General features: G+C 37.2%; 1 protein-coding gene across 2 annotated transcripts; it reads left to right on the plus strand.

Moving 5' to 3' along the window:
- The first annotated feature begins 22,921 nt into the window (after window positions 1-22,921).
- Window positions 22,922-109,804, plus strand: SLC15A5 (solute carrier family 15 member 5). 2 transcript variants are annotated; one of them, XM_025930801.2, is made up of 9 exons: window positions 22,922-23,282; window positions 27,664-27,886; window positions 43,684-43,853; window positions 54,389-54,609; window positions 58,836-59,022; window positions 74,406-74,594; window positions 85,246-85,374; window positions 104,306-104,414; window positions 109,436-109,804. In XM_025930801.2, exons 1-9 carry the CDS (start codon window positions 22,922-22,924, stop codon window positions 109,581-109,583), a joined length of 1,737 nt encoding a protein of 578 aa, XP_025786586.1. In that variant the 3' UTR covers window positions 109,584-109,804. The 2 variants fall into 2 exon arrangements, with proteins under 2 accessions (XP_025786586.1, XP_086567966.1); XM_086711840.1 differs by lacking the exon at window positions 74,406-74,594.
- Window positions 109,805-144,179: the final 34,375 nt, after the last annotated feature.

Here is a 144,179-nt window from a genome sequence, read left to right on the forward strand (position 1 = left end):
TTACTCTCTCCTTCCCTCCATGCCCTTCTCTTCCCTCTACCTCCCTCTCAAACCACTCCCCCGCACCCACAATATGCTAACGGAGAGAAGCTCAGCTCCCTACCCCGACCTCATTTAATTCTGCACCGATTTTTTTGAGAGCAGGTCATATCTTTTTAGATATGCTGAAATAATAAGAGAATTTGAAAACCTGTATATGGAGGCTTTATCAAGTTTTTGACTAAGGCTCTTTGTCCCTCCAGCTTGTGGGTGTTTATTGTCATTTGTGACATGTCCTTTTGGGGTAGGGGAGGCAGAGAGGAGTTGAAAGGGAGTGGCCATGTTTCCAATTACACATATGAAGGTATCTATTCGTGACATCCTCCTTTTGTGTGTGTGTGTGTGTGTGTGTGTGTGTGTGTGTGTGTGTGTACAAACTTTCTTTGTGTGTCTCCTCTAAGCATGAGTAAGCTCTAATTGGTTTGTTTATATACCTGTTGTGTGTTTCAGCCACTTTCATGCTTTCAATATTGGGCTTGAATATAGTTGACAGAAGTAACGTTAATTAATTAATGCTACTTTATTTTGCACACCTGGAGTAGGGTCTTGGATATTAATGCAGGTTTATGTAAAAATAACCAAATTAATACTGCTGTGGCACTTCTCTTAATGGGATCAGAGCTGGTTTCTAGATAAAAACAAGTAAAGTAAACATATGTTTTTAGGAATTCTCTTTCTTCAAAATCAACCAGGGTTGATTTTGGGAAAACAAATCAGAGAGCAAAATAAAAGATGGATTCTCTTTAATGAATCATAACTTAGCTTGAAACACAATCTAGAAATCCTCGACACCACTAGCTTTTTCACAGCTAATGCACTCAAGACCACAATCCACACAGGTTCTATAGGACCTCCACCAAATTGGCTTTCTGCAGTCTTGGCCCAGACTAACAAGAAATCCATCCGGTAGTTTGAGGCTGGGACACTCATGCTGGATCTCCATATCGCACTGACATCCTAAATCCAAAGAATCCACTGCCTTTTATTTAAGCAACAAAGTAAGATATACAGTAATACAAAGCAAATAATAAAGCTTCAAGGGCCCCAAAAATCAGCCTGGAGGATGATGGAAGCTTTGGAAACAGGATCCAGTTAAATGGCATAATATTTCTTTCACTTTTTGCTCAACCCTCCTCAAAACAATACACACACACACACACAAACACACACACACACACACACACACACACACACACACACACACACACATACACACACACGCTTTGCTTGCTCCAAGAACTGAATTAATATTATCGACCAATTGATCATAAACAAGAGGGGAAAAAAAGGCCTCCAGAACACGAGATGACTTTTTAGTACAACACACTTACATGCTATTGACAACAGGCAAGTCTGAGGTGCCCCAAATAATATTTGAGGATACAGAAAGATACATTGGAAAAAAAGTTTAAAGGCCTCTGTTGGTGAAGAGGAAGCTAGTAAGGGATGTGACAAATCACTAAGTGGATAATAGTAGTAGTAGCAGTAGTATCTTGAACCTACCTGGAACTTTCTATTTAATGTCATTTGTGGTAGTTTATTAATAATTAAACATAAACTGTACTTTGATTTCCTAGTTCTATAAAATACATATTAAATTTATCCCAGATGTTTATCTACATTTTCCAACACATCCTAATTGATTTGTGTAGTAGAATAGTCTTCTTAACAAAATGGAAGAGGAAGAAGAAATAAAAATTTTATTGAATGTCTACCGTGTGCCAAGATATACTACATATATTATTTCATTTAATCCCCACAACAATCATAGGAGTATTATATTGCCATTCCCAATTTTTAAATGAGAAATCAGAGATTTAGAAAGGCAAATAACATTTTTAATGTTTCACTAGGACGTGGAAGAATTGGTATTTGAATGGAAGTCCATCTGGCTTCAAATTCTAGCAAGCTTCCTTTCCCCTGTGTTAAAATCCTCCCTAATGAATGTAGTACATAGCTCTGAAGAGATAGAATGGGAAAATTCTCCCATGTTACCGTAACCTAATTTCAAGCATTATTTTAATGCATAAAATTGACATCAAATCTCATAGCAATGCTTGCTACTAGTGAAAACCTTTAGGGAAACTTCTGCAATACTAATCCCTATAGCTAGTTAGGCAACATGGCTTTGCATCCTACTACTAAGTCATTCCCAGCCTAAGCCTTTCAATAAAATGCTGCTGATTGCAAGTGACTTCCAAATCCAAACAAGCATTTTAGGTCTATTTAATAGATCAATACAGTAATTCACTCCTGGGCCCCTGAAATCATTTGTTTGGACCTGATGTCTATGTAGTGAGATGGAGGTATACACATTAGCATGTGCAGAGAATTACACAAATAACTTGCATTGAAAGATGTTAAACCAATTTAGATTGTGTGAAGGAGGCAGTATTTAACTCATTTCCAAGTGACTGGGATTAAATGGGTCATTATAAAGGCAATGCCTTCAATGAGCGTCACAAAGGAAAATAAACCTTTTGGCCAAAAGATATACTCTATCCTGTACAGATGCTTCACAATTCAACTGAGCAGTGGCTAGAAAGAAAAAAGTTAAGAAAATCTAATATAAGTTAAAGGGTTTTCTTCCTGCTTTTTCTTCTTCTTCTTTTTAATCACTTCTATTTGACAGCGAAAGAGTCTCCCAAGGGAAATAGTAGAGGACCTGTTGCTTGCTTCGCTTAAATTCAGTGGACAAAACACCAGAGGGGAATAATTTTGCCTTAATTCCCCAGAGGAGTGGGTCTATGTGGAACTAATAATAATTTTCCATCTCTAATTCTGATGACACAAAAACCAGAGTTATGTGCTTATTTGATCCAGTGTTGGATTGGATTTTAGCAGCAACATTTCATACCAACTGAAGTCTGTTAATTATGTGTGCTGGGACACCAGCCAAAAAACTATTACAACAGTCTGAAGGGAATAAAGTAAAAAGTTTTAACATGGATCCTTCCATGAGGAACAGAGAATTGGCAGTAGAAGGAAAATTTCATTACAGCTGAGGTGTGACACATTTGTCAGGTGTCGAAGTAAAAGAGGATTCTCCATAAGAGAAACAAAAGAGATTCTTTTGAAAAGAGAGTTAAAAGGAAGTCCTTTGCTGATCGATGAATGACTCAGGTGTGCCCATAGATGTCATGCTGATAACAATGAAGTCATATAAACATTCATTCATTCATTTATTCAATAGGTCAATAAACAGTTGTCTTATCACCAAGTACTTTGCTAGGACTCCAATTTGAAGAGGAATAGGACTCCATCCATGCCTTCAAGACAGAAGGACAAAGTGCGGGGGAGGGGGGAAGAGATATAAATAGATAATAATAAATGTAATATCTTGAAGTACAGTGATACAGAAGCATGGAGAAAGAACATGTCACCTGCCATGGGCTGAAGCATAGGGACATCTTCCTAGAGGACAGGAAGGCTGAAATAAATCTTGAAATATGAAGAAAACTTAGCCAGCTCGAGAGGATAGTATTCACAAAATAGGAAATGGCTTAAGCCAAAGGAAAGAAAGTAAGGCCATAGTTGTGCTGGGAACTATGAGTAGTTCAAGGTTGAAGCAGAGAGAGTCTTGAAGGATGAAAAACGGAGAGAGGCCAGATTATGGTGAGCAATGTGAGTCTTCTTAAGGAGAAAGGTCTTTATCTTAGTGACATGGTAAAGAGAGGACCATGGCAACTGAATAGAGAAAGGATTGCAACGTCATCAAAGTAGAGACAAGGTAATCAATAGGAAATCTCTTACAATAATTATGGCAAGGGATAATAAAGACCTGATTAAGGAACAATTAAGGATAAAAAAGAGCAATTTGAGAAATATCTGAAGGTAATATGGATACAGCCTGATGATTGATTTGATATGAAAGATAGTGAAAGAGGAGAAATACCCCAAACCACAGAAGTTTAAATAAGGGGAAGGGGAATAATGAAAAGTAACAATGCTTAGCCACAGAGCCAGGAACATAAGCTAAAAAGAAAACAAGATAAAGACATATAGAGTGAGACTCTCTGATTAATCCTGGTAAATCATGCCATTTTCCTGGGCTGATGCCTTCGTTTTTACTTTTAGTATTTGCATTGATGCCATTGAAGGGATTCTGAGCAAAAATATCCAAAAATGTGGATTATTTTGACCTGAAGGCTCAAATATGGAGACTTTGCAGTCTCAAGAGAAATTTTTGCCCCTCCCTTCACTACCTAAAATAATATAAATTGGACATCTTTTTCAGAATTAGAGTTGTTACCAGAAATAAATTTTATCTGAGCAAGCCATCTGTAAGGCAGAGTGAACATCTAATTACCGAACATCTGGTCTTCTTATTGCCCTGTGAATTGCCCTTCTCCCCTTTGAAGCCCCAGTCCCCTGTCCCATTCCTTAGGTCAGGATAGCATATATACCTCATTTTGCCTTTCTGTTTTTGAACCTTTAATGTATGTGGGATTCCCACACATGAAATTAAATTTGATTTTTTTTTCTGTTAGTCTGGCTCAACTTAATTCTTAGACAAGTGGGAAGAGTCTTTGAAGGGTAAATGAAAATTTTTCTCCTCAACACCATCTAATAACACATCTGGGTTTATTATATTTGTTTTCTGGTTTTTTGTTTTGTATTTTTACAAGATAACATATATCTGTATGCTACATATAAAAATGCCTAAGCACATTTTGGTTGATTGAATTTGAATCTAAATCTGCTCATACTTACTGTTGCGTGCCTTCTTTAAAGTCAGATGCCAAGCTAGTTCTATAATGTTCTTTTAGGCCCATTATTTCCTTCTCTTTTCTTTATTTTTCTATCAGTGTCTCCAACAGACTGAGACACACTGAAAGTTTCTATCCAATCTGATTATCCTGTAGCACAATTCTGATATGAATCAGCATTTTCATTATATAAATCTCAATTTTCAGTTCAAACTACCAGTATTTAAGGCATTACATTTCTTGCCATTTGGAAATTCTGACTCATTCAGAGTTTACCTGTAAGTGTGAGCTAGGAAAATGATAAAAATCAAAACATAATTCTGGTAGCTATTTGGACAGATGGAATATCAACATGGCCTTTCTATTCTAATTTTTACTAATCTGCCCTGACATATAAATTTTTTCATTCATTGAACAAGTATTTTGAGCACTACTTTGAGGCCACTGGATGTTTCTGTAGTGGAGGAAAACAGCAAAACATCCTGCTGTTATGTTACAATAGGCAAATATTCAATTAAATATGTGTGTGAGTGTGTGTGTGTCCTATCTGTGTGTATAGATAGATAAATGGATGGATGGATGGATGGATGGATGGATGGATGGATGATAGGTTAAAAACTTAGGCAGAGTAAGGCATATTGGGCTGAAGGGGTTTCCTAGGATGTGGGACTTGCAGTGTTAAAGCCAGAAAAATCCCAGGCATACCAGGACAAGTTGATCACCCTAATGTGGGAGTGGAGAAACAGAAAGCAATTTTAATGAGCAAGCTTAGTATATGCCTAATTGAAAAGATGGTATCTGAGCTTAATGGAAGCGAGGAAGTTAGACATGTAGACATCTAAGGGAAAAGCATTCTAGACAGAGGAAAAAACTGAAAAGGTCCTACAGTGGTGACATGTTTAGCGTTTATTGACATAGTGAAAATATGTATTATGGGCAGACAATGTCGACAAGGCAGCAAAATTATAAGACTGAGGACTGAGCCAAAAGAGCAATATTCAAATCCGGCATCTACTACTTGTATTTATTTATTTATTTATTTATTTATTTATTTATTTATTTATTTTTAAGTTTATTTATTTTTGAGAAGGAGAGAGACAGAGCACCAGCAGGGGAGGGACAGAAACATACACACACACACAATCCAAAACAGGCTCCAGGCTCTGAGTTGTCAGCACAGAGCTGATACAGGGCTCAAACCCACAACCTGTGAGATCATGACCTGAGCCAAAGTCAGACGCTTAAACCACTGAGTCACCCAGGCGACTCCAGAATCTACTTCTTAGTACTCTGATATTGGACCTCTCCAGACTCTCTAGAGGAACAGTTATAAATTATTGGAAATATAAAAACAATAGGTTTAAATAGTTAGTGATCATATAAAATTACATTTGTGCTGAATCAACAAACCAAAAGAACTTGGACCCCAAATTCATTGTAGCTGTTTTTTTAATATCTTTTGAGTCGCTTAACCCGTCAGTATAAATAAACCCAACATAAACTGAACATTAACCCAATCAATATAATTTTCCTCCTACATATTTCTGCCTTTACCTTAATACTAAAATATAGGTGTGGAAGTCCCAAAATGTTCCACAAATATTTGGTATGATCATTATAACCCCAGCTTAACCCATACCAAGCCTAGGTCAGTATTTCACACACACACACACACACAAATCCTAAAAATTTGCGTTTTATCATCATTTTACTTCTGGTTGACAGCCTATCTGGATCTTTCACTGAGAAGGACTTTATATGAATTAGTTAGAGCTATTGTTTTCAGTAAACCATGCAATTGTATTAAATTTCATATTCATTTTGCATGTTGTGGACAGCATTTACCTGTTCAGCTAGAGTGAATACTTCAAATAAAACTAGATTTACAGAGTCCAAATCTTTCCTTCTTGGTCATTTTCTACTCAAGGATACATTTTGGCCTAACATGAACCAAATCACAACAGAAGTCTCTTTCTTTTCATCTTTTACCACATCCTAAGCAATTCCTCCAAGGACTTCCTCAGAGTTATCTGCAGATGGGAAAGGCAATTCACAATGCAATAAAATTTATAGCTCATAAAATTATGAATAAGCCAAACGTTAAAAAAGAAAAGTTAAACTAGGTTTAAAATGATTTTTATAATATCAGCCACATGAATTGACACAGAAAATGAATTGCAAATGTAAGGGAATGCAACAACTAAATGTTCTGTGCTCTCTGGGTGTTAAATGGAGACTGTCAGCACAGCACAAAGAGATTCAGGAAATAGTCATTGATTTCTCTCAGTAGAGGTGGCCAGAGTAAGGCCCAAACTAGATTTTTTTTTAAAGCCGATTAACTGGGTATGACTCTAAATACACAAGCCAAAAAAAGGAGGTATTTGGAAATTGGAGGATGAAATCAAGTGAGTCAACCCAAATCATCTATGTGGTTATTAATGTTAAAAATGATAAAAACACAAACAAAGAATTCAACAGCCCAAATTTTCTTTCTCTCAGGACTAGAAGTTCTTTTTTAAAAGAAATATTAGAATACTTAGCAATATTATAATAACCTCAGCTTTACACTTCACTAACCCACTTACAGTGGCTACCCTTGGCAACAAAGACATCAGTATCTAAAAGGATGATGGATGGAAACAGATATTACAAATATCTAATCCAGAATTGTCAAGCCCCCCAAGGAAGTGTCCTTGGTAATCTTCTTTTCTTCCTAAACACACCTTTCCTGGATGACCTTGTCTATTCTGTTGGCTCTAAAGATAATCTATACATTGATGATTCCCAAATCAACATCATTATGGCTCATATTTTTGTGCCCCAGGCCTGTATTTCTTCTATCAGTATCTGAATGTTTCCCAGTAACTTCAACAATATGCCTATACTCAAACTAAATATCTAGCCCCAATCTGCTGTTTCTTCTGTATTTCCACTCCAGTTAAACATCATTCACCCAAATGCATGTGGGGACCCAGGACAGGGGGAATGAAGTCACTTTTTATGCATCCCTCTGGGACCACTATCCCTGGCCCAACCCAACCAGTCAGCATATTTAGGCATCAATACCTAAGACATACCTTTTGAGTTTCTCTTTCTGTCCATCTCTATTATTCCTCGCTCATTCCTAACTTTTCGTCTACTTTGCTCTGCATCGCTGGGGACTGCCCTCTGAAATGTCTGTTTCTGAAGCTTCCTTACCAATTGTCTTCTGCTTCAATCTGATCAAGGTAAGTGTCACATGTAGAAAATTGGAAGCCTGGAGAAGAGGGAGGATCAGGTTATTCCCAGAAACATGGGGACCCAAATACTCCATGTTTATCAGACTTCAGGGTTTTGCTCATACTCTGAATAGAATTCTTTTCCATTTTTTTTTTCCCACAAAGCAAGTTCCCACTTTCTTCAGGCCCAGCTCAAATACCATCAAATGGTCTCCTCACCTCACCCCTTATGGAAGCACCTAATATAGGCATCAACAACATACTTTGAGCATTTTGAAAACAACTGCAGTATAGCACTTATGGTAACCATGAAATTGTCCCTTATCAAAGATATTATTAAGTCACATAGGTACATTTTATTTCTTATCTAACTTGACATTTGTCATTCAAAGAGACGTTCAAAAGACATATGCCTTTCTAAATCTGCTGGGCAATTCCACCCCTGCTGCTATTCCCATTTTCTTTCTACATTTCCACGTACACAACTCCTTTTCTGTCTTAAATATTAGAATTCTCCAAGGTGCTTTGTATTGCCTTTGTTTTTCTCTCCCCACCCATCTTGAATGGCTTCAACTACTTTTATGTTTCCATCTAGCATCAGTAAGTAGATGACTCAATCTGTATCTTTGGTCCTTGTTTGCCTTCTTAACTTCAGATAAGAATATTCTGGATATCTCTTTCTGCCTGATCCATGGGCTTCCCAAAGGTATCATAACAAATTTAGTTCACTACCTTTCTCAATCCCATCAAGTTTCCCACCACAAATTGCCTCCACCAACCTGTGTCTCAGGGAGTATCAGTGTGAAATTTCTCCAGCCAGAAGCCTGGAAGTCAAATTCTCCTCCCCTAACACGAATATTTAAATCAGCCAAAAATATTTGTAACTTTTCCCTCTTTAATGACTCACTAATCTATAACCCATTTTCTATTCTCATTAAAACACTCTTAATAGGGGCGCCTGGATGGCTCAGTTGGTTAAGCGTCCGGCTTCGGCTTGGGTCATGATCTCACGGTTTGTGAGTTCGAGCCCCGTGTTGGGCTCTGTGCTGACAGCTCAGAGCCTGGAGCCTGCTTCAGATTCTGTGTCTCCCTCTCTCTCTGCCCCTCCCTTGCTCATGCTCTCTCTCTCTCTGTCAAAAATAGGTAAACATTAAAAAAAAAATAAAAAAAACCCCACTCTTAAATAGACACATGATAAGATGCTCAACATCGTCAATCATCAGGGAAATGCAAATAAAAACTACAATGAGATATCACCTTACACTTGTCAGAATGGCTAAAATCAAAAAAGACAAATAACAAGTATTGTCAAGGATGTGGAGAAAATGGAACTCTGGTGCACCATTGGTAGAAATGCAAATTGGTGCAGCCACTCTGGAAAACAGATAAAGATTTCTTTAAAAATTAAAAATAGAATTACCATATGATCTGTAATTCTACTACTATTTACCCAAAGAAAACAAAAATACTAATTTAAAAAGATATATGCCGCCCTATAGTTAGTGCAACATTATTTGCAACAGCCAAGATATGGAAGCAACCCAACTGTCCATCCATAGTTGAATGAATAAAGAAGATGTATCATGGACTATTACTATACGATACAGACACCACACATATATGAAATGGACTATTACTTAGCCATAAAAAAAAAATGAGACCTTGCCATTTGTAACAATATGGATGATCCTGAAGAGTATAATGTTAAGTGAAAGAAGTCAGACAGAGAAAGACAAATGCCATATGATTTCACTCATGTGTTTAAAAAAGAAAGAAAGTGGGGCGCCTGGGTGGCGCAGTCGGTTAAGCGTCCGACTTCAGCCAGGTCACGATCTCGCGGTCCGTGAGTTCGAGCCCCGCGTCAGGCTCTGGGCTGATGGCTCAGAGCCTGGAGCCTGTTTCCGATTCTGTGTCTCCCTCTCTCTCTGCCCCTCCCCCGTTCATGCTCTGTCTCTCTGTCCCAAAAATAAATAAACGTTGAAAAAAAAATTTTTTTTAAAGAAAGAAAGAAAGAAAAAAGAAACAAAAAAACCCCAGACTCTTAAATGCAGAGAACAAACTGGTAGTTATCAAAGGGAAGGTGAGTGGGGGGGGGGGGGGGGGGGATGGGTGAAATAGATAAAGGAGATTAAGAGTACACTGGTGATGAGCCCCAAGTAATGTACAGAAATGTGGGATCATTATACTGTACACCTGAAACCGATATAAACCTGTACATCAATTATACTTCAATACAACAAAAAAGTCCTAGAAACCTCAAAACAACGAGGAGGAAGCATTCCCATCGGTTAGGATGGGGACAGGGAGAATTTCCCACACTGGATGCTTCTTCACCTTGTCCAGTAGCCACTGCGGCACCCCCCTGGTAGGTCCTGAGGAAATGAAGCTCTTTCTGTACTGAGCACACCCTGGAGTCCCCTGCATGAATGCACATGTGCTCTATATAGCTCGGTAATGGTGAGTTTGCCAGTCACCTGTTGGCTTTTGGGCTCTCAGCACCAGGGAGTTCAGGAGTCAGTGTTTGATTGGACATGCACCCCCTGCCATCTGTCAAGGGCAGCGCAGGATGCACCAACCCTACCCAGCCACTTCTATGACTATACATATTAATATCAGATGAATAAAACTGCTTTGCTGAAATAAAAGGCATCTTGGTATAAAAAGATTTTTTTTTAAAACCCTTAAACAGACTCCCATTACTTATCACCCGGATTGTTTCTATGCTAGCCAGTTTCTACGGCCTCCTGTCCATTCTCCCCGTTGCTGCTAGAAAAGTGATCCTCATTGTTCCCTAGAATGTAGTTCTGACTACATTCAATCCACAGGTGGACACTTTTGATGGCATTTTACACAGTTCTGAATAAAATCTATACTCTTTATCATGACAAAAGACTTTCCACAATTTCACCTCATCTAACTCATCTCTCACCACCCCTTCTCTTTACATTGTGCTCTCGTACTATCAAAATTCCTGCAGTTCTCAAACACTCTGTTTGGTTTCACATACTATTCATTGCCTGTGGCTCACTCCTCCCTCTTCCCAGAATACACTTCCCTTCCTTCTTAGCCTGGATATCCCATTGCCCCTCACTGAGATTTCATTCAAGCCTACCTCTTCCACAAAGTTTTTTCTATATAGTCTCGTTAAGGTGTATTTTATCTGTTATCCCATAGTGTCCTGTGCACACTTCTTTGAGAACAATTGCCACTGTTTTCTAATTTTATTTTTATTTCAGTCTGTACCATCAGACTATGAATTCCTTGAAGGCCAGATCTATGTTTTTCCCCCCTGGGTCCTTTCTACTTATTATAGTTTTCTAGCACACGACAAATATTAAGTAAATATATCTTGGTTGAATGAAGTAATTTTGTCATAGTTATATGTATATATGTCATATCTAAAATATATACTCATTGGAAGAAATTGAAAGTTAACCGTCAGATCATATTCACCTTTGAATGCCTAACATCAAGAAAAATGCCTGACATACAAAAAGTATTCAACAAATGTTAAGTTTTTGTTGGTCCTAAATGCTCTAGATTGAGTTGATTTGGTGCCTGAATTCATTAGAAAACCATGCCAGCCCTCTGCTCTTTTGTTCTATGCCAAACTATCAGTAAGTTCGTCTGTCAGTCTGTCATTTGAGGACCAAAATTGGGCAAGATACCGTGAAAACCTTAAAACGTTTGGTCTTTGTTCTTTTGGAACTTTATAATCTAAATATACACATAGCTGCATATATAAGTTCAGTATCAGAGTCCATCACATGAACAAGACAGGTAAGATCTCACGAGTCCTATAAAATAGTTCAACACTCCCTCTGCCCTCCATGCATTCAAAGATAACATTGTTCCCATTTGTGGATGCTGCTTTACAATACAAAAACTTTTCTGAAATCCGTATCAAGAGCTAGGAAATGAGTCAGAGAAAGACATTTCACTCTATGAGATAACTCGCTCTAATTTCCTCATTAGTGAAAACGACATCATCATAAAGAATATCTGCCAACAATCTGATATAAAAACGTACATGCATCATGAAAAATAATTGCTGTTCAATTACTACTGAATTATAAAGCCGTCGTACAGGTGCAATAATGCAAGAGCTTTCAAAGTATGAAAAACTGCTTAGCTTAGGTAACTACATGTGTTCAAATAAAGTTCCCAGAATAAAATTTGCAGAGTTTGAAAAAACAATAAAATCAGGACCCAAGTGCTATTTATAGCTATATATTTTTAAATTTTCTGGGTTTTTTTTTCTCCTGTATAAATTTTGAAAGGGCAGGGATAATAATTTTTAACTCTGGGGTCCAGAGAAAGAGAGCGATGGAGTAGCTCTTCCTTTGCTTTCCATCTTCCCCACCTGTCAAATTGGATCCACAGGGACAGTACTACAAAGATAGAAATCTAGCCATAACCAAGGTAATTGCATCTTTTAAAATAGTTAAATCTTACTTATGCCCTCTGCATAGTTTACATATACAAAAAGAAAAATTTATAGGAAGACAATTCTATTACCATTCTGAAAGGGATATATTTCTTGTAAATTTTCAAGGTCTTTAACAAGGGAAATGAGAATCAGAGAACCAGAAAGGATCTTAAATATCTAATCCAAGGCCCTTAGTCACTGTTTAAGAAAACTGGGGCCCTAAAAATTTTATTGTACAAATTTGTGTAGATAGTGGAAGAACTGAGTCTAAAAGCATTTCTACAATATTATAGATTTGATTAAGCATAAGCTCTATTGATTGTTCCAGGTCAATTTCTAATTTTCAAAGTACTCAAACTTCAAAGCTCTAAGGGAAAACTTTACCCAAATACAATGTTATAAAAATACAATTAGACTGGCAGCAAAAGGACATGAATTTATGGCAGGACAGGCTATTAATTAGTTAAAATAGCTTAGACCAGTCATTTCACCCCTCAGACCTTCAGTTGTAAAACACTGTAAAACAAGGAGCTTAGCCAAAATACCCTCTTCCAAATCTAAAATTATACAATTTTGAAATTAGGGAATAGTTAGTCTAAAATTATGGGGTTTCTTTTCTTTTTATATTTTAGTTTATTTATTTAATTTTCAGAGAGAGAAGGGGCACACATAAGCAGGGGAGGGGCAGGGAGAGAGGGAGACAGAGAATCCCAAGCAGACTTCCTGCTGTCAGCACAGAGACCAACAAAGGACTTGATCTCACGGTTCATGAGATCATAACCTGAGCTGAAATCAAGAGTCAGATGCTTAACTGACTGAGCCACACAGGCACCCCTAAAATTGTGGGTTCCTAAAATGATATACCACCAGTCCTATCTGCGTATCCACAATCTCTAATCCTCCCCCCTCCCTATAGCAAGTTATCTTCCTTAAAGGAGCCATCATTCCTTTACATGTCTGTTAACTTATGGCCAAGCTCATATTCTAAAGCAAATGATTGGTTTTTTAAAGCACTTTTTTTAATGTTTATTTATTTTTGAGAGAGACAGAGAGAGACAGAAGTCGAGTGGGGGAGGGGCAGAGAGTGAGGGAGACAGAATCTGAAGCAGGCTCCAGGCTCCAAGCTGTCAGCACAGACCCCAATGTGGGGCTGGAACTCAGGAACCGCAAGATCATGACCTGAGCCGAAGTTGTATGTTTAACTGACTAAGCCACCCAGGAGTCCCTAAGCAAATGATTGGCTTAAAAGGGCATAGATGGCTTTAACATTCATCATTATTTTAAGTTTTCAAGACCAGTGCTATAGAGGTTAATTATTTCTTCCTGTATATTTTCCCCCAAATTGGTGCAGGCAAAACCCAAATCTGAGATCAAGGACGGGGAATTAGTTTTACCTCCTTATTGATTAACATAGTACGTGATCCAACTGCTTGCATTTTTCTTTTAATGAAATATAATCTAGTGTTAAAATAACATCCACATTGTTTAGATTACCTCAAGAAATAAAAGGAAGTCACTCAAAGTATTAAAAGTAAATTAGATTTGTATTTTGTAATTAATTTTAAAACAAGCATACCCATTTTCCTATTTTAATAAAAACTTTTTCTCAAAAAAGATGATTGTTCTACAGTTTATATTTAGCATTGGCTGCAGTCTCCTACACCTTCTCTAGGCACTTTCCATAGGAACGGCATAGTGCCCCATAAATTCTCATGAAATTTGAATGGTATTCAGTAGAGGTGGTTTAAATAGTAAGCAATGTTCTAAGCTTTCTTTGCTTCTGGAATGTTTAATATTGTTACACTAAGTTTCATTGGAAGGTATGTTTCACCTCAGTTCAGAGTAAGAAGTGACTCTTTCCACACCCCCCAAAAGAGGGAATTTGACTCCCCTGTTTCCTCACCTATTGAATATGCCATTGGTGTCTCGAACTCAGTCTGTCACATTGTAAAGTTATCTTCCTTTACCCCAGAGCTGTTCCTTTGTGCCGAATAACACCGTTATCCACTGAGATGTCTACACTAGAAACCTACACATCATCCTTGATGGCGGTGGTGATGGAGAAAAAAAGTAGCTAGAAATTACTGAGTCTTGCCAGCACCTCTTAACTGATGCCCATACCTCTGATCTTGAGTAGGAACAAAAAATGATTTGGTATGAAAATACTTAGTCCTTTATACTTTGCTTTATGGTAGAAATTCATTCTACTTAGATAAGTCTGGCATAGAGAAGAAAAATGACTTTGAGAAACGGTCAAAATTCTGTCTCAAAAAGTCATTTATGATCTGTTTTTTTCTTATCTTTTCACCGCCAGTGCTCATTTCTCCCCAGATCCTTGTCACTCCCTGATCCAGACCTGCTGAATCTGCTCCTGCATAGAACCATTAAAAACAACGTCTTCGGTCCTTCAAGAGTAAATGTTCTATATGACAGAGAATATGCTCTCTGTTAGGAACACCGCTCACCTTACATATTCTCCCCAAGCTGAATTCTATCCCTGTAAAGGACACCCAAGCATAGCTATTGCCTCAATGAAAACCTTTTTGTGAACTTGCTGAGGTTGTGATACAAGCACTGCTGTATGCTCTGAGGGACTTTCTTCTTCTTCCATCATGGCGCATAGCTCACTGGACCTTAGCTCTTGCTTGATTGTTGATATTCCTTACCACATTGTAAGCCCCAGAAAGCCAAGGCTGGTATTTTGTCATTACGGGATCCTCAGAGCCTGGCTCCTACTAGGTGTTTAATAAATATTTGGTCATAGTCAGATAAAGTCCACTGGTGCATATGAATGCTTTTGTTTCCTTCATAATGTCCTGAGAACATCTAATCTTAAACCATATCTTTTTCATTTATTCATTCAGGAAGTCAACTACCCATTTATCCATTTAAAATGTTTTAATATATAGATATCAAGTAGATTTTACCCAGTTATTAGAGTCAAGATCCTGGTAACATATTGGGGAAAACTACACATATAGCACTTCTTGCAGAACTTTGAATAAATGTTATTTGTGACTGAGTATAGCACGTGGCACAGCCACCCTCAGTTACTAGACACAGACCAAAACAACTAATACACTCCAGGCAGGGTGCTAGGCAGTGTGGGGATAAAGATAAGTAGGAAACTGCTCCTGTTCTCCAAGATCTCATAGTTCGTGAGGAAAACAGTCAGGCAAACTAATTAATATAACATAGCATATGTATTAAAAGAAAGAGAGAGAAACATAGTGTTTTAAGAGGATAGAAAAGACTATGTGAGAATCAGAGGAGCCTTCACTGAGGATGTGATACTTGTACGGAGTTTTAAGGAATGAGAAAAGACTCCCTGAGTGCAAAAGGGTTCCAGGCAGAAGCAATAGCATGTGAAAAGCATGAAAAGATAAAAGAGCATAGCGTAGTCATGAAACTGTGAGTGTGTTAACCAGCTCCATGGCAGACTGGCAAGGGAAGATTCTTGTCACAAGGCAGCAACTTGATCATCAGAGGCCTTATGTGCCAGCAAGGAATTTTTAATTTAATCTCTTAGTCTAAAGGAGTTTTTCACAGACTTTAAACATGGGAGTAAATTAATCAAATTCAAATTAAAAAAAAAAGTCTCTGGAAGGTTTAAGGAGACTTAAATAGAAGAGTGTTTCCCAATATCTTGGAATTGGAAATTATTTCAAGTGATATGTAGTTTGGGCATTGAATGATGTAGAATTCTGGGGGGGGGGGGGGAGATGTTTTTGCTTTGTTTGTTTTTTACATATTCTCTTTCCATGTTTTTATTAATAAAAGAAAAAGCATCTGTTAAGTGTAGGTTCTGGAGTCAGAGCACCTAGGTTTAAGTCTTTGCTCTATTATTAATTATCTTGAATAAGTTATTTGTAGTCTGTGCCTCAGTTTCCATAACTGTAAGATGAGGTTCATAAAAATAGTATCTACCTCATCAGATGGTTACAAAGATAAATGAATCAAATTTTAGAACAGAAACTGACCAGAAAAGCATTTAATAAATGTTACCTATTATTTTTAACTAATATTATTATACTGATTTTTTTAAGTTGATTTGCTTATTTTGAGAGAAAGAAAGAGTGTGCATGAGCAGAGGAGAAGCAGAGAGAGAGGAAGAGAGAGAAACTCAAGCAGGCTCTGTACTGTCAGTGCAGAGCCCAATGAGGGGCTTTATCCCATGAACGGTGAAATCATGACCTGAGCATAAATCAAAAGTCAGACACTTTAATGACTAAGCCACCCAGGTGCCCCCCCCCTTTTTTTTTACCTTCTATTATGGCAAATGAAACCACGTATAGTAATAATTTAAAACTTCCTGTTAAGGGGCATCTGGGTGGCTCAGTCAGTTAAGCCTCCGACTTCGGCTCAGGTCAAGATCTCACAGTTACTGAGTTCGAGCCCCGTGTCGGGCCCTCTGCTGACAGTTCAGAGCCTGAGCTGTGTCTGTGTCTCCCCCTCTCTCTGCCCCTCTCCTGCTCATGCTCTGTCTCTCAATAATAAATAAACATTAAAAAAAAATAAAACTGCCTGTTAAATAGACTTACTTGATTTTAAAGAGCAAATTATTCTAAACAATACTCCTAAGGAAATAATATAACATGAAAACTTCAAAAAATTCAGAGAATACACAGGAATGGCAAATCGGTGAAAATAATATATATATGAAGGATTGAGATAAAAAGAAGCGATACTAGATGCAGGCATTGAGAAAGGGAGAAAGGTTAAGAGTTCAAATTAAGATCAGAGTAGAAAAGGTGAAGAAGGAAAAGGATTTATGAAATATTTAGAAGGTTGAATTGACAATACTTCCTTGATCCCCAAATCTAGGATAGCACCTGGCATGTGGTAAGAACTCAACAAATATTTTCTGTGAAAAGGTAAATAAAATAGGTAAGGAAACAATAAAGAAAACGTCTAAGATATCTCATAGTTTTCTAGTTTGAATATTTGGGTAGATGGTGATGTTAAAGAAAGTAGAGCAAGAGAAGTAGGACCCAGAAAGATGATAATGAGTTAGCATAGGTTGTGAGGAGTTTGAATTTTTCAGTAAAAATCTAGACGGACATGTCTATTAACTTACCAGCAACTCAGGGCAAATGTCTTGGGTACACATAGAGATTTGGAAGCTATCAATCTTTAATTCCATGTTCCTTTTTTAAATTAAAAAAAAATTTCTTAATGTTTTTATTATTTTTTTAATTTTTTAAAAGTTTTATTTATTTTTTTGAGAGAGACAGAACATGAGTGGGGAAGGGGCAGAGAGAGAGGGAAACACAGAATCTGAAACAGGCTCCAGGCTCTGAGCTGTCAGCACAGAGCCCAACATGGGGCTCAAACTCAGGGACTCCAAGATCATGACATGAGCTGAAGTCATGCACTTAACCAACTGAGGCATCCAGGCACGTCTCAATTCCATGTTCTTAAGCATGTCTGTTTTTCCTTCATGAACGAAACAGGAAGCAAAGAAAGAAAAATAGGGATGGTTTAGATAGTGTCTCTATCAGTCAGAATTCTCCAAAGAAACAGAATCAGCAAGGTATGGATTTATACAGTAAGAGATTTATTTTAAGGAATTGGCTCACCTGACTGTGGAGGCTTTGTGAGTCCAAAATCTCATCAAGGAGGCTGGGAGGCTCAAGATTCAGGAAAGAGTTACAGTTCTGGATCAAAGGCAGTCTGCTGGAAAACCAGGAAGAGCTGATGATGTAGGTCCAAAGGCAATCTGTTAGAAGATCCCCTTTGCTCAGGGGAGTGAGCTTTTTGTTCTATTCTAGCTTTCAATTGATTGGATGAAACAATCTGCTTTGCTCAAAGTCAGTGATTGAAATGTACATCTCATCCAAAAATGCCTTCACAGAAACATTCCAGAATATTGTTTTGCCAAATATCTGGGCACTGTGGCCCAGCCAACTTGACACACAAAATTATTACAGTGTATGTGTGTGCGTACTCTTGTCTTACTTTATACAAATATATCTTGCATGTAGAGCTCAATGTAGTAGCAAAATTCATAATAGTCATTAGTGGTATGGAAGAAAATCCCCTTAGGAGTGCAATGGCCTTCATTCTTAGTTGTCCTCAGAAAAAGAAGAATGGAACATTTTCTGTGTTCTTGGGACTACTTGAGCTATTACCTGCTGGAGTTGGAAGTAATTCTCCTTCACACTAGACAGAAGGATCAGGATAGATATACATACAATTGCCAAAGCCTCTGTAGAATGGAGTAGTAAGGATTAATACAGAGAATGTCTTTCCCAAAACAAAACTACAGCCCAATACGTCCCTTTCCATTTCCACTTTACAGCTTGAACAATGGAGCAGAAATTTCACTCCAACAAGTCTTTGGTGCACAATTTTTAGTAATTAAATTATAGTTAAGACCAATCTTCTATGTTCTTGATAACGGTCAAACCAGGTTTTATACCAAACTTCATAGTCAATGAAATAAAGCAGAATTGATAGACCTAAAAGAATAAATATCTTCAAATGGCCTTTGTCCTTACCACATACAGACAATTATTGAGCTAGAAAAGCTCTTCCATTAAAAAATGCTTATTAAGAGTGTAGAAGACCTATGAAAACTCATTCTGCAAATGCACATAAAATTTGAAAGTGTTACAGTAACACATTGTAAAACCACTTTAGAAAATACTACAGTTTTCTCAAAATTTATAATCAACTTGGAGATTATAAAAATATTTTATAATCTTGCATTGCTAAAAATAGTCTGCCTAAAGCAGGGCTTCTGTTTCTGGTACATTCCCAATGCAGTCCTCATGAGATCTGATGCATTAAGGCTCTGGATGCTTAGTAAAAACCATGAAGGGAAAATAAATAAAAAACGAAAAAAAAAAAAAAAACCATGAAGGATCATTGGTTCCTCAAATGAGCTTCTGACTAATTCCATCTTACGTAAGATACATTTTCCAATACCTGTAAGTGTGGTCAACACTGTTACCCCACACAATGACTTATGACTTCTGTTTTTCCAGTGAAGAATTCTAGTGTTAAGTATAGTCTTTGCATTCCAAAAACAACATGGGCTTTTCAATTAAAAAAAAAAAATGCCTGAAGTTTGTACTGCAATTTGACATATGTCAACATGTCTGAAAATTTTCCCACATTTTAACTCAGTAATACTGTTAAATACTGGTCTAAGAATATATCATGGGTTTCTTAAATTGCACATATGAGTGAAATCATACGGTATTTGTCTTTCTTTGATGGGCTTATTTCATTTAGCATAATACTCTCTAGCTCCATCCACATAGTTGCAAATGGCAAGATTTCATTCTTTTTTATGACTAATATTCCATTGTGTGTGTGTGCGTGCGTGTGTGTGTGTGTGTGTGTGTGTGTGTGTAATATATACAGCATATCTTCTTTATACATTCATCTGTCGATGGACATTTGGGCTCTTTCTATAACTTGGCTTTTGTTCACAAAACAATCATCGGGGGGGGGGGCGGGAAATGAAAACCAAGAAAAGGCCTTTAACTATAGAGAACAAACTAAGGGTTACCAGAGGGGAGGTGGGCATGGGTAGGGGTTATATAGGGGATGGGGATAAAGGAGGGCACTTGTGATGAGCACCGGTGTTGTATGTAAGTGTTGAAACACTAAATTGTATACCTGAAATGAATATTAACTGTATGCTAACTGGAATTTAAATAAAAACTTTCTTTTTAAGTTTACTTATTTATTTTGAGAAAGAGAGTGTGTGCATGCGCGTGCACAAGCGGGAGAGGGGCAAAGAGAGAGGAGAGAAAATCGCAAGCAGTCTCCACCTTGTCAGTGCTGAGCCCAACCGAGGGCTCCATGTCATGACCACGAGATCATGACCTGAGCTGAAATCAAGAGTTGGACGCTTGACCAACTGAGCCACCCAGTTGTCCCTTAAATAAAAACTTAAAAAATAATATAATGTGGGACTGAGGGAATTTTTATATATAATCATTCCAGCATTATTTATAAAGGTGTTTTTTTTCTTTTAGATGTGGATTTGTAATCAAAAGTTAAAGAAAATTTGGCTTATAACTGATCTGAGACAAAAGTAACTAACCAAAAATGGAGGAATAGTTAAAGGAATGATGTATCTATGAATACAACCATAAAAATTTATGTTCACAAAGACTTCATAATGGAATGTTAAATTACCTAAAAAAGGAATGGAAAATGCATTATACAGTAGTTGTATATAATTATGTAATTTAAATATTTAAAGCCTATTAATAAAAAATAGTCATGAGGGAAAACAGCAAAATAAATTCTGCATCAATTTTCACTTTTTTCTATTTCTAGATATTTTCCACATTGCATCCACTGTACACACATTGCTCTTAAAATGGAGGGAAAATATCATTTTATTAAGGGAGGTGGGGGAAGAAAGAGAGCAAGCCCAAGGTTTGGGTGGGGGGAAATTTGAATGAAGCTCAAGTATGCATCGGCCCCCACTCAAGGGCTCAAGTCTGTTGACAGAGAGGATGGCATTCAATATTCCCTGCCAAGTGTTATTCTCAAGTGGAATTTGTACTTGTCCTTTAAGTTCCCTCTGAGCTTGGTATCGAGAAATAATAACGAAAAAGAGGTGTTTTCCTATTGCTCTAACTCTCGTCAGCACGTGCTGTTGCTCTCCCTGAGTCAACCATCTCCAACACAGGTTTCTAATACCTGTAGCCTGTTTTGGAGCAAGGATACACATTTTAGCCAAAGAATTCAAACATGATTATCATTAGTGCTTATGCACTTCTTATGATATAATCCTGCAGGAGTCCTTTGTCAGGTGCTGGTTAAATATACACCCAGTGGCTGGGGAAAGACTCTTCCCTTGCATCTGGGGTAAACAAAAAGATAAAGATCACTCAGGGTTCTTTGTAAACCACAGGAACCAAACAACCAAAATTGATTGAAAAGTGAGTCCTTTACAGAAGAAAAGCTAATCACGCCTCCTGAAGGATAACAACCAGGATGGCCCTGAATTTTCCATCAGAACCTCTTGAACAATCCCTTTTTTTGAGAACTGCCATCTGAATGACTCAGCTTCCATGTCCAAATTTCAGTCATTTCACTCGTGATTACAATTCTTGGGGGGAAAATATGAAAGGGCTGCCCGAGACCATGTGCTGATTCCTTTAGCCAGAAGAAAACTCCACCAGGATCTCACATAATAGATGGGAGCATTTCCCAAAGGTAAGATGTATGTTGGGCCTTGCCCTAGATGGTCTAGTTTATATCTGTTTTGGGCAATAACTATAAATAGCTTCATTTTCACTCACCGAAGAGGCCAAGTTTGGATAATAAATTGCATGATCACCCTACACAAAGGAAAAGTAGGGCATTGTTACCAAAGAAGACGAAGCGATGCTGAACAGATGAAAATAGTTACCATTAGAATGAAACTATTAGAAAGAGCTGAAGCAAAGTGTTTGCTCCCAATCTCTCAGGTCGGAAGATAAGAATCAGAGTCAAAAGCCCTTATCAGTCTTTTGCTTCTGACTCCACCATAAAATTAACATTCTTATACTCATTGCCTATGTGTTGAATTATTATGACTTTAACCCAATAGTTCCATCTCCTTGTCTTCCTATGTCCTTGCAGCTAAATCCCTACATGTTCAAGTGTTCTATTTTACTGCTGCTTTTTTCGCTTAATTGGTGCCCTCCTGCTTTCCAACATGGAATGCTAACATCCATTCACCCAGCTGGAGGAGGGTCAGGGTGATACCAGATCCAATATTCCCCAAAGCATGTGTAGGATGGTTGCTGTATCCCTGCTGCTGACTAATAATAAGGAGTCAAAAAGCACCTTTTGATTCTGATTTCCTCCGAGAGGCTGTTCTACAAGCATGGGGTCAACTTAAAGGAAAAGGGTTTTTGTTTAATATTTTCTCCTTTCATTAGAGCACTTAAATTACTCTCTTGCAAACTCTGCTTGTTACCTAAATGTACCAGCACTTTTGTTACCTAATTAGCTTTCTTATCAGAATTTCAACCAAAAATAACAAGAAATGTAATAATGATAAGGTATTCTGCCCCCTCAAAAATAGATTTCTTTTCACGCTTTATCTCTTGGTGCCGTTCTGGCTTGTTTAATTAAAGTATCAGAAATTATTAGACTCAAATTATTTCTTGATCTAGTACTCAAATTCTCCTGAAAAACTGCTTCTTTTGCCTCAGTATTTAAACCTTTATCAGTGTGAGGCAGATGAGTTTCTACATGTATGCAACAGGATTCATGTCATACAATATAAGTTTGGAGGAAAAGCCTAATTAGCCTCTAAATAATTAGACAAACAAATCAGATTTGGCTACGCTGGTCTACCATGAACATTTAAATACTTGTGTCTCCTCTCCCATGCTCCCGGATCATCAAAATGAACAACATTAATGTGCAAAAAGAGTATGAAACTTCAGCGTGGAGTTGTGAAATTCAAAGCAAAGATCTTATTTATTTTTTCATTAGAGGGTTGGGAGTAAAAAAAATCACCAAGTTCAAAACACTAACAAAAGTTGTATTCAAGGAGGGTAGTCATGTCTGTTACAGACTTTGAAATAACGGATGAAGAAATATCCTTAAATCACCACACTGAGAAGGAAAAAACTATAAGACATATTGGTTATTTCTCTTCATCATACTCTGGGAAAAAAATTCGGGTTAGAATCTGTTTGTTTCTGGTGGAGCTGTGTGAGAGGTTCATTTTCTTTGAAGTCGTCTGCAATATGATCCCCTTTTGCACTGTCAAGCTTGGCTACCTCAATTACCAGGCAGCCATTTTGAACTTGTGTTTTATTGGAACTTCAATACTTACCCCTGTGTTTGTGGGATGGCTTGCTGATGTCCGTCTAAGAAGAAACAAACTGGTATATGTTTGCTTATGTCTACATTTTCTAGGTGAGTGTCCTCTTCTGACTGGATTGTTTTGCAACTTAATTGAATAGCTTTTTGGTAGAGTTTTCACTTTCTATTATCCTTATCTTGCTGTTAGCCTAAAATGTGATAAATGAAGAGTATTGTTTCAATTTATACTATTCTTTGTATTATTTGAGGGATGCTAGTAAACATCAGTGCGTATGTGTGAGTGTGGATGTGTGGATGCTTTGATACCTATATCGTTGCACTGATTATCTTTTATAATAATTACCTCTTTATGTGTCTGTCTTCTGTGCTTCAAATGCGCTCCTTTCCCCCTTCCTGCCCCAAGCCCAAATTCGTGACAAATTCTATGTGAAACCTGAAGTTCACTTGCTTCACAACTACAATGAAATGTGCTAAGAAGGGTTTTGAAGTTCACGTAGAATAATTGAGGATGTTTTCATCAAAAGGTGGTTTTTAATTAGCCATATAGTAATTAAGATTGCATATGTAGGCATGATTTCTATATTATGAACTATGGCTATATGCTAAACAAATGAATGAATTCAAGCACTACACTGTGCTTCTTTATATAGAGAAAAATAAATAATCTACACAAGTTTGGGAGTCAAGAGATTGTGAGAAATGTTGGGGAGATATCAAGATTGTTTGATACGGTATAGAGAATAAGTTGATGAACAGTCTGGAACTTGGGGCTGAAAAGTTATGTTGTTCTTCTGGACAACAGAGTCACTGAAAATATAATTAAAACAGTTGGGAAATGTTTTTCTTCAATAAAAAGGATAGACAACCACAGTGACAGGTTTTATACAGGGAGACCAGAACACCTCAGAGGACAGTCTAGGAGAAGTGTCAATCCAGGAGAGAACATGGAAAAAAAACATTAAAACTTGGCTACTAAATAAGAGAACAAATATTATGGAAAAACAAACATTAACTCCAAGTTTCTGAGCTGAGGAACTTAGGAAGGTAGTATGCAATTCACCATTACTGAGAAGTGTAGCAGAAATGCAGGTTTGGGGGAACAGGGGAGGAGATAAATGAGGAAGGTGTGGATATCAGGTATCCAACATATCACCCAATTTCCAGCAGGTGATCAATTACCTTCACCATTCATCCAATAGAGTGTGATTTAAACATAACTTCTTCACTGCTCCAGTTTTGTTAAATAAAAACAAAGCCACTGCATGGCAAATATTCAGTCAACATTCAACAAACATTCCTCAGTGACCACTTTGTGCCAGGCATTGTCCCAGGATCTGGGAATGCAACAGAGGAGGAATGCAGTCTCTTCTCTGTTGGAGTTGACTTTCCAAAGAAAGAGAAACGTAAACAAGCAAATGACATTATGCCAGGTGCTCAGTACTGTTATGATGAAAAATATGGCTCAGTAAGGGGACAGGGGAGACTAAACAGTGACATGGTTACTCTTCTGTATCTGGGAATGTTTTCTGATAAGGAGACATTTAGGCAAGCATCTGAATGGTTTCTCTTCTGAATTTGGTAAGAGACCACACCCATAGATTTTGGTAACTTCTTATTTAACATGGTAATTCCTATCAGTCTAAATTCTTGTGTAAGCCATCAGACTAGGACTGAAGTCCCAATTTTAGAATTTGACCAACAAAAGACCTACGTCAACTCCATAACCATTCATTTTCTTACTAAAAGCTATTTCCTTGGCCCCCACTCACAGCTGCCATCAAATTCCAACCAGTCACTGAGTATCAGAGGTTCTATCAAAAATGTGTCTTTTATTTCCAATGTTAAACCTTAGCTCAAAACTGCAGATTACTTTTTCTTGATCATTACAATGGCCTACTTACTGGTCTATCAGTATGACTCCAATCCATATACCTTTCTACTAACAACATTGACTTCCTCAGCCAATAAATCTATATATTGGCTGTATTATCTAAAAAAACAAAATCCAACTTAGTACAAAAGAACCTTTACAATCTGTCCCAAATTTACCTCTCCAGACTTTTGTGTCAATATGTGACCTCAACCATGCTGAACTTCTTGTCTACTACCCTTCTTTAAAAATTTTACATATGCTTTTTTGTATGTCTGAAATTTTCACCCTTCCTTTATGTTTCTGCCCCATATCCAAGACTTGAAAAATCCTGTCCTTCCTTCAAGACCCATGTGGTTCACTTCTCTGTGCTCACCCATACTCTAATCAAACCTCTATAATTTCATTTAGCACATTATAATATAATTTCCACCTGTATGTCTGTCTTCTCTGATGGACTCATTAGCTTCTGGAGAGGAAATCCAGTGGGGCCCCACGACCTAGCAGAGGAGATAGCACATCTTGGTGTTTTACAAAGACCTGTGAAGTATGTGTGCTGATTATGTAGTGCACAATAGCACACATCAAAGAGGAGACTTTCTATCATACGTGTAATAGACCTGTGTTTTTATTACATCAATTTTACCACAGATAAAAATAAAGTTTTGGGGCGCCTGGGTGGCGCAGTCGGTTAAGCGTCCGACTTCAGCCAGGTCACGATCTCGCGGTCCGTGAGTTCGAGCCCCGCGTCAGGCTCTGGGCTGATGGCTCAGAGCCTGGAGCCTGTTTCCGATTCTGTGTCTCCCTCTCTCTCTGCCCCTCCCCCGTTCATGCTCTGTCTCTCTCTGTCCCAAAAATAAATAAAAACGTTGAAAAAAAAAATTTAAAAATAAAGTTTTGATCCAATGAAATCAACATATTACATTTTCTCAAAAGATGGAAGCAAAGCATCTTTCTAATGTACACAAAGGTAAAAGTGTTTTGTCTTTAGGGACGCCTGGGTGGCTCAGTTGGCTAAGCATCCAACTCTTGATTTCAGTTCAGGCGATGATTTCATGCTTTGTGAGCTTGAGCCCCGGGTCAGGCTCTGCACTGACAGCATAGGATTCTCTCTCTCCTTTTTCTCTGCCCCTCCCCTGCTTGTGAGTGCTCTCTCTCTCTCTCTCTCTCTCAAAATAAGTAAACAAATGTATATTTTTAAAAGTGTTTGTCTTTAAATATATGGTTGCTGCAAGAAGTAACTTCTCTGCCCATCCCCTTTGGGTGCCCTTAGCCTAGCCAGGCCTCACATCACCCTTCCAGAGACAAGTGGACTGAGTGGCAGAGAAAAAGCAGTTGGTATCACATCTGGCCAAACTTGACAGGAAACAGCTCAACCTCAGTAATCTAAAGGGCCCACTCTCATGATAAATCAATTTGTTACCAAGCAGCTATTGAGTGCATATATTCTTCACATTATAAAAGCCATTGTAAGAGGGAGACAAAATATTAGACCTAAGTTTTGCCTTTAGGAGCTTATAGTCTAATTGAAAAAATTAACCACACAAAACCACCATGTAAAAATTTATACCAAAAATACGAAAGCCAAATTAATCTAAAAAATGGAAGACGAAAGTAACAGGGAGAAGCATTTTTCACTAATCAAATTGATAAGTAAATAAATAAATAAATAAGATGATTTGACCACTTGATGGGAATTACAAAAAGAGGCAGATAACATCATGGTTACTCTGTAACATTGGGCAAGTCACTTAACCTCACTAAATCTGATCTATTTTTTTTGGAAAATTGGAATAAGAGAAAATCTACCTCTGACATCACAAAGCTTTTCCAGGATGAAACAATATAATACATATAATTGCTTTGCAGAATTTAAAGAGCTTAGCAAAAGTATGAAATTTCTATCAAACAAGGAAAGTGCTCAAGTGTGGTCCCTGTGAGATGGAAGTGAGAAGGCTTGACTGGCCCCCAGCCCTGTCACTTCCTGTCTTTCCCTCCTCTAGGCTTGCACTGCTTCACCCACCTCACCTTCTTACCTCTGTGTGTGCTGAGATGGCTCTGCCCAGCTGCCTAAGTGAGAGAAATCAAAGGGCATTAAAAGGAGAAAGAGAGTAGAAAAGGAAAAGAGACTCTGTTCTTCTTACAATTCTGATAATGTTCTCCTTAAAACATTTTCTTTAGCAGGCTTTTGACATGTCTGAGATCTTTGAGTTTTCTATCACTCTAGTGACCGAGAACAAATAACCCTTACTAACAGTGGTTGGCTCTGGGGCATGAGATTACAGCCATCTCTAGCTTCTCATATGACATATTTCCAAATTCTGTTAAAATGGACATGATTTGCTTATACATCTGAGAGAAAAGATACGTCAAATTTGAGAGGGGAAAGAACTAGGCCTCTGGATTCATTAAAAGACATATTGAAGGGAGTTTTCACATTTAGAAAAAAATCATGCTATCTCCAGAATCGCAGTGACTAACAAATATTTTGATAAGACAATCACACAATGATGCTACTTTCAGAGTTAAAGCCTTATTTATAACATGGTCTGGTGATTCAGTTGGTCTGTGCCATATTTATTCTCCTTTTTTCTCTCTCTACAGGCACTGTTTTATTATCTGTGGTTGCTTTTCCCTTGGAAGATTTCTATATAGGCACACACCATATGATTAACAATATACCAACAAAGGAGCAGAACAGGCTGTTTTACATGGCACTATTGTTCATCTGCCTTGGCACAGGAGGAATGCGAGCCATCATTTGTCCACCGGATGCTTATAGCCTTCAGGACTATGGATCCCAGAAACAAATGTCTTTTTTTAACTGGTAAGTAGCACTGGCTAGAAGAGAAACAAGGTTTATGATGTTCCTCTCCCTCCTGGGATTTCTCATTGTTTGCTCTCTGGTACCCTGTTGATGGTAGTAATTCAGTTTTTGTCATTGACTGGGTTGGGTAAGTGAGGACGTGACAATGCCTGTGACAATGATTCAGCCAGGAACTGTGGGAGCCTATGAGTCAGGTACAGACCACCACAGCTTACCAGCACCTTCCTGAAATGCAATGATAAATTAATCTTCCAAATAAACAAGTGGCTTATCATATTAAATACAAGGTGGCTTTGGAGCCAAACAGGCCTGGGTAGAAGTCTCAACTCTACTTAACACAAGCTATCTGACCTTGGTCAAGTCATTTATTCTTTATAAGTTTCAGTTTAATCATTTATGGAGGGTTATAATGATACCTCTTCTTGGGTTTTATTAGAGGTAATAATGTGTGCATTGTGGGCAGAGAACCTGGCACATCGTAGGTGGTCAATAAATAGTAGCTGTTGTTAGTTATGTCTACACTGTAGCAGACTAATGTGGCAGAGGTTATAAATGCACAGGTTAGTGCAGAGAAGATAAAAAGTATTTTACAATTTGTTGAATTGCAGTTTACAATTTTTGTATTTTATAAATTGTAAATTTTTTAAATGTGTTGAACACAATTTGAATACAATTTGTTGAATTATATTTTACAACTTGTTGAAACATCAACCAGTACCTCTGTCTTGCATCCACTTCACCCCTAACACCTAAAAGAGTTTGGATTCCATGAAAATCTAACTACTTTCTGTAAATCTTTTTCTCTTTCAGTGAGTTCTTACACAGCTTTATATGGTTTTAGAATCAATTTTTGTTATCGAATACAGATTCAAAAAAATAAAATTTGGATCTTAAAGTAGAGCATTTCAGCGTTTACTAGCAAATTTTGTTGTTATTATTACTCATCAGTGGAATATCAAGTAGATCTGAGATACATTCTTTTGTTCCCCTGTTTCTGTGAAGTGATTTGCCAACATTTTTTCTAAATATTCTGTCTTTCCATCAATGTTAGCAAGGGGAAAAAGCAATGTACAGACAGAATCAGACAAAACATTTAAAGAAAATTCATATTAAAATCATTAAATGAAAAAATTTAAATCAATAATCTAGGTATATATAACCATGTAACTATCCAAGGCAGTTTCTTCCTTCCTTCCTCCCTCTCTTTTTCTTTCTCTCTTTCTCCTCCCTCCTTTCCTCCTTCCCTCCCTCTTTCTTTCTTTCTTTCTTTCTTTCTTTCTTTCTTTCTTCCCAGTTATATTAATATTACAAAGCACTCAGGCCTGTTTTGGATTCAGTCCAAACGTCAGAAAAAAATGCAGTTTTACCAAGGGTGGAAGGGACTCTTTACTTCCTTATAGCAAATTCTGCCTCCTTGACCTGCCCAAAGGAGAAAGAAAAATCCTTCTTTTTTATTCTATTCGGAGGTTTTAATCCTTAATTAGCAACATCATTTTGATTAAATAAGACTCTGGAGGATTAAGACTGGAGAGCAATCAGTTGTTCTGAAAGATAGCTCTGGAGAATTTATTGTACTGTGGTCTTAGTCATTCAGAGTTGTGTTTAATCAAAGTGACATTTCTCAGTGTTGATTACAAAGGAGACATTATATGAATGAAATATTTCCTTTGGGAAAGGGGGGGGACTCCCAATGGGTTTGTACTTTAGGTCTTTAAAAGGGGGATGGGGAGCAGGGTGAAAATGAATTTCTGCTGCCGGGAGGAGCAAGGCCAAATTTAGGATGAACACATTTCAATTTGGCTTCTTATTATTTCCTAATTTCACTAAAATCTCTAATAGAAAGAATCATGCAGAATCTTTAAAAACTAAAGTAAAGCACCTAGAAATGTGCATGAGGAATCAAGGTGTTACTCTTTCATGTTATAAAGGACCCCCCTGGAAGGTAAGCTTCTTGAAGGCTGAATCTGGTTGTTTCAGTTTTTTGATTTTTGTTTTTTTGGTTTTAAGTTCCTAAAACCAAGCTACGGGAAAACTATGAGCAACTGCTTTTTGTAATTTATAGAAAAGAATGTTAACTCTATTGCTGTATATACTGCGGGGGCTGGTGGCAAGATGGACAGGGATCCAACTGGGCAGCCAGCAAACTGATGGGATCCTGGCTCTGTCAGAGGAGTTTTATGCTTTTCAGCGGGTCCCTTAACCTCTCAGAGCACCGGTCCCTCATCCACAAAATGGGGTTGCCTTGGAGGGCTGTTTTATAGCTTATTTGATATAAAGTACCCTAGCACATCACAGGTATTCAAATCAGGGTAGCTGTTACTATAATTAAATGACGAGTAAGTCCTCAGCTAAAATCGTTGTCTAAATTCTGGGTAAGAGGGAACCTGTTTAAGAGGAGGCCATCTTTAAATGGGCAGCACATTAATTTAAAATCTATTTTTCCAAGTCAAAAGTGTGTCGAGAAATTACAAGCTTGGTTAATATAATGAATTTCAGTAGTATCTTTAAAAACCAGCATACCACTTGAATCTGTAACCACTTGAAGGCTGCATCCAGTTCTATTTTCAGCACAGATGTCAGATGTTCCTAGTTACAGGACCTTTAATGAGACGTGTCATTGCATCTATACCACCTAAAGCTTCCCAATGATCATGTTAAATAGTATAGACTGGAAGTCTCGAGCACTGAAAGCCCCACTTCCGAGTGGAGCTGCCAAGTGTAGGTGAGAAAACCACTCCCAGCCAACATCACCATCTGGTACTGGATCTTCCTCAACTATGTACCTTATTGAAAGAATATAGCTAAACTCCCTGAAATCAAGAGGCATACTAATCTGCCAACATTCTTGTGCTGTTATCTAGATTAGAACCTGGCTCTTCCAGCATTTTCCAAAATCTGAGGTGTGCAATTAAGAGTTACCACACTGGAGATCGTCTAGGTAAATACACCTGTGCAGAATCTTTTCTGGAAGCAAAAAGAAAGGTGGATAATTAAGTCTGTCTATAACCATAATTTTAAATTCTACTGCAATTAACTTCAAATCTTGCTTCCACATTTCTCTAGTTACTTCACCTGATAATTTGCATCCTATCTGCATATCATAGTCTGTTGCTAACCAGTTACCAGAGTGAATTATACATGATTTGAAAGTCCAAATAGAATATTGGTGGAGTTCTTCAAAAAGTCTAGAGACTGACTTATTCCATCCCAGAAATTTTGAATATCTAGTACTCAAATTGATTCTATATAATATTTGTTTCCCACTAAAATATTCTGATGTTAATACTTACTTGAATTTAATAACTTTTATCTCAGGGAAACACCAGAGGTAAAAATTTGTTATCCCACAGAATGTTTTTTCGGAAGCTGTTTAATATTTACTTGAGTGTTGTTTGAAAGCGGCGATTCTCAATCCTAGATGTACATAAAAGTCACCTGAGGAATCTTAAAAATACTGATTCCTGGGGCGCCTGGGTGGCTCAATTGGTTAAGTCTCTGACGTTAGCCTAGGTCATGATCTCACCGTTACCAGTTTGAGCCCCACATTGGGTTCTGTGCTATCAGCTCAGAGCCTGGAGTCTGTGTCTCCCTCTCTCTCTGCCCCTCTCCCACTCATACTCTGTCTCTCTCTCTCTCTCTCTCAAAAATAAACTTAAAAAAAAAAATAAATACTGATTCCTGGGCCTTGACATCAAAGGTTCCAAATATATTGGTTTGAGGTGAGACTGAGAGACCAGAATTTTTTTTTTTTTTAAGCTGCCTAAGTAGTCAGGTTTAAAAACAACTGCTCTCAAGCAATTGCCTACTTTTAAGAATCACTTAAGGGCTTTATTTAAAAATGTTTTTCAGACCCCACCCACAACCACTTAGATCAGAATTTCCTGAAAGCATCGCTAGGGAATGTACACATTTATCAAGTGCTTCGGAATTGTGAAAACAATTCCAGAAGTTTGAGGGAAAGGAATTCCAATGTGGTCTAGGGATACCTTGCAAAGATATGAAACTAAACATTGAGCACACACACTGGATGCCACGCGGCTTTGGAAAGTTTTGATGATTCATAGCAATTTTTCACCACACCTAAAAAATCTATCTGAGTGAGAAAATCTACATGATCCTTGAGAAGAGACACAAAATATGAATCTACTGAATTCTGCAGTAGTAAAATTATAATTTATGAAGTACATTTCAGCCATCAAAATCAAAGCAGTTTGTGGAATAACTGTATTAATATTCAAAATATCATGTGAGTTACATACTGAGAAATAGCCTGTAAATAGCTTTAAGAGAATCACTGGGTGCCTGGATGGCTCAGTTGGTTAGGCATCCAGCTTTGGATCAAGTCATGATCTCACAGTTCTCCTGTGTTTGAGCCCTGCATCAGGCTTCACGCTGACGGAGTGGAGCCTGCTTGGGATTCTCTCTCTCTCTCTCTCTCTCTCTCTCTCTGACCCTTCCCTGCACACTTGCATGCTCTCTCTCTCAAAATAAATAAATAAAGTTTTTAAAAAATACACAAAAGAAATCTTCCAAACTTCTATTTGCACGGGTCCTACTCAAGTTTAACAAATGCTACCCACCTACTCTTATAATAGGCACCGCCTTTAACTTTGCCAAAGTTGTAAGCTTTCAGGAAATACACCCAGAATTCCTCTCCAACATACAATTGTGGAAACCAAAGAATATTGAGGAAAAGAAAGACAAATTTCTTACATGACTTACTGCTCCTGCTTTTTCTTAAAGCCTGAGTGGTCGCATTTAAAATTAGTAGGTACATGACTAGGGACTTATTTCCATCAGTAAATATGCAATAGTCTAAAGTTCTTAAGGAAATAAGAAAATGATACACAGGAGCAACTGTGAATGAGAGTAAGTTAAAAGAAGGAGAGGCAGGGAGAGAAAGAGTGAAATATTCTCCTAAATTTCTTATTTAAAAATATACCTTTTACTTTAATCATACTATCTCTTCACCAAAATCAATATCTTCCTTTATTAAATTTCCTCTTCTTTAACTGCAGCGTTGAAAAAAAAGTATGGATAAACAGTAAGACCTGTAAAAATTCCATTTGATCCTTCTTTCCCCAAATTCATGGCTACCAGAGTGTTCTCTGAAGTACGTCAATGGGCCAATGTTTCTACTAAAAGAAGCAACCTTTGACAACAGCCATCCACCAGGGTTTCAGCGCCCAAGTGTTTCCTTGACGCTTTCGAACAGTTCAATTCTATCCCATTGAAGAGCCACCAATCCCCTGGTGAATTATCTCAATATTGTTCAGCACAGAATAAAATGTTCTCCCTGAACTCCGTAAATTGTCCACTACCACCATGAACACCTGAAAGCTTTCCTCCCCTCTTCGTATATTCTCAGGTTAAGAAAAAACATTTCAAACCATTTCCCCTAAAATCACTTACAATAACTCTGAAGTAGGTGAAACTTGGTCCGTCTAAGACATGACAAAACATTCGAGCGACTCTAATAATGATTACTAAATAAGGTAAGGCAAATATTTAAAAGAAATAATCTCAAAAGGATTGCTGAGGTTTTAGCAACAAGTTTTTCCCCCCTTATTTGTATTCAATACCATAGGATCATGAAGACAAAAAAAAAATCAGATTTCTATGTACTCCCCATTATTTGCAGTTCCCAGTCTGTATTTAAAAGTAGACTAAAGAAACATATTTTTACTGCTGCTTTCAATTTTCCTTAATCACTGGTATTTATTTTGCTTTAGTGCTTTGCTCTCTGACTTTCTGTGTGAGAGGTGCTTTATATACTCAATTTGCTAGTGAGCTATGAGATGAAAGGAGTCTTAATGGTGAGTTTGAAGATGGTAGATTTTTATTTCTCTTATTTTTTTTACAGTTGATACATATACAATTTCCCCCTTAATTATCTATGGCTTATCCTGTCCATGGATCAATAAAGACATATATAAAACATGCCTGTACTAGGTAATTCTTTCAGAAAATTACACAATCAAATAGGTCGGATGGCATCTGTTAAAATACATGGAGTACTTTATGTGAAATCTCTTCCTATGCCTAGATATTCAGCACTATAATTCTTTTGTTTCTAACTACCTTTCACGAGATTTAAGTCTTGGAATAATTGTAATTTTCTTTGACCTTCTTTAGAGTAATTTCGTTTACATCACCATGTGGTGTTTAGAAGAGCCACACGATGTCTTCTTGGATTTTCTCAGCAACATTTAACATTTAAAAAAGGGGGGGGGGTTCCTAAAGATTGAAAGAAATATAACACTGCTTGCAGCTCCAGCTTCTCTCGGTTGCTGACAGCCACAGCTCAAGTGTGCAGCATGAAAGGATGACCGGAGACTGAGCCTAGGGACTCTCCCCAGTTGTCCTACAAAACTCTGTGTGTCTCACCTGCATCGTGACAAGTTTCTATTAGTGGACGATAGTGAACCAGTTTCCTCAGCATGGCCATGTTTCATGTTCGGTTACTTTCCCAGGTCAATTATTCAGTTTATTGTTCTACGTTGTTGTTTGATCAGTTGATTTTTTTATGACATGCTGTGTTACTCATCAAATACTTATTTACTAGTCTTTTATTGTGGGCCCAGAGCTGTGTGGCCCCCTTGGCATTACCTATAGCAAGTATCCAGTATCCAGTCTTCTCTCTCTCCTCCTCCTTTAGATTAGTTCTAACATTTTCCTTTCTCCTCAGACCTTTAATATCCCTTTCCCGTAGCCAGTCCTGCCTGGTGACTCTCTTTTCACTTAGAGGGGATAAAAAGGAAGTAGAGGAGAGGCGAGGGAAGAGCGGGGGGAGGGGAGGAAAACAGGAGGGAGACAGGGAGGGAGGGAAAAGGAAGGAAGAGTGGATCAATTAGAACAAGTAGAGGAAATGCCAAAGGATGACCCATAGTGGTCATACTCTTGACAGACCCATCCCCCAGAGTTTGGGCACAACCTGTGACCTGACTCCACCCAACAGAATATGGCAGAGATGACAGGGTATAAATCCTTGATTATGTTGCTATATGGCAAAAGTGAAGGGATTGTGTGGTGTAATTAAAGTTTCTAATCATTTGATTTTAAATTAATCAAAGAAGAGATTATCCCGGAATCCTGCATAGGCCTGATCTAATCAGGGAGGCCCTTTAAATCTTAATGATAATGTTAAGTGTTCTAAAACTTGTATCTATTAGTGTTTGCCCAATTGAAACATTTACCCAAACTCATAAAACTATATATTTAAACAGGTATTTTACTGTATTTAATTCTACCTCAGTAAATGTTTTAATTTAATGTTAAGACCCCCCCTCTTCAATGTGATTCTAACAATGTATTCTAATAATTCATTAGACCCAATGGAAGGTTGACAGGCAGAGATTAACTAGCAAACCAGACTGCTAGTTTAGGTACTTATTTGTAATACTATTCATTGGGAAGAAATACCAAAACTTTTATTCAAATGACAGTCGTGTCTTTGGTTTAATGCATTGTCCAGATATAACCTGAGTTTGCCCATACTTTGAAAAGTGGAATAAATAGGAAGATTCAACTCTTTAACCATGCAGCCTTTTCCGGATTCATTAGGCATATTCAGTGAAGTGTTGTGTATGGCTTCTCTAACACCACAACACATAGATGAGCGGTTGCTGTAGAGACTATATGGCCTGCAAAGCCTAAAATATTTACTATGAGGCCCTTTGTAGAAAAAGTTTGTCAACTTCTACTTTAGATAAGAGAACACATTCTTTCCACATGTAATCTCAAAAGGAATGAAACACAGATGACAAAATTGGTTAAGACTCCATAGCTGATATGTATACACTTACTAAGAAATCTAATAAACAATATTTGAAAATTCTAGTTCAGGGGCGCCTGGGTGGCTCAGTCGGTTAAGCGTCCGACTTCGACTCAGGTCATGATCTCACGGCTCGTGAGTTTGAGCCCCGCGTCGGGCTCTCTGCTGACAGCTCAGAGCCTGGAGCCTGTTTCCGATTCTGTGTCTCCCTCTCATTCTCTGACCCTCCCCCGTTCATCCTCTGTCTCTCTCTGTCTCAAAACTAAATAAACGTTAAAAAAAATTCAAAAAAAAAAAAAAGAAAATTCTAGTTTAGCCAACATGCCACAATTTTATAGCTTAAATGTATATACAAGCGGGAGGAGTGAAGATGGCAGAACAGCATGGAAGTTTTTTGTGTGTTTCGCATCCATGAAATACAGCCAGACCAACACTAAACCATCCTACACACTTAGAAAACTGACTGGAGGATTAACACAACGATCTGCACAACCTGAACCACAGAATTCAGTAGGTACACGGCATGGAGAAGTGAACATGGGGAGGGAGAGGCGCAGGAAGGGAGGTGCTTTTGCCAGTGGAGACAGGACGGAGACTGGGGGGGTGGCGAGAATACAGGAAAAGCACCCCTCCCCAAAGCAGCTGGAGAGAAAGTAGAAAATTGGAAACAACTGCAGGGACTAAACTAAAAAAAGGAGAAAGGAGAAGGTTTAAACTCCATTAAGACTGTAAACAAGGGGAGTGCAGAGTCTGCAACTCCGCAGCTCCATACGTGGTGGTGCTCTGGTGGGAAGGGAGAATCACCAGGAACAGAGTGGGACCCAGGAGGATCTCGGGCCACATGGGGAAGAATGGTTCACTGCTGGAAGGACATTTGGTAGAGACTGTTGAAGCCACCTGGTCCCAGCAGACCCCAGAAGGCAGCCACATTCTCTGGTGCTGGAACAATGTCATTAAGGGTGAAGCCTGGTGCCAGATTTGTGTTGTGATCTTCCATAATCCCTGAAAAGCTGCTGCTCCAGCATCTCATGAACATTTTTGGGGGCAGGCTGGCACCTGGCTGCAGTCTCGGGGCACTGGCAGCAGCAGGGTCCAGCAAGCATTCCAGGGTGCAGCCGACACTTGGCCATTGCTCATTTGGCCATTGCTCAGTAAGACCCTCCACAGGGGGCAGAACGGGTCAAAGCTGCAGTCCTTCAGAAGTAAGGGGCTTGGGAAAGCAGCCACATATGAGACAAAACTCTGGAGAGAGGTACTGCCTGGGGCCTGGTCACAGAGAGTGAAAAAGCAGGGAGTGGACGAAAGCTGAAGACAGATGACAGGTGCGTGATTGCTGATCTGGGAGAACAGACTGGGTAGCTGGGTGGCACCATTTTCACCCCTCTGGCACATGTGCATACACACCTACAGGCACTTCAATAATCCACCTCAGTAGGCTAGCAGCGCCATCTAGTGGAAAGCAGAGCCATTACACTGAGCCCCGCCCAACTGGGCCAACCTTGCTCTTCAAGAACACAAGTCTCACCATCTACTTAGTATATGGACTATCAAGCGATACCTAGACTGACTTTTAGGGGAAAAATAAGTAATTTCAGTCCTACTTCAATCTGTTAGCAGGTCCATCTATTCAATTTTCTTTCTTTTTTTTTTCTCTTTTACACTTCTTTTTCTTAAAAACAGAAAGAGAAAAAATTCATTTTTATTTTCAATTTTTATTAAAGATATTTTTCTTTAATTTTCATTACTATATTTTTTACTTTTGTATAAATTTTTTTAATTCTACTTTAAATCCATCATTTTAGGGGCGCCTGGGTGGCGCAGTCGGTTGGGCGTCCGACTTCAGCCAGGTCACGATCTCGCGGTCCGTGAGTTCGAGCCCCGCGTCGGGCTCTGGGCTGATGGCTCAGAGCCTGGAGCCTGTTTCCGATTCTGTGTCTCCCTCTCTCTCTGCCCCTCCCCCGTTCATGCTCTGTCTCTCTCTGTCCCAAAAATAAAAATAAAAACGTTGAAAAAAAAATTAAAAAAAAAAAAAATAAATCCATCATTTTATTTTAGTCTACTTCACTTATTCACCTTTTCAAATTTTCAAATAATCGCCTTTTTTTCTTTTTCTTTTTTCTTTTTCTTTTCTTTTCTTTTCTTTTTCTTGAATGCAGAAAGAGAAAAACTTCATTTTTACCTTCAATTTCTATTAAAAATACTTTTTAATTTTTTACTATATTTTTTGCTTTTATGTAAATTTTTTTAAAATTCTATTTTACTTCCATCATTTTATTTTGGTCTACTACAGTGTATTCACTTTTTCAAATTTTCAAATGATTTCTTTTTTTCCTTTTTTTTTCTTTTTTCTTTTTTCTCTTTTTTCTTTTCTTTTCTTAAATAAATATAGAAAAAGAAAAATTTATTTTTATGTTTAATTTTTGATAAAAATATGTTTCTTTAATTTTTTTCTATGTATTCTCTACTTCTGTGTATACTTTTTAAAATGCTATTTTACCTCCATTCTCTCATTTTAGTCTACTTCAGTGTATTCATTTTTTCAAATTCTCAAATGGTTTCCTTTTTTTTTTCTCTTTCTTCCCCCCGCCCCACTTTTTTTCTCTAATCTGTCAAACCACTTTCAACACCCAGACAAAAAAACACCTAAGATCTAGCATCATTTATTCGATTTGTGTGTGTGTGTTTAATTACTTAATTTTAATATTTTTTAATTTTAATTTTTTAATTTTAATTTTTCTACCTCATTAATTCCTTTTCTCCCTTCAAAATGACAAAATGAAGGAATTCACTCCAAAAGAAAGAGCACAAAGAAACGACAGCCAGGGACTTAACCAACACAGATATAAACAAGATGTCTGAACCAGAATTTAGAATCACGATAATAAGAATACTAGCTGGAGTTGAAAATAGTTCAGAAACCATTTCTGCAGAGATAAAAGAAGTAAAAAATAGTATGAATGAAATTAAAAATGCTATAACTAAGCTGTAATTACGGATGGATGCCGCAGCGTCAAGGATGGATGAGGCAGAACAGAGAATCAGTGATATAGAAGACAAACTTATGGAGAATAACAAAACAGAAAAAAAGAGGGAGATTAAGGCAAAAGAGCAAGATTTAAGAATTAGAGAAATCAGTGACTCATTAAAAGGGAACAACATCAGAATCATAGGGGTCCCAGAAGAGGAAAAGACAGAAATAGGGGTAGAAGGGTTATGTGAGCAAATCATAGCGGAAAAGTTTCCTAACCTGGGGAAAGACACAGATATCAAAATCCAGGAAGCACAGAGGACCCCGATTAGATTCAAAAAAACAGACCATCAACAAGGCATATCATAGTCAAATTCACAAAATATTAAGGCAAGGAGAGAATCATGAAAGCAGCAAGGAAAAAAAAGTCCCTAACCTACAAGGGAAGACAGATCAGGTTTGCAGCAGACCTATGCACAGAAAATTGGCTGGCCAGAAAGGAGTGGCAGGATATATTCAATGTGCTGAATGAGAAAAATATGCAGCCGAGAATTCTTTATCCAGCAAGGCTGTCATTCAAAATATGAACGAGAGATAAAAGTTTCCCAAACAAAAATTAAAGGAGTTTGTGATCACTAAACCAGCCCTGCAAGAAATTTTAAGGGGGACTCAATGAGGGGAGAAAAGATGAAAAAAAATTTATATATATATTTATATAAATATATATATTATAGTATATATTATATATATTATATTACATATAAATATATATTTAATATATAATATATATTATAATATATATTATATATATATTATATATATATATATAATATATATATAATATATATATCTCAAAAGCAACAAAGATCAGAAAGGACCAGAGAACACCATCAGAAACTCCAACTCTATAAGCATCATAATGGCAATAAATTCATATCTTTCAGTATTCACTCTAAATGTCAACAGACTCAATGCTCCAATCAAAACACATAGGGTAATAGAATGGATAAGAAAACAAGATCCATCTATATGCTGTTTACAAGAGACCCACATTAGACCTAAAGACACCTACAGATTGAAAATAAGGGGATGGAGAGAACCATCTATCATGCTAATGGCCAGAAAAGAAAGCTGGAGTAGCCATACTTATATCAGACAATCTAGACTTTAAAATAAAAACCATATTAAGAGATGCAGAAAGGCATTATATCATAATTGAGGAGTCTATCCACCAAGAAGACCTAACAATTGTAGACATTTATGTGCCAAATGTGAAAGCACCCAAATTTATAAATCAATTAATCACAAACATAAAGAAACTCATTGATAATAATACCATAATAGTAGGAGACTTCAACACCCCACTCACGGCAATGGACAGATCATAATCAAAAAATCTATATTCAGAACATTTCATCCTAAAGCAGCAGAATATACATTCTTCTCCAGTGCACATGGAACGTTCTCCAGAATAGACCATATACTGGGACACAAATCAGCCCTAAGTAAGTACAAAAAGATCGAGATCATACCGTGCATATTTTCAGACCGTAATGCTATGAAACTCGAAATCAACCACAAGAAAAAATTTAGAAAGGTAACAAATACTTGCAGACTGAAGAACATCCTACTAAAGAATGAATGGACTAAACAAGCAGTTAAAGAGGAAGTTAAAAAGCATATGGAAGCCAATGAAAATGATAACACCACAACCCAAAACCTCTGGGATGCAGCAAAGGCAGTCATAAAAGGAAAGTATATAGCAATCCAGGACTTCCTAAAGAAGGAAGAAAGATTTCAGATACACAACCTAACCTTATACCTTAAGGAGCTGGCATAAAAAGAACAGCAAATTAAACCCCAAGCCAGCAGAAGACAGGAAATAATAAAGATTAGAGCAGAAATTAATGCTATCAAAACCAAAACCAAAAACAAAAACAGTAGAACAGATCAATGAAACCAGAAGCTTGTTCTTTGAAAGAATTAACAAAATTGATAAAGCACTAGCCAGTCTGATCAAAAAGAAAAAGGAAAGGACCCAAATAAATAAATTCAAGAATGAAAGAGGAGAGATCACAAACAACACAGCAGAAATAAAAACAATAACAACAGAATATTATGACCAATTATATGCCAATGAAATGGGAAATCTGGAAGAAATGGACAAGTTCCTAGAGACATATACACTACCAACACTGAAACAGGAAGAAATAGAAAATTTGAACAGACCCGTAACCAGTAAGGAAATCGAATTAGTAATCAAAAATCTGCCAAAAAACAAGAGTCCAGGGCCAGACGGCTTTCCAGGGGAATTCTACCAAACATTTAAGGAAGAGTTAACACCTATTCTCTTGAAGCTACTCCAAAAAATAGAAACGGAAGGAAAACTTCCAAACTCTTTCTATGAAGCCAGCATTACATTGATTCCAAAACCAGACAGAGACCCCACTAAAAAGGAAAACTATAGACCAATTTCCCTGATGAACATGGATGCAAAAATCCTTAACAAGATATTAGCCAACCGGCTCCAACAATAAATGTATTGTTGGAGAAAGAAAATTATTCACCACGATCAAGTGGGATTTATACCTGGGATGCAGGGCTGGTTCAATATCCACAAAACAATTAACGTGATTCATCACATCGATAAAAGAAAGGACAAGAACCATATGATCCTCTCAATAGATGCAGAGAAAACATTTGACAAAATACCACATCCTTTCTTGAAAAAACCCTCAAGAAGTAGGGATAGAAGGAGCATACCTCGAGATCATAAAAGCCATATATGAATGACTCAACGCTAATATCATCCTCAATGGGAAAAAACTGAGACCTTTCCCCCTATGGTCAGGAACAAGACAGGGATGTCCACTCTCACCACTGTTATTCAACATAGTATTGGAAGTCTTAGCCTCTGCAATCAGACAACACAAAGAAATAAAAGGCATCCAAATCGGCTGGAGGAGGTCAAGCTTTCACTCTTCACAGATGACATGATAGTCTATATGGAAAACCCAAAAGATTCCACCAAAAAACTGCTAGAATTGATTCATGAATTCAGCAAAATTGTAGGATATAAAATCAACACACAGAAATCCATTGCATTCCTATACACCAACAATGAAGCAACAGAAAGAGAAACCAAGCAATTGATCCCATTTACAGTTGCACAAAAAAACATAAAATACCTAGGAATAAATTGAACCAAAGAGGTAAAAAATCTATACACTGAAAACTATAGAAAGCTTATGAAAGAAATTGAAGAAGACACACACACAAAAAAAAAAAAAAAATGAAAAAAGATTCCATGCTCCTGGTTAGGAAGAACAAATATTGTTAAAATGTCGATATTACCCAAAGCAATCTACATATTCAATGTAATCCCTATCAAACTAACACCAGCATTCTTCACAGAGCTAGAACAAATAATCCTAAAATCTGTATGAAACCAGAAAAGACCCCAAATAGCCAAAGCAATCTTGAAAAAGAAAACCAAAGCAGGAGGCATCACAATCTCAGACTTCAAGCTATACTACAAAGCTATAATCATCAAGACAGTACGGTACTGCCACAAGAACAGACACTCAGATTAATGGAACAGAATAGAGAACACACAAATGGACCCACAAACATATGGCCAACTAATCTTTGACATAGCAGGAACGAATATTCAATGGAATAAAGACAGTCTCTTCAGTAAGTGGTGCTGGGAAAACTGGACAGCGACATGCAGAAGAATGAACCTGGACCACTTTCTTACACCATACACAAAAATAAACTCAAAATGAATGAAAGACCTCAATGTAAGACAGGAAGCCATCAAAATCCTCGAGGAGACAGCAGGCAAAACCTCTTGGATCTTGGCCTCAGCAACTTCTTACTCAACATGTTTCCAGAGGCAAGGAAAACAAAAGCAAAAATGAACTACTGGGACCTCATCAAAATAAAAAGCTTCTGCACAGCAGAAGAAACAATCAGCAAAACTAAAAGGCAACCAAAGGAATGGGACAAGATATTTGCAAATAACATATCAGATAAAGGGTTAGTATCCAAAATCTATCAAGAACTTCTCAAACTCAGAACCCAAAAAACAAATAATCCAGTGAAGAAATGGGTGAAAGACATGAATAGACACTTCTCCAAAGAAGACATCCAGATGGTCAACTGACACATGAAAAAATGTTCAACATCCCTCATCATCAGGGAAATACAAATCAAAACCACAATGAGATACCACCTTACATCCGTCAGAATGGCTAACATTAACAACTCAGGGAACAACAGATGTTGGTGAGGATGCGGAGAAAGAGCATCTCTTTTGCATTGTTGGTGGCAATGCAAGCTTGTGCAGCCACTCTGGAAAACAATATGGAGTTTCCTCAAAAAACTAAAAATAGATAGAACTACCCTATGACCCAGCAATTGCACTACTAGGCATTTATCCACGGGATACAGGTGTGCTGTTTCAAAGGGACACATGCACCCCCATGTATATAGCAGCACTATCAACAATAGTCAAAGTATGGGAAGAGCCCAAATGTCCATCGATGGATGAATGGACAAAGAAGATGTGGTATATATATACAATGGAGTGTTACTCGGCAATCAAAAAGAATGAAGTCTTGCCATTTGCAACTACGTTGATGGATCTGGAGGGTTTTTTGCTAAGTGAAATTAGTCAGTCAAAGAAAGACAAAAATCATATGACTTCACTCATACGAGGACTTTAAGGGAGAAAACAGATGAACATAAGGGAAGGGAAATAAAAATAATATAAAAACAGGGAGGGGGACAAAACAGAAGAGACTCATAAATATGGAGAACAAACTGAGGGTTACGGAAGGGGTTGTGGGAGGGTGGATGGGCTAAATGGGTAAGGGGCACTAAGGAATCTACTCCTGAAATCATTGTTACACTGTATGCTAACTAATTTGGAAGTAAATTTAAGAAAAATAAAAAATTAAATTAAAAAGAAATATATATAAAAGCATTAAAATTTGTGATTGTTGTCTGAGGTAACTGAATGGTATTCTTAATTCCATCTGTGCACCCCAGGTTTTGTTGGATCATGAACCTGAAAGCAACCATTGTCTTTCTGGGAATATCTTACATTCAGCACTCAGGGACCTGGACCCTGGTTTTACTCATTCCTTCTATGTCTACACTTATGGCTATGATAACTCTTCATATGATGCACTGTAACCTGATTCATCAGCCAGAAAAATGTAAGTAAACCACATTCTACATTAATTTTTTGGTTTTCATGGTTTTCTCGACTCATTTCTTCCTCTGTGATCCCCGGTAACTTCTCTTTCAACCACAGAATTTGTAGATTCTACCAATTACTACACTTGAGAGCAACAAAGTCTCCAAGAATATCAACAATCTCTAATTTCTTTTACTTTTCCCTTGTTAAAAAAGGTTTACTAATGGGTTATTTTTAAACATAAACAAAAGTAGAAAAAAATCATGTAACCACTCTATTGAGCTCTCAGCTTCAATTATTATCAACTCCACTCACTCTTTTCCCCATCCCTCCTGGAAATTTTGAAGCAATAATGAAACATTATAGCATTTCATTTGTGCATATGTGTGTAAATTACATACTTTAAAAAATATTCACGATGTCATTATTACATACACACAGAGTAGTGAAATTTAACACCATTGAAATGAAAGACACACAGAGAGAATTTAACACCATTGAATATCTGGTCACTGTTAAAAATCTCTGTTGTCATTTTTTAATTTTTATTTATTTTTAATTTTTTAAAATGTTTTTAATTATTTTTGATAGAGAGAGAATCAGAACACAGCAGGGGAAGAGCAGAGAGAGAGAAAGAGAGTGAGAGAGAGAGAGAGAGAGAGAGAGAATCAGAAGCAGACTCCAGGCTCTGAGCTGTCAGCACAGAGCCTATGTGGGACTTGAACTTGATAACTTTGAGATCATGAGCTGAGCCGAAGTTGGACGCTTAACCAACTGAGCCCCAGGAACCCCTCTGTTTCCATTTTAAAAATTTGTTTATATTTTGTTTTGTTCAAATCAAATCCAAATAAGGTTTGTACATTCCAAATGGCAAATACGTTCCTTAAATCTACTATATCACCTTTCATTTGTCTCTTCCTCTTTCATTTTTGTCTCTTTTCAATTTATTAAAGAAATCTAAACATTCCACGGAGCATTTCTCATAGTCTCGATTTCTCTCATTACATCCACATGTCACAGACGTTTCTCCTTCTTATTTCCTGTAAATTGTCTGAAAGACCTAGATGCTTGATCACATTAAGATTTGGAAGTGGGGGCAAAATTCCTTCATAGATGGTGTTATGTACTTTGGCCAAGAGGCGTGATGTCTGATTATCTCTGCTTTTGCAGTAACAGTCCCCACTGAAAATTTCTGTTCAAGTCCATACTCCACTGTAGGTTGCAAGGTGGTGATATTCTGTTTCCTCCTTTATTAGCTGAAATAATTCTATAAAGAGAAATGTCTCCTCATTAACTAATTATGCATAAGTACAGTTTATATAAGAAAAAGAAAGCAAATGTTCAATTTTTTCCTCTATTTTTAGACTTTCAAATTAATGAGTTGAGCTTCAATATCTTCCATAGGTGATCTGTTAGTTGTTTTTATTTTTAAGTTTATTTATTTATTTTGAGAGAGAGACAGAGAGAGACAGAGAGAGAGAGAGAGGGAGAGAGAGAGAGGGGAAGGACAGAGAGAGGGAAAGGGAGAATCCAAAGGACAGAGAGAGGGAAAGGGAGAATCCAAAGCAGGCTCCAGGCTCCAAGCTGTCAGCGCAGAGCCTGACACAGGGTTCAGACTGACAAATGGTGAGATCATGACCTGAGCTGAAGTCAGATGCTCAACCAACTGAGCCACCCAGGTGCCCCCTTAGTAATCTTAGACTGACACTACCACCACCAGTATGGTTGTTGAGAACAGTTTCAATACTCTTGCAGGTTTTTTTCTTTGTTATAAACCCTAGGAATGTACACCAAAATTGTTATTTTTAAAGTTACTTATTACAGTTTCTCTCCATCTGGTTATGTCACTAACTTCATACACAATTAACTGTATTTGTTCCATTTTTCTTCATACTTAGACATATTTTTAAAATTTAATTTTGTTTTAAGTCATGGAAATAGTTTCATGTATCTTAAATTCATGTACAAAACAAGGTCTATTTATATTCCTATATCCCTTCCTATTCCCTTAGGTGTTTGTATACATTAAAAAAAATTTTTTTAATGTTTTTGTATTTATTTTTGAGAGACAGAGACAGAGCAGGAGCAGGGGAGGGGCAGAGAGAGAGGAAGACACAGAATCCGAAGCAGGCTCCAGGCTCTGAGCTGTCAGCACGGAGCCCAACACGGGGCTCAAACCCATGAGCCATGAGATAATGACCTAAGCCAAAGTCTCACGCTTAACCAACTGAGCCACCCAGGTGCCCCTGTTTACACATTTTTAAAGAATTATCCCCCATTTTTGCAATAAGGGAAAATATTAAAATTTTATATGTGTGTGTATGCCTCCATGTATGTATTTTCCCCTCTTTATATAAGCAGTAGTGTATTACTACTCACTTTTCTCACCTGATTTCTTAGTTAATATGACCTAGGGATCGTGTCATAATTGTATATGAAAATATGCCCCATTCCTTTTTATAGCTGCCTGGCACTCCATGGTGTAGTAAGCCATTGTTTATTTTACCAATCTCATGTTGACGGACATTGGGTTGTTTTTGGTTTCTTTTTTTTTTTTTTCTTTTGCTGTTAAGTAGAATCTAATGAATAGCTTGATGCAATCCTCTCTTTGCATTTTTTCCCTAGCTTAACTTAGAAGTAGGACTGTTAAGCCAAAAAGTAAATTTACATACAATTTTGCTATATTTTGGCAAATTCCCTTCCATAGTGGTTGTACCATATGCGTTTCCACCAAAATGCATGAGAATGCCCATTTCCCCACAGTCTCTACAACAGAGTAATGTCAAACTCTTGAATTTTTACCAATTTGAGTGTGGAAAATGGTATCTCACTGAAGTCTTAATTGACATTTCCTTTATTATGAGAAAAGTTGAACCAACGTCTTTTCAATGCTTAGAATAATTTGTATTTCTTTCAGTCAACTATCTTTTCATACATCTAGTCCATTTTTTTTCCTATAGGATTGTGCACTTTTGATTTTTTAGAAGATTTTTCTATAGTGGAGATGTTAACTCTTTGTATATGATAAAAGTTATAAATATTATTCCCCATTTGTCAAATATCTTTTAACATTCATTCTTGTGTTATTTTCCATGCACAAGATTTTTAAGTCTGTTTTGTCTTTTCTTCGGGGGGAGTGGTTATGTTTATAACAAAATTTATCAATCTCCTCCCTAATTGCTTCTATATTTTGAATCATGTTGGAAAAGTTTTCCTTACTTTCAGATTATAAAGAAATGCTCTCATGTTTTATTTCAGTTTTCATATTCTTTTTTTTTTTACCTTTATATCTCTGACCCATTTCAAAGTATATTAAAATAGGTTTTAAGAGTGAATTCAACTTTGTCACTTTTCTTTGTAACTCTCAATTTATCCAGCCTCACTTATTTAAAAGTCTACATTTTCCCCACTAATTTGAGATGTCACCTTCGTTGTATACAGCCACTTGCATTGCTGGAGTTTCTATTCTGTTCCTTTGGTCAGTCTGACAATTTATTTATCTATCTTGTCTAACTGTGGCCTTAATTTCTAACATTTTTTTTTTTTTTTACTGTATAGTTGTCTATACAGCTGCTATCACTAAGAATGATGCAGTGAGTTGTATTTTTAAAAATTAGGGGCGCCTGGGTGGCACAGTCGGTTAAGCGTCCGACTTCAGCCAGGTCACGATCTCGTGGTCCGGGAGTTCGAGCCCCGCGTCAGGCTCTGGGCTGACGGCTCAGAGCCTGGAGCCTGCTTCCGATTCTGTGTCTCCCTCTCTCTCTGCCCCTCCCCCGTTCATGCTCTGTCTCTCTCTGTCCCCAAAATAAATAAACGTTGAAAAAAAATTTAAAAAAAAAAAAAATAAATAAATAAATAAATAAATAAAAATTAAATACATTCACCAATGTTACTTCATCCTCCCCTCCCCCATACCTGTGACGTGGGCAGAGTGGGTACCATGTATCCTTTCATAGCTCAGACTCCATATGCTTTGCTCTGCAATATATGAAGCGGCACCTCTTTGTATCTTTACCATTTTATCTACCATATTATTTTGTTTTTAAATTTTTTCTAATGTTTATTTATTTTTGACACCGAGAGAGAGACAGAGCATGAGTGGGCGGAGGGTCAGAGAGAGAGACACACACAGAATCCGAAGCAGGCTCCAGGCTCTGAGCTGTCAACACAGAGCCCGACGTGGGGCTCAAACTCACAGGCGGTGAGATCACGACCTGAGCCAAAGTTGGATAATGACTGAGCCACCCAGGCGCCCCTATCTACCATATTATTTTGTAACTATCTACTTATAATTATAATTGGGTATTCCCGTGTCTGATAAATGCTTGGAATATGGTAAATGTTCAGTGTCTGTTATCGTTAAACTGAGTGCAGAAACTGAGGCATAATTAAATAAAATGACTTACCAAGGACCTCGTGGAAAATAGCTGAAGTGGAACCAGAACCCAAGCCTTATTTTTCTCAGACCGGAGCCCACTTTACTATACTACATATGGGAGCATGGAAAATATACACAGAAGCCCCTGCCCCTGTTTGCCAGAGTCCTATGGTCTGTGGATCACAGCTAAGCAGTGCACATCCTCCTGATGGTCTGTGGAATGGGTTCAATGTGCAAAAAAGGTGTCTGAGAGACAGTCTTTGTCAGCCCCAGATAGCAAAAAAGAGAAAAATGGAAAGTATAGAGTTTTATTGAAAGACAATGTTAGCCGTTTTTGGAGTGTGTAATTATCAAATACTTCTGGATTTTTGTGAATATATATCTTTACAATTTTTAAAACTTTATATATACATAACATTTTTAGATTCAAAATTTTCTAAATAACGATACACCATCCATCCATTTGCTTCCTGATTTCTTATTTGAGAATATACTTATTTGAATTAAGACATGCAATTCTTCAAGTAAGAACAGATACTTATAATCAACTGTTCACCGCCAATCTATTTGTAGTCCATATGTTACATATTTTAACATATGATAAAGTAACCCTTCTTTGGAAATTTACAAGGAAAAATTATATTACCAGCAACCAAAAGTATAATAGAAAATGTTCGCGGGTAGTTTACTTTACACAATACTCTATAAAGTGAATACCTTGTTGTTTTTAGTTTTGTTTTCTATTTTCGAGTTATAAGATCACCCAACTATGATGTGGTAAAACTCTGTCTTCCCTCTTAGAAAAGTATATAATCCTTATTTTGGCTTCTTCTTCTCTGATAACTAAATTGGAAATTCCTCAAAGCTGTAATTCAAAGCCATAGGTGACCTTAAAGAAATGATTTTTTATATGCTACCTTTTATTTTAAGGTAACTTTTCAAATGTGGACCATGCATTCCATTATGTTTAGCTGTCAAGCACGGCCTTCATTTGCATTTCTTCCCACTGCTATAATTTTGAGAACTGGCAGGTGACCAAAGAAGAAAAAATGTGCATCTACCATCAGAGTGCAATGTAGGCTTTTTTTATTATAATTAAGTAGCATAGATATTCATGATTAGATCAAGGTCAGAGGAGCAGAACATCAGAGCCAAGGACTTAAAGGTACAAAGAATAGAAAAATTGCTTTCTAAAGTTTTTTTTTAAATAGTAATAGCTACAATCTTTAAGTTTTGCAGTAAAACATTTAAAATAGCTCATCTGTTTTATTTTAAATGTGCACGCCTGGTGTGTTTGCCATGCACATTTGAACCAGAGCTTGAAGTCTCCATTGTATTTTCATTCCAGTTTTTTTTTTCAACTTCCCATTTCTGCTCCTGGTGCAGAAAAGCAATTTGAAAATTATACTGACAATGGATTTTTTTAAAAAGCTCAGTCTACACGACACCCAAAATTATTTGTACAGACGGCTTGAATTTTGTATTAAGTCTAATGGATGAATCCAAGAAGATGGTGTGATATCTAGACGTAGATGTTTTCAACAGGATATCCCTAACATTCGGGGATAACTCCATGGTTTGATGGGACAACCGCTGCTCTCCTTGGGCAGACAGATTGCTGTACAATTCCTTCCCTTGCCTTCTCTAGCTACCTTGTGACTCCCTCCCAGTCCAGCTGATCAATTTAGGCTTGCTACATCCCTGCCTTCTTTCCCTCTGACTTAAAACCTGTATAGTACCTTATCTACTCCTTCTCGATTGCCTTGGCTAACTTTTCTCCCATGATAGTCTTCTAACTGATGTGGAGCCCTAGGATGCATTCCAGGGACCCCATGTCTTCCCACACTCTTTTCTTAAGTGACCGCTAATGCCACAGCTTGTAATGCCAACTATACACCAAAACACTCAAGTTCATATTGACCTCACCTTGAAACTCACATATCCAACTTCTATTTGACCTTTTTTTATGGTGGAAAACTTTTATTTTTCAATTTAATACATTCCTACACAGTTTCTCTCCCTTTTCCATTCATATATATGTATTGTGAAGTTCAGAAATAAGACTTCTAATCAAATTGTAGATTGACCATGCATTTATTGCTCTCTCTCAAAACTCATCAAAATAAAAATACAAAGGGGGCTCCTGGGTGGCTCAGTCGGTTAAGCATCCGAATGTTGATCTCAGCTCAGATTTTGATCTCAGGGTTGTGAGTTCAAGCCCTGTGTTGGGCTCCACTCTGGGCATGAAGCTTACTTACAAAAAATAAAAATACATAATAATAAAATCAAATACAGAAACAAAAAGATATGAGCTCTCAAAAATGAATAGAAAATAAATCATTAGAAGATAAGAGATTTTCGTACATTTCTTGAAGACCAGGCTCAACATTTTAACTTGGTTTTTTAATGGTCCTCTCAAACTTAACCTGACCAAAATTCAATTCCTGATTCATTCAACTGCAACCGAGCCCCTTTCTTGTGTTCTCTGTCTCAGTGTAAGTCACCCACACCCAGTTTTTTAGGAGAAAAATAAGTAGTCATCCTCAAATTTTCTCTTTTGTTCAAACTCCCCCCACATCAGAAAATACTGCCAGTTGTTCAAACATGCATCCTATTCTGTCTGCTTCTCTTCTTTGCTATCACTACATCCAAGTCACCACTACACCTCGCCCTCTCTCAGCTTCCCTTCTTGTTTTCCAAAATGTATTATCCAAGTACACATCCTATAATATCTCTCCTCTGCATAAAATTTTTTAATGGTTTCCCATAACACTGAGGCAGGGAAACTCCAAGCTCCATACTTTAGCCTGTAAAGTCTGATCTCTGACCAACTCTTGGGCCTCACTTCCTTCCAGTCTTCTTACTAACTGAGCTATTGCCTCATCGACCTGTACCATTCCTGAATCTCTCTCAGCTCATTTCTACCCTATGACATGCCTGGCATATGCTTCCTCCATGTCTTTTCCCTACTTCCAGTCATTCAATCCTCAGTTCAAATTTCCACTCTTTTGGTTGTCTTTGTATCTCATAATGAGTGTCTGTCTTATCAGTCCATTTTGGTTTCATCATTGAACTCACCTGATATTTTTCTGCTCGGTTAGTGTCTCCCCCACCAGAAAGATAACTGAGGGATTTGTGAGTCTTGTTCACCACTATATTCTCAAGAATGAAAGCCCTGGGCACATAGTAGGTACTTAATATGTTGAATGAATGAATTATTGCATTCACATTTGTTTGGAATCAATTATGTGCCCTTGCTGGCCTAGCTAAAATTTTAGACCTCATTCATTATCGATCATTTCTTGTTTTTTTTTTTTTTTTAATTTTTTAATGTTTTATTTATTTTTGAGACAGAGACAGAGCATGAGCGGGGGAGGGGCAGAGAGAGAGGGAGACACAGAATCCGAAGGGGGCTCCAGGCTCTGAGCTGTCAGCACAGAAGCCGACGCGGGGCTCGAACCCACAAACTGTGAGATCATGACCGGAGCCAAAGTTGGATGCTTAACCAAATGAGCCACCCGGGCGCCCCAGTCATTTCTTGTTCTTAACCATTTTGTTTTTGTTGTTTCATATCACCCTATCAGATATAATTTTACTTGTTTAAATAAATTCATTTTTCAAAGTGTGTATTCAGTTGAAGCCAGTGCAACTCAAAGCCTTGCCCGCGGAGAAGTGCTGATCAATGAACTGTTTGTTACTGGAGTGCAACAAAATAAATATAGACACTGAGAGAAAACATGTAGTAATATTTACAGAAAGTTAGATTTTATGTCTGTTGAATGTAATAATAAAAATATCAGGATTTATATTTTATATGTCTTTGTTTTATTCTTTAGGTATTCCATTTTATTATATTTTAAAAATGTATTGACCATAATAGTTGAGACTTTTTTTAAAAACCTTTTTTAACACAACTAGTTTAAGAAGCAATAATCTAAACTACTTCTCCTTAGAAATAATATGCGGGGCACCTGGGTGGCTCAATCGGTTGACCATTCGACCTCAGCTCAGGTCATGATCTTGTAGTTCATGAGTTCAAGCCCCACATCGGGAGGGCTGCTGTCAGCACAGAGCCTGCTTCAGATGCTTTGCTCCCCTCTCTTTCTGCCTTTCCCTCACTTGCACCCTCTAACTCTTAAAAATGAAAAAAAAAAAAATAGAAATGATAAAGATATTTAACTGTTTAATAATACTGCAGGTATCAACTTACCATGCATTAAGAGCAGATGCAAGCTTATCTTGCAACAGATAGTGACTTACTTAAACAAAAAAGGAATAATGAGTTCAAAACGTATTTAATATAATTTCCTGAATTTAAAAAATAGAAAATTAGGGAGAATATTTTTGGAAATACTCTTTCTTCTTGTGAATAGTTATCATTTCATCATAAAGCCTATTTGAAAGCATAGAACATGTTGGATTAATGCCAGTAATAACCCTACTATCTGCACAGCACTGTTTTGTAAAAGGTGAGCAGAGAACAGGTTGATGAGCAACAGAGGCGAGATCACAAGGGAATGTCAGGGAGTTAAGCCTCCTCACCCAGAACTGTTCAAATTCAGTCTCCAGGCTGTTCATCAAGACATTCTCAGCTCTCGTCTTACTAAAATCTTAACTCAACTAATTGAAATAGCTAGGAAAGTCTCATAATAGAGCAGTTCTTCCTGCAATAATAAAAAGATGTCCCTGTTCTTTCCTAAGAGACACAACCACTCACAGGTGCTTCTGTCCCCTTGGCCCTCTCAGTCCCTGGGCTTTCATCTGTGTCTGGCAATAGTGACTACAGATATGAGCTCATAGGAGATGCAATTATTCCGACATACTTCCACTTGACCTCAACACACTTCACAGAGGCCACCAAAGAGCCACTGCTGTAATCATTCTTGGTCACTACCAATTTGGGCTGGATTTGATTCAGTGACTTAGAGGTTAAAGGTTCCATATTCAATTACCAGGCCCCCAGCTTCCTCAATTAATCAAAGCCTGACATAATAGGTCTATTACAACTCTTAAAAGAGATCAAATCAATATAATCACTCTATAACCATAAAAAGAAATATTAATAAATATTCTTTATTTAAATATAAAAACCAATACTCTATGGCATTTAAATGAATTTGGTTAGAATGTATTTCATCTAGCATTTTATTGTGGGAAACTTGAACATAAACAAAATGACAATCAAACTATACTCTGAGTTTTTATAGCGGCCTTCTTGGGAGAAACTCAAACATTTTTACATTTATTATATCATTTATCCCTCAACCATGGTTTGGTGTCTATGTAATTTGTGGAAGGGTTTATTTGGTCAAGGGAGTACTATGAAAAATTGTAACAATTATGATGGTGCACTGAATTGCTAACTAAACGGAGGGGAGGGGGAGTAGTCTCTTATCTGTTTTGTATCAGGGGGTCCTAATGGAGTCAAAGAAAAGGTGGAATCTGAAAGATCATAAAAAAAAAAAAAAAAAGCAACAATGAGGTTGCAAATCACGAGCAGTAAGTGACTGCTAACATCTGAAGCAATAAAATGCTTCTGATGCCAAAGTGACAGCCATATAAACCCAGAGGAAACTACTGGAAAAGTCAAAAGCCAGCTAATCCAATCTGAACTTTTAGTGACACTATCAACATGTATAAAGTCATTTGAAGGGTTCAAAGTTTAACCTTACATCTGAAATTCAAGGATAAAGTCAAAGCAGAGAATACATTTTGCTTCATTTCCATGTCAAAATAAGAAACCACCCTCTACCTGACAAGTGAGGATTATTTATATAAGAGTTTATATTAAAAAAATAGTAATAGTTCTTTGTGTTAAGGCTGTAAAAGAAAGTTCTGGTTGTCTTATTCATTAATGAGTTAGACTTCTAAGAGATTGTGGAATTTCTTACTTTGGTGTTTTATTTTGTCACCTTTCTTCCCTTTTTAGTATGTTCCCATTGATCTTACCTTTTTCATTTTTTACATCAGCTGTCAAGCACCACCTTGGGCTGGTCACCAGGATGCCAGAACCCTTGTCAGAAGCTTGTTCCTTTGAATTCAGCCCCTTGAGTGCTAAAACCTTCTCGCTCACTTTCCTGCCCTTCATCCTTGCAATTGTCATCTTTCTGATTGACATCTTGGAAAATTGAAGAACAATTCCTTTACTAATACATAACATTTCAAATGCATTGCAGGCTACTCCCTCCTGACAACCTTTGGGGTGTTTGTTAATGCACTGAAAACATGCTGTCTGCAATATTGCCATCTTGCCAAAGATGTGACCAGCTGGTTAGACCATGCCAAGAAAAAAAATGGTGGTTGCTACAGTGAGCTTCACGTGGAAGATACAAAATTTTTCTTCACCTGTCTCCCTCTCCTCATTTTTCAGCTCCTTTACAGAATATGCATCATGCAGGTAAGGAGGGGTAATTAATATTACCCCCAAAACAATAAAATGATTGCATGTGAACCTTACCAGTAACTATTTTCATCCCAACAAGCTCTTCTCATATACTTTGTCAGGCAGTTATCCCATAAATGCTTCTTATCATTACAGGCTCTAATTTGAAGAGACAAGTGAGGTCAGGCAGAGGTATACCTGAGAAGAACATAGTATGTAAAACTAGAAATGTCTTCCAGAAATTGTGGACGATATTTCGGAGTGCATAGTCACAAGGCATAAGAGAAATGCATGAAAAAATGAAATCTATGGGCAATTCCCCCACCTTTTTTTAACCAAAGGTTTTGCCTTCCTCCTTCATTAAACCTTTAAAAGCCAGTACTCACATGTAGCTAACTTGACTGATTGAAGTACCACCTCCACTGTACTCTTAAGTACATGTGCTAATGAACAAGTGATTCTTTCCCCACCCACCCTTAGTTCCTTGGTGATTCAGTCCCTATGCGGTGGAGAAATGAAAGGGAAAAACAGCAAGGCCAAAGTACCTTTTATAAATATATGTGATAAAAAATAATTCCAATATGATAATGGTCAAAGACTAACTTTCTTAGGAAGAAATATAAATGATTATAAAGTCTTTGAAGAAATTCAGGACTACATTTGCTGTCAGCCCACAACTTGAAATTTAAATGGCTAATGATCTGAGTTATATTCATAAATCCTAGAGCAATAGAGCTGAAAAGAAACTTAGAGACTAATTTACTCAACTACTTCGTTTGTTGAAGAAGAAACTGACGCACAGTAAAATTAAGCGATTTTTGGAAGGGATGGCTAAGTCACACAATTATGAAAGGAAAAACAAATCTACCCGCTGGCTCTTAGTATAATGCTTGCTCTAATAGACTAGGGGTCAGCAGACTACTGCCTGCAGGCCAAATCCAGCCCACCGTTTTTTTTTTTTAAGATAAAATTTTTTTATATGCAAGATAAAATGCTTTTTATATTTTCATATGCTTGAAAAAAATAAAAAGAAAAAACTATTTTATGACTCATGAAAATTCTATCAAATTCAAGATTCAGGGTCAATAAATAAAGTTTTATTTGAACACAGCCATTCTATGTCTCCTTATGTATGAAGCAGCAGGGTCCAGTGGTTGCAATAGAATCAGTATGTGGAAATTTTTTCTGTCTGGCCCTTTGCAAAAAGTTTCCGAAGAACCCTTGCTGTAAACAATACATGAAAGCTAGTTGATTTAGTAGATTCAGCCTCCCTCCTGACTCCACAGTAGGAACTAGCACAAAAAGACAAAAATATTACCAATATAAATGATCGTTAATATTATATACATCTTAAAATGATAAAATTAATAATAAGTACAAAATTACTAAGTGGTCCATAGCTAGCCTCAAACCTTTATGCAATCAGCACAAATGTATCTTCATAACGCAGCGACACTTGATTTTTTTTATTAAATTCAAGCCTTTTTTGCAAACTGACATAATTTTTTAATCTGACAAAAATTACCATATATTTCAATAAACCAACTTTTAACTATCTCACTAAATCTAGAGGCCCAGTTATTGATCACCTGTATGTGTCACAGCTCCTAAAAGATGACATCATAGTATCTCATTTAATTCCCACAGCAAGTTTACGATGGCTGATATTATGATGTTAAATCTGAGGCTCAGAGACATTAAGTAACTTGCACCTTGCTTACAGTCACCCTACTAAAAATGGCATTTCAACTCAGGGCTGGGATCAACAACCACGCTTTGCTGTTCCCCACAATGCCTCCCTTGCAGCCGGGTTAAAAATCCCTGACACAGACGTACAGGTGCCAAAATTATACACAGTAATATTATGCCAGAAAGTTTTTTCAAAAAAGTTTAGAATGTATTTCTCAAGGGAGGCAGAGGAAACTTCCAATGGGACAGGCTGAAATTAGATTTTTACCTTCAGATGAAATAATCACCAGCATAAAGGCGATCAAAGCACCAAGAATAAAACATCCTCAAATTCCATATTTTAAATTTAGTAGCCATTATTGACCTTCAGTTCCAAGACATACATTTAAAATATGTTGATATTAAGGCTCATGATGTTGCCATTTGACATTACTGGCCACTCAAAGGTGAAAATGAATCTCTATTGACAGCAATTATTTCTGAATACTCAGAGGCTTGTATGAAATAAAAGTATTTAAAATTTTAAAAGGGGATGATTTCAGAACTTGAGGCAGAAGCAGAAATGATTTCAAGCTTTCAAGACACTGGAGCCTTTTCTTAAATTAGGCAATATATTAATATTGCTTCACTAAAGATTAATAGTACATTCACCACATTATTAAGTTAACAGGTTTCTGTGTCTGTGATTCATGCCGATAATAACTTTATTCCTATTAACAATAATTCTCATTTGAAATCAGTAACAGAAACTTCCAAGTTATGCTGGGAGCCTTTCAGTCTTAGAGCCGATCTGCTGCCAGCATTTTTTTTTAAAAACATCTTTCATTTTCCTCTGATTGGGGGATACGTGCTTAATAATTTTATTAAACTAGGGCAGAGCTAGCTAATTTTTCCCTTCAGTCTTGCCATCTGAATTCAACCAAAGCAATCTTTGTTTATAATCCTAAAGGTCAAATTAAAGATTGGAAGATAAATTATCACCAGGACAAATTTTATAGAGATAGAAAGAATGTCCCTGAAAATACGGTCCATTCCTGGGTTTAGGCAGTTAACGTTGCAATAGGCTCATTTTACAAGCGGTGGGCTCGTTAACAGCTGCACTTATGACTCTGACTCTTCTGCCCTCTGAAATAGTGCAATTGATAACAGAGAAGGAGTCAGTGAAAGTTTCAAACAGGAAGTTATCATTCGGGTATTTGAGTAGTGCTGTTCTCCCAATACAGCGATAAGGCAGAACTATTACTGCAGTGAATACACGGCCAGAAAAATGGTTTGGAGAATCCATTTCTTAAGGACAAGATTTGGGGTGACTTCCTCTCCAAGCCACTTAGCAGCTTTGTGTTCCAGTGGGAATTAAAGAAATACTATGCACTATGAATGATAATAGTGAGTGATTGCAACAAAGTTCACAAACTAGAAAAGTGAAGAGACGCCCTCTTTCCTGTGACACTGTGCTTATTAACAAGAGGTTTGGAACATGTGAACAGGCTCCAAGTTAGGGTTAGGCTTTCAGTGAAAATTATTAGGGTTATTTAAATTTTTTTTTTAGTGTTTATTTATTTTTCAGAGAGAGACAGAGACAGAGCATGAGCAGGGGAGGGGCAGAGAGAGAGGGAGACGCAGAGTCCTAAGCAGGCTCCAGGCTCCGAGCTGCCAGCACAGAGTCCGACGCGGGGCTCGAACTCATGAACCGTGAGATCATGATCCCAGCTGAAATCGGACACTTAACCAACTGAGCCACCCAGGTGTCCCAGGTTATTTTAAAACTGAAGAAATTCGGACACTACACTGAGTGTTTGGGATGGGGTAGAAGTTTTCTTTGTTTTTGCTTTTTGGTTTTGGGGGGTTTTTGTTTGTGTTTTCATTTCTTATCTGCTAGTTTATTATGCAGATCTTTTTCATGCAGCTCCCTTTGTGGTCCTCCAGTGTCACATACTTAGTTTAAAACGAGAGTGTAAACACAAGTATATATTTTTTCTCTTTTTTTGTGTTCTCTTCTCATTGTAGAAGTGAAACCAATCCAAGGAACCCACAAAGACAACCTGCTACGAGTGCTGTGTTTCTACCCTGGGCCCCTCTTCTTAGTAAAAATCATTCCTATCTATTTTGTCACCAAACTACATGCTATTTGAAGGATTTTTTTTCTAGCCCCCAATTTTTTTCATCAGGTTAAAAAGAAACATCCTTAATACTTTCTACTGGTTTTTAGTTTGTTGTTTGGGAAAAAAAGTCTATTTGTTTATATGCAAAATTATATATTTTTATACATCATTTGATTTCTTATGTGTCATCCTAAGCACTTTCCATAGGAGAAGTAAGAAGTTAGACTGAAGGACAAAAGCTTCCTCCATAAAGAATCAGTAGTATTGCCAAAGACTAAATAGAACTCATACTGCCTTTTCTCAGCTCATAGTTGGGACGTTGAAGATCTGGGCAACATCCAGCTCATCTGCCCCAGAGTATGTGCAAGGGGCAAGGACATCATCTGCAGGATGCTGTCTGCAAAGTTAAATCACTATCTTGATGCCAGTTCCTTTCCCCCTCAAATACAGATTCCTTCAGGATATTATGTGCAGACCATGAATTCTAACCTGAATTTGGATGGATTTCTCCTGCCAATTGCAGCAATGAATGTCGTCAGCATTCTCCCACTACTAATTCTGGCTCCTTTTGTGGAGTATTTCAGTACCTACCTCTTTCCGTCTAAGAGAGATGGATCATTTCTGTTGGCATGCATTAGTAAGTACAACTGACCATCTCAGGTGAATTGTTTGCAACTTTGTAAAATAAACAACACTCTGCTAAGGTCTAAGCTAGCTATATGTTGTGGAGTAGAGACTGATTTTGACAAATTGGGAGGAAAGTGAATGCAAGAGTCATAACATGCAGCTTCTCAAGTCTCTCTGCGGACATCAGTGCCCCATTTTCTTCCCATCCTTTTATACCTCCTCAGAGGACACAGCTGATATAAAGGCATGATGAAACTTCCAAGACCACCGAATGGCCAATCTTTCCTCAATTGAGGCAGTCTTTATTTCTAAATCAGTGCTGACTATGTTTTTAAAACTTAACACAGGAAGGGGTGCCTGGGTGGCTCAGTCAGTTAAGTGTGCAACTCTTGACTTTGGGTCAGGTCATGATCTCACAGTTTGTGAGTTCAAGCCCTGCACTGGGCTCTCTGCTGTCAGCACAGAGCCTGCTTTGGGTCTTCTGTCTCCCTCTCTCATTCCCCTCCCCCCCTCATGCTCGTTCATGCTGTCTCTCTCTCAATCTCTCTCTCAAAACTAAATAGTTAAAATTATTTAATTAATTAACAAACAAGCTTTAAAAAATTAACACAGGCTGGGGCGCCTGGGTGGCGCAGTTGGTTAAGCGTCCGACTTCAGCCAGGTCACGATCTCGCGGTCTGTGAGTTCGAGCCCCGCGTCGGGCTCTGGGCTGATGGCTCAGAGCCTGGAGCCTGTTTCCGATTCTGTGTCTCCCTCTCTCTCTGCCCCTCCCCCGTTCATGCTCTGTCTCTCTCTGTCCCAAAAATAAATAAACAATGAAAAAAAAAATTTAAAAAAAAAAAATTAACACAGGTAATGAAACCCAAAAATAATGTCTGGCTGAACTTGGGAGGCATTAGCCTGTGAACCAGTAGCAAAATTTCCTAAAGATTAGTACTGTGACTCACAGCTTCTCATAACACTTATTCAAATAGTAAGGCATATAGCAATAATTTTCAAACACTTTTTCCAGTTTTATTGATCTTCCAGCTCACTTGACATATAAGATTGTGTAAATTTGAGGTGCGCAATGTAATGATTTGATACATTGATATATTGCAAAGCGTTTACTGCAATAAGGTTAGTTAACTCATCCTTTACCTCACATTACTGCGGCTTTCTTGTTGTTATGGTGAGAACACTAAAGTTCTACTCTCATTTTTTAAAGTGAAAAAAAATTAGGTTATCTTACCCAGAACACAATCAGTAGAACCATAAAACAAAATTTCTCCGACTGCAGCGGGAGAGAAGGAGATGAAGACCGTTCAGATCACATTCTCCTCTGCCTTGCTCGTGTCCCTCAAGCACTGCCATGAAACAGGAAGAGGCATTGGTACAGCAAAACCAGGCTGAACCCCAGAACAGGAGATCTGGGTCTCAGCCTGTGCTCTGTGGCTAAGCTAGACGTGGGCGACCTTGAAAATCCACTTAACCTTTCTTGTCCTCTAGTTTACTTCTTTCGTTCACTGAGGGGCATATCCTCCATAAATTTGGGGTCCCTTTGTTCTGGAAGACTTTCAGAATCACTCTGAATGACATCAGTGCCTGAAGCATATCCTGACACATAGTGAAAGTTCTATAAATGTTAACTAGTATTGAATTATCATGTGTAGGGGACAGGCCTAATTGGTGGGCATAAACAGAAAGCAAAGGCACTTTAAACTCTTAAGAAATATCATATGATGGTAACCTAATGTTTTAGTGTCTACTTAAGAAATAACTCCATTGAGCTATTCAGGGTCAGGCATCTAGAAGATTCTCTTCTCTTGGTTAACCTATTTTTATTAATAATTCTTCCTCTTTAGAGATCGGTGGAGACCATGCAGCCTTTTAGTAATCCGTTACTATATTTTTCGGCTGTTTCTCTGTTTGTAGAAGTTACTTTTAGGGAGCACGTTTCCTGTTATTTACCAAAGCCATCGACAAGATCACTTCAGATCACATGTCAAGGTAGATTTGTAATTTACCTTGGTTTATTTTGTTATCTCCAGTTATAGAGGCCTTTAGCAAATAACCTTTTTTTGATTTAGTTCTTAAGAGGCTAACCCCAACATTATTTATTGTAATAGGTTTAGGCAAACTATACATCTTAATAGGTTTTGACAATCCTTAAATCTGAAAAAGTGCTTTTTGGTTTGCCAATGTAGAAATTCCAAAACCAATATTTAGTGAATGCCCAACACTATTTCAAGATAAAACAAGAAACAAGAGATTGTACATACCTTCAGCAAGTACACTATTAAAACAGAATGAATACAGGACAAAATGGGGATAAATTTATATTGCAAAATGCCAAAAACTTTGGCAGTCTTGTCTAGTATAACGTAAAACCAGTCTGGGCTCCCAAATTATGCTTAATTACTAATTAAAAAAAAAATTCGGCCATTTTAGGAAAATATGCTATGCAACATGGCTGAAAGAACTACATTAGAAGTCCTTCCTGAAAATAAGATATCTTAAATTCATTTTAAATATGAGCAAATTTCTCTTGGACAATTCTCCACTCTTGCATATTTAATCATGTCTATTCTTTAAAAGGGGTATGTTTTTTATGGATGGAGGACAGTTAGGCAGAGTTATCTAACATAGCTCATGTATATGAACTAAATATTCCCCTTCAAGATTGGTAGCAGACTTGTTGGATGGGAAAAAAGGAAAAACTAGACTCATTAAAAAAAAAAAAAAAAACAACTAAGATATGTTCCTTTGAGTACAGCATACTGAATTCAGTTGTTTCTAAGCCAGGCTCCATTCATTTGTTCATTTACATACTTGTTCATTTATTTGCATAATATTTTGCTATGGGAGTATAAAAAAAGTGTGATGATATGCATTTTTAAAACTAGATGTTTGCTGAAGTTCTCCATATTTCTGCTTATGATTATGGAAGATTAACAAGTTTTATCAGGACATACAAGCACAAGTCTTGGGTACATTTTTTTGTGGTAATGTACATCATTGAGTTAGTCTAATATTAAAATTTCCTTTCACTTTAAACCCAAGTTCCTTGAAAATGTGAGTGAAATATATAAGTACATCCATTGTGAACAAATATGTATGAATTCCTAATTTGAACCTAGGCAGTTCCTATACATATCCCATTTAGCCTCATGTTAAACCGCCATTTAATAAATCAAGAGTCTCAAAGAGAGTAAGTTCCATTTGAATTCAAGTCTTCTAATTCTAAGGCCATTCCATTATTATTATTATTATTATTATTATTATTATTCTACTTACAAGCTATAAATGACTGCTAGATTATAGTAGTTACATTACCATTGTTAATTTGGAATCCTTACTGCTATTTCTAATTAAGGCTGTGATATGAATGAAAAAAATCCTTTCATCACTACAACGGGCAGTTACTGCTTAGACACCCCACTCTCTTCCACATCCAGTCATTCCCCTTAAAGGGACTGTCCTACTGAAGGAGGCAGATGGTACAGACAGTGCAGATGCCTCATGTTTGACGTGGATCATCACAGCCCAGGACAAGGGTGAGGGATGGGGAAATCTCAGTTGGTCAAGCTAGAAATTTAATAAAGGAAAAAAATAAATAAAATAAATTACTTTCTCTATCTAGCTCATAAACAATGCAACGAAAGAAGGGTTTCTGATTCAAGATACGACAGTCTTGAGTTTATCACCTACAGCCATCAAAAAGTATATCACAGTACTAACAATAAAAAAAATTGCCAACCCTTCCGGAACTGTGAAAGGCAAAGGCTTGATATGCTCTGAGTTTTATCTTCCTAATATCTTCCCCTGTATCTTCCTAACACGACATGTGAGCAGATGTATCTGTTTAAAAGTCAACCTTAATTTACCTAAAATCTAAAATCAGGGATATTGTGATTTATCCTCGTCATAATTGGACGTACTTCATTTTAGCCTTTTTCAGTTCAAAAATGTTTACACTGTGAGTATTTCCTTTCCTTAGCATTAATTAAAATCCTGCAGTATGTGGTATTTAGTAGTTAGTGCTGACATACACAAGTATTAATCTGACTAAAATTAGCCTAATTAAGATTGTTATTAAGTCTTACATAAAGCAGAAGTGTGCAACACAGTAGGTAGCAATTATCTTGGCTTTTAAATAACATTTAATTTGAAATGTGGATGAAGTATATTCAAATATCTCCCAGAACTTGCTCCTTAAAATAAAAACTTGAAAATTCAAATTAACTCCAAGTCCTTTATGATGTAGGGACAGCCAAGGTTTTGGTCACTTTTTACATAACCAGTGACTCTACTTGTTCTAATAATTAGCAGTGATAAAAGACTCCTTTTCTGACTGGAGCCAAAGCGCTTGATAAATTAAAAATTGAGTCAGGGGTCCAATCACCTTCATTGAAAGTAGGATTATTTTAGCAAAACCACATTTTTGTTGTTGTAGTTTTAGAACTGATGCATGTTTTTCAAAACAATCACAGTACATACTCATTGAAAATACCTGATGAGAGGAACTGTAAATACTAAAAGAAGTAATGTATCAATATCTAGCCTGAATAATTTATTCATTCGATTGTTCATTTGTTTCATAAATGGGTGGCTCAGTCAGTTGAGCATCTGACTTTGGCCAGGTCTTGATCTCACGGTTCATGAGTTCGAGCTCCACATCAGGCTCTCTGCTGACAGCTCAGAGCCTGGAGCCTGCTTCAGATTCTGTGTCTCCCTCTCTCTCTGCCCCTCCCCCACTCATGATCTGTCTCTCTCTCTCTCTCAAAAAATGAATAAACATTAAAAAAAATTTTTTTTTAAATAACCCAGGGTCGTGGGATCAAGCTCCACATTAGGTGTGGAGCCTGCTTAAGATTCTCTGCCCCTCTTCCCCACTCATGCTCTCTTTCTCTCTCTCTAAAAAAAAAAATAACACACATTAATGTTCTCACGTTCTTACCTTTAGAGTGGACATCAACAATGGATTATATTTGAGGTAACATAGACCATCTAATACACCATCTGAAGTGATAATTGATATCTTAATAGATACATGTGTATATCTGATCTCTATATAATGAGTTACCTGCTCCATACTTAGAAATTAAAACACAAACTGAAGCTGAATCTCCTGAATTGAGTTCCAGTGGTCTACAGAGCAATAAAAGACACAATATGAGTAGCTCAATTCAAATATAGGAACATACCAGTAATAGGAACAATAAATGTAAAAAACATGCCATTCTTACAGTGGGTAAGTAATATCTTCTGCAAAGGCAAAAGATACATATGACAATAAAATTATAGTTGTCTCTGTGAGAGTGGTTTATGGACACCAGTATGTCCTCACATGAGCAAATTTCTTATTCTGGAAATTTGCCAAAATCATGGATCAAGGCTCAATAGAATTTCATACACACAGTTGTGTTACATATCAGAGACTCATATATCAGACTACCCATAAAAAAACACCCATAGTTTCCTCAGTCAGTAAATTTAACCAATAACTGAAGAAACTTAACATATCTGTTTTTTAGTATTAGATTTTGCTTCAGTGTGAAATGGCAATGTTTGAATAAATTCTGACTTTCCTTTATTTCATTGTTGTCTAATTTGGAAAATTATTACATGGCAGGATAATAGAATAAACTATAAGAGCTTCAAGACTCTTATGGACTTGTCTACAACCACACAGCCAATATTAAAACATACATTATTTATCTGAATATAATATCTCCTTTGGAACCATGTGCTTTATCTTGTAAATACAGATCTGCTAGAAGTTTTAAATGTGTACATTCTGATAAACTGCACTGTGCTTCAGACGAGTTATGATCTCATACAAGTTAAGAATAAAATGGAATGGATTAAATTTAGGTTAGAATCAAACTTTGTTTTGAATTTTAAGAAAGTCATTTTTCACTAGCATCAGAGAGCAGTGGCAAATAAAAAGCAAATGTAGTTATCTAGATCCTTCAGGTAAAAATATGCTTTGCCCTAAAATATCTGGGTAAATGAGTTAAATATTTGTGTTTTGCTCAAAATTGTCTGGAGAACCGTCTTTCATTGGATTTTGCTACATTAGGTCTCATAGTGCTTTATGCTAGAGTCATACTTCTCAAAATTTAATGTGTACTGGCATCTCTGAGGTTCTTATTTAAACACAGATCTGATTCAGTCCTTCTAGGATGGAGCTGGAGATTCTGTGTGTCTAGCAAGTTCCCAAGTAATACCAAGTGCTGCTGGCCAGAGACTACTCTTTGAGTATCAAGGACAGAGAAAGAGACCAAAAGACCACTCTGTCGTGCTTCATGCCTGTGTACAGGGAGCAGGAGCCCAGGGAAAACTGCCCCAATTTCTCGTCAGGCCAGAGTAGACAATAAAAGCTGATGACTAATCCAGGGCCAAATCTGGCCCACCATTTGTTTTTACACTGCCTGCAAACTAAGAATTATTTTCACAGATGAACATTTGCTATTCATCTCATGATAAGAAACAATAACATTTAAAAATTTTTTAATGTTTATTTATTTATTCTGTGTGAGAGAGAGACAGAGAGCAGGGGAGGGGCAGAGAGAGAGAGAGAGAGAGAGGACCCCAAGCAGGCTTCACGCTGTCAACACAGAGCCCAAAGCAGGGCTCAAACTCACAAACCATGAAATCGTGACCTGAGCTGAAATCAAGAGTCAGACGCTTAACTGACTAAGCCACCAGGTGCCCTAAGAAACGATAACTAAACACCAATTAAGTGAAATTCCATCACCTCCCCAAAAGAATTATTATTTTGAATTTCATCAATAGAAAATTTGTAGAAACATATTCTATCTCTTGTTGCAGACGTATCTCCAAAATTTTGCCCTTTGCCTTACAAAATCTAAAATGTTTATTACTGAGCCTTTACAGAAAAAAATTGCTAATATCTTGTCTAAGCTATTGCCTCTAATGTTATAAACTTTTCTGAATAAAATATAACCTTTTTTACATAGTACAAGGAGATAAGCAAAAAAAGAGTAGTGAGGGGGCGGACATGATGTTTTTTTCTCTGGATGATCCTAAATTAGTGAGGATGAAGGGTATCATAGAAGATTCTCATAGAATTCAAATTCTAAAACAAGAAAGTTTGAAAACTTATTCTTACCTACCTCAACACTTTCTTTACAGTTGACATGATTATTATGGACAATATAATTCGTGCAATTTGAACAACTGAATTTTTTTTTTTTTTTAAATTTTTTTTTTTCAACGTTTATTTATTTTTGGGACAGAGAGAGACAGAGCATGAACGGGGGAGGGGCAGAGAGAGAGGGAGACACAGAATCGGAAACAGGCTCCAGACTCTGAGCCATCAGCCCAGAGCCCGACGCGGGGCTCGAACTCACGGACCGCGAGATCGTGACCTGGCTGAAGTCGGACGCTTAACCGACTGCGCCACCCAGGCGCCCCGAACAACTGAATTTTTATGTAATGCCTGAACATACCTGCATTAGTTTGCTATAGCTGCCATAACAAAATACCACAGGTGGCTTATTAAGGTGGCTTAAATAACAGAAATTTTTTTCTCACAGTTCTGGATGGTAAAAGTCCAAGATCAAGGTGTAGGAAGATTTGGTTTTTCCTGAGGCCTCTATTCTTGACTTGCAGATGGCCCTGTTCTCGATATGTCTTCATATGGCCTTTCCTTTACTCATGCACAGACATCATGTCTTTTCCTCTTCTTCTAAGGACACTAGTTTTATTGGATTAGGGCCCCACCCTTCTGACTTCTTTTAACCTTAATTAGCTCTCTAAAAACCTGTATTCAAATAGTCACATTGGAGGTTAGGACATCAATAAATGAATTTTGAAGGAACATAATTCAGTCCACGGCAATACCATATATATGTCTAAAGTCATCTCTGAAATTGTGTCACATAAGCATTTCTTCCTATCTCAATGATACATAAAAAAGTGTTTCTTCTTATAGTTGAATTTATCTTTGATTCAGGGAAACGTGTAGGTTAGTAAACAAATAATACTGAAAGCCTTATAATAGTAAGTACCGGTCTCTAGCTCTGGCTTTCTCCACCATCCAGTCAAGGTTCCCAGAGGCAGATCTTTAGGTGTTGTTTGTATAAGTTAATATTGCTAAATAATATGATTATAGAATATTTTTATTTAAATCAGCAATCAGTTTTACACACACACACACACACACTCATGGCAAAATCAAAGAATTAAATTGTCTTATATAAACATTTATTTTCTATATTTAAAAAGTATATGAGGGGCACCTGGGTGGCTCAGTTGGTTAAGCGTCCAACTTCAGCTCAGGTCATGATCTCACAGTTTGTGAGTCAAGCCCTGCATGGGGCTCTGTGCTGACAGTTCAGTCAAGCACCTGCTTCAGATCCTGTGTCTCCCTCTCTCTCTGCCCTTTCCCTGCTCATGCTCTCTCTCCCTCTCTCTCTCTCTCTCTTAAAAATAAAATAAAACACATCAAAAAAAATTTTTTTAATTATTTGTGTTTTTAAACAGCCTGGACAGGCTCTGGGCTCCTGGCTGTCAGCACAGAACCCAACATGGGGTTCAAACTCACAAACCACGAGATCATGACCTGAGCTGAAGTCAGACACATAACCGAGTAAGCCACCCAGGTGCCCCCCAAATTGTTTTGTTAATTCTCAAACTGCTCTACCAATTTCATCATTCCATCACCAGCTTTGTCCCAGTGCTAAAACATATAAGATAATATACTAAAGGCTCTTTTTCCTCTGGTGATCTTCTCACAGACTTCTATGTCCTCATTCTGTCTTGACTGTGGCCCTTAGGAACAGCAGCATGGTGCTCTTTCTTGTTAGATTTCTAATTACCTCTTCCTCTTTCTTGACTTACTTCCTTTTTCATTACCATTTATCTTTTAGCAACTTCCTATGAAAGGTATATGGGAAGCAAGTTTTCCAAGAATTTATATGGCTTGAAAAGCCTTCTTTTTACCCTTACCCTTGATTAATTCACTGTACATAGAATTGTAGGTTGAGAAGAATTTTTCTTCAAAATTTTATTTATTTATTTTTAATTTTTTTAAGTTTACTTATTTATTTTGAGACAGAGAGAGAAAGAAAGGCAGGGAGAGGAGAGAGAGAGCAACAGAGAGAGAATCCAAGCAGGCTCCACACTCTCAGCACAGAGCCAGATGTGGGGTTGGAACCTGCAAACTATGAGACCATGACCTGAGCTGAAATCAAGGTCTGCTCAACCGACTGCTCAATCGACTGCTCAACCGACTGAGCCACCCAGGCACCCTTCTTCAGAATTTTAAAGCTATTGCTCTATTGTGATCCACACACCTGAAGGACTGTTGAAAGGCCTTGTGCCCTTCCGATGCTCTTTCCTGTGTTTATGACCTCTTTTCCTAAGTGGAGTGTTCTATAAGTGATATTCTAAGTTGCCATGTTATTGTGCCCTGGTAAAGGTCTTTTCAACCATCACACTATTCACCAGGTATTCTCATTGTTCTCTCAATCAGAGAAATTTTCTTTTATTTTTAAAATAGAATTTCCTCTCCTTCATTTTCTCTGTATTTTTGTTTTCAACTCCTATTAATTACAATATTGTTGGATCCTCCTAAAATAATCCAATAAGTCTCTTTTTATTTTTTTATTTTTTTTTCAACATTTATTTATTTTTGGGACAGAGAGAGACAGAGCATGAACGGGGGAGGGGCAGAGAGAGAGGGAGACACAGAATCGGAAACAGGCTCCAGGCTCTGAGCCATCAGCCCAGAGCCCGACGCGGGGCTCCAACTCACGGACCGCGAGATCGTGACCTGGCTGAAGTCGGACGCTTAACCGACTGCGCCACCCAGGCGCCCCAATAAGTCTCTTTTTAAAAAAAACTTTATTGAGGTACGATTGACCCACAGAAGCTGTACATATATAATGGTTACAGTTTGATGAGTTTGGAGATAAGTATACGTCTATGAATCCATCACATAATCTATGCCATACACATGTAGATCATCTCTAAAAGTTTCCTTCTGCCTTCTTTATTTATTAATTTGTAATAATAATATAAAGCATATATTAGACTTCTAAAATATATTATTATGTATAATATTTATTATAGGTGATAAAATATAATTATATTTATAAAATAAAATATATAGATACTAATTATAATTTTGTGTGTGTGATAAGAACACAAGCTCTGTCTTCTTAGTAAATTTTAAGTATGCAACAGAGTATTATAAATTATAGGCACTATGTTGTATGATAGATCTCCAGGACTTCCTCATCTAGAATAACTGAAACTTTGTACCCTTTGACAAATACTTTCCCATATCTTCCTCATTCCAGACCATGGCAACTTCATTCTACTCTCTGCCTCTTTAAGCTCATAGCATGATTATTTTACATTGCACATATATGTGATATTATGTAGTATTTGTCATTCTGTGTCTGGTTTATTTCACATAGTGTAATGATCTCCAGGTTCATTCACATTACACAAATGGTGGGATTTCTCTCTTTTTTAAGATTGAATAATATTCTGTTGCATGTCTATGACACATTTTCTTTATCCATTTGCCCATTCATGGACATTTAGTTTGCATCCGTGTCTTGACTATTGTGAATAATGCTGCAGTGAACATGAAAATGGAGATATCTCAAGATTCTGATTTCAATTCCTTTGGATATATACCCAGAGTTGGGATTGCTAGATCATACGGTAGTTCCTTTTTTAATTTTTGTGAATCTCCATATTGTTTTCCATAGTGGCTATACCAGTTTATTCTCCACACCCTTACCAACACTTGTTATCTTCTGTTTTTCATAATAGCTGTCTTGACTGGTGTAAGCTGATATCTCATTGTAGTTTTGATTTGCATTTGTCTGATGATTAGTGATGTTGAGTACCTTTTCATATACCTGTTGACTTTTTCTGTCTTTGGATAAGTGTCTGATCAGTTCCTTTGCCCATTTTTAAATCAGATTATTTGAGTTTTTTTTACATTGAGTTGTAGAAGTTCTCTACATATTTTGGGTTTTAACTCTTTATCAGATACGCGGTTTGCAAATACTTTCACTCTTTTCATAGATTTCCTTTTCATTTTGTTTCCTTTGTTATGAAAAAGTTTTTTACTTTGATGTAGTCCCATTTGTCAATTTTGCTTTTTTTTTTTTTTTTTTTTTTTGTGCCTTGTGCTTTTGGTATCATGTCAAAGAAATCACCAAGACCATTGCTTTTCCTCTATATTTTCTTCTAGGAGTTTTACAGTTGCAGGTCTTATGTTTAAGTCTAATCCATTTTCATTTAATTTTTTGTGTGATATAAGATAAAGGTCAAATTTCATTTTTTCTGCAGGTGGATATTCTGTTTTCCCAATACCACATGAGACTATCTTATCCCCATTGTATATTTCTGGCACCTTTGTCAAAGATCAGATAACCACATACGCATGGGTTTATTTCTGGGTTCTCTATTCTGTTCCATTGGTCTATATGTCTGTTTTTATACCAATACCATATTGCTTTGGTTTTTGTACATTTGTAATATATTTCAAAATCAGGAAGTGTGAGGGCACCAGGGTAGTTCTTGCTTAAAATTACTTTGGCTATTTGGGGTCTTTTGTGGTTACATATGAATTTTAGAATTGTTGACTTTGGTGTCTATAAAAAAATGTCATTGGGATTTTAATGAAGATTGAATTGAATTTATAGATCACTTTAGGTAATATGGATATTTTAACAATATTAATTCTTCCAATCCATGAACATATGATGTCTTTCTATTTATTTATACCAACTCCAATTTTTTTGATCCATGTTTTAGAGCTTTCAGTGTATAAGTCTTTTGTCACTTTGGTTAAATTTATTCCAAAGTATTTTATTCTTTTTGTTGTTATTGTAAATGGGATCATTCTCTTAATTTCTTTTCTTTCTTTCTTTTTTTTAATTTTAGAGAAGAGAATGTGTGAGTGGAGGAGAAGGGCAGAGGGAGAGGGGGAGGGAGAGAGAGAGAGAGAGAGAGAGAGAGAGAGAGAGTGAGTCCCAAGTAGGTTCCATGCTCAACACAGAGCCTGACATGAGGCTCAATTCCACGACCCTGGGTTCATGATCTGAACCCAAATCAAGAGTTAGATGTTCAACCTACTGAGCCACCCAGCACCCCACTTAATTTCTTTTTCAAATAGTTCATTGTTAGTTTGTAGAAACACAAGTGATTTTTTATGTTGATTTTGTATCATGAAACTTTACTGAACATGTTGATTAATTCTAATAATTTGTGTGTATGTATTCTTTAGTATTTTCTACATATGAAATCAAACAAATTATTTACTTTTTTCCTGCTTTGAATGACTCTTATTTCTTCTTTTTGCCTAATTGTTTTGGCTAGGATTTTCAGTAATATACTGAATATCAATGGTGAGACTGGGCAAGTAAACAGTAGGAAAAAATGTTTCAGATAGAGTGAAGAGCAAAGCAAAATCTCTAAGATGGGAAAGAGTTTAAGGTAGTCAAGAACAAAAAAATTGGCTGAAAAATGGTCTGAGAGGAGAAAGTAGCAAGCAATGAGAGTGAAGCGATAAGTACAAGAAAGATCATAAAGACCATGTGAAAGATTTGGGATTTCATCTTAACTGTATGGAAACCTAGAGAAGGAATTGAAGCAGAAGAGTAACATTGAATTTGCATTTATATAAGATCACCCTGAATGTTAGGTGCTTAATAGATTACAGGTGGGCAAGAGTGAAAATAGGAAGACCATTAATCATGCTATTGCACATAGTCTGGTTTCAAAATAATAATGACTTGGACTACAATGATGACAGTAGCTATGAAGAGAAGCAGGTTCATTCACAGTATATTTTCAAATAGAATCTGGGTAACTTAATAATATATTTGGGAAAGGCAGAGGATCCCAAATTTCTGCCTTGAGTGCATGAAGGTACTGGAAGAGATGGGGAAGAATGAAGAAGTAGGGAAAGATCAAAAGTTCTGTTTTGTGTAACCTCTTCTTTGAAAACTTCCTTTAGAGATTACCCATCTTTCTGACCTTTCTTTCAGTGGTTTTAGCTCTTTTTCTTGCCCCCAAATGCAAATATGTCTGAAGGCATTGCTTAGATGTTCTCTTCTCTCCCCATTTTTTAATTTCACCTGACCTTAAATTTCAATTCCATGTAGATGATTCATTAATCTTTATCTTTTGACTCAACCAGGCTTCTGACCTAGGATTCACATTTTCAATTGTTTTCTGAGCACTCCTCTTTAAATTATTTCTTTGTATCTCCAACTCAACTCAAAATCAAATTCATGTTATGCCTATCTATCATGGATCTTATTTATATTATTGGCACTATCATCTTTCTAGTCAACTGGACTCATATTCAACGTTGACATCTGCTTCTTTCTTGCTCTTGCTATGGTTTTATCAGTGGAATCTATTGAATCTTATGTTTCTATTCACAATGTTTCCTGGAAGTGGGAGCCCTGATTATAACTAAAGCCCCTACTATACTTTATCAAGATTATTTTTTAAACTTCCTAACTATCTTCTGCCTCCACTCTCTCTCCCATCCTATGAACTAGCATGTAGCCTTTAGAGTAATCATCCCAAATGACAGTTATAATCATTTCACTTGTGTCTCCTATCTTCAATGATTCCATTATCTTCAGAGTAATTTAGAAATTCCTTTAAAATATATTTAATGCCTCTTATGATCTGACCTCAATCTATCTTGTCCCTTGATTCCCAAATAACTTGTTTCTCACTATTCTGAAAATCTGACTCTTCACAACTCTGTGCTTTTGCTCATGCCAATGATGCTGCCATCACCTCTTCATATGGATGCCTTTCTTTCTTCAAAGCATAAAATTATTTCTCTCACCTTCCCAACTAGAAATAAGTTTTTCCTACATTCCCCAATCGAATATGAATCTGAAATGGCTAAGAACAGATATTTTCTCATCCTGTATCCTCAGCTGTGCCTAATATACTGCCTTGCATATAGCAAGAAGAGAGTAAATATTAAATTGAATTGACATATTAGCTCTTTTTCTGATGAGTCTGTAATGTGCCAAGTAACCTAAATAAATGCAATTGTGTGGTGAATGTGATCTGAAAAGTAGATAATCTGAAAAGTATAAAAGTAGATCTGAAATTCAAACTTTTTATATGAGCTGTTTAAAGAACCAAAATCTCTACTTCACTATGAATGGGCCTTTATGGAACTAATTTAAAATAAAAATGAATTAAAAATTCCTCAAATATTTTGTTATTCAGATTCCCCCCCCCCCCCTTTTACACCTTCTATTTCTCAGGGTCTCAGTAAAGAGCAGACTTTATGGATACATTTAAATGCTGAGATATAATCAAAAAATTTACCTACCAGTTTCTCTATCAACCAAAACAAACACTAAGCTATTTAAACATTAGATTGATTTTTTTGAATTGAAAGCTTTGCCTTATCTGAAATTTTATGCAAGTTAGCAAAATGTGACTATCTCTAAATTTCAAGTAAACTCCATCAAGCTAAAGTCTGCCTCTGCTCTAACGATGGGATTAAGTCCAGTAATATGAATGATAAATTGAGAAATGGAATGGTTGCAGTGGATATAACCTGTAACAAAATTGTAACAAAATCCCTACTCATTTTCAACCAAACTTCTGTAGCTAATTCCTCAAGAGTAAAAGGAAAAGAAGAGGTAGGCTACTTTTTGAATAATTGCTTCCATTTACACTCTTTACTAGCTAATTCACCTTTACTGTCTCTTTTTCTAAACAAAAGTTTCTAGATTTTAATTCTCTAATGGCTGCTTTACTTTGTCTGAAAAGATTACAGAAATGTCAGAAAACTGAGGACTGAAAATACTTATAGATTATTTCAAAACCATTTTTTAAATGATTCAATCCTTACGAAGAGATAATTTTATTTTAGATTTTCTCCAAACTATTTTTGATTCATATAAATTTTAAAAATCATCAAAACCAATCTATCTTATCTGAGGACAAAAATTCAAAACTATTGCTTTATTTTTAATAATTGGTTCCTATTGCTACCAGGAACTGTTATAATAATACCAATATAGTCTCTGCTTTAAATCTCATTGTCACCCTACAAAGTCAGCATCACTAACCCCATATTAGAGCTGAGGAAAGTGATAATGAGGTTAAATAACTTTCCAGAGGCCATCTAAGCAGTAAGTCAGGAAATAGCGAGTCAGAGCAGCTATTTTTGACAGACTGGAGTATAGTCACAGTATAGTCAACACAGTTAGTGGGCATCTGGATATTCCCAGGGCAAAAAATGTTGAGGAAACATCTCCTAGTGTCAATGTGTAAGAAATACTATGGCCTATACACTGATTTGGGGGCTCACTCATTCTTTTTTTTTTTTTTTTTTTTTTTTTTTTTGCCTGCCTGATTTTCCTTCAGTCACTGGAAATCTTTCTGCTGCATTGTCTGTGATGGTAGCTGGCTTCTTTGAAATACACAGAAAACACTTCCCTCCCATGGAGCAGCCTCTTTCAGGCAAAGTTCTCACCGTTTCTTCCATGCCCTGTTTCCACCTGGTTCTTCAGTACATTTTACTTGGAGTGGCTGAAACACTGGTCAACCCAGCCTGTGAGTAAAGACTGCATCACCTCATGTAAGAATACCCTGAGTATTTACACAGAACACATCACCTCAAGGGGTTGGCAACCTATTCACTCCATGGAGATTTCCCATAATGCTTGAGGACAAGTCTATTAATTACACTCATTTTTTTAACAAACTTTTATTTTTAAATGTTAATTTATTTATTTTGAGAGAGAGAGAGAGCACAAGCTGGGGAAGGACAGAGAGAGAGAGAGAGAGAGAGAGAGAGAGGAGAGGAGAGAATCCCAAGCAGGCTCCAGGCTGTCAGTGCACAGCCCAACAAGGGGCTCAAACTCATGACCTGGGAGATCGTAACCTGAGTCAAAATCAAGAGTCTACATTTAACCGACTGAGCCACCACATACCCTTTATTATCATGTTTTAGAAAAGTGTTTAATTTCATTTCATTCCTCTGCCAGATACAGAACAAGTATTAGTTCTTCCTGAATGTATATGGAATAAAAGATTTATGAATTTGTTAAAGGCAGTAACTATTTGGTCAGATACACAACAAGAGTAAAAAAAACTGCTAAAACCTAGAAGTCCAATATATTCAGATGAAAACTCTCCTCTTCTTCTTCCCACCTCCTCCCTTCTCACTCATAGAAAACTCACATATATACACTCCTTCCAAAAATGACACTTATAATGTACTTTGAGAGTGTATAAACATGCAAATGAAATGAAAATTTGAGCCAATTTTCCAGATAACTCAATGTCTTTAAATTAAGTTTCACTAAATTAAGTGTGATCACTAGTGTTTCATAAGATGAGTTCAGAGTAACTTTATTAAATATCAAGGGTTTTCTGGATTATCTAGATTGCTGATATTAATTAAACTAGCCACTTTAAAATTCATCAAGGTATTTCAGTAACTTCTTGCAATACAGCAGTGTGTGTGTGTGTGTGTGTGTGTGTGTGTGTGTGTGTGTATTTATCAGTGTAATCTATTGCAATTATTTTTTACCTTCTTTTTATTTCCCTGCAGTGGGAGCCATGATTATAACTCAAACACCCATTATACTTTACAAAGATTATTTTTTTTAACTTCCTACTTTCCTACCTCCGCTATCTCTCCCATTCAATCAACCAACACATGACCTTTAGGTTAATCATCTTAAATGATATCTCTGATAATTTCACTTGTCTAAAGTCTTTAATTATTCTATTATCTTCAGTTATTCAAAATTCATTAAATATACATATTTAATAAAGATATACATATGTATGCACACATACACATATATATGTGATACCAAAGCAATTCACTGAAAAAGGTAATAAAAAGAAAGTCAATTAATAAAGTTTGTGTAGGATGTGAAAATAATCTGGCTGTGACATGTGTCACCCCATTGATCATCAGGGTTCATTCAGCTGATCTGGCTGGCTAGGCATATGTCCCCTTTCCTCCCTCACTGCTCCATGTACTTCTCTCTCAGAGCTGCACACTCGGTCAAGGAAGATGACTTTCCCCATAGAGGAGGAACATTCTTTGGTCAAGGGTATATGAGTAGCTGCATTCCCCTGCTAGAACCTCCAAACAAGGTCTCAGGGTCCATTTGTAGGAGAATTTAGGGTAGTCAAGCTTCCAAGACCCCAGACACACCCAAATGAGGCACTGCATGTGGTAATCTGCCTGAAAGAAAGAAAGAAAGAAAGAAAGAAAGAAAGAAAGAAAGAAAGAAGAAAGAAAGTAAGTAAGTTAGTGGAATTATAATCATATATGTGTATTACACTTCTTCTTATAATTTTAAATCATTCCATTCAATACATTTTATATAAACAAATTACTTTATGAGAGTCTAAGATGTGGATATCACTGTTTGACACTATAAGAAACACAAAAGAACCATGAAGAAAAATGCCACTACACAAACGTTTGTGACTTCCCTGATGTTGTTGGCAGAAAATTGTTGGAGGCAGCCAAAATGTTGTAGGTTAGAAGTGAAAAAAGTTAATGAATGTAGATGATGAGTGAATGCAGTCAGGAAATTCCCAGCCAACTTAACAATAGTGGTTCATTATGTAAAAGTCAGAAAGTTACTTAAAACAACAGACTATTAAAAAGGTTGATCATGTAATATAAACCACTCAATCTACCCTTCCCTGATTTACTGATAAGGAAACTGACAACCAACTAAGTCAATGGTCTGATCTGTTACATAGATCATAAGGTAGGGACAAGAAGATTTCGTTTTGATTTCCAGCTTTGTCATTTATATTTGTGACCTTGATAATTCAAGTAAACTTGAAGCACCTTCCTGAACTTTAAAATGGAAATAATTATAAGTCTTCTTTATATCACAACATCAGTGTAAGAATCAATGGGAATGGGGACTACTCCTTGAGAATTAAATGGCAACATGTGAAAGGGTATTTTGAACTGTAAATTCAATAATTACTAAAAAAAAAAATACTCTTTTAGGAGGCAGTACAGCATAGGGGTTAATATCTATGGCCTTAAAATCAAACAAATCTGAGTTTAAACCCCAGTTCTTCCATTGACTAAATGTGTGACTCTCAATTAGTCTGCATTTCTGAGCCTTTCTCATCATCTATAAGCTAGGGAAAGGTTGTTGTAAGGACTAAGTGAAATATTTTATGTAGAGGAAAAAGCAAGGTATCTGGTATAAGACAGCACTCAAAAATTAGCAGCTATAATGTGTGCTGCTATTATTATTATTCTAATATTTCACATGAATTAATAGGGCAAGACAGGACTCACGCACCAATGTCCTGCTCATATCTCTTTCTACCAAACCTACCACAACTTGAACACCAAGGGATCTGGTAGTGTGAATGAAATTGTGTCTTTCTCACGTGAATCATCCTAGATCCCTTTTTTGCCCTTACTTCTCACTTTTAATCCAACAGCAAGATTTAGTCTTTACTCCGAAATAGAATCTAAATCTGGCCATGTCTCATTATCTTCTTTGCTACCCACTTGGTCTACATTGTCACCATTGTCTTTACTGCCATTTCTTTCAGAGCTTCCTAACTTGTCTTGCTCTTTCTTCTCCTGCCCCATGAGTCCATTCTCTTCAAAACAGCTATCATACTCTTTCCAGAAGTCTTACCATTCCTCTACCATTTCACAGTAGGATTTTCAAGACAAATTCCTTAAATGGTGAATGAGACTGCACATGATTGGGCCTCTTGTACTGCTTCATCTACATATTATAACATTCTTCTCTTTGACCACTTCACTAGAAATGTGATGACCTTCATTCTGTGTTTCTAAAGTGTCAAACTTATTTTTGTCCCAAGGCCTTTGTATTTGCTCTTCTCTCTGCCTAGAATCCCCTTTCCTCTGTTTTTAAGTGTCTGGCTTCACCTCATCATCAAGTTTTCTCAAAGATTATCTCTTCAGAGAGGCTTCTCTGGAGATGCTATCACTTTCATACCATTACCATGTTCCATTTTTTCTAATAGCACTTGTCAGGATCTAAAGTATCTTATTTATATGTGTATCTTTATTGCCTGCCTCTTACCATAATAATGTGCAGTCTGTAAGTTAGGATTCTTATCCTTATTATCCATCCTTATGTTCTAATGTTCTTCCTTCCTTAAAAGTGCACATACAGAGGGGCGCCTGGGTGGCTCAGTCGGTTAAGTGTCCGACTTCAGCTCAGGTCACGATCTTGTGGTCCGCGAGTTCGAGCCCCGTGTCGGGCTCTGGGCTGATGGCTCAGAGCCTGGAGCCTGCTTCCGATTCCGTGCCTCCCTCTCTCTCTGCCCCTCCCCCGTTCATGCTCTGTCTCTCTCTGTCTCAAAAATAAATAAACGTTAAAAAAATTTTTTTAAAATAAAATAAAATAAAAAGTGCACATACAGAGCAAATGATTAGTAATTACATTTTGAATAAACAAATGAATTAATAAAATCTATAGCTATTTCTATGTGAGCACAATAAAACATATTATTCGAATTACTGTCAGTGTCTTACATTGATGACATTGAGCAAGGAAACAGTGGATTATGTTCCAAATTTCAGTGGACATTGTTTCCCATACTAAGTCATGTTATATCTTAGAGATGATCTACAAGAAAGAAAAAACACATAGAAAACTTTTCAAATTATGTTTTGATTATACCAATGTATATGCCAGCTATCTCATAATCTGTGTTTGTTTTATTTATTCAAAAAATACTGCATGGATGCCTACAATATGCCTGACACTACTCTAGAACTTAAGATGCATCAATTAAAAAAAAAAAAAAGATGAAAATTTCTGTCCGTGTAGTTTCCTTTTTTTTTTTAAGTAGGCTCCACACCCAGCATGGAGCCTAATGTGGCGCTTGAACTCATGACCCTGAGATCAAGACCTGAGCTGAGATCAAGAGTTGGACGCTTCGGCACCCCTGCACAAATAATCCAGTGAAGAAATGGGCAAAAGACATGAATAGACACTTCCCCAAAGAAGACATCCAGATGGCCAACTGACACATGAAAATATGCTCGACGTCACTTATCATCAAAGAAATACAAATCAAATCACAATGAGATACCACCTCACACCTGTCAGAATGGCTAACATTAAGGACTCAGGCAACAACAGATGTTGGCGAGGATGTGGAGAAAGAGCATCTCTTTTGCATTGCTGGTGGGAATGCAAGCTGGTGCAGCCACTCTGGAAAACAGTATGGAGGTTCCTCAAAAAACTAAAAATAGAACTACCCTACGACCCAGTAATTGCACTACTAGGCATTCATCCACGGGATACAGGTGTGCTGTTTTGAAGGGACACGTGCACCCCCATGTGTATAGCAGCACTATCAACAATAGCCAAAGTATGGAAAGAGCCCAAATGTCCATTGATGGATGAATGGATAAAGAAGATGGGGTATATACATATACAATGGAGTATTACTCAGCAATCAAAAAGATTGAAATCTTGCCATTCGCAACTACATGGATGGAACTAGGGGGGTATTATGCTAAGCGAAATTAGTCAGAGAAAGACAAATATCATATGACTTCACTCATATGAGGACTTCAAGAGAGAAAACAGATGAACAGAAGGGAAAGGAAACAAAAATAATATAAAAACAGGGAGGGGGACAAAACATAAGAGACTCTTAAATATGGAGAACAGAGGGTTACTGGAGGGGATGGGCTAAATGGGTAAGGGGTATTAAGGAATCTACTGAAATCATTGTTGCACTATATGCTAACTAATTTGGATGTAAATTTTAAAAAAATGAAATTAAAAAAAAAAAGGAGTGGTATATGCATGCAATGGAATGCTACTAGGTGACCAAGAAGAATGAAATCTTGCTATTTGCAACAACATGGATGGAACTAGAGTGTATTATGCTAAGCCAAATAAGTCAGTCAAAGAAATATGATATGATTTCACTCATATATGGAATTTAGGAGACACAACAAAGGAACATAGGGGAAGGAAAGCAAAAGTAAGATAAAAACAGAGAGGGAGGCAAACCATAAGAGACTCTTAAATACAGAGAACAAACTGAGGGTTGCTGGAGGAAAGTTCAGGGGGGATGGGCTAAATGGGTGATGGGCATTAAGGAGGGCACTTGTTGGGATGAGCACAGGGTGCTATATCTAAGTGAAAATCACTGGGCTCTACTAAAATCAATACTACGCTGTATGTTAACTAACTTGAATTTAAATAAAGAAACTAGGGGCGCCTGGGTGGCTCAGTCGGTTAAGCGTCCGACTTCGGCTCAGGTCACGATCTTGCGGTCCGTGAGTTCCAGCCCCGCGTCGGGCTCTGGGCTGATGGCTCAGAGCCTGGAGCCTGCTTCCGATTCTGTGTCTCCCTCTCTCTCTGCCCCTCCCCCGTTCATACTCTGTCTCTCTCTGTCTCAAAAATAAATAAACGTTAAAAAAAAAAATTAAAAAAAAAAATAAACTAAAAAAATGAATAAAGGATAATAGGAAGAGAACTATAGATAATTCACTTGAAGAATTTTGCTGCAAAAGAGATAAAACAAATGGAACGACGGTAGCTGACAAAAGACTGGGGCTAAGAAAGAGTTGTTTATGTATATTTAAGGAGGGAAAGATAATGGCATCATATAGCATGTTGGTGGGAATGACTCGAAAGAGGGAAAATTGATGGTATTTGGGAGTGGGAAATACTGGAGGGAGTGAGGTTGAGATCTAATTTACAAGTTGAGAATGTGGCAAGAATAATTCATCAATGGTAACAGTTTAGAGATCTGAGTATGTGGGTACAGAAATTCATAGGTGCATATATATGATGTGGAGATTTCTGTGGAAATTCTCTTCTGGTAATTGATTTTTTTCAGTAAAGTAGGATTCCAGGCCATGACTCTGAGTGAGGGTGAAGCAGGATATTTGGGGGTTTGAGGAGAGGGGAGAGGTATGAAATCGTTATCTAAACGATGAGAGAGTGAATGAACTAAGGAGATATAGAATATTGGCAGGGAGTATTAGGAGACCATTTGAGGTTTGTGGTCAGGAATTTCAAAGGAGTTGGTCAACATGGTTGCGGTTTTCTTCCAGAAACACTAGGCTGCATGGATCTAAGAGCAGAGATGGCAGAGAGTGAATTATTTGGCCAATGAACTTCCAGAAAAGCAAGAGAAAGACAAGGGGATGAGGGTATAGAAAACAATATGATCATACCAATTGACCATGGAACTTGGCTAAAAGAGAAGTAAGAACATAAAGGGCATCAAAGAGGTGAGAATAATGAAAAAAGCAATGGAGTGGAGGTCCTGAAGGAGTATAAGCATTTTGTGGTTGAGTAGCACACAGTAAACTGGGAAGACAGAAGGTGGTAGTCAGAGGATGCACAAAGTTGAGATTACGGAGTGGTTACCATTACTGGTCTAAGGTATGGGTTAACTTTTTCCAAAAAGTGGTAGACAGTAAATAGTTAGGATTTTCATACAGTCTCTCTTACAACTACTCTGTCATTGTGGTGTATGAGCAGTCATAGGTATATATAATGAATGGATGTGGCTGTGTTCCAATAAAACTTTATTTATAAATGGGTGGAAGCTGAACCTTACCTAATGGTAGTTCACCAACTCCTGGTCTGGGGGACAAGGTTCAGGGTGTGACCATGGGTATGAGTGGCTAATGTAGAGTTAGGAGACATTAGATATTAGAAAGGAACTGAAAAACCAAGATTTGGGAAGAAGGGAGGTTGGAAGGATGATCTATGTATATGGTAAAATTGCCAGGAACTAAGGCAGGAATAGAAGTGGACAGAGGACCAGGAGAGAGGAGTTGATGACTTTGAATAACAGAGGAAAATGTCCTAGAGATTGATAGATGACATCACAAAAGAGAAGTATTAGATGATACAATCAGATAACTTTGATATAATCAGAAACAATAAGCTGAAGCTTTTCAGTATGTGGAAGGAATGATGATCTGAAAGCAGTAATAGAATAAAGTTCCATTTTCTAGGACTACGGTACTTCTCTTACACATGTTCAAAATAACTTCTCCCCTGTGCTAGCTTCCGCTGCACATATACAAAATAACTTCTCCCCAGACATAACAAGCACCTTTAACAGTTTAAGAACAATTGGAGTAAAAGAAATTTCCAGCAATGAGTCCCCAATACGAGGTGCCTCGGGAAGGGGATTACAACGCTACGGTTTGTAGATTCCGCAGATGCTGTGATGGGGCATCTTTGCAAACACTAACCAGCCTCCACCTGGAGGCACATTTCAGCTCTCCTTGGCAAGACCAGCTTTCACATACACTGAATATTTTTTACTGTGTCTTCATTGTAAAATGAGAATTTTGGAATAGAGGCAGACTTGTTGCTACTATCTATACTATTATGTGCTAAAACAAGTACCACAGAGTCTAAAAAATCAGGTTGATTATCACTAAAGTCGAAAGAGATCGGAACATGCAAGTAAGATGCCTGAAAATGGAGATCCGAGGGCTTGAAAAGCTAAGTCCTCTAAAAGGGAACCGGAGGCTTTCAAAACGACTAAAATGACACCAAAGAGAGATTAACCAGCAGGCAGAGAGCTGGCAAAGTGTGCTCATGAATTATATACCGCACCAGAAGTTCTAGCAAGAGAAAAGCATAGGATTAATAATTAACTAGCAGAGTAATAATGGGCTTGTACGTTCTGCTTTTTCTCAGTGAAAGAAATCGGCCTACTTAGTCTTTCTGCCCATTGTTTGTCTCCTCATATTTATAGAAAGGAAAGTTCATAAGCCAAATCCTTTTTATAACTGTGAATCATTTCTTCCCAAAGCCTCTTCAGCATTTCCCTCCCACTCTCCTCTGGATCGTCCTGAAAGAAACTTGTGAGGTTGGCCTCAGGCTCCTGCTGGTGATTTGCACTACACAAGAGAGCTAGGGTACCTATACGGCCCCTTGCAGCCAACATTTGAAGCCCTTCTCCACAGTATTTTATTTACCACCATCATTATCTTCACCTCCAATAAGTATTTTGGTTTTAAGTGCCTGTTTAGCACTCCCCTTCCTGTTGTGCACATCTCTGCTCTCTGCCTGCCTGGAGTTGGAAATCTAGGAAAGATGCACCAGCGCCTTTTCCACTCATGCCTTCGACACTCAGCACATTTCCTGGACCACAGATAGGGATTCGTTTAAATGTTTATTGGATGATAAATAAAAACATGCAGAAAACAAAAGAGAAATGTTAAATGAATGGCAGGAAGGAGCATGAATACATTTACATTATGTACTAGTAAGTTTATTTCAAAGTGCTGAACAGGAAGGACTGCCTGGGTGGCTCAGCCTCAGTTGGTGGCTCAGTTGAACTTTGGATCTGGTCATGATCTTGTGGTTCCTGTGTTCGAGCCCCGCATCTGGCTGTCTGCTGTCTGCACAAAGTCTGCTTGGGGTCTTCTGTCCCTGTCTCTCTGCCCCTCCCCTTCTCTCTCTCTCTCTCTCTCTCTCTCTCTCTCTCTCAAAAATAAGTATTTTTTTTTAAAGTGCTGAACAAATGCACAGTTTTTCTGGGCTAAAGTAAAAGTAAATCAGGGGTGAAATTTTCCTGAGAGAGAAGGGAAGAGATGATAAGATCTCTTTTTATAGAAGAGGAAACTAAAGGTTTAGCCTTTACAGTATATAGGTTTTCTATAACCACTTTCCTTTTGTGTTTATTTATGATCTCTCACTGCAGAAAAATTTGCAAAGTACAGAAAAAGTAAGAAGAAGGAAAATTAAAAATCTGATAATTCAACCACTCAGAGCTAACATTGCTCACGTTATTTAATGTATTCCCTTCCAATTTTTTGCCACACATATGCAAAAGAGAGAGATTAGTGTAATGAACTCCTGCTGTATTCACATTCTAGCTTTAATAATTTTCAACTCCTAGCCAAACCTGTCTCATCTCTACTCTCACTTGCACACTCTCTTCCTCCTCTTTGTATAATTTTGACGCAAATCCCAGATACCCTATTATGATAAATGTTGTAAATATTTTAGCATGTATCCCTAAGGATGCGATGCATATTTTAAGATAGTTAATATCGTACGTACAAAATCAGATATACTCATTTTCATCTATTTCTGATATCAGAAAAAAATTGGGGGGCTTTTTAAGTTTTTACTTTAATTCCAGTTAGTTAACATACAGTGTTATATTAGTTTCAGGTGTACAATATAGTGATTCAGCACTTCCATACATCACCCTGTGCTCATGATGGCAAGTGCCCTTCTTAATCCCCATCACCTATTTCACCCACCTCCCACCTCCTCCCCTCTGTAACCATCAGTGTGTTCTCTAGAATTAGAGTCTGTTAAAATATATTATTTGTAACTGAAATAAAAAAAATTCTCCATGATTGTTTCCAAACCTCTCGCCACCATTACCCCAACAATGACGTGGGGAAAAAAGATAACCATTTTGGAGACCCAAAGTTTAAGCTATTGTCTCTCTTTAGATAACCTCTCCTTAAATAGGATAATTTAAATGCATGTAAGGGGCTTTGTGGAAGTACGGGACATTTGACTTGGTAAGATTAATACTGTTAAAAAATAGCCAATCTGATTCCATTCCTACTAATATAGTATTATACATACAGTACAGCAAGTAAGAGCCACAGGACCTCTGCAAGTGGGTGATGATATTATTCCCATTTTATAGAGAAGAACACTGAGGCTTGGAAAGTTTGAGTAACATACTTAAAATCACAGAAGTAGTAAATAGTTGACCTAGGATTTTAGCATAATCTTGTTTAACTCCAGAACCCATCCTCTTAATCTCCATGCTAATTTTATATGATAAATTCAAGTTTTCTACACGGAAACTAATGATGTATATACACTCACAGAGTGGTAGACCTCATTATTACATTGTCATATTACCTAGTATAATCCTCACCTCAATCTAAAATTAGTAAGAAATATTCAAAAAGGAGTAAAATTTGGGTGAATATATTGGGACACTGAAACCACCAAGTAATCAAATTTTCCATGTACCTGTACAAGAGTATATTTTGCCATATTTTATTCCTTTTAGACATACGTAAATTCTAACATCACAATGCCTTACTATAATAACTTTAACAAAGTCTAACTCAAATTTTGTCTTTATCAGTAAACTTTTTCTGAGGTATGATCAACACGAATTTGAATAATATCTATGAAAGTATTTTATAGTGAATGTTCTAAATTTTGACCTCTTTTCCTCTCAGTCTCTGTAATACACAGATTTGTTCCAAGTACCATCAGAGGAACCTGTATGAATCTTTTGACACTGTTCAATGGATTTGGTTGTTTCATGGGGGCACTGCTGGTGGAGTTGGTATATCTCATCTCAGAAGGTAAAAATAGATTCACGGTATGCTTATATATATATATATATATATATATATATATATATATATATATTGATTTGATGACTAGAGAATTGGGAGACAAAACCTTAAGAGAAGGGCTTTGCCAGGGTAGTCTTTTTTTTAATTGATCCACTTTTGCAATTAAGATAGAATTAAGATAGGAAATAGACTCTTGCTGTATTCATTAATTTCTGGGAATTGTTTTTCTTTTGATAGGAGGAGGTAATTACAGAATGTCACTTCTCATGAGACCCTTTCTGCTGTCTTTCTTTAGCGTATTTTAAAACAAATCGGTCATTATATTCTTATTAGATCTTTCAATGAGGGCATATTCAATAATGTCTCACAGCTGGCATACATAATCCTCAGAAAAGGTGAGTCCTATGTAAATGTAGGAGGAGGGGGGGTATCTGGATGATCTTTTTTCCTTGTGATTGCCCAGAAATCATGTCTACGCAACCAAAGAGAAATTGTAAATTGAATAAAAAATGGTCTTGGAAAATTTTTCCCATACAAATTGATTAGGAAAAACAACCCATCTGAAAAATTCACGTGCAACAAAAAAGTACAACTCATATGTGCTGGTAGAAAAATCAACAGGATGACAACAGTAATTAGATATCATGGTGAAATACCTTTGGCTGTATTTTAAATCCACAGACTTTTTCCTTTATTTGTTCTAAGATGTTAATACGGCTTCACATTTTTTTTTGAAATTAATTTTGCTTATTTTATGAAAATCTTACAAGCTTATTCTTCTCTACTTTGAAAAATACAGTTGTGCACTTAAAAGAAAGCATTGGCTTGCAACAAACAAATTTAATTTACTTGCTTTCAAACTAGGGAAAAATTAATTTCTATGAGTGAAAAACTCCTTTTAACACTATTTTTATTAAAAAATATTTATAGGTGACCCACTCTGTTCTAGACATCATATTGAACACTGGGGACACCATGGCAAAGAAATACACACTTCCACATTCTCAGTGTTTCCACGGGTATAGCGAAGCAATAAAATGAAGAGTGATAAATTTGATGATAGGTATAGTAGAGTTCTAGGGAGCAAATGTACAACCCTTGATTGGTTCTTAATAAGATCAAACCCTGCCTTTTTCTTAGTTAACTGAGAAAGTTCAACAAGAGTGTATTGAATGCTTACTGTGTGTTAGGCTCTGTGCTATATGGAGTTATTTAAGATTTGGTTCCATTTCTCAAAGGACAAAAATCCAGCCAGTCATAACAACACGTGTACACGGCAGCAAGTTGTTAACCTCTCTGGTGGTTAGGTACTTTATACATATAAACACAGAACAAAGCACTGGTATTAGAGTTTTAGAGGATAACCTGAGAAAGTCTTACCTATATCTTTACGTACACATGTGTTCAGCATATATTTATTTTCTTCAGCATTACTCATTGAAGATGTCTCTGAAAATTTGCTTAAAAAATGTCTATAATCAGGGGCACCTGGGTGGCGCAGTCAGTGGAGCGTCCAGCTCTTGATTTTGGCTCTCAGGTCATGATCTCAGTTTGTGAGTTCAAGCCCCACCATGGGTTCTGTGCTGACAACACGGAGCCTGCTTGGGATTCTTTCTCTCTCTTCCTCTCCCTCTGCCCCTCCCCTCCTTGAGCTCTTTCTCTCTCTCTCTCAAAATAAACAAATAAACGTTTAAAAAAAGGTCTATAATCAAACCACATTTGACATATTCTAGAAGAATTACAAAGTCAAATATTATTATCAGTTTGTCTTTTACATAAATCTACATTTTTCATATGCATGTTTGAGGAACGTACCCAGTTAGGCCAAACTTCACAAGACTGTGCTAACTTCAGTCATCAGCCACAAGTTCAGAGGTCCCCAGGACTGCCATTCCTTCTGATAAGCTGGCTATAATAAATGTCAAGGTCCCCAAGATCCCCTCCAGTTTGACAGTTTGCTAGAGAGACTCACAGAACTCAGGAAAGCACAACACTTATGATTACAGCTTTATTATAGAAAAAAAAAAAATACAAATCAGGACAGGGTCTAAGAGGGTTCCAAAAGTGAAAGCACCTTCATCCTCAGCGATACAGTGGCCAACTGGCTCACCAGTGTGACAATATACAGAATATAGCCAACCAGGGAAGCTTACTTAAACTTCAGTATGCAGAATTTTCATTGAAGTTTTATTATTTATGTAGGCAAGATTGATTGAGCCATTGGCCATATGATTAAACACAGTCTCTCCCCTCTCTTCCCTCCAGAGGTTGGGCTTTCACTTGGCTCAAAGCCCCAACCGTATAATCAGTGCTGGGTCTTCCTGGCTGGCCAGGCCCCTTAGGTGTCAGCTCATTAGCATAAGGTGTCAGGTGGGGCTCCTGGGGAACCACCATGAATAACAAAGGCATTCCAGTTACTCAGAAAACTCAAAGGGTTTGGTGTTTACCAACCAGGAATCTAGGACAAAGGCCAGGCAAACTCTTTATTACATACCATTATTCTTGTAATCTATTTCACTGAAAACCTAAATTTCTGTTGAGAATATGAATAGAATGGTATATTATTGTATTTAATGCAAGAATTTTATAAAGGCAATATTATTATCCTTATTTTTGAAATGTAATAATTGAAACAGAAAAACGAAAGCAAAATGGTTCAGTGGTCATAACTAGTATGACAGAGATCATCTGACCGTCTCAGAGTTCTAACACCAACATCAACATTGCTTTTGATACGCCAAACAACTATTAGGGGTCACCCAGTGTAAAAGCCTTTTAAAGACATTTATTATTTTGCAATACAACCTCCTTGGATAAGGTCTACATGTAGAATATCATTGATAATATTCTAGATATAGCAAAAGATGAATAAATAGAAGTTGATATAAATTTATCAGAGTTTGGTGCCCATGAAAGGAGGTTTACCAAGGACAAATGGTGAGGACGTCTTCACCACATAAATGTGAGTGAGGTGCTCTCTAAACTTATAGTCAAAAGAACACCATTTAAATTACCACTAATTCAATTTACTTTTTCTTTAAAGGTTTTTGTTGTTGTTGTTCATAATAATATTGTTTTGCATCAAGTCTTATCCCAATAAATTAGAATTTTACAATTGGATATTATGTCAGAGCCCATCTAGTCTAACATTGTACCCCAGACTAGATGGACCAGCGTCATCTAACACCCAGAAAAATTCTCTGCTTTGAGATGTAACCTGAGTCTGCCCATCTGCTGACAACTATGTTCCACAGAATAAAGGTGATTTTCTATCCACATATCAACTCTTCCAACATCTGATAAAGATTTGGAGAAATAATGCTGTACAATGTTCAAATCCAGGCAGTCTAGGTATGTGTCCTCAGTTTCCATATCAATAACAACAATACATAGCTCATTGTGTTGTTATCAGGGTTAAGTTTGTAATACACACAATATGTGCTCAGTAAAGATGGTTATAGTCTAGTATTACGGTTTCTAGGATTAAACACAATACTCAAGTTGTTACTTTTATCAACCTGGTGACTCTCTCACCCTCTCTCTTTTTGATTTTTTTTTTTTCAACGTTTATTTATTTTTGGGACAGAGAGAGACAGAGCATGAACGGGGGAGGGGCAGAGAGAGGGAGACACAGAATCGGAAACAGGCTCCAGGCTCTGAGCCATCAGCCCAGAGCCCGACGCGGGGCTGGAACTCACGGACCGCGAGATCGTGACCTGGCTGAAGTCGGACGCTTAACCGACTGCGCCACCCAGGCGCCCCGTCCCTCTCTCTTTTTGAATGCCAACAGAGATTGCATTGACTTTTTTAGTAGCTGCATTGTGCTTACGGTCAATTAAAACCTGAGGTGTTTTTTGTTTTGTTTTGTTTTGTTTTGTTTTGTTTTGTTTTTTTAAGCAGTTGCTCTCAGTTCAGTTTCACTCATCATATCACAATTTTTTTTTCTAATTAAATTCAGGACTTTATCCTTTATAAATGTTAATTCACCATCTTAAATAACAGACATTTTTAAAACTTGATTCTGTCACCCAGTGAGTTACTAATCTTTACTCTTCTACTAGCTTTGTGTCATCTGCAAATTTAGTAAGCAAGTTCCTAGACTTCTTCCAGGTAATTGAAAAAATTGTTGAATTGGACAGGACCAAAAATAGAACCTTATGGAAAGTTCCTAAAGATCTCACTGCAAGTTATCAACTAATCTTCCTCTTTTGGATGTAATCAGCTCCCACTTCATCTAATTACTATCATTCAGCCCATGCATTTCATCATTCCCTGAATGATGTCACAGGAGACTGTCATATGTTTTTCTGGGAGCAGGATATATCTGTGTTTGTGACACTCCCTTTAGCCATCAGAATAGCATTCATCAAGAAAGGAAGTGAAGTTTATTTAGAGGATTAGGTCTTGTGACCCTAAATTGGCTTATGTGACCAATTAAGGCCCCTAAAAAAGAATGATCCTATATGGATGACATTGGGTAGGTCATTATCTTCTCTAAGACTTTCCCTTTATTTAAAAAAGGGAATGCTGCACTCCACTTTTCTCAGAGATGATGATAATTTTAATGCCAGAGCTTACTTTAAATATAAAGGAAGTTGTACGTTGTCATGGCCTGTTTGGTTAAAACAAGATCAGTCTTTTAGTCAAACAGCCAGACCAATTTTTATGACAGAGCCGACCATAAAGACCTCAACAGTGTAACTATGTGTTTAAGCATCCCACATGCCTCCACGTTCCATTTAGCATATAAGATATTTTAAACCTTTAAGGATTCATGTCAGCTGAGCATGTGTGCATGTGAGTGTGTGTGAGTGTTGGTGTATGATTGGAAGAGACGATCAGCTATCACAGTCTCCCAGTCTCCAAGCTGCATTAGTCATTTTTAGCACCATGATGGAGAATGGTGTGAATGTGGTAAATTCAAAAGATTTCTCAAAACTTGACTGTGCAGACAGATAACTGTTAGAGTGACATTTTCAGTACAAGTGAGAAAACTGATCCTTCTGGGATCTCTAACTCTGAGTGCTTTAAAGGAGAAGATACAAGACTAAACCCATCCTCCTACACTAATCATTTCAGGAATAGTTTATCTAAAAGTAGCAATGCTAATATAAGGGAGTGAAGAAGTCAGTCAAACTGCTTATTTCCACCCTATGCCATTAGCAGTCAGATCAATTTTCTCATACTCATGAGTCTAAGCTTACCTTTTGAAAAAAAAATAACAAAATAGAATTCAGTGAAAAGTGACATCTTAGTTATGGACGTGAAGATGATTGAAAGATCCAAAGCAAAACGTCTAAGGGAAAAAGGATAATTGGGCAGAATCAAGAAGTCAAGGAATACATCTTCTTGTCCCTGTTAGTCCTTCCTCTTAGAATTCAGGAAGGGAGTAAGGAATTTAGCCGTTTGATTGTATATTGTCGATGTACAATAACAATACAAACCATTACTTTTGTGCACTTTTATCAATGTGGTGCTTTACGTCTATTTCCTCTAGTTCCCATAGAAATCTTGGAAGTTAAGTTATTAGTGACACCATTTTAGAGAAGGAGAAATTGAGACTCAGAAAAGTTAAGTATTGTGCTCAAGGTCTCACAGCTTATTAAGAACTGAGTTGAATTTCAGATTTGTCTGACTCAAAGATCTGCCCTTTCTATCTCTTTTGAGCCAATAACAATGGATAGTTCTTTCCATCGTCTAAGAGATATTTTGAACTCTGCCCTGATATTGTTATGAACTCTAAGGCCTCTGAGCAGCTTCAAAGGTCTCTGTGGAGCCAAAGGTTGAGGATGTAGAACAAGTTATATCTGAGATACATACCCCCATTGTACAAGGAAGATTCTGAATCTAATTCTGACTGAACACCATGAGCACGATTTGCCTGTGAGAATTGTGGACCCACCAAGTAAGCTATGGGAGCACTGGCACTAGACCAGTTGACAGACAAGTAGAGAATGGCCTGGCTAAAGATAAATTATGAGGTAGCAGGCCATTTTCCCTTCCTAGGTCTAAAAATCTCATTTCAAAACCCAGATGAGGCTGGACCTGAGGCACTGATATGAATTTGAAGAAACATATCTTTAAGAAAATAGGCATGGACTTATGGGATCCAGGTAAATAGTTTTCCAGATGCATAAATATTTTCTTTCAAGTTTACTGCAACTACAAATTCCTGTTTCACGAGCAACTCAGAGTTTCATGGCAACACGGCTGTCAGTGGTCTCAATAATCACAGATATTTAAATGAGAATTTTAAAAGATCACATTTTTAACTTAAAATGATCTTGATGGGAATCAAACAGCTAAATTCTTTACTCCCTTCCTGAGTTCTGTATCTTCAATATTTCTAATATTTTCAAAATATTAAACTACTAAAATTTCCATAACCATAGATAAATAAATATGCATATATATATATATATATATATATATATATATATATATATATGAGGATTGTTTCAAACAGGAAATGGTAAACTGGGTAAAATCCTACTGTGAGATCAAATAAAAATGAAGAATGGAAAGTATCTGCAGGTTTGGCAACATCATTATCACTGAAAACTTTATAAGAGTCATTTCAGTGGTAAGAAGGAAATGAAGACAAGTTTGGAATAGGGTGAAGAATATCTAGTAAGTGAAACATTAAAGGTATCACATTCTAACAACCTTTTTGAGGAACTTGGCACTAAAGAAGATTTAAAAGATAAAGTGGTGGCTAGATGGGCATGTGGGTAGATTTGCCAGATTTAATAAATAAAAGCACAGAGTCTTTTGAACTTTCAGGTAAACAATGAATACTTCACTTTTAGTATAAGCATGTCTCACGCAATACTGTGAGCATACTTTACACCAAAAAATTATTTGTACGATATTTATGACAGAGCTGACCCTGGAAAATAACTCGTTGTTGTTCTGAGATTCAAATTTAATGATGGGTCCTGTATTTTATCTGGGACGTTAGGTGTGAGTTCAAGATACTTTTTTATTTCCAGAGATACTTGGCCATATTTAACCGATAAGAACATCTGGTGTAGATGGAGAAGCTCAAAATGCAAGAGAAAGAAGAGAGATTGACTTCTTACTGGAGGGTGGATGCTTCTTTCCTGCACTAAAACAGAAGAGAGAATGGGGAGGTGTGATCCTGGTATTGGAAAGATGCTGACTCCTACTGTTCAAGGCTCTCAGTTTTCTTTATGACATATGCAGCAAGCCATTCATGAGAGCAAAGGGGGATTAGGATGAAAATGAGGAATAGGAAGAGCAGGTAGCTAAGAACGTGTTGTCACAGGAGCGAGAGATGATTTAGAAGAAGAGAATTAGGATTGCCATCAGTGTTGAAGGCCCAGTTGATACTGGTCATTACAAAGAGCAATACCAAACTACCTACAGCATGATTTTGTCCAGTGATAGTCAGGTATCCAATGCAGTTATGAAGCTGTCTGGTAGATTTTAAAATGGTCTGAAAACCACAAGAGAGGAAGAAAGGCACAAACCGTACTCTTGAATTAAAGCAATTTGAAGTAAACCTCACATGTGATTTCCCTCCAAATATGCAAGAGGGGGGTGGATATCTTTTCAAATTCTGTAATAAACAAGTCTACATCATTAGCTAACTGAAGTTACAATAGAGAACAGACTGTACAAATAAGCAGATATTGGGAAAAATCAGTTCCTGCTATATTCATGATATTATTTAAATTCAGCATTTTACTATTTTAAACAGTTCCACTTCGAGGTTGACTCATAAATTCAGTTCACAAATACGTATTGGGTTCCTACTATGTGCGAGCACTGGCTAGATAGTGAATTAATAATACCACGGCTGATGTTTAATTAACAAGAAGAATCTTATAGAAATATTTGACACTCAAATTAATATCAGATATATTCATTTGACTAATGCTATTACAATTACAGTTCATAGCTAATGGCATTATCGGGCTATTATCACAAAGCATTACCTCTCTTCTAAAACTCATTTCCATGATAATTCATTGAAATCATCATGAGAACACACTATCTTGATGGGTTTTTACCTCCCAGTGCTCTTCAAGAGAATGAACTCACCCTTATAAGAAAGCGTGTTTTCCCAAATATCATCCCATGCTCATTCTTTTTGCAGATCAGGTGAACAATGCACATAGCGCTTTCTCTACAATTTTGAAAGACACGGCATCCCTTCCTGGAAACAGCAACCTAACTTCATTTTTATTCACAATTCCCAGGAAGAACAAATGCAAATTAAAGTCTCCATGCAGACATTGTTAGGAGAGCCAGGAACTGAGTATGTGCAGATTTGGGGCCCAACCTCAGTTCACCCATTCGATCAACAAATAATTATTCTGTCTCCTTTACATGACTTCAGGCAGACACTTTAGCCTCTCCATGCCTCTGTTTCCTCGTCTGTAAATTGAGGCTAATAATAGTTTGAGTACTTATTCGACAAATAGGAAAAGGTGGTAGAAAAGCCAGAGTAGAATATAGTTGTTAGATATTATTTCCTTCAGGTATCATGAAAATTAATGTGTTTTAAAAATTAACTCAGGTAGGAGAGCTATGAATCTCAAATGAAGCATTTAAATCAGGTTACTGAATAGAGGAAGGAAAGAAATTAACATTTATTAAGTGTCAGTTATATGCAGACCTTGCTATATGTATTTCACAAAGATATTATTTCATTAAATCTTCACAACAATTCTTTGGGGGTGGATATTTGTAGCCCCATCACATGTAAAAGGAAAATGAACTCGGAAAGTTATATAAGTTGTCCAAATCTTACAACAGTGGTGGATTCCTGATTCCCAAGCTCTTTTTGCTGCACAGGGTTTATTTCCCGTGGCACAGAAGTACATCCACCCTGGAGAATGACTGTTACATGTCTTTAATTACATACTTCTTCGCACATAGTGAAGTGATAGATGTGCCTAAGATAAAGTTAGGTATAAAAGCCATTTCAGTTTTGTCTCAACAATTTTGGAGGTTTACCACATCACCAGTGTTACAAAAGATCACTTTAAAAATATATTGCCAAAGTCTCAGGGAAAATAATTGCTTACTGTGCTCAACTCTAATTTGAAGAGATTCCAAAAGGCACCATCTAATATTTTCAAAGGCCCACTACATTCAAAATAAAACAGTAGTTAGTAAAAAGGGGAAATATTGAATCTTTCTCCAAAAAGACATAGCAGAAATCTGCCTCTCATCAAAAGCAACATGCCGTAGCCCTTAAAATAATGCCATGTATATTTGAGATAGTTGGTAAATCTAGGATTTCAGTAGGGAATATAGTGACATATCACTGAAGTGACTGAATCTTAGGTTTCAGAATAGACTGGTTATTGTTACTTGGGATACTATGATTTCCAAAATGATATCTTAGGACAGTTTTATAAATAGCACATAACTTCCAAGTTACAACATCCAGGCTGCTATTCAATACTTCAATTGCTGAAGAAGAGTAGGTTGTGAGAGAAAACCACCCTTTTCTGTTGTTTGATAATAAACCAGAAATGATTTTTAGAAGTCAGAGTTTTCCCGAAGTATGCTTGAGGAAATCATTTTAAAATATTATTTTTTGCTGCTAAGGTAATGTATAACCAGATAAATCCAAACTGTAAAGAAGGAGGAGAAAAGGCCAAAAAGATGATGGCAATTATTATTGGGGTAAATTTTTTTCCAATTTTTTTTTATTTGTGTGCATGTGGGGAAGGGGTATTAAATTTATATAGAGAGGGACGCCTGGGTAGCTCAATCTGTCAAGCATCCTACTTCAGCTCAGGTCATGATCTTGCAGTTCATGGGTTTAAGCCCCACATCAGGCTCACTGTTGTCCACCAAGAGCCTGCTTCAGATCCTCTGTCCCCTTCTCGCTGCCCATCCTCTGCTTGCTCTCTCTCTCTCTCTCTCTTTCTCTCTCAAAAAGAAATAAACTTAAAAAAATTATATACAGAGATATTTTAAACAAAATTGTAGTCTGAATAACTCCTGAGGAATTCTCAATAAAAAATTATATCAAGTCCCACTTTTTTTTCCTTTGAAAATATCATGAGCATCTTTCCATGTCATTTGAATTTCTAAAACAAACAAACAAAAAGACTCTCTTTTTTTCCCCAGAATCCTGGGAATGGAATTACTCATTCAATAAGGATAAATATTTTAAAGACTATTGTTTTCTAAAAGGCTGCATCAATTATACCACCATTGTGATAGAATAATACTTGTCTCAAGATGTTAATTGCAACCCTGAGCATAACAGTATTTTGATCTTTGTGAATATGATTGGCAAAAATTATATTCCATTATTACTTTAATTTGTATTTTTCAGAATGGAAAATTGAAATTTTTAATGTATGAACACTTTTATCTTTTCTCATTCATGACATGCTTGATCATATTCTTTGCCCATTTTTCTTTTGGTCTATTTGTCATTTTTTCCTATTGATTTATATGTTTTTTAAACTTTAAGGATATTATCACTTAGTCAAATATATTGCTAATATTTTCGTATTTTAACTCAACATTTTAGTTTCATAGATGAGTTTGGTTTGCACAAGTTTTGCTGATATAGGTAATCAAACCTATTAACCTTTTTCATTGTGAACATGAATAACATGTTCATGCATTGTGAACATGCAATATCATTGCATTTATCTATGGTTATGGAAATTTTAGTAGTTTAATATTTTGAAAATCATATTTTTATCCATGTGGACTTTTTTATGTTAAGTAAATACTTATTTCCTTCAAATAAGCAAATTTCACAGCATAACTTGATATTTGTTGTGAAAAGTTACTTAAACCATAAATACCCCATAGCCATAGGGTAAGTGGAATGAAACTAATCAGTTAGTAACATATACTTTAATATATTCTTAGTTCTTAGGCTATCGTAGGGCTATTTTAGAACTGTCTATTTTGTTCCTGTCAACTGCCTCTTGATTTTAGCTTAGTATCACCCTCTTTTTAATTATTATGACTTTATGATATATATCAACTATTGCTAATCATACTTCTCCTTATGGTTTACTCTTCATTTGTAAAGCTCTTATTTCCTATAGTGTACATTTCCAGGTGAATTTTAGAATCATTTTATCAATTTTCCCCAAATCTCGTGTTTATGTTAATGAAATAAGTACTACTTGTTAGTTAATTAAAACAATAAAGCTTTTCGGGGTGCCTGAGTGGCTCAGTTGGTTAAGCCTCAGGTCATGATCTCATGGTCCCTGTGTCCGGCTCTGTGCTAACAGCTCAGAGCGTGGAGCCTGCTTCACATTCTGTGTCTCCCTCTCTCTCTGTTCCTCCCCTGCTCACACTCTGTCTCTCTCTCCCTCTCTCTCAAAAAGAAATAAAAGATTTTTTTTAAATAAATAAATAAATAAATAAATAAATGCAAGCAAGCTTTTATAATATTTAGTGTTCCCTCTAAGTAGATAACATAACTTTTTTAACTGAATGTTAAAAAATTCAGTTCGGTTAGATTTTCTTTTCTTCATCCATGTCTTGAACATTTCTGTTGGACTTCTTGTAGGCATTTTATGCTCTTTCTCATTTTGCTGTTATGAACTGACTCCTTTCCCTCCTTCCAAATTCACTGAGATAATAATTATGTATCATATAGGGGGAGTATTAATATTTATGTCTATATCTCACATCCAACTTCTTAAACTTTCTTAGTAAATTTATGAGAGTATTTATCTTTTTCAGTTTACAGAAAAATTATCTAATCTTAAATATAATTTTTAAAAATCCCTATTTCCAATATTAACTCTGATGCTTTATACCTTTATCAGGACAAAGAAATTCAGAACAGTGTTAATACCAGAAGACAGTCACATTTTACCCTGTTCATAATCTTAATTTGAATCTCTATTTTTTTAAACATATTTGTAGGTCTATAATGTTAAAGGATATTCTTTATCATAAGAAAATTTCTATTTCTTGTTTTCTAAGATCTAAACAAATCAGAGTAAATTTTATTGAATGCTTCTTAAGTAGCTCTTGAGATCACCTCTTGATTTTCTTACTATTCCTGATATTATAGTATATTTAATTAATAGATTTTTCAATATTAAATCATCTTCACATACATGAGATAGACAACAGCTGGCAGTAGCAATATTTGATGGTTCTTTGCTTTTCTAGAAAGATCCAGGGGAAAGAGTCATCTCTTCCATGAAAATTAAAAGGTACATTCAGGATGCATTATCTCTTTTGAAGATGCTTCCTGGTAACTTTTCCCCCACTGTTTCTTGCCAGTAAGATTTTTTCTTTTTTCTTGGTTCAATTTAGATAATTAAGGTTTTCCTAGATAATCATCCCATTTCCATAATATACTTTTTTAGTTTTATTTTTTTATTCAATTATATTAACATACAGTGTTATATTAGTTTTAGGTGTACAATATAGTGATTCAACAATTCTATACATTATTCAGTGCTCATTAGGACAAGTGTAGTCTTAATCCCCTTCAACTGTTTCACCAATCCCCCTCCGACCTCCCTTCTGGGAACCATCTATTTGTTCTCTATAGTTAGGAGTCTGTTTTTCAGTTTGTCTTTTTCCTTATTCCTTTGTTTTGTTTCTTAAATTCCACATATGAGTAAAATCATATTATCTGTCTTTCTTTGGCTGACATTTCACTTAGCATTAGACCCTCTAGATGGACCCGTGCTGTGGCAGATGGCAAGATTTCATTTTTTAAAAAATGTTTATTTATTTCTGAGAGAGAGAGTGAGAGAGAGAGAGAAACCAAGTGTGAGTGGGAGAGGAGCAGAGGGAGAGGGAGACACAGAACTCAAAGCAGGCTCCAGGCTCCGCACGCCAGCACAGAGGCTTAAATTCACAAACTGTGAGATCATGACCTGAGCCGAAGTTGGATGCTTAACCCACTGAGACACCCAAGTGCTCCTCATTCTTTTTTCATGGCTGAGTAATATTCCATCATATACATAATGAGATACACACACACGTATACACCACACCTTCCTTCTTCCATAAGATTTTTGAAACTAATATAGCACACTTATAAATAAATATTGTTATGGCCCCTGACTTTTTTGTTATCTATTCTCTTTGGATTTGTCAGGGTTTCTATTGTTGTTACCTTTTCTTGCAATGAATCAGGCCTTAGAATTATTAAATCTAATATTCTTTTATATATTGATTTTCTGCTGTCATCTTTATTTTTTTCTTTGACTTTCCTTATAATTCTTATTTATTTTCTAGGGTTCTTTTGTGCTGAATGTTTAGTTCATTTATTTGCATTCCTTCAAGCTGAAAAAAATATATGCCTTTAAATGTACCTCTGAATAGAATTTAAATCTGTATCCCTAAATTTATAAATGCAATTTCCTCATCACTTCATTTTCAAATACTTTGTGGTTGTGGGTTTCATTTTTCTCTTTGACCAAATGATTATGTAAGAGCAGTATCTTAATTTCTAGGAGATTTGGTTTGCTATTGATGTTATTTAAACTTCTATAAGAGAGTATTTTTTTACTAAACAATAGTATAATCTTTATTAAACTCTTATCAGTCACATTATTCTAATCCTCTACATCATTTTCTTTGTTGCTTTTTCTATCAAAACTTGAGCAAAATGTGACAGTCATTCACAAAATTGATCTACCTGTTTTTATCCAAGTTTCCAACAGACTTGTTATATTTTTATTACTTAAAGGATGTTCATTGACCTATCTTCAATTTGGACTGTGCTTTTTATAAATAGAAAAAAATCCTCAGTGTCTCTTTGACAGTATTTTTCCTTTGAATTCAACTTTGCCTGAAATTACTATTTTTTTAAATTTTTGTCTCTTCCTTATGATTTCCTATATTATTATTATTATTATCATTATTGTTATTTGAACTTTTGTCGTGTGTTAGGGGTGTTTTTTCATAAGCAAAAGTTGTAATATGTATACAGTCCCTTTTCCTTCTTCATTTTGACCTTTTTTGTATTTAGTCATCCTCAGTAGGAGAAATTTACTGACAGGCAGTATTTACCAACTAAGAATGTGTATGGATTCCCTTAGCCTATGTCCCTTTCCATATGTTTAATGAAGTTTTCTGTGAAAGTGCCCCCATTAAAACCCACGTAATCGTGATAAGCAAACTGCTGGGCTGGAGTGAGAATTTGACACCATTTTCTGATTGTCCAACAATCTGATCAAATAATGTGATTGGAAAACTGGTCTCAAGCATACATGACTATTGAGTGCTCCCTAGAGCCCACATTCACCTATAATGCTTTTCTTTGGGAGCTACGCTACCGGAAAGCAATGTGCCTTGACTGCCATGCACCCACTACTTCCTGTCTTCTGTTTTAAAGGAGTCATATTGCCTGATGTAGTTTAGAAGCAGAGCTACTTGGTACTGGGTACTGATTAGAATGGAATATGGAACTGCTCCTTCTTCTCCCCAAAACAGTAATCATGCATCAGAGCCACAGAAGCTACTAGAATTCTGTGTAGAACTGACCTTGATTTCTGTGTAGGGGCATGTTCTCATCACCTCCTCTTCACCTGGTCAGTGTGGGAGGGGTCCTCAACCTAAATAGGATAAGGTGGCTGAAAATATGACACCTGACACTGGAGAGATGGGCTGACAGCAGCTTATTAGTCAGACACACTCACGGGTCAGGGGAGGAGAACGTGTCACACAGGGCCATATGGGGGCTAACTTGAGAATAGAGCAACAAAGGTCTGTGGAGGGCGAGCCTGGTAGTAACAAAACAGGGAGTGACTCCTGGATCCCACAGGAGGGTGTGACTTCCTGTTTGCTTGATGTTGAGGTCTGAGAAGGAGGTGAGAGCTTTAGGGTGAATACCAGTAGCAGGCATCTGGGCTGACTAATAGGGGAACTAACCAGGTGAGGGAGGCCTTCCCCTGGGGTGAGGAGTGTGTCTGAAAGGGCAAAGAACTATGTGGTTAGGCCTTTGGGGCCCTGTGAGGCTCAAAGACATAAAGACACCATATGAAATTTGGGGCTTTACAATACAAGGCATAATATGGGACAAGAATAAAGCATTTTCTTCTTTCATATTAGTGACTTTGAGCTGTTTATAGTAACATAATTCTATTAGCATCATTGGGGCTTTAGTAGTGCAGTTTGTAAGATGAGGATTCTACTGAGCAATGCCTCAACATACCTCTCTGCACCTTCACTCTTTCATCTGTAAAATACAAGAACTAGTCTAGATAATTCTATAGTCCTTTTGTCTCTAAAATGGCCATGATAATTTAAAATAAATAGAAACATTTTACTTAGTGTCTATAAGGTCTAATACTCCAGAGTAATTACCTGTTTGCATGTCTCTTCTACAAATCTATGAGCTCGTTTTCTTAAGCAACTTGAAATGCCCGTTTTATGATACATGAAAATTTCTTAACAAATGATTTTCAAATGAACGAATAAATCTAACTGAACAAGAAATATGTGGAGAACTTCTGAGCAATGCTAAATATTTCGTGAATGTTCTATTACCGAGTGGTCTTTCATTACTAACTAGCTGGTTATTCTACTAAAGTACTTAACTTGGGTTCACTGTGAGCATTAACATATGGCACTTACCACTGTTTATGTAGCACATTCTTTTCTCATGTTGTTAAACTTCCTTACCTTCCCAAGCTAAGATCTGGAGAAGTTTAGTTTGTTCCATTTTAGACCTAAAGTCTTCTCTTTGTCTCCTTTGGCAAGGATGCCCCAGATTTCAATCAGCTACTAGAAATGTCAGGTGAAAAATGGCACAAATGTGAATTACGACAATAAAAGTTTATAAGCTACTAAAATAAAGTTATAGTACCTAAGAGCTGAGTCAACTGACAATGTTAAATGGAACATTTTACAACCAGTCCTGGGATAATGATAAAAAAAAAAAGTGGCACACAGAACATGAAGAAATATCTGACAGGAAATGGGCCCGAGATCAAGTTCAGGCTACATGATTTTGTATGAGCTACTTCTAAAGTGTGTGTGGGTGGGAGTGATAATCTAAAGTTTATGGAGCGCCTCCTCTGTGTCCAACCCTTGACATCCTTACTTCTCATAACAGCTCAGTGAGAAAGGTGTTGCTGTCATTTTAGAGAGGAGAAACCGAGGCTGAAGTGGTTCAATTGGACAAATGCCCAAAAACAAAACTATTAAATAACAGAAACAATATTTGACTTCAAAATCTCTCCACCTCCAAGCCCATTCTCTATCAGTCTATGTAAAGAGATAGCTTTGGGTGAAACTCACACCCAAAGCTATCTCTTTACATAGACTTATAATCTCTATATAAATAAAACAAATTTTAGGTTTCATGAAGTATCCCTCTGTCCAACTTGATGCTAGTGTGTGTCCTATGCTATCAATTCAGGTGATTGTTCCCCTTACCATGGAGCTCACCATATAGATTAGCTACACAGGGAATGTAAAATTATAGCTAAGTAAGGCAAAAATATGGGGCTAGCATGAAGATCAGCATTAGGAAGGAAGTTGAACACTAAAAATGATGTTCAAGAAGGACTATAGAAATGTTAACAGGAGTTTGAATAGGTGATATGGCAATCATCCATTTTATTTTTTTTAAATAACTCCACTCACAAAATATTTTGTGTTACTCATAAATTCCCGCGGCTTTCCCTAACCTTTCTAGGATGACATCCTCTTGTCACCCCACATGCCCATAATTCCCAGTCATGGTGCTTCTCATTTGTGCCCACCACAGTATCCCCAGTGACAGATACAATGGCACATGCAGGGGGAGCTGGTGCTATCCTGATGGGCTGGAGCCTATCCTGATAGGCTGGTATTTGCTGTAATTGCATAATTTTTTAGAAATATTATGTTTTACCTTTAAAGATCTTACAAAATTTATATTCTTCTCCCTCATCTTACTTTGTTATAATATAAAGATAGCCTTTTCAATTACTTATTATGGACCAAAATTCATGCTCCAAGCAGAATTAATATCATGTTAATTCTGAGGCTTCGCATACTCTGTACAAACTCCTCTCATTCTAGCCAGAGAAACACAGTGATAAAATGGTCTAAACGCATCACATGCAAAGTGCTGATGTGAAATGAAAAGGACAGAAATATGATTGGGATATTAATTCAGGAGAAATAAGGAAATAGGACTGTTTGAATAAGGTTAGCAGGGTGGTTTAGTTCTTCCTGAAAATATGTGTGATGTTATCTCACCTTACCTTGACTTCCACCCGAACTACCCCCGTTCAAGTACAATCAAATGCTTGGTTTCTACACACACACACACACACACACACACACACACACACACACACGAGGGCTACACAATACCCAATAGACAGACACAGACGGAAACGTTATGTGAAACTACTCCTATCAGATGAAGGCATTATGTCAATATAGCAATAACACCATGCATTTCTATTGTAATGGAACACAAATTAATAAAATGGGGAAGTAGAACTTGCCAAACAGCTTTAAACTCAATACCAGATTTCAATTATAGGTCCAAGACACAAGCTAATTTTCATGGTTGGTCCGTAATAATAGTCATTGTTAAATGACAGAAGAGAAACAGCTTTAAATGGGAAGTGGCACAATTAATCACAGCTGTCATACTTATGTACTTGCTGACTATCAACCCTGAACAGAACATTTAATTCAAATCTCATTTAAAAGTATGCACTGTCAAGGGAGAGGCCAAGAACCATTTTCTAGCTCAGGAAGCAACTCACAACCCATGTGCCAAAGATGTTACTGAAGATCGAGTGTATCGGCACATGGACTGATTGCTCTCGTCCCACACCTCTCTTTACAACCCACTGTAGGAACTTCTATAAAAAAGCAATAAAATGCCCAAACCTTGGCATCTGACTGCTCAAAGAAGATCAATTCCTGTTCTCATAATGTATAACTTTTTGGGGGAAGACTCTGCCCATTCAGAACTCCCACTGAATTTAAGTTTTGTCCATGGTGATAGGTTTTGCCTTTTGAGCAATCTTTTTAATATTCTGTAATACTATGTATCTATAACATATTTGTTAATACTAATATCCTATTGTTGTTTTAAAAGTACTGCAAAAAATAAGTGCTACATATATAATGCATTATTTCGTATAATGTATTAAATAATAATGTACCAAAACCCACTGAAGGAAAATTGAGTGTGTGTAGAAATAGAGATAATGCATATAGATATAGATATGGATTTGGGTACAGAAAGAGAGAGAGAATTATAGCAAAGATCCAAAACAAAAGTTAAAACTTAGGAGCAAAGTAAGAGCAATTACCTTGAATCCTAAATAGTTTCATATATACTGATGTAATAGTTTTGTGTATAGAAGTTTGACATCCTAAGAAAGAGGGGGATATCTGATTTAGAAGTATTAATTTGAAGGAATTACTTATCAGGTCAAAAAGTACTTTCATGTCAACTAGAGATTTCAAGTAGTTTGATAAATAGGTTCTGTGATATTATAATAATGTAATATTAGATTTATCTAAGATGTCAAAATAATGTAACATCTGGCATCTACGTCTATTATGTCACTAACCTTACAGCTAGAACTGGCTGTGGTAAATATTTTACATTTATTCAATATATATTTACTGAATAATTCCTATGTGTCAGGCACTCTAGGTACTAGATATATAAGAATGAATAAGATAGGTACACGGTTCCAGTTAAGTTAGCATAATCAGGGTTACTTTTATAGCCCAGTTCTTCTGAACCTATATTGCGTTATACAAATTAAGGTTTTTTTGACCTTCAAAATATTTGTGGTACTTTGCTTGTTATTTTACCATTAATTACAGAATTAAACGAGTCTTGACAATGAGTTTCAGATGAGCTTTTTTGCTTTGTAGATATTATTGAAGTGAATAAATCTCTATGAATAGTGGAATGATAAAATATTCACAGAAACTTACAACTCTGCAGTTGAATAACAATTACTTTTGTTCCAAACAGGCAATTGGTTTCCAAACACATTAAACAAAGGCAATTTAGAAAGCTTCTTCTTCTTTTTGGCATCATTAACGTTGTTGAACGTCCTGGGATTCTGGAGTGTTTCACAAAGGTAAGTTTGTGGTAAGATGAGCAATTTCTGAGTCCATGAAATATTGATCTGGGAACTATCACTGAGCCAACGGGAATCCTGTATGCCATGACTGGACAAATTAGCATATTAGAGAAATTTAACAGATTATTCAGAGCAAGAAATTTCAATTTAGACTTCACTTTTGCCATTGATCCTTATAATAAAATAGTGCTTTACTCGATTGTAAAACATGTTCTGAAAGAAGATATGTTTTCTCCACTATATAGCACCACTTTAGAATTAGAAATAACCATATTGATAATAAGAATGAATGAGTCATTATCATTAAAAGCAAATATCATTAAACAAATAGCTAGAAATCTAATGATGCTTAAGATTTGGATTCCATTCAGGCCTTTCAATCAGCAGTGACCATTTCAAGGTCAATAACAAACTGCAAAATCATTTAGTCAGTCACCTGAGACCAGTCAGTGGCTTATTATGTATCATCTACCATCCATCCATTGCCAGCCCACCTCTCTCTCTCACTGACGTATTTTTGGAGGACTGTGTAGTTTTGAGCAAATTGTCTAACTTCTCTGAGCCTCTGTTCTTATATTTGTAAAATAAAATCAAGAAAACCAACATCTTGTGGGCTTTAGGCATATGAATTTTGGTAAAGGGCTGAGCACAGTACCTGTCATGTTGTGTCAACTACAGAGATCTTTATTTTTCTCACTTCCCTCTATTCACTTATCTATTTAGTCATATTTTATCTCATCACTGTCACTTCTCCCTTGCCTAAATCATTCTTTCATTCATTGAATAAATCTCTGTTGGAACACCAGTCATGCAATAGGTACTACATGCGATAGTAAACTAGAAGGACACAAAGTCAGTAAGTCAATAAATGTTTACTGCCATTATGTTCCTGCTCTCACGGAGCTTATGGTTCAGTATAAAAGAGAGGCACTTAAATTTCATGCAAGGCAGAATTAATGACAAAATCAAAAGTTTTAATGGCTCCCTGAATTTTTATATTTCTTACCTTCCAAAGTATATAAGTTGTTGAATTGATCCTCCACAATGTAAATACCTATCTCATTCTTGGGTTGAAAGCCAAATTAGAATATCAAAGAGTCTTGCAGAAGGATCCAAGGGGAATAGCCTCAGTTTTGGAGCAAAATAGAGTCATCGATGAAAACCGAAGGTGAAGGCAAAGCCTCTTTCCCCTCCATTCGTTGCCTCCAAACACATAAGTGGTGCTCATCTTCCAGTTCTCATAAACCCTACACTTCTTACATCTTCTCCCACTGTAAGATCTGACCTTTGTCTTTTCATAAAGTAGTTTGAAAGGTAATTTTTTTAGTCAGCCCAGTTGAATCCACTTCCACTACTTGGCTGTAGAAACTTCAGCAAGCTATTTAACTTTGTTAAGCCCATTTTTTTCATTTGTAAAGTGAAAACAGTAAGAATAGCAATTGTGCCGTAAAATTGCTGTGAGGATGAGTAAATGCTCAAAAGTGTTAGCAATAGTAATAATAATGACCTCATGCTTTGCCTTATGCCTCCTTCTTCCTCCTTTTTAATTCTTCTTCTAGACTCATGCAGAGGTGTGGCAAAAATGACCAGGATTATGGGCTGAATTTATGGAAGAACTAGCACTGGAACCAGACTCTATTAGCTCGGGGATTTACTCATTCATTCATTCATTCACTCATTCATTCAATATACTAAGCATTGTTCCAGGCACTAGAAAAAAAAAAAAAACAAAAACTGAAGACAGCAAAGTACCAGTCTATATGAGCTATTATTTAGTACTCAAATTCAATTATTTAAGTGTGATTCTTTCTCTGTGATTGTTGAACAAGTGAGTTACTACAAAGAAGTGACAGATGGTGGAGTGGGGTACAGAGAAGGAGACAAGAATAAAATGGTACAAAGCACCAAATATTGGAGGAACCAAAAGTGGGAAGGGACTAAGTGATAATAGAAGATTTATTGAGAAATAAATCTGATTCTTAGCAAATCCTCTATTTCCCCACATTTTCTTTTCCTTTTTTTCTGTTTACTTTTTGAGGACAGGGGGAAAAATAGAGACAGGATAAAACAAAGCAAGAAGGGAGGAAATTAATTTTCCAAGTGTTAAGCACTCCTATCTTGGTCAGTATGCAACACACACACACACACACATAACCTCATGTAATCTCTACCACCTCCCTGTTACAGAAATCTTATCACTTTTTATAAATAAGAAAACTAAAGTGAGAATCTAGGTAAGTAAATTGACTAGGTTCACACACCTAGGATTCAAACCCATGTGTGTATCTTTATAAAGCTCACACACTTTCTCCTACCAGCATACTGTTTCTAAGTGCCACAGAAGAGCTCTCTACCTACTCTATAACAACCCCTTGACTCTGATGGGTAGGGAAGAAACCCATCCCTTCAGTGAAAGTAACCATACCCACCATCACCTGTCGATCAGCCACTCCACCGGGAAAGAATGGGTGTCACATATCAGAAGAAAAGAGAGTGGAAAATTTGCCAGCAGAGATCAAGCAGCTAAAACCAACTACATTAGTGCAAAGTCACACATTACCCTGGGTATCTATTGCCCATTGGGGCGGGACGGTCCAAGCCAGAAGTTAGGCAAGAAACTATATGGAACTTATGGTAGGAGATCAGTGTCTCTAGTAAGGAATGAATGATTTTGATTTAGTTCTATACTGATTGTGTGATTGTCAAACACTAACAAACAGTAAGTATGTGAAGAAACAGGAGAAAACACAAGTGTTCTAGAGACAGTATTATTGAAACATATTATTTAGGAGTCAGTGTTTGATTGCAATAAACATTTCATCACAATTCAATTTTTACCAAACCCAATGGTGTTCAGAGCCAGATAACAGTGACAAATCTATCAAGAACAAGACAGTCCCAAGTTATTCTTGTTCTTAAAGTTTTGAGAACAGCATATTAATTATGAAACAGCATCTTCACCAACACACAGCTGACCTTAGGTCTCTGTTGGCACCTGAGGGTACCCCCACCATGATTTTTATATTAGTGTGATACAATCCTAGTTTAAGTCCTAGAACAAAAAGAATCTTGCCAGGGTCACTCAGATATCACCTGAGTACCATTAGGAATTATATATGAATATCAGGCAAGATTTATTTTTCATTTGTACAAAAACAAAACAAAACAAAACAAACAGCCCTCTGCCTCTGTCTTAGAGTCCTCCTCAATCAAATCTAAAAGTAGCAATGGTAACATGTCATACCTGAGGCTCTTCACGTTGGGAGTGAAGGATGTAGGTAGATGAAATGTCTTTCCCTAGCAGAAAAGTATTACACAAACATCTCTACAGTGCTGGATAAAAATATATATCCCACATTAGATGCTGAAATAAAAAGATATTACAGATGTTTTAGGGAGGGAGGGCAAAAGGGTGTTTGTTTTTATCTCAACACCACTGTCCTTCCAGTATGGTAAAACATATCTTTTTAAAAAAATTTTAATGTTTATTTATTTTTGAGAGAGAGAGAGAGAGAAAGAGAGAGAGAGAGCGAGCAGGAGAGGGGCAAAGAGAGGGAGACACAGAATCCAAAGCAGGGTGCAGGCTCTGAGCTATTAGCACAGAGCTTGATGCAGGGCTGGAACTCACAAACTGCAAGATCATGACCTGAGCCAAAGTCAGACACTCAACCAACTGAGCCACCAAGGCACCTCTGTAAAACACATCTTAAAGTTAATACCATTGCCTCAACTTTGTCAATGATACCAGTAGTCTTCTGTGCATAACTTGTCATAATTATTGAAAGCAACATAAATCAGAGACAAAAGACCACTTATTCAAGCATTATTCTTCTCTTACAGTTACTTTTAGCAATATATTGAGAGGGAAAAGCAGGTAAAATTCACTTTGGAAACTTTCACAAATCAGAAGTAGATGTTTGACCTCAGAGGCCTACATGTATCTGATAAAACTGAACTTATAGCCCATATTCACTTGTTCATTCAACAAATATTTTTGAGCATGTGCTATCCACCAGGCACTAGGAACACAGCAGTGAATAAAGCAGTTTGAAATTCCTATCCTCCTAAAACTTTCTCAGAAGTGTTTGTGTCTTTTTTCTTAATGTTTGTTTATTTATTTATTTTTGAGAGAGAGAGAGAGAGAGCACGAGCAGGGGAGGAGCAGAGGGGGGACAGAAGATCCAAAGCAGACTCTGTGCTGACAGCAAAAAGCCTCACGTGGGGCTTGAACTCAAAAACCATGAGAGCGTGACCTGAGCCGAAATCAAGAGTCGTACGCTTAACTGACTTAGCCACCCAGGTGCCCCAAGAGAATAATGTGTCTTTAAAAGTAGTGTGCTACAGGGAGAAAAGGCCAGAATTTTGAATAAGAGAGTTCCCAGCCTAGGGTCTGCCAACTACTATTCATATGAACCCCAAAGAAGTCATTTAACCTCTTAGAATTTTAGTTTCCCTATCTGTGAAATGGGGATGATTTCATCCTTCTAGGGTTGTAGTGAGAATTCACTAAGCGAGGGTGGGTATAGAGCCCTAGCATGGTGCCTGGCACTTAGAAGACAGACACTCAGGAAAGCCATGTGTTCCTTGGGTCAGGAGTATAGGGTATGCATTCTAGAAATGTATTCATGGATTGTTTAACAACGGTGTTTTCTACATGGGTTCAACACTGAATTTACAAATCTCCTGTGCATCTGAAGTATTTCATGAGTCCTGGTCTCCATGAAAACTGTAAAGTTGATAGGGTTTCAGACTTTCCCCCATCTCGCTCTGTCAGAGTCATTGCAAGTTGTAAAACAGCGCCATCTAAAGGTCCTTATGAGACAACTTAACATGTCCTGAAACTCCCTTTGTCGTTTTATAAAGACTGTTCTGGTACGCAGTGCTCTTAAATAATCATCACTGTTGTGCCAGTATCTATGGACCCGTAATAAAAGGTAGACAGCACAGGAAGAAAGCAAATGATTTATCAAGTCATCTACATCTGGTCCTAAAAAAAGCTTTCTTTCTTTCTTTTTTAGGTATTGTAATCTAAATCATTTTAATGCCCAGAACATCAGTGGAAGTAATCTTGAAGAAACACTTCTCCTCCATGAAAAGTCTCAGAAATTTTATGGCAGTACACAAGAATTTTCTTCAAGTATTGATCTTTGGGAGACAGCCCTATGAAACTACATTTGACTCTACCCATCCTATGAGCAAAGTATTCACGTTTTCTTCACCTGAACACCTTATGCATTTTAGTTTAAGAATTAATATGCATGGCAGTGACTTTAGGAATATTATGGGTGTACTTTATTTATAAAGACTAATCATGACTCTTCTGGTGAACTATTATGCTTTTGCATTAACACATTATACATTACAATTGATAAAGTAATTTCAAAGTCTGTGTTGCCTCCATGACAACAAAATGATTAGGTCCTAAACATTACTATATTTTACAACTTTTTACAATGGTGGTTCAGCCATTAAAAGCAATATAAATGCTATTTTTAGTTTTAATGTGCCAATAGAATCAAAATAATAGTATGTTAACATTCCTCCTTTCTATACATTTATTGAGCACTTATTACAATGCCAGACCTTGTGATCATATGCCGTCTATATCTGACTAAATAATAAATCTATACATGATTTTACTATATTTGATGTTCATATTATCCTATCAAGATATGAAGGAAATTTTCTCGAAATTAAAAAGCAATGTTAACTAAAACTGAGGCCCTTAACAAAGAAAGAATATTCAATCCTGAAGACATTATAAAATAAAGGTAAGTGATGGAATTATTCTGATTAAAGGAAAAAAGAAAATTGAGGAAGATTAAATGAGTGTTGAGAGAGTAATTGATGAATCAAATAGAGAAGCTTAAAGAGGATCCCTAATTCAAATGACACATTTTGGTCTTCAATGCTACCAATTCAGATATATTCAGAAGATCGTCTTCCAAAAGACATAAATAACATTTATCCTTTGAATAAACAAAGAAATGTGGAAACTCATATAAAAAATAATAAACCAATATCAAACAAAACTAATGCCCCCTACCTTTGTAACAATGCTTGTCAAAGTTGGGTTGAGGATCACCTGCTTTAGGAGAATCTTTCTGGCTCCTACCAAAGACTGCTTTAACCCAAATCTTTTTCCAGGAATCAGTGGGTTTAACAAACACACCCTGATCATTCTCATTCTCCCTGAAGTATAAGTGCCACTGCTTTCTAGGACAGTTCACAGCAGATAGGATAGCTGGGTTTATCAGCTGATTGCAAACGACTCTGCAATTAAGCACCTTCCCTTGTGTATACCTAAAATATTTTAGATCTGTAGAATAAAAGATTTATTCATCTTGATTAGATATGATATGCATTTTTAATTGCAAAAGAGCAGCTGTAAAGCACCAGGTGTTTCTCATACTCAATTTTTTGTTTGCTTGTTTGTTTGGAGGACAAATAAAACGACTAGCTCTTGCAGACATAAATTCTTGCCTTGTAACTTTTCCAAATCTCTCTCTCTCTCTCTCTCTCTCTCTCTCTCTATTTGTGTGTGTGTGTGTGTGTGTGTGTGTGTGTGTGTGATCTGAAAAAATAGTGAGGCCAACCCCTGGATACGTCTTACAGGTTTTTTTTGCTGCAAAGGTTAAATGTCACGTTTGCAATCTGGGTTTAATGAACATCCAAAATATCAAGAAACCTTTGAACACCTCACCTTAGTACAAAGTGAGTAGCTCTGGCAGTCTCTCCCACTATTAGAAAAAAAGGGTCTGTTTTATTTTGTTATGTTGTGTTTTTCCCCCCCAAAAAATTTGCCTTCATTTCCCCAATTTCTACACGGTAATAGAAAAAAGTGCTCATTACGCTTTCACTCCTCCTTAGAGATGAAAAGAGATCTACAGACTTATAAAGTTGACCCAAAGCAAACACCAAAAGAGCTTAGAATTCTCACATTGGGGTTGACACTTGCGATTAGCTAAATTGCAGTAACTACACATGCTTCCATTCGGAACAGGATACATTCACACGGCAGTTTCTTCTCTAGAGCCTAGCAACATTATCATTGAGCACCTGGAATAGTTTAGGCATTAAGTGTAATTGGTTTTGCTTTACATAAATCTGTAGCTTTGTAAATAAGCGGAGCATTTCAGCTTCTATATAACACCAATTAACTTAAAGGGATGTGTTGTTTGCAGAAGCCTGCTGGGTCTGTACTGTATTTCTCCCATAATATGCTCAGTGGCGGGCAAAGTTCTGGGTCCCTGCAGTGTTCCATTTACTCCCAGTCACTTGGTGCCAAGGGTCTGTACCCAGACACTCATTTGCTCCATTTTTCAGTTGTGAAAGATTGAGAAAATGAAGTCTTCCCTAAAAAGCACCTTCTGTGCTCTATTTTTGTCCATGAGTGAGACCTGAAAGGCAAGGTATTTGAAAATGTTTTCTGTGGCCCACAGAGCACAGGTCTGACCCCATCTGATTCTGTCCACAACAGTGACATCTCTTTCCTCTTCCATTTTTTTCTTGTAGCACTTCAGTCCAACGCAGCCACTACATTGAACTCAACATTAAAACCATATCCTTAGTTCACGAATTTGCTAGTGAAAGTGTTTCCACCAAAATGACTTTTTTTAATAATACCCAAAAATCTGCTCTTGCAAGTTGTTAAATTTTTCCAAGCTCCTTGCATATTTCCCCCTTGTTATCTCTTTACTCCACTTAATCCCTTATCTCTCATATCCCCTCAGGTAATGTTGATTTATAGCATTCATTCCACCCCGGCCAACCTCTGATTCTCTTGGTTTCTGAACTTGTTTTATCGACCATCAGAGTAACAGTACCACCAAAAAAAAAAACAGCTCATGATTCCAAAAAGTTTCCTATTAATATCATGCGATTCACAAATTGAGGAAAGAAAAGCACCCCTTCTGAACACTGTCAGGATTCATTGTTTTATGGAAACAGAACTTCAGCCTTAGTTCCCTGAACCGGTCCAGCAGTGGGCATATACCATCTCCACTGCAAGAGAAGCCGCATACAATTACCAGTCACAGACTCACTTCACTCATTTGAGTGAAGGCCTCAATTAAAATCAACAGCGAAGCGATGACAGCACACCTGAAATGCAGGTGTGAAATGTAGATCTGCTTGTAGAGAACAGCGATATTAAAGGAACCACGACTAATGACAACTCACATCTATGTCACCCTTTACAGTTTATAGGTCGGTGTCACGCATATCATCACATTTGCTTAGCGCCACCCCTTTGGGAGGTGGGCACATTTTGGCATGCCTGTTTTATAAATGAGAAATTGCAGCTCTGAGACATTAAGTAATTTATCCAGACTCACAGAGATAGTAGATGTCACAGTCAGAACTTGAACCTGGGTCTATCTGTCTCTAAAGTGCCAGTTCCTTCTACAAACAGCACTCATAATGTCACCAACACTGGCACATCCCCAACCGCTTAGGCGAAACACTTCTCTACATCATCTAAAAGGAAACAAGAATGAAAGGAAAGACCATGGCGGGGTTAGAGACCCTGACAAAATGGTTAACAAAAAACAAGGATCTTTCTAACATCTCTTCCCCCTACTCAGCTTCTGTGGAGCAATGTGTTGTCTTCATGTGGAGCTTAGGGTGTCAGAAGCACCCCACTGAAAAGACCCAGAGTGACCATGGGGGCAGGGGTTTGGGCTCAAAAACATCCTTTCCTTCTTTCATCAAAATGCTCTGGATGTGCTACAATCCATTCCAAACTGCCTTAGAAAACAATTCGAGGAAAACAAATTTACCTCCAAAAATATTATTAATAATTGTGAAGACTCCGGTAGTACTTGCTAAGGGTAAGGCACTGTTCTAGGTGTTTTGGGTATATTAGTTCATTTAATCATCACAATAACTCTATGAGGTAAGTACAATTATTAACTCCATTTTACAGATAAGAAATAGGAAGCATAGAGAAGGTGATGACTTTGCAAAGGTTATACATATACTGTGGACAGAGTAAAAATTTGGACCTGGAGAGTCTGGCTACAAAATCCAGGGTCTAGCTTTCTCTGTATACTGCCTCTCAGTATAGCTGTTGTCTGTAGTAGATTTTTAAATAATCTCAAGGGGATTCCAGGGAAGGCAAATGCCTTAACCTAATGGATCTCAGTCTTTTCCGTCCCAACGCATAAGAATATGACTTCTTCCATAGGTAATTGCCAGATAGATTCTTAAGGAGAAATTTTTAACACTCCTAAGTTGTGCTCTCATCCTCCCCCTCTGTGAATAATTACTGCCTTCTGCTTAAACCCAAAGGCATGATTCTATGGGCAGAATTTCAGGGGACTGAGACTGGGTGGCTTAGTCGGTTAAGTGTTCGACTCTCGATTTTGACTCAGGTCATGATCTCATGGTTGGTGAGGTTGAGCCCCAAGTCAGGCTCCCTGCTGTCAGTGTGGAGCCTGCTTGGGATTCTCTCTCTCTCTGCCCCTCCCCTGCTTGTGCACGCACACGCATGCTCCCTCTCTCTCTCTCTCTCTCTCTCTCTCTCTCTCTCTCTCTCAAAATAAATAAACATTAAAAAGAAAAAAGAAAAAAAAGAACTTCATGCACTGTGGCAGTGGATTGGTACATCTATCTAATAACTATTGTATGGCTACTTTCCCAGTGATCCTTAAATCACATGTGAGCCATCTGTTCCTCACATAAAACATCCCTTGCTAGGTCAAGATTGGAACCTGAGGTCAACTAGACTCTCCACTTCCTTAGCATCTGTATAGATTTTGAGGATTCCTCCAGGCTTGTTATCCAGTAAGTGTGAAATTGTCAAAGATAATCAAGGATAGTGATGGCAAGACTCAATCTCTCTGTCTTTCTCTACCTATCTCTGTCTCTGTCTTTCTCTGTCTCTTATTCCTTGTCTTTTTCTGTCTCTTTCTAGCTGAGTGTCTCAGTAATATTGCCTACAGTAGAATAGATGCTATTTGACAACCCAGATCACTTCCCTAGGTGATACACTGTCACTAGTCCACTCAGAGAGCTTGCTAACTATAAAATAATAATAGCACCCAAACCCTAATCTTTCATCCATCTTAGACAGGTTTGACTCCTTCTACTGGCTGGGAATCCAGTTGTTTCTTAAGCATGCTAAACCACCAGTGACCAAATCTTTTATAAATACAGTAATGAGTCTACGACAAGTGTCTATTACCATGGTAGCAGCAATCCAGGAGCACATTTAACAACATTTATGCAAAGAGCAAGGCTATAGTTCTACCAGGGATAAAAGATGGAGAAAAAATGGAATCAGTGAGAGGCAGAAATTCAGCACAAATCAGGAGGAAGTCACCATAACATCAAAGATACTACCAAGAAAGTACACATGTCATCATCATGGACAGTTTTCATTTTCCCAAAGCAATCTCTTGAAGCAAAATGAGAGAACGGAAAGGGTATGCTAAATTTTAAAATAAGAGAAAGAGCTCTCGATTGGAAATGCCAGAGGGAAAGTGTGAGCTTCAACAGTGAGATCAGAGGAAGGCCATCTGGAAACTCATTTCCCATTTTAGCATAATGTATTGCACATAGTAGGTGCCTTGGTTCACAGGAATTGATTATCACCCCCTTGAGAATGCCAGCATGCCTTTCATCATTTTCCCATGCCTCTCTTAAATGAGCTAAGCCTCTCTGACCAGTTTCCACGGTGTCTCCAGAAATGCAGACTTTTGTTTCTTGTGCAGCCTGTGCAGCTCTGCCTTATTTCATTGCAGCCAACCGTGCCTGAAAGACAGGAACAAACAAGATGGACAAGTGTGGCAGTGAATGAACCATTTTACTGCAATTAGAAGTTCACGGAGAATAAATTATCCTCTAGTTCAAGCTGTCCAGCAGTAATCCTCATTAATAATAACACTTCAACAACAGTCTGCTTCCCACAACGGCAGTGAGTGCTACAAACTTCAGCATTACTCTTGAAGCAGGAGTCACATCCCATACGGCTAGCCCAGATCGCCATATGCAGCACACGAGAGAAGGCTTAAATTACAAAGAAGCTTGAATGCATAACTGTCCATGAAGTTCACTGGCTAGATGAGCAGGTGGAAAAAATCCAAGGGCTTCTCTCCTTCCAGCTTTCTCTTCTAATTCATGCTAAACTGTAAATGATTTTTCACATTAATGAGTAAATCTATGTGAAAGGATACTTTCCTCTCTTCTTGCTTCATTGAGGACATCTCTTTTACTATAATATCCTTATTTCCTATACACGGCCACAAGGCTATGGGGAATATATGGTCCATGAAGGCAGAGATTTTTGTGGAGCTATATTATCTCCACATATATACATACAGACAGACAGACATATATATGATATACATATATATGCATATCATATCTCTCTTTCTCTATACATATACATATTTCTCTTTCTCTCTTTCTATATATATATGCATTTATCTCTGTATATCTATAATTGATGATATAGATAAATATAGATAGATATAGGTATAGATATAGATAGTCCAATCTGGGCTAACTCGTCTAGTTCTCACCAGTTTATCCTCTATATTTCTGACTGAGTATTCTTTTTGAATCACAAATCTGTCATATTATTCTGCCCTTGCATCTTGCACTCCAGTCAAACAACCGTGCCAGTCAAAAGTCCAAACTACTTGTAGTTTTCAGAATAAGCTGTGCTGTTTCACATTTCAGTAGTTTTCTTGTGCCACTTTCTCATGTCACCAGAAATGCTCCTGCCACCGCTCTTTGCCTACAACATATCTGTTCAACTTTAAACCGAAAATGTCCACAACAACATTTTTGGTTGCAGGTGAGTTTCTAGGATCTTGCTACTTCTCATAAAGAGATGGAGCCTATTTCTTCTCTTTTTAAATATAGACAGGACTTTCTGACATCCTCAACAAAGAAAGTCAGTGTAGGTGATGCTGTGTAGTCCCTGAGGCTAGGTCATAAAAGGCAATAGGATTTATGTTTGGCTTTGTTTTTTGGGACGGGAGGATACTTGCCTTTGGATATCAGCTACTAAGCTCCAAAGAAGCCCAAAGTAGCCCATGTAGAGAGACAGCATGAAACAGTCCACATAGAGAGGAACAGAGGCTCCTAGCCAGTAGCCAGCATCAACTGCTAGCTGGAACACTCTCTCTTTCTCTCCCATTCTCTCTCTCTCTCTGTAGAGATAGATGATAGATAAATCATAGATGATAGACATTATATCTAGGTATAATTATAATATATATAGATATAATATCTAGATTATATCTAGATATATGTACATATATAGATGTAGATATATAGATGATGTAGATTGAATATATAGATATAGATAGATATAGATATAGATATAGATATAGATATAGATATAGATATAGATATAGATATAGATATAGATATAGATATAAAGCTTCCATGACTTCTCTCAGTCTAGCTCAGTAGAGTATGGAATCCCCAAAGAATTATTATGAAAGAGCGAAAGTGTCCATTGTCAAATGCTAGATTTAGCAAACAATTTACTTTGATTTCTTCAGGACTTCTCAGGAGCGTTATTATGCACATTGGGAATTGCTAAGAAACAAGTTTTCTATCCAGAGTTTTCTAAATTCATGTAGCCACACAATCTGTTACTCAGAGAACACTTCTCAGCACTGATCTTTTCTATACATTGGAAATGCTGGTAGGGTAAAAAATACATAGACTTTGAAATTAGGACTGGAATTGAACTAAGTATCCATATGCAAGTAGCTGGGCAGCCTTTGACAAGTCATTTAATCTCCCTGAGCCTTAGTTTCTACGTCTGCATAATAGGGTAAGAACATATTCTTCATAGTACTTCACAATACTTTCTATGACCAATAAAAATTAGTTACCTACTATTTTTTCCTCCTCTTTAACCAGCAATTATTTACTGGACATCTCCTATACTCCCCAAACCATTCACAGATATGTATTAATTAATATGATATTCCTCAGTATTATTTCAGGAAAATTAAAAGGATTCCACCTTTCCTATTTATTTTATTGAAAATAAAATTATTAATACCAATCACCTTGATACCAGACCCTGAATTCTTCCAATTTGGGACCTAGAAGAGATGGAGAAGTAGAAATCTCATTTATCAGAACAAAAAGGCCCTGTTGATTCATCATAACAAGACTGCATGGAATTTGGAATTTCTCCAGATACACAATTAACATGTCTTCACTTCCTCAGTACTCATAATTGAATTATAAATGAAGTTGGAATGTCATACAGATAATCAGTATATAAGATGGAAAGAAACTGTGATGGTTAATTTTATGTGTCATCTTGACTGGGTCACAAAATGCCCAGATTGAACATTATTTCTAGGCGTGTCTATGAGAATGTTTTCAGATGAGATTAACATTTAAACCAGTGGACTTAGTAAAGTAGATTGTCTTCCCTGATGTGAATAGCCATCATTCAATCCATCGAGGGCCTACATTGAACACAAAAGGAGAAGGGGAGGATTCCTTCCCTTCCTACTTGCCTACTGAGCTGGAACATTGGTCCTGCCTTCAGACTGAGATATACACCATTGCACCTCTGGTTCTTGGGCCTTTGGACTTGGACTGGAATCACACCACTGGCTTTCATGGGTCTCCAACTTATAGACAACAGGTTGTGGGATTTCTCAGCCTCCATAATTGTGCGAGCCAGTTCTTCATAACAAATCTCCATATGTATATTTTATTGGCTCTGTTTCTCTACAGAACCCTGACTAATAAAGATTTTAGTACTGAAAGTGATTCTAGAGAAACAGAATTTTAAGAATGAGTTTCTTGAATTGATCCCAGGTTTTCTGGAATTGGCTCTCTAACCTGACTAGATTTAAAGATGCAAATGACTCTGTTTCCAATAGTAAAGAGAACACTGATAGTCCACAGCATGACCTACCCAAAACATCTGCACAGGATACACCTAATCAACCACTTATAAGAATCAAGAAGCGAGGTAACTCTGTAATGATATTTTTTAGTATTTTTTAAAAACTAATGAATATAATGATGTTGGTTGGTTACTCCTAATGTTGCTGGACAAAGTAGTACAAGAAAAAGATGAGCTAAGAGGTTCGAATTCCCAATTAAAGCATCCAATAAATGACCTAAGAGTTTCTTTATGTCCCCCAAAGGAGTCCCCTATATTCTGTAGCTGCAGAGCTGAAATTGCTGAAAATCAAATGCAGAACCATCCTGTGATTTTGATGATTGAGTTACAAAGCAAGTGGAACTCAGAGCCTCACAGCGTGTCTACTATTAATGTGAGGGCATTTATTGGGAAAGAATGAGATCCTGTAGATTGAAATGGGGACATGTGGGAAGACTTTGATGAAACTGGGGACATTGAAACAAATTCTGAAGTCTTTGCCAGTGGAAGAGGGCTTCTCCCCACCCTCAGTGGAATCAACCTCTTCAGCCATAAGAGCATTGACTGAAGAAACTGCAATGGCCTCCCCTGAGGCAGTTTCTTTGAAAGCTAATGCTGAGCATCCTCGAGACCTGCCCTACTGCCCCTCTCTACTTCTAGTCTATAAGCATATCAAGTACCAGTAGACCCCTTAAGATGAGGTACAATATGTATCCCATGAAGAGATGCACTACATTCCAGAAGGACTACATGAGTTTTCTAATTTATACAGACAGAAAATCAGGACACATCTGTGGCTATGGACACTAAGGATATGAGACAATGATAGAAGGAATATAAAGTCAGGTTAGGTAGAATTTATTGATGTGGGTTCACTCAGCCAAGATTCTGCATGCATCTCAGAAAGTTGCATCTCAGAAAGTTGCATCTCAGAAAGTTAGAAAAGGCTTTATAACAGTTTCTTCAGTTAGTTGGCTGAAACACAAACCAAATATGGCCCATAGTGAACAAACTGGAGAAGTACAGCCTGCTTTGGCTTAATGTGTAAGAAGGGATTCAAGGGCTTAGGGAGACTGCAATATTAATGTGGATTTGTCATTTAAGACCAACTCACACACAGTGGAAGGATCCAGGATACATACTTTTCATCAATACTATGAGAAATAAGTTTATGAGGGAGCTCCAATATCCTTGAAGGGCTCTGTGATCACTCTTCTCAGGAGGTAAAAATCTACAGTGAGAACTGTCATTGGGAAACCTAAATGTGATAGGAGTGATTGGGTTTCAGCATGTCAGGGGCCAACTGGCAGCACTCAGCCACCAAAGACAAGAGGGGCATAGTTACCATAACGGACATCAGAGTCAAAGTGACAATTGTAATAGCCTGAACAATTGGGGCACTGAGTAACTGATCTCATGATGTTCTTATACATTAAATACCAAATACATATTCAACCTCTATAATTCTAGGTCAAGTGAACAAAAATCTAACCTGGATTGTAAAACAGAGTCACAGCCATTCAGTCAGTTTTCAGGCTTAAGCCAGTTTACGGACTCAGAAGAACTTGGATGAAGGGGAGTCCAGGTCCCCTTGAGACAGAACCACAGTACACTACAGAAATGCAACACTGTTAATTTTCCTCCCTTCCAGCTCTCCCAAAAAGGGACCTACTGCCTTTTACCAGAGTACTTGTACATGGGGGAAAAGGAAATACTCACACGCTAGGGGAACTACTGGATACTGACTTTGAATTGATTGCTCCAAGAGACCCAAAATATCACTTTGGCCCACAAGACAGAGTAGGGACTAACAGATGCCAGATGATCAATGGAGCTTTTAATTCAGGTCTATCTCACAGTGGGTCCTGTGAGTCCCCAAGCCCATCCTTTGGTATTTCTCCAGTACCAGAATGCATAATTGGAAAAGACATACTTACCAGATGGCATAAGGCCCACATTAGGTCTATGATTTGGAGAGAAAGGGTTATTATGGTGAGAAAGGCCAAGTGGAAACCATTAGAATGGCCTCTATGGAGGAAAATAGTAAACCAAAAGCAATACTACATTCCTGGAGGAACTGAAGAAATTAGAGCCACAATCAAGAACTTGAAAGACACAGTGTGGTGATTACCAACACATCCTCATTCAACTATCTTACTTGTCCTGTGCAAAAGACAGATATCAATATAAAAAAATCAACAAGACACAAAAGAATATGGCAGGAAAAGAACAAGGAGACAAAGAACTAAAAGACTGACAGAAAAAAAAATAAATAAAATGACAGTAACAAATCCTTCCTACTCAATAATTACTCTAAATGTAAATAGATTAAATTCCCCAAACAGAAGACATAGAGAAGCTGAATGGATAAAGAACAAGATGCAACTGTATGCTGTCTATTAAAAAAGATATTACATGCAAATGGTAAGCAAAATAAAACAGAGATGGCTATACATATATCAGTCAAAATAGATTTTAAGACAAAAACTGTCACAAGAAACAAAGAATGACATTTCATAGTGAAAAAAGGGTCAATTCAGCATAGAGATATAACAACTATAAATATATATGCACCCAACATCAAAGCACTTAAATATATCAAACAAACAATGACAGAACTGAAAAGAAAAACAGACATCAATAAAATAATAGTAGGATACTTCAATACCTTACTTCCAATACTGGATAGAATGTCCAAACACAAGATCAATAAGGAAACAAAGTAGTTGAGTAACCCTATTGACTAACTGGACCTATACAGAACATTGAACCCAAAAGCAGCAAAATACACATTTTTCTCAAGTGCACATGTGGATTTTACAGGATAGATCACATGTTAGGTCACAAAATAAGTCTTAACAAATTTAAAAATGATTACAGTTTTGCCATATGTTTTCTGACTGCAAGGAATTAAACTAGATATAATAGCTGAAGGAAAACTGGAAAACTCACAAACATGTAAAAATTAAACAACAAGGTCTTTTTTTTGTTAAACTATAGTTGACACACAATGTTACATTAATTTTAGGTGTGCAACATAGTGATTTGACAATTTTATACATCATGTTATACAAACAACACAATCTTGAACAACCATTGGGTCAAAGAAAAAAAAATTTTAATTAGAAACTATATCGAGACAAATGAAAGTAAAAACACAACATACCCAAACTTAGGGAATGCAACAAAAGCAGCACAAAGGGGAATTCATAGCAACAAATGCCTACAGTAAGGTAGATGCCTCTGCCAGGGAAAATAATGAAGACACATTACCAATGGGGTCACATAAATAAAGACAAAATAAGAGATTATCATGTATAATTATGCACCGACAAACTGGATGACCTAGAGGAAATGGATACATTTCTAGAAACATACAACCCACCAAGACTAAGTCATACAGAAACAGAAAGTCTGAAGAGACCTATAACTGGTATGGAGGTTGAATCAGTAATCAAAAATTTCCCAACAAAGAAAAGCTCAGGACCAGATGGTTTCACTGGTGAATTCCACCAAACATTTAAAGAATTAACACCAATGCTTCTTATACTTTCAAATACTTGCAGAGGAGAGAATACGTCAAACTCATTTCATGGAGCCAAATTACCCTGTCAACAAAACCAAAGAGCACAGAAAAAGAAATTTACAGGCCAATATTCCAAATAAATGTACATGCAAAAATCCTCAGTAAAATACTAGCAAGACAAATCCAAGAGCAACATTAAAAAGGTCACCATAACAAAGTGGTATTTATCCCTGGGATACAAGGATACTTTAACATATGAAAATGAATTAATTTGATATATCACATTAGCATAATAAAGGATGAAAATGACATGATTATCTCAAAAGAAGCAGCAAAAGCATTTGAAAAAATTCAACATCCTTTCATGATAAAAATTCTCAACAAACTAGGAATAGAAAGGAATTACTTCAACAAAATAAAAGCCATATATGAAGAGTCCACAGATAACATCAATTCATGGTGAAACACAGAAAGCTTTTCCTCTAAGATCAAGAACGAGACAAGGATGCTCACTTTCACCATTTCTATTCAATGTAATATTAGAAATTGTAGCCAGACCAAATAGGAAAGAATGAGTAATAAAATTATCTAAATCAAAAAAGAAGATGTAAAACTGTTTTTGTTTACAGATGGAATGCTCTTATATATGGAAAATCCCAAAGACTCCACAAAAAAACTTTTAGAATAAACCAATTCAATAAATTTGCAGGATACAAAATCAACAAATAAAAATTAGTTCTGTTTCCATATGCTAACAACAAACTATCTGAAAAGGAAATTTGAAAAACAGTCCCATTTACAATAACAAAAAAAGAATAAGATACTTTTAGTAATAAACTTAAGGAAGGGAAAGACTTGTATACTAAAAACAAGACATTGATGAAAAAATTAAACAAAAAATAAACAAATGGAAAGAAATACCATATTCATGGATTGGAAAACTTAATATTATTGAATGTAATGCCTATCAAAATCCCAATAGCAATTTTTACAGCAATAGAAAAAAAAATCTAAAATTTACTGGAACACAAAATACCATCAATAGCCAAATCCAACTAAAGAAAGAACAAACCTGGAGGCATCACACTTCCTGGTTTCAAAATATGTCACAAAACCACAGTATTCCCACCCATGAAATTGAGTACAGTGCCCAGAAATAAATCCACACATCTAGGGTCAGCTGATCCTTGACGAGGGTGCCAATAGCAAACAATGAGAAAAGGATAGTCTCTTCAACAAATGGGTATCCACATGCAAAAGAATGAAGTTGGATTTTTAGCTTACAGTAAACACAAAAATCAACTCAGAATGAATTAAACACTTAAATGTAAGACCTCTATCTGTGAAACATCCTAAGAAAAAACATGGGAACAGTTTAATGACATTTGTTTTGGCAATAATTGTATGGAAATGACATCAAAAACACAGGTAACAAAAACAAAAATAAACAAATGGGACCATATTAAACTAAATTTCTACACACCAAAGGAAACTATACACAAAATGAAAAAGCAACCTACAGAATGGGATAGAGTATTAAAAATAGTCAAACTCATAGAATACAAAGAATGGAATGGTGATTACCAGGGACGGAGGGAAGTGGAAGCCGGGAGTTATTAATCAGCATAAAATTTCAGTTAAACGGATGAATATTCTCTAGAGATCTGCTGTCAAACACTGCACCAATTATCAACAATAATGTATTGTACACTTAATTTGTTAAGAGGATAGGTCCCATGTTAGTGTTCTTACTACAACAAAATAAAAGTTTTAAAAAGAAAGTTAAAAATCATATCAATCAATTCCAGTGTTTGCACTTACTTAGATCCCGATTCAATACACAAATATAAAGAAATGAGGTAAACTGAACACTGACAATATTTGATAATATAAGAAATATTGTTAATTTTTAGGTATAACATTGACATGATGTGATTTTTAAAAAATAATTCTTATCTTTTTAAATATCCACATAGAAATACAGATGGATGAAATGCCATATTGTCTAGTATTTGCTTCAAAATAACTTAAGGTGAGGGGAAATGGTGAGAATTTAGATCGATCAAATTTGGTTATCAGTTGATATATATTGGAGCTGAGATTATGTGCATAAGAGTTCATTATACCATCCTCGCTATTTTTGTGTATGTTTAAAATATTCCAAACTAAAACTTTTGTTTAAAGTGTGCTATAAATATTATCAGTATGTCAGCGACATGTACAATTAGTAGCCTAAAAGGTGCTTCTTGATAATCCAGGTTTTTTTTTTTCATCTCCTTGGTAGATCCTCTGTCAAAACTAAGGGAAAAGAAATAAGAAAAAAAAAAAATGAATGCATGTCTGCCCCAGTGAAAGAAGCTCCAGATTTCAAAACTATAGTTCAATAATCTTTCCCAAATCTAAGATAAAGGACTGACATCTAATTCCCATCCTTCATGTTGACCGTGCTGTGTCATTGTGATTGACCCAAATTAATCAAGATGGAATATTGCATGCCAATGATAAATTTTTGTCTTTACTCTGAGGATACATAGTAACTCTCTGACTTTGGTAACTGATAAAAGGAAGAAATTCCCAGACAACAGGTATCTTCCTTGAAATATAATCTTTATCCTTAAAAAAATTTAGCTCCCATGTATAGCTGAGTTGAATATGGATGTGGTTTAAACATGTGAAATAAGCACTATTCTCTCCCCATCATATGCCAATCACGTAGAATTACTTCTGTGCAAATCTTGTTAACTAGGCTAAAGACACAGTGGCTACAAGTATGATAGGGAAAATAAAAATAAAGAAGAAAGGAACAAATGAAAGAAAAACTAGAGGGAGGAAAGGAGGGAGGGAGAAAGAAAAGAAGAAACCGAGGAAGGAAGACAGACAAAAGTTGACCCTTCTTAGCAAAATGCAGAACATTTCAATTTAGTAAGCGCGGTGCAGCTGTTCTTCATAAACCCATGAAGAGTGCAGCCAATTGCCCATTAAAGATTTACCAGCCATTCCTAATCTTCACTGCGCAAAGTGTCCATTGGAGATTTCCCTGTACTAGTTGGTGAGGATTACTCTTCCTTTCAAAGTCATTTATTGTCACTGAGGAATCTGGACTGTAAGAAATGGATTGTTGGTTATATAACCAAAAATTTACATATGATTACTGACTTTATCAGATCTCAAGTTGTCCCAGAGCACTCTAATAAGACCTTAAATGTATGCAAAAATAAATTTGTTAACTAACTACCTGAAAAGTTAAATAAATGGCATCTTAAAACCGGATCATGTCCCTGAGTTTTGAGCTCAATAAGGGGTATTAACTTGGGAATAGTAACATTTCCCTCTTAATCCACTATCTCCAGATTTGCAAAAATGTAGCCAGGACTAAGACAATAATTCCAGTCATCTTATATAACTGAACTACCAAATCTAGAAAATACCACCAACCTATGAAATGTCCAAATATACTGGTTCAAATAGTTCAGTTATTCATATTTACATTAATTATTTCAAAGATATGTATTGGCTGCTCATATGCCAAGTACAGTACCTGGTAATACAAAGGTGATAAGAACAGAAAAGTCTCATGGAACATACAGTCTAGAGGGGAACTAAGGGATAGGCCTCATCTAGACCTTAAAAGGTAAGTATCATTTAAGCAAACAAGATGGGACTCTTGGCAGCCTCCTCAAATGACTACATTGATCCAGAGAGTCCTTGGAGATCTAGAATTATTCTTTCCAGGTTTCTTAGAAGGGCCCTCATCCTCTTCCCTCTATTCCATTTCAGAAATAGTTACAAAGAGATTGCAGAAAAGAATAGAACCTGTGTTTAGTTTGGGGAATCCAAAAGAAGAGAAAACATATTCCCTACTTCCCTTCTGGAACTCTGGGAAACAACATCTGCATTCATTCAGTCAGTGGTTTCATAGGGATCCTTGTTTTGGGGCAGGCACATCTTTATATGGCTTTTTCCTCCCCACACCACTAAAGCAAGACAGCAGTGGAGCTAAATGGTTTCATGGGATGCCTGGGGTAGAGGGTCCCAGATTTCTCCAAGTCTGCAACACTCCAAAAGGTGTGGGAGGTACACTGACTCTTGCTTTTTCCTTACCTTTTCAGGATACTGATGTTAGCTCTGAAAGAGAGAAGAGAATGTGAGAGAGAGAGAGAGAAAGAGAAAGAACAAGTGTCCCCAAATGGATCCTGCAGTCTGATGATAGGGCACGGAAGTATGAAGCAGCATGGAAGACCAAATAGGACAACTGCATATTTCAGGAGAGACCAGTGCAGGACAGGTAAAGACCAACACGTAAATACCATCTCTATTGCTATCAGACTGTTGAAACATCACAGCTTAGATTAGCCCCAGGAAAAAACAGAAATTATGACTGGATGGCGCTTAGACTAGAAATAGAGAAAACTCAGAATTGACTTAGCTTGTAATGTTTATAACCAGGGAGTAATGGTGTCCTTGAATGTATATTTAGTTGAACCATATAAACTTAAATTTTTTTACACAACTAAGACAATTGAAAATAGTACAACCTGTATGCAAGCTCTGTGTGTATTTGTATATATATGTGTGTGTTTGCAAAAATAACCAAATGTACTTGAATATTAGACCCTTCGTAATAGCCACCTTCAGAAGTTCTATTTTTGCTGTTGTCATTGTTCAACTCTTTCTTAAGCTTTCAGCATCATTTTGTGAACCATATAAGAATATCAATTCCATTAGTTTACATTGACTTTCCATGTTTAATTAGCAATTGTACAATAAAGAAAACAAGAAAAAATATGATTTGCTTAAATCATGACTTTATTCACCAAACTAGGCATTTGTAAGCTTGTGGCAGTTTCCAGAAATCAACAGACACATGTTTATTAGTTCTGAATATATTCAAGGAATAAAGACAATCCCAAAGATGTTTTAAGCAATGGCTACTATGTTATCATGCACACATTGTTAAGATGACTATTTTGGGTTTTTTTTGTTTGTTTGTTTGTTTGTTTTTTAATTTTTTTTTCAACGTTTATTTATTTTTGGGACAGAGAGAGACAGAGCATGAACGGGGGAGGGGCAGAGAGAGAGGGAGACACAGAATCGGAAACAGGCTCCAGGCTCCGAGCCATCAGCCCAGAGCCTGACGCGGGGCTCGAACTCACGGACCGCGAGACCGTGACCTGGCTGAAGTCGGACGCTTAACCGACTGCGCCACCCAGGCGCCCCAAGATGACTATTTTGAATGAAAACATTAATTTGGATGTATTAGCATATTTGTGGAAAACCAGACCTAAGCCAAAAAAAAAAAAAAAAAAGATTACTTTATAGTCAGACGTATTTAGGACAGTGACAAATATCTCAACTTTGACCAAATGGTCATTTCCCTTGAAATCGCATTCCATCACTGTCTCACTTTCCACAATGCCATATATTATTCTGTACTTTAGAAAGAGCTCCTTTAAGGAGTCCACAGCATTAGTGCCATCATGCAAGAAGTGAGGGAGCTTGAAAGAGTCAGTCACGCAGCCTCCACTGTCTCTCAAGCAGCTATCTTAGTATTTTTACAAACATTACTCTTAATCTCATTTTTCATTCCCATCTTGCAACTTTATGCCTTCCTATTGATCTAAGTGCTGCTGCTTAGAGACACCAATGAGAAATGCTGAGAACATTCAATAAATAAAAAATATCCATCCACCCTGTACGTGATTCCTCTTTAAAAATTATGCAAGTAAAATAGTGTTTTTCTGCTCCCTGTTCGTTCTTGAGACCAAAGTCTATGCCCTGCATGTGAAATTAACTCCAGGGGATGAGTAGAGGGTGTTCTAAATTTCAAATCTCAATCCTAGTTCTGAAGCCCAATATTGCCTTAGAGAAGTTGCCTTCTATAATTATTGATTACCTTGCACATACTGTAATTGAAGTCACATCTACAAAGATCTCAGTTTAGATTGTAGCACTTGTGATTTTTCCTCGATGAGAAATGCATTTATTTGCATTACTTCTATAAAAGAAGTTGTTTTTTTAAAAATGAGAAAACACTCTTTTATTGCACATATTTAGCTAGTTAGAATCTAGCCGGAGATCTTGGTATATTTTTGTACACTTGACACATTTTTTTCATTCAAATGATTGTTTGTTTTAAAAATTTCCAAAGGCCACCTGGGAGGTGAGGTTTTTATCAAGTAGGTGAGCCAATTCAGGCAGGGATCAGAGTTATATGCTTCATCTCTGTTTATAGATGTTGAAGGTGAGTATCACTGAGCAGGATGGAAAGAATCCTGACCTAGGCATCAGGAGATGTGGGTTCTAGTATTCGCTTACCAAGCTATCTGGATTTAATTTGACTTCCACAAACTCTGATTCTACTATCTATGAAAATGAAGGAGCTGATACCTGATCTCCACTACCATTAGTCTTTTCTGGGCTTCATGCACAAAATGTGAAGGTGTATTTTCATAAACAGCTGGTTGCATTTTATGGCAACATTATCTGTCTCTGCACCCTCATTTCCAAGTCCCTTAAGAACACTAAAATTATTTTGTCCACGGAGAACAGAATACTGAGGAGAAGGACCCAGGAGTTTGCACTGGGAAGCAGTCTCAATTAGGCTCTCTTAAGTTCTTAGTGACCAAAAAAACAAAACAAAACAACAACAACAACAAAACCAAACTTGATGTGATGAGAAAACAGCTACTTTGAGGTGCTGCCTTGGCATTTACTGTATGACCAGCTCACACCCAGAGTCTGGACATTTGGATAAGTATCTGAGTTTAGGATTCCCGCCACAAGTTCCTGCTTTGGTTTTCCCAGGACATCTGTTCAAATAATCACTATGGTTGAGCCCACGAAAAGTTGACCTCCGCCCTGACCACCTTAGAAGTAATGGGTGCTTGCTTCTCTGCTCTCTATCCCCTGCTTGCTCATGACCTGGGATGGAGGCCTGCTCTTCCCCAGGCTCATTGCGCTCTGCTCCTCTTCTGGGATTTCTGTATAACAAATCTTGTGACTTTATTTCTTTTGAGTGAGTATACTGAAACTGCACCTTCAATCAAAATGACTCTGGGGTTTTTACTTCCCTTAAGTGGGAGCTCAGATGCTGAGGAAGCTACCTGAGACCCCCATGTGTGAAGCCGATGTCTCCTCATTCAGCAGGCCATAATCTACATATTCTTAATTTAATATACTGGCTCCAAGCACCCTCCAGCACACTTGACATCAAAAAAAAGGGGGGGGGGTGGTGGAATTTATTGCTCATGCCATTGAAAAGTCTAGCTCTGGAATGAATTGTAGCTTTTCAAAATTCATACACTGAAGCCTTGACCCTCAGCATCTCAGAATGTGACTATATTTGGAGAGGTGCTTTACAGGGGTCGTTAAGGTTAAATGAGGTCATTAGGTTATTGGGCCTTAATCCAACTTGACTGGTGTCTTTATAAGAAGAGGAAATTTTTTTTTCAATATATGAAATTTATTGTCAAATTGGTTTCCATACAACACCCAGTGCTCATCCCAAAAGGTGCCCTCCTCAATACACATCACCCACCCTCCCCTCCCTCCCACCCCCCATCAACCCTCAGTTTGTTCTCAGTTTTTAACAGTAAGAAGAGGAAATTTGGATACACAAAGAAACACCAGGACAACACATGCACAGAGGGCCAATCACATGAAGAGGCACCAAGAGGGTGGCCATCTGCAAACCAAGGGAAAAGGCCTCAGAGGAAACCAACCATAATAACACCTTGACCTTGGACTTTCAGACTCCAGAACTGTAAGAAAATAATTTCTGTAGTTTAAGCCACCAAATCCGGTGTTTTGTTACAGCAGCCCTAGCTAACTAATACCAGTCTCTTTCAGGGCTGGATATATCATTTGCAAATCCTCGTGAAAAAAGAAAATGTGGTGCCCCCCGGTTCAAAAAGCAAGAAAAAAAAAGTGTCACTAATGATACTAAACATGAGGCGCTTTTTCCCTTCTCTAGTGTCCCTCTGACTTGGCATAGTTGTTTTGTTGTTTAGGCTTTGGGGGTATTTTTGTTCCTACTTTTTGCTATTTCAGTAATTCTAAGCAGAGGAAAATCAAAATGTTAAATTATTAGCATGAATTTTACCATTCATCTCTGTATTGCGCAATGCCAGTTTTAAATGCAAATGTAAGAGCACTTATCTCACATGCAGGATCACCAAAATTGCACAACTCCTATTTCGTAGCCTATACACACATAGAGACATCAATCTTAGGAGAATAGTGGAAACATGACAGAAACTAACTCAATTGTTTTTATTTCACTTCTGGAGACACATAAATTCTACCAACACTCTATCCTACATTTATTGATAAGTATGGAAGAACTGAAAGGAAAAGCAACTAAAAGTTGCTCTTTCTTTCCCTTTCCTTCTAGTGATTATTTTCAAAGTGGTTAACTAATATGGGGAAGTAACAACGAGCAAGAAAAGTTCTGACAGAGTCGTTTGGTCATTTGTGTTTTTTTTTTCTTTTCTTTTCTTTTCTTTTCTTTCTTTCTTTCTTTCTTTCTTTCTTTCTTTCTTTCTTTCTTTCTTTCTTTCTTTCTTTTCCTTCCTTCTTTCTTTCTTTTTAGAATGCTCTTGTTTACTTTCTGCATTCCAAGCCAGTTCTGATTCAGAGGGAAGACATGGCCTCCCTGGACGGTCAGCGCCCCTACTTACTCAGTCAGAGACATGTCAGGCTTACCTTGTACTCACTTTGAGTCTCACTGAGCCTCTACACATTGTGGAGTTCACTGGAACTCTGTGCTTCTGGCTCATCGTGAATGCTGTATGCAAGCGAGGGGCAAGGGAAGCAGACAGGTGTACAAGCACTCCTGTGTTCACACACATGTTCCATTGTTCCACTGGACTTTACTCACAGAATACAAGTTCGAGAATAAAATGAATTTTTTCAAGGCAACAGCAGTGCATTAAATCAAGCTCATCATCCTTCTGAGCATGGGGCCCTGTGCACCTGCACAGGACATACGCCCATAAAACTAGTCCTAGTCCTTTGATATGATGCTATGGAAAGCTCAAGATAGCATCAAAAGTCAATGTCTCTTCCATTATCTGCTTCTACTTGCCCCCATGTTGGCTTTACTCTCAGCCAGGCTCTTATTTCATTCATGGTTACTAGACGGCTGCAGAAAACAAGCCAGATAGAGTTCTTTCTCAAATACTCCAATGATTTTTCTCAGTACATCTCATTGATTCCATTGGATCATATGCCCATTTGTGAGCCAATCACTGCAACTAGAGTAATACAATTGTCTAATTACCTGAGCTCTATCCCATTCCCCATCTCTGAAGCTGGAGATTGAGACCACTCAATTAGAATGAAGGACACGTACAGAAAGTCAGGAATAGAGTAGTCTGTCAGAGGAAAATTGGGGTACGGTCACCAAAAGAAGGATAAATGGATTCAAGAAAGCAAAAATAAAATAAAGGTCAGAGACCATTCCAGTGGTCCTGATCTAGGATGTCAGTGTAGAAAGCTCAGTGCAATTAAGAAACCATACTTGATTTTGAAACTGGAAGTCACAGAACCTAGGTTGATTATTTTTCTGTTGCAAGCTAGGACCACCAGGTAAGGTTGTATAGCACACAACATATTATGGTTCTTTTCCAAGAAGCTATGATGTGTACAAGTTCTATTCTAGGATATTCCATTTGGATGCTTCTTTTAGCATTCTCCCTGCATTCTACCATTATCATCCAAAACTTACAATCAAATTATCTTATACTCCCCAAAAGCATTTCTATTTCTCACTATTATATAAGAAATGCCCTCATACATGCAGTAACCAACAATGCAACTACTTTAAGTCAGTTCTCTTCAGACTTCCGACCGAGTGGTTTTCAGCTCGGAGAATAGGAGGTAGTTAGAAGGAGGAGGCTGGTGTGGAGGGGTGCTATTGGAGGGAAAGGAGGGAGAATGAAAACAGGGGGGCACATTTACAGTTATACACCAGGTTGTCCAACCGCCCCCTGGACCTGTGATTGTTGGAGCTTCTGCCCTATTCAAAGTCCCCCCCGCCAAGGGGCCTCACAGATTATCCACCTTATGTGGAGTACACATTGTTGTGTAACATCTCTTCCGTACACACATACTCCTTAAAAGGCCACTCAAGAAGATCTCACTGGCACAGCTGCAGCATGTACCCACAGTGAGGCCACCAACCACAAAGGTCCTCCTTCCCAGAGTACCAAAGATCACTCCAGGTATCACCACTGCCAGATCCCCTTGTCAGAGCCCCTGGGTGTCTTGACAGCTCCTGAGAGTGTAACTCTGCTAGAGCCTGTATTCTGACTCCCTCAATTCACAGAAGTCCCACTTCAGTTCCCTACCAAAGGGCTTGCGCATTTTGTGTTACACTCTGCCACACAAATACCAAAGCAGAGCAGTCAGGCATTCTTAGTTCTCATGGAGTTGTTAGTGGGAACAGAAGAGAAAAAATAATGAACACCATTAGGTACTCAAAACCTTTTCAACTACCAAGGCTAATAAAACAAGCGTGGGTGCCTAGAACTCTCTTCTCCAAGAATTTTCTCCCTAGACAGAGAATACATAGAGTTTACAGGTCTCTATGCAAATAGGCTTCTAATGAGTGGGTGACCTCACTGGCTACGTTTTGCCAAAAGGAGCGGATGTGTCCTACTGTCTTGGAGTGACAGCAGCTTGGACTTAAGCTTGGAACTCACTAGCAGTAGATTAATTCTGATGATGAATTCAGCCAAAAGAAGGTCCAAGCTCAAAATTGGGGAGTCCCAGAGGTATGGATTACAGAAATGTTACTCTATTTCTCACAGAAATTTCTGTCACAGAAAGTTGTTTGGGATTCTTCTTGGCATATGAAGAACCTTTTTTTTTTTTTTTCCAGCTAGCGAGTGGCAAAGCTGGAGCTAGAATCCAGATAATTCTTTCTTTAGTCTCCTCATGGAAAAATCACAAAACAACAAGGCAAAGATTACTGACACTCTTATAGCCTTGGCATCTACCACATTTGTCCCAGATTATGGAATTATTATGTCCCAGATTATGGATTATTGCCCTCATACAATCCAGATGACTTCTTATTCTGTACTCTCATGAGAAATGTTAGAGAGAAACTGTCAAAATTCTGTGAACTTCGATTGGCATCTATTCCCTAGCTTTATATGACAAAGCCAAAGTCTTACATCTTATTTTCCATAGCAGGTACCCTGGCTCTTTCAAGCTTTTTTCACTGAATTTTTTCTCATCTGTGATCCATCTAAAAGGAATGTTCTCATCATCTAAATGATTTTCTCTCCCATACTTTATTTCCCCCAGAAAACCAGGATAGAACTCTAGAAAGCTAATGAACTCATGTCTCTTTAAACTTCACAGTTCTCTCTAATGTTAGCCTCCCCTCAAAATGTAGTTCTGCAGAGGTATGGGAGAGTTTTCACAGAACAGAAAACAATAAAGGCTTAGGTCATTTTAATAATGGAGAAACTGAAGAAAAGTTAAGTAAGAGTCACACAAAAACACTCTAGGGACCCAACTGAGACACATGTGATCTTGTCCCCAGGCTACTAAACAGAACCTATATATTATTCAAAGAATAATCCTGCTGACCCTCTGGTCTCTGTGTATAATTAGGTAGAGCTCAGATTCTCCTTACGTGTGTGTGTGTGTATGTGTGTGTGTGTGTGTGTGTGTTTGGCTCATGGCATTTAGCCCAGATAAATAGTTTTCCAACTGCTTACAACAAATGTAATGCTTCCTGAAAACTAATAATAATCTCATTCAATTCTGCCTCCCTCTTCTTCATTCATAAGACTAAACAAGGACCTGTGAGACTAGTCCCCAGGTCACCACCATGAGTGATTGAGTTGTCAGCCTTTCTACTAAAGCTCCTACCTGGATCTCAATTAGTGCTAATTATTATAGGGACTCCATTACCCAAGTGAGGAAATGTCTCCCCTGATAAAATCCATGCTATAAAAAAGAAATTTAAACTTTTCTGCTTCTGAATCAAACATCCAAATTTTTAGTGATCCTAACACCTGACCTATGAGTGGAGTAAATAGTAAGACAACATGGCGGGAGTGCACCCCGATAGCACCAAGTCTCCGAAGACCCAAAGACAGTGTTGACAGGAGTATTCTATACATAAACAAATATTAGCTGCCATTGGCATCTAGCATTGTGCTGACAGGAAGCCCATACTATTGTTAAAGGAACAGTCCAAGAGGAAAGGAACTTGTCCTCAACTCTGCTGCTTCTCACTAAGTACCCAGCTCCACCAGATCTGCCTCCAGTCCCCAGCTGGACTTCCGTTGATCTTTTTTTTTTTTTTATTTATATATGAAATTTATTGTCAAATTGGTTTCCATACAACACCCAGTGCTCATCCCAAAAGGACTTCCGTTGATCTTAACTCTAAGACAATGTTTCTCAACCTTGACATTATTGACACTTCAGATTGGATAATTCTTTGTTGTGAGTGGCTGTCCTATTCAGTTAGGATATTTTGTAGCATCCCTGGTCTCTACCCACTGCATGCTAGTAGCACCCACTACTTGTAAAACCAAAACTATCTCAAGATATTGCCACCAGGCGGAGGGAGCAAAGCTACCCTTGGTTGACCACCACTCATCTAGGGTCACGGAAAGTGGGGTGAGGAAGAAGTCACAGGTAAGCTGACTCTCAGAGGATTATTGTTAACCTTTCTGGCATCCTAGTACTCTCCCTGAATTTGATAGGGGAAAATTTCGTACCTGGAATCCACCAAAGCATATAAGTACATATAGGTAAAATTTTACTTCAGAGACCCCCTCAAGCCCAAGAACTAAAGCTGTAGGGCATCAATTTCTTTACATCAATGTTAAAATTATTTCATACCGGACTTTGCCAAGAAGCAAAATAAAAAATTTGAAAAACCCAAATACTTCAAATGTAGTTCAAACACAGACAAGTTTACAAGATAGGGATATCTTAAAATAACTGAAATCTAGTCACAAAATGGTTTGGCACAATTTAAGAGTTCACAAGCTCTATACTTTTTTCTTCTATTCTGAGTAACCTCATTTTCCCAGCTCCACCTGCATCCCCTTTCCTTCCCAAAGAAGCACTGAGTTGGAAGTAAGAGTAGTAAGAGCTAACTTCTCTCTGGCACTGACTAAGGGCCAGGCCTTAATTCTGGGCACTGTTCTGAACACTTTTACTTACACTCTCCCATGTCTTCCTCATAGCAGCTCTATGGCATAGATATTATTATTCCCACTTTACAGATAAGGAGACATTAAGATAGTAAGTAACTTTCTCAAAGTCACACAGCTAATACGTGGCAGAACCAAGAGTCAAACTCAGACAGGCTGGTGTCAGAGCTCATGCTCTTTGACCCCTTTACCATCCAAACTATGTGTGGTCCACAGTCCTAACCAGACAATGGGTAGTAGTCATTTCCCATAGAAAGTCATACATTTCCAAGATGTATGATTTTCACAGTCAATACTAGAGACATCTAACCAACTACCTTAACTCCGTGTCCCCCTTTCTCCCTCAGTTGCCATGTCCCTTATCACCTCCCTTCTCTTAGGAGGAAGGTAAAGCTTTGTTTCTTTATTACATCCTGACTAGTTTTCCAGTGAATTCAAATGATTCAGGTATCATTTATCATTGTTCCTCGAAGTTTGGCCCAAGAGCCACCTGAGGATGAATCACCAGTGGTACTTACTAAAAATGCAGATTCTTAGGTCCTACCATAGATCCGCTGAATTACAATTTTGAAGGATGATGCTCAAAGCTGTACTTTAAACAGCTCCTTAGATGATTCTGATACATACAAAAGTTCGAGCTTAGTTTAGGCATCTAGGATTGGTTAGCTCAGCTAGTTAGAGCTAATTAGACTGCAGTTCAGTTCTCAGAGAGAAGAGCCAACTTTGCTCCGCGGTTCTACTTCTATCCTTTCCTTATTTAGTCAGCATTCCAGCTGAATAAAAAAATCCCCAGCTACAAACAGCTAAACAATATGGGGAAACAGGAAACAGTCTGGATAATTACCCAAACTTACTACCTCAAGCTTATAACCCCAACTGGAAAACTAATTTCAAGGGCATCATTTTTATTCACAATGGGCAATATTTTTTTTTCCATGGGTATTTCGTGAATGGGTAACAATGCCTAACTAATAATCAAGACATAGTTTCCAAAAAATAAACAAGAAAAAAACCATCAGTAAGACTTATCCCAGTTCTTGGCTAATTCATGTCTGGGGCTTAGGTCCAAAGATCTTGAGCATCTCGTATAGTTACATTGTGGGTGGATTTTTATAAATATGGTCAGTAAAAGCTCTCAAAGGGCTAAACAAAGCCAATTTACAAAGTTACATCTTGGCGGTAAACCCTGGGTAGTAGTATTTCTTCATCCGCCTAACTCCTGAACTAGCGAACCTCTCAGCAGTTCAGAAGCACTTTCAACCAAGCCAAAGTTAATAAAAGCCCTTGAATCTTACTCTCAGTCATTCAAATCAGACAGTAAAATAACTTTTACTTAAGCTGCCAATGCCAGAAATACTATCGGATTTTTTTTTTTTTTTTTTTTTTTGGCTTAACTACATAGAAACACTGGTACTATTGTAGAGAATATATAACCAAAAAAAAAAAAAAAAAAAAGAGTCCATTTCCTCCTTTGAGAAATCCTAATTAGTAGCCTGGTAGTCAGTGCTTGGAAGTGAGCACAAGAAAGTGTCTCCCAGTAGATGAGCTCCGATACTGTTTTCCCAGCAGGAACCGTGTGCCAGGACTGCTCTTTAGTTACAAGCAAGTTTTATTGTTTTCCCTAAACGAAAATAAAATAGTCTGGTGGTAGAATGGAATTAGAGAAATGGGACTTCGTTGGGGAGCCTTTCCAAACCCAGTTCAGAGAGGAAAGTTCCCGATGTTCCATAGTATTCTCTGGACGTTTCAGACCGTGGTTCCAGAACAAACGTTCATAAATTCTACCGCACTTCATTCCTCAATTTGACTTTGACACAGTCATGTGATTAATGGTGCAAAAGCATGCCTCAATTTTGCACAGCATTCTGTGCTTCAGCTTCTTACCGTTAAAAAAAAAAAACCTCATTTCATTTTCACTCCCCTTCTCTCTCTATAGAATCCTAAGAATTAACTAAGTATCTACAGCACTTTTTTAAAAAGAGGGTTCTACTTTCCAAGGACTTTTTCTAGGTGAAACATTAAGTAGTTTGCATGATTCTCCTTCCCTGACACTTTAAAGGGAGAGCTGATGTGGTTAAACAAATTTTCATTAATTCCAAGTAGATAATAAAATGTATTGTAAGTAAAACTAAATCCTCCTGTTTTCCATTTTAACTCAACCTAGATCTTTTGAAGATTTAAAGTCCCTTTTTAACTTTCAATTGCATCTCAAATTTCTAATATATTTGACATTTATTCTGTAACCACCATGTCCTAGGCTCCTTCATATATATAACATATCATTTAAGCTTCTCAACAAATCTGAGGACAGTACTATTATCTCCATTTTACAAACAAAATCCTGGGGTTCAGAAAAATAAAGCATACTTGTCTAATGTCATTGAGCTAGTAAGTAATAGAAATAAGATTCAAATCCTGGTCTCCTAACTCCAAATTTAAAGTTCAGGCAGTTGTCCCATAGCTATTACCCGGTTAAGTACAACTGCTCCGAATAAATGAGTGATCAAAATTTAGAGTTTCTAGCGTGCCAAAGAATCTCATATGCTTTATATCTTGCACTCCCATGAGGCAGTTTTTCATGTATTTTGCAAGGTGGGCATGCCCCCATGTTCTCACCCTTCCCAAGTCATACTTGTTTCACCTGCAGGAATTATAATAGAAGTATCCATAGACTTACTTCCTTTTTAAAGCTGTTTAGAAAAACAAGTCATTGGAGAGGATATGGAAGTAAATACGCATGACGCAGAGCGACATGACCCAAAGAATTCCTTCTACTCAACTCAGTCTCTTAAGTCACCATTTCTAGTCCACCTTGCTGTTGCCTGGGGCAAACAATGCTACTAAGCACACCAGAACTCTTGCAGGATCTTTCTCAAGGTCCCCTGCAAAATACATTGTTTTTATAACTGCCAGTTAAGTGATGCCTTGGCTGCATTTGAGGAGGACTGGGGACATCCAGTGGCCACCTACGTTGATAACAACTGAATTATCACTACAACGACACGTTATGATGAATTTGATATAAACTCTTGTGCTGCAAAGACTGTTAAAAGATTTCTGGTTTTAACAATTTTTAAACTATTATGAATGGGATCCTTTGGTAGCCAGCTACTTGTATATTTCCCCCAAATAAATTTAGTTTTGTATACCTGGGTCATAGGCCACCACCCAAATTATCTACCACATTAAGCCAAAGTACATGATTACGTTAACTTCCAAAAAATAAAAAAGATTCTGAACATAATAAACTGTTTGACTCAGTCCATTTCCATGGATGGCCTTCTGGCCTCGGGGTATGCATGGTATACCTATACTGACGAAGTCTTCTTTTTGGCAGTCGGAAGAAAAATTAAAAAGTTGGAGGGATCAAGAGGTCTCATTGACCAGCTAGTGCAATTTGGGAATTGAAATTTTTTCAGAGAGGAAAGAGCACATGTGTCTTTTAACCTCGCTAGAATAATATTATTGAAAGTTACTTGGTGTTGTCCTGACATGAGATGAAAGAGTTTGGCCAATAAAAAATACCAAATAATATTGTTCTCCTAGAATGCAATTTAATCATTATGCTTGTAATTTTTCTTCCCATCACGTGGCAAATTTTAAACCCACTTAAAACTCAACATTCATATTCTTATCTGAATAGAACAGGTAAAGATGGAGGACAAGGTGTACAGATCAAGGACAAGGACAAGGGAATTCCTAAGATGGAATCTTTGGATCGTGCATTGTTAGAACTGTCCCCCAAGCTGCTTAACTCAGCAGAAGTCACCCTCAAAAAAGTTGCATATGGGTGCATCTAGCTTTGAGGCTTCCTCAGTCCTGGTCCATGTCCTGGCTTTCTACAATAGTCACTGCAGGTCTGTAAGCTGTTCTCCAACCTTCCTTAACTTTTCCATCAATCATCAACAAACCATGGTATACCATCGCAGGACCCTGCTCCAGGTGAGATGCTCCTAAGAAGAAAGGAAATTAATGCATCTTTGGTAATTTAAGGGTAAAAGGCAGAGATGCTAGTTCACAGTGTTACTGTTCCCAAAGAATTTTTCCCTAACAGAAGACAATGCCTTATCTATAAAAATAACTTGCAAAGTTGAAATTTCAAATATAATGGCAGGTGTTCAAGCTGTCCATCTCAGAGTTTTGTAAATCCTACCATGTAGAATCTCAGCTATAAATAAAACCAATCCTGATTTTTATCCTTTAAAAGTAATCAGAAGAAGTGAAATCCTGCATTCTGGCATCCTCATAAATCTCTAGATTTTTGTTTGACAACCAAAAAATATACATACATACATTGTGTTTAACCATACATCACTCACATTTACCTTGAATTCAAAGCTCATGTACACAGTTGATCACCTAATGATTCTCCCTGGTATTCCCTTTTTGAACTCTGTCATCTGTTTTGTAGTAACATAGTGTTATATTCTGGGGTTGCTTTGGAAGGACGAAGATCAAGAGACCAGTGTTCCAGCTCTGATTCTCTCACTTACAAATCATCTGAACCCACATTAGTCAATGCACACTTCAAGTCTGGCTTTCCCATCTGTGAAATGAGTGAAAATTTCCTCATACCATTTCGTTGTTTGAAACTGATCTGTTCATCCAGTGTTATGACCAGGCAAAAGTCATCTGACACCTTGAGGTTTTTGTAGCTGATTCTCTCCTTCCAGAAGAAGCAACCACCCAAAGTTTCACTAACACAAAGAAACTCTGTACTTAGTTAATTATATGCCAACATTTAGGCTGGATGACGCGTGGCACAGAAATGCCCCAGATCCTACCTCTAAACTCCCAAAGTACTTTATTTTCCCTCCTATTTCTGTGAGATGTAGAAAAGGGGAGGATGAAATGTGAACCCAGGAATCTTACATCTCATTTTCTGCTCTAAACAGTAATTATAATGCTTTCTGAAGACAGCAGAAAAAATGAGCAAATGAGCGGTGCTGCCGCTCACACCATGGTTCTCCACAGTGCGCCATCATATGCATTTGAAGATCTTTCCTTATTTTTTTTTTCCTGCCGACACAGGAATAGGAGGCAGATCAGCAAGGAGGGCTATCACAGGAATTTGCTTTCTCTGTTTTAAGAAGAGCCATTCCATTTCTTGCCTGAAGTTTAACTTGATTATGCATTCATTAAAGGCGAGTGATGGCAATGATTAAACAAAAACATCTTTAAAATGCAGAGTTCATTCCAGCCCATTTGGTTGTGTTACACACAAATTGGATTTGCATTGCATCCTGCACAGCAGGTACTCCACTTGAAATCAAAGACAGATGCTTTTATGGGATTAAAAAGAAAACCAAGGGGGAGGGGGAGAGGGAGAGATATTGAGATATTTTGCATTTCAGTAATAATGGCTCCGAAATGAAATAGTGATTGTCCTGCCGCTTTATCCATGTAAGTGTTTGGGCTATAATTAAAAGGAAACAAGAACCCCCCCATCATAACTTGAATCGTTGTCACAGAAGAACATTTAATTTGCAGGGGAAAAATGATTTTTCCCATAAATGTCTAATAATACCTTAGCATATTTGAAATTTAATCATAAGTGGCTTAGAATTAAACCATTTGAATTATTACTGAAACATTTGAAGTGGTGACATCAAATGCTTTGTTTGAAATTAGCCATTAATTCAAAAGTCTTCTCTAGTGCTGCTGTGAGAGTTTAACTCCTTGTCTGTAAACAGAGGTCCCTGGTTCTCACGCTATATAATTAATCGGCACACCTCTAGAACATTCACATTGCTGGCTATTTACTCTGGCACCTCCAGTTAAATTACTCTGGGCACTATAACTCTACAGTTGATATCATCTGCTGTTTTAAAATTTTTATATATTTCTCAGCTTCTTGGACATCTCTCGGAAGCACTGTATGAGTAAAAAAACAATCAGACTGGAAGAGCCCCAGTGTGACTTACCTTTCCATTGCTTCCGAGAAGCTTTTTACAGTGAATATGGCTAATCTCTTACAATGTCTTGCAGTGTCTGGCTCTATAACAGGTCATGTTATATGAGCATTTCTTATCTATTTGATGATGGCATCTTCTGGTGGACCGAATATACTGATGGCCCCAATCATTGGCTTCGCTCGTATCTATGCCCTTTGCGATGTGAATTTGCAGATCTTCCCATGAAGTGGTGGAATCTGTTTCTCCATGTCTTGAATCTGGGCCGGGCTTGTGATTTGATTTGGTCAACAGAGTCTGGTGAAAAGGATGATGTGCCAGTTCTAAGCCTAGGCTCTGGAGGTCCTTCTCATGAACCTCTGATTCTGCAGAGCTGAAAGCCCAGGCTGGTCTGATGTAAAATGAGAGATACGTGACTCTGTCACCCATAACTCCTGTCGACAGTCCAACTACATCCAGAAGCAGAGCTTCCTAGCCAAGATAAAGCTAACCCCAACTGACACGAGAAGAACTGCCTGACTGAGTACAAAACAAATCATTAACTTGAGGGTGCTTTGTTATACAACAATGGGTAATGATACATTTCTGGATTCGGTTTTGTTTTGTTTTGTTTTTAGTATTTAACTCGGACTTTAAATGAGGAGTAGGTTTCCAATGCTTTGCACAATGCTCATGTCAGCATGCATCCTACAAGTATTTACTAAGTCATAGCTGAGTGGAGATTTCTTTATTTTAGACTGTTAGTCAATATAGTCTAATAAACTGTCATAGCATGTAGCTATGCTTTTTTGTACAATGCTTGGGAAACAACAGCAACAAAAAGGTATTGTGTCCCACTCTTTTTCTCACTGAGAATAGCACACATGAAAAGTAACCCAGGAACAATGGATAAAGGACTTGTTGGAAAGAAAAGCCAACCTCATCTGTAAGTATTTCAGCCTGAAGAGTCATGTGAAATCAGACCCACGTGAGACTTATGATTTCAAAATCTTCATGGAAGAGAATTCCATTTCAAGGCCGGATGTCACTTTCCAATGATCTATAAACCTCTAAAAAGAAGGTTGTTTCCCCACTATGGTGAATCTATGAAATACAGGATTGGAAGAAATTGTAGAGATCATCTTGTCCAGCCTCCTACTTCACACAAAAATCTCCACCTCAGTTCCCCAGAAAGGTAATAATTGTAACTAGTAGCTACCATTTAACATACATTTACTAAGTGCTAGATCCTGTTCTAAGTACCATCTGTGAATTAGTTCTTCACAGAAATATTATAAGGTAAGTGCAATTCGAAAGTTGGGGGAAATAAGCTTCAGGTTAAGCAACATGTCCGAAGTCATGTAGCTAGCAGTACATGGCAGAGACAGAATTCAAACTCTACAGTCTACTCTCTTAACTATGAACCAGTACTCCCTGTTAATAATTAGACCCATTCATTGAAGATTGAGCTACCCTATGGTGAGGTGAGTTCTCCTTCTTCCCCAGAAATACTCCAGCAGAAGCAAAACATCTGAAAACCCATATAACATAATGGGTTAAGCCCAAACCTCCCACACTGTAATTTCTACCCATTGGCTTTGTTTCTAGCATGAGGGCTGCAAAGAAAAATTCTGTATTCTTTTCTACATGACAAACTTTCAAATATTTAACCATTTTCTCTTCGCATTCATTCTTCAGTCAGTATACTTTTGATGTTCTTCACTAATCTGATCAGGCTCCTAATGAAATCTCCACAAGCTCCCCAGTCCCTACCTCACCATTTTAGTTCAGAGACTATTATCTTTGCAATGTAAGATAGCATCTAGTTTTTATGGTGTGGTTGGTTGGTGTGTGGTTGATTGATTATATGACTTTAACTAGAAAAATTAATACTGAAAATATATCAAACATTGAATTACAAAAACTACAAATATTTTTCAAGTCATCCAACTCTATAAACATTTTGTAGAGTTTTGTTCTTTACCTAAGTGTAAGACCTCAGTAAGTACTTGGAAAGGCACATGAGTCAAGTCTATTACCAGATTCAGAACAATGTCATTGTTAGCCTATCATAAACATTTAGAACCCAGAAGATGGTAGGAATCCATAATGCTATTTTTCTGGATGGATTGCCTTCTAATTCATTCCAAGTCTGCCTCAGAAAGCTGTCCAGCATCACTTCTTACCACTGGCCCACTCCCAAGTTTCTACCTCCATTTTGGTAATACCTCTGTACCTGAGGTCATAATACTCATACTCATAGTATGGATATGGCACCAATACATAGTAAAGGATGTCTTCCAGATTCTTCAAAATGAAGCATCTAAAGGAAAAGTAATATAGTCAATTAATCTTTGACAAAGCAGGAAAGAATATTCAATGGAAAAAAGACAGTTTTAAACAAATGGTGTTGGGAAAACTGGTCAGCAACATGCAAAACAATGAAACTGACCCACTTTCTTACACCCTACACAAAAATAAATTCAGAATGGATTAAAGACCTAAATCTGAGACCTGCAACCATGAAAAGCCTAGAAGAGAGCATAGGCAAAAACGTCTCTGACATTGGCCATGCACAACATTTTTCTGGATATGTTTCTTGAGGCAAGGGAAATAAAAGCTATTTTATTTATCTCCAAACTATAATGAGATATCACCTCACACCTGTCAGAATGGCTAAAATAAAAAATACAAGAAACAGCAAGTGTTGGCAAGGATGTAGAGAAAAAGGAACCCTCTTACACTATTGGTAGAAGTGCAAACTGGTACAGCCACTGTGGGAAATAATATGAAGATCTCTCAAAAAGCTAAAAACAATACTACTCTGTGATCTGGTAATCATACTCCTGGGTATTTAATGGAAGGAAGGAAGGAAGGAAGGAAGGAAGGAAGGAAGGAAGGAAGGAAAGGATAAAGGAAAAAACCCCACTAATTCAAAGGGATACATGTACCCTATATTTATAGCAGCATTACTTATAATAGCCAAGATATAGAAGCAGCCCCAGAATCTATCAATAGATGAATGAATAAAGAAGATGTGATATGTATACACACACACACACACACACACACACACGGAAAAACATGGAATATTATTCAGCCATAAAAAAGAATGAAATCTTGCCATTTGCAACAACATGGATGGATCTAGAGATTACAATGCTAAGTGAAATAAATCAGTCCAAGAAAGACAAATACCATAAGATTTCCCTTATATGTGGAATTTAAGAAATAAAACAAATGAGCAAATGAAAAAAGAAAGAGAGACAAACTAAGAAACTG

Source organism: Puma concolor, chromosome B4, assembly GCF_028749965.1.
Source record: "Puma concolor isolate L17-30 chromosome B4, mPumCon1.1.hap2, whole genome shotgun sequence".
NCBI classification, from domain to species: domain Eukaryota; kingdom Metazoa; phylum Chordata; class Mammalia; order Carnivora; family Felidae; genus Puma; species Puma concolor.

What these genes read in the sequence shown, in the direction of transcription:
- SLC15A5 (XM_025930801.2), top strand. Translation starts at nt 22,922, where the DNA reads ATGTCTGTTACAGACTTTGAAATAACGGATGAAGAAATATCCTTAAAT. An exon ending in CAAATGTCTTTTTTTAACTG is followed by an intron (nt 27,887 to 43,683) that starts GTAAGTAGCACT and finishes TGTGCACCCCAG; the next exon opens with GTTTTGTTGGATCATGAACC. An exon ending in ACAGAATATGCATCATGCAG is followed by an intron (nt 54,610 to 58,835) that starts GTAAGGAGGGGT and finishes CCTCAAATACAG; the next exon opens with ATTCCTTCAGGATATTATGT.